This window comes from Panthera uncia, chromosome D4 (genome assembly GCF_023721935.1).
Source record: "Panthera uncia isolate 11264 chromosome D4, Puncia_PCG_1.0, whole genome shotgun sequence".
In the NCBI taxonomy this organism is placed as follows: Eukaryota; Metazoa; Chordata; class Mammalia; order Carnivora; family Felidae; genus Panthera; species Panthera uncia.
The window spans coordinates 83,881,796-84,021,017 of NC_064807.1; the positions used below are offsets into that span (position 1 = coordinate 83,881,796).

General features: G+C 48.8%; 6 protein-coding genes and 1 pseudogene across 14 annotated transcripts in view; 4 read left to right on the top strand and 3 right to left on the bottom strand.

The window, feature by feature from the left end:
- The first annotated feature begins 13,912 nt into the window (after positions 1-13,912).
- LOC125916652 (proteasome activator complex subunit 2-like) lies at positions 13,913-14,732 on the top strand (annotated as a pseudogene).
- An 11,063-nt stretch (positions 14,733-25,795) lies between these two features.
- On the top strand, positions 25,796-100,707 carry STXBP1 (syntaxin binding protein 1). Of its 3 annotated transcripts, none has more exons than XM_049629064.1 (19): positions 25,796-26,061; positions 62,374-62,423; positions 64,039-64,120; positions 68,894-68,970; positions 69,826-69,904; positions 71,088-71,191; positions 73,120-73,268; positions 75,691-75,775; positions 76,561-76,691; positions 77,783-77,890; positions 79,334-79,394; positions 80,752-80,817; positions 81,558-81,638; positions 83,782-83,920; positions 84,602-84,711; positions 85,749-85,850; positions 88,246-88,331; positions 91,137-91,291; positions 92,855-94,352. In XM_049629064.1, the coding sequence occupies exons 1-19, from the start codon at positions 26,025-26,027 to the stop codon at positions 92,962-92,964; spliced, it is 1,812 nt and encodes a 603-aa protein (XP_049485021.1). In that variant the 5' UTR covers positions 25,796-26,024; the 3' UTR covers positions 92,965-94,352. The 3 variants fall into 3 exon arrangements, with proteins under 3 accessions (XP_049485021.1, XP_049485040.1, XP_049485030.1); XM_049629073.1 differs by lacking the exon at positions 92,855-94,352 and adding an exon at positions 98,384-100,707 and having other exon boundaries at positions 25,797-26,061; XM_049629083.1 differs by lacking the exons at positions 91,137-91,291; positions 92,855-94,352 and adding an exon at positions 98,384-100,707.
- A 4,975-nt stretch (positions 100,708-105,682) lies between these two features.
- CFAP157 (cilia and flagella associated protein 157) lies at positions 105,683-112,189 on the top strand. 2 transcript variants are annotated; one of them, XM_049629093.1, is made up of 9 exons: positions 105,683-105,909; positions 108,062-108,333; positions 109,069-109,222; positions 109,643-109,910; positions 110,318-110,448; positions 110,643-110,793; positions 111,172-111,338; positions 111,505-111,691; positions 111,982-112,189. In XM_049629093.1, exons 1-9 carry the CDS (start codon positions 105,737-105,739, stop codon positions 112,051-112,053), a joined length of 1,575 nt encoding a protein of 524 aa, XP_049485050.1. In that variant the 5' UTR covers positions 105,683-105,736; the 3' UTR covers positions 112,054-112,189. The 2 variants fall into 2 exon arrangements, with proteins under 2 accessions (XP_049485050.1, XP_049485060.1); XM_049629103.1 differs by having other exon boundaries at positions 105,704-105,909; positions 111,509-111,691.
- Positions 112,004-114,126, bottom strand: PTRH1 (peptidyl-tRNA hydrolase 1 homolog). The gene is made up of 5 exons (XM_049629133.1): positions 113,706-114,126; positions 113,124-113,343; positions 112,761-112,860; positions 112,535-112,580; positions 112,004-112,431 (listed from the first exon to the last, which is right to left on the bottom strand). Exons 1-5 carry the CDS (start codon positions 113,799-113,801, stop codon positions 112,225-112,227), a joined length of 669 nt encoding a protein of 222 aa, XP_049485090.1. The 5' UTR covers positions 113,802-114,126; the 3' UTR covers positions 112,004-112,224.
- Positions 114,127-115,090: 964 nt separating this feature from the next.
- Positions 115,091-127,015, top strand: TTC16 (tetratricopeptide repeat domain 16). The gene is given in 13 exon segments (XM_049629140.1): positions 115,091-115,496; positions 115,499-115,607; positions 115,762-115,901; positions 116,879-116,979; positions 117,071-117,200; positions 119,319-119,533; positions 120,174-120,418; positions 120,782-120,923; positions 122,998-123,163; positions 123,696-123,842; positions 124,004-124,180; positions 125,610-125,697; positions 126,102-127,015. Coding segments are annotated over 13 exon segments (2,472 nt in total). The 5' UTR covers positions 115,091-115,322; the 3' UTR covers positions 126,740-127,015.
- On the bottom strand, positions 126,953-132,596 carry TOR2A (torsin family 2 member A). Of its 2 annotated transcripts, XM_049629113.1 has the most exons (5): positions 130,509-132,596; positions 129,678-129,943; positions 128,735-128,910; positions 127,908-128,035; positions 126,953-127,733 (listed from the first exon to the last, which is right to left on the bottom strand). In XM_049629113.1, the coding sequence occupies exons 1-5, from the start codon at positions 130,657-130,659 to the stop codon at positions 127,489-127,491; spliced, it is 966 nt and encodes a 321-aa protein (XP_049485070.1). In that variant the 5' UTR covers positions 130,660-132,596; the 3' UTR covers positions 126,953-127,488. The 2 variants fall into 2 exon arrangements, with proteins under 2 accessions (XP_049485070.1, XP_049485077.1); XM_049629120.1 differs by lacking the exon at positions 127,908-128,035 and having other exon boundaries at positions 127,598-127,733.
- A 76-nt stretch (positions 132,597-132,672) lies between these two features.
- The window catches only part of SH2D3C (SH2 domain containing 3C), a 30,461-nt gene continuing 23,911 nt past the window's right edge, over positions 132,673-139,222 (bottom strand). For all 5 annotated transcript variants that reach the window (XM_049629027.1, XM_049629020.1, XM_049629052.1 and 2 more), the window contains 6 exons: positions 137,334-137,869; positions 136,299-136,414; positions 135,573-135,744; positions 134,670-134,781; positions 134,093-134,299; positions 132,673-133,275 (listed from right to left, as the gene is read on the bottom strand). In XM_049629027.1, the coding sequence (XP_049484984.1) occupies positions 133,100-133,275; positions 134,093-134,299; positions 134,670-134,781; positions 135,573-135,744; positions 136,299-136,414; positions 137,334-137,869 (1,319 nt within the window). In that variant the 3' untranslated portion in view covers positions 132,673-133,099. The remainder of the gene's footprint in view (positions 133,276-134,092; positions 134,300-134,669; positions 134,782-135,572; positions 135,745-136,298; positions 136,415-137,333; positions 137,870-139,222) is intronic.

Below are 139,222 nucleotides of genomic sequence, written 5' to 3' on the forward strand. Positions count from 1 at the left end.
TTTATTTTTAAGGGGATGCCTGGGTGGCTCATTCGGTTAAGCGTCTGACTTCGGCTCAGGTGGTGATCTCACGGTTCATGGGTTCGAGCCCACCTTCAGGCTCTGCACTGGCAGTGAGGAACCTGCTTGGGATTCTCACTCTCTCCTCTCTCTTTGCCCCTCCCCTGCTTGCACTTTCTCTCTCTCTCTCTCTCTCAAAATAAATAAAGAAAAACCTAAAAGAAAAAGGTTTTATTTTTAAGGAATCCCTACACCCAGCGTTGGGCTCAAACTTACAACCCCAAGATCAAGAGGCTCATGCTGTACCAACAGAGCCAGCCAGGCGCCCCTTAAAACTCAGTATCATAAGTTTGAGATTCATCCATGGTATTAATATTTATTTATTTTTGAGAGAGAGAGACAGAGTGAGGGTGGGGGAGAGGTAGAGAGAGAGGGAGACACAGACTCTAAAGCGGGCTCCAGGCTCTGAGCCATCAGCACAGAGCCCGATGCGGGGCTTGAACCCACGAGCTGTGAGATCATGACCTGAGCCGAAGTCAGAGGCTTAACCGACTGAGCCACCCAGGCGCCCCCATCCATGGTATTGTATTAGTAATCCATTCCCTATTATTGCCGGATTATATTACACTCTATGGCTGTACCACACGGTCTTCATCCATTTGCCTATTGATGACCATTTGAATTGTTTCCAGTTTTGAGGTATTATAAAATGAAGCTGCTGTGAGGGACACCTGGGTGGCTCAGTTGGTTGAGGGTCTGACTTCAGCTCCCATGATCTCATGGTTCATTAGGTCAAGCCCCACATCAGGCTTTGCGCTGACAGCACTGAGCCTGCTTTGGGTTCTCTGCCTCTCTCTCTCTGGGGAGCCAAGATGGCGGAACAGCATGCAAGTTTTTTTCCATCTTGCGTCCATGAAATACAGCCAGATCAATACTAAACCATCCTGCACACTTAGAAAACTGATCTGAGGATTAATACAACCATCTGCACGACCTGAACCACAGAACTCAGCAGGGGTGCGGTGTGGAGAGGTGAACTGGGGGAGAGGGAGGTCACGGAGGGCAGGGAGCTGTTTTTGCTCTGCCTCTCCCTCTCTCTACCCGTCTCCTGCGTGCTCTCTTTCTTTCTCAAAAGTAAATAAACATTAAAATTTTTTAAAAAGAAGAAAAAGGGGCTCAGTCTGTTGAGCATCAGACTTTGGCTCAGGTCATGATCTCGCGGTTCATGAGTTCGAGCCCCACATCGGGCTCTGTGCTGACAGTTCAGAGCCTGGAGCCTGCTTCAGATTCTGTGTCTCCCTCTCTCTCTCTGCCCCTCCCCTGATCACGCTGTCTCTCAAAAATGAATAAAAACATTAAAAAATTGTTTTTAAATGCTAAACAAAATAAAACATAAAAAATCATAAATAAGTAAATATGCTATGAACATATTTGTACAGTCTTTGCAGACACATATTTTCTTGCTTCCTGGTGCCTGAGTCCTAGTGAGGACTGGAACTCTGGTTCATAGGGGAGATATGCTTATTACTAGAAACTATCAAACATTTTTTCAAAATAGTTGTACCATGTTATGCCCTCACCAACAGTGTACGAGAATTCCAGTCGCCCCGCCTTTTTGCCAACATTTGGCATTGTTAGGCCTTTTGATTTTAGCCTTTCAGATGGTGAGCAGTGATATCTCATAGTGGCTTTGTTTTGCATTTCCCTTAGGATGAATGATGTTGAGCATTTTTCCATGTGATATTGGATTTTATTTTTCACTTATTTATTTTTTAAGTTTATTTATTTATTTTTGAGAGAGAGAGACAGAAAGTACAAGCAGGAGAGGGGCAGAGAGAGGCAGAGAGAATCCCAAGCAGGCTCTGCACTGTCAGCACGGAGCCTGACGTGGGGCTTGAACTCATGAACCGTAATCAGGAGTCAAATGTTCAACCGACTGAGCCTCCCAGGAGTCCCTATTTTTCATTTGAAGGTTGTGTTATTACAGGGTTGATCTTGATCTCAGGGTTGTGAGTTCGAGCCCCACAGTGGGTGTAGAGATTACTTAAAAATAACAGTAAAATCTTTTAAAAAATGAATTAAGGAGCACCTGGCTGGCTCAGTTGGTAGAACAAGTGACTCTTGTTCTCAGGGTCGTGAGTTCAAGCCCCACATTGGGCACGGAGCCTACTTAAAAAATAATAATAATAAATTTTCTTAAAAAGATGTGTTATGGAGAACCTGAGTGGCTCACTGGGTTAAGTGTCTGACTGGCTCAGATCATGACCTTACGGCTTGTGGGTTCCAGCCCCACCTTGGGCTCGGTGCTGACAGCTCAGACCCTGGAGCCTGCTTCAGATTCTGTGTTTCCCTCTTGCTCTCTGCCCCTCCCCCACTCATGTGCATGCGTGCACATGAGCACACTCTCTCTCAAAAATAAATAAACATTAAAAAATTTTTAAAAAGATGTGTTATTATAAACATGCTTAATGTAAGACATTCAACTACAGAAGTATATAAAGTACAAAATGAACATTTTACCTTATTCTCCCAATTTCACTCCTTTTCATTAGCTAACAGTTTATTATATAGCCCACATAAACCAGATATAATTGTACACACACACACACACACACACACACATCCCCATTTTATTCTGCAATATCATGCGTAGATTTTAGGCCAAGGGACTGACATGCCTCCTATCACTGAAACTATAGTAATGTCGATAACTGGGAGAGGAGACTGGGGCCCAGAGGGAGGTTAAGACAGTTGCCAAGGTCACACAGCTCATAGGTGGCATTGCTTAGACTTGAACCCAAGTCTCTTTGGCTTCATAACTGAGATGCAGGAGCGGCTGGGTGGAACAGTTGGTTGAGCATCCAACTTTTTTTTAAAAATAATTTGTTTAATGTTTATTTTTGAGAGAGAGAGAGAGAGAGAGAGGGGGGGGGAGACAGAGCACAAATGGAGGAGGGGCAGAGAGGGAGACACAGAATCTGAAGCAGGCTCCAAGCTCTGAGCTGTCAGCACAGAGCCCGACGCGGGGCTTGAACCTGTGAACCATGATGAGATGGTGACCTGAGCCGAAGTCGGGAACGTCCAACTCTTGATCTTGGTTCGAGGTGTGGTCTCGCAGTTAGTGAGTTGGAGCCCCACATAAGGCTCTGTGTTTTTTGGTTTTTTGTTTTTAATGTTTATTTATTTTTGAGAGAGAGAGAGAGATAGAGCGTGAGCTGCGGAGGGACAGAGAGAGAGGGAGACACGGAATCCCAACCAGGCTCCAGGCTCTGAGCTGTCAGCACAGCATTGGGCTCTATGTTGATGGCACAGAGCCTGCTTGGGATTCTCTCACCTTCTCTCTGCCCCTCCCCCACTTGTTCTCTCTCTCTCTCTCTCTCTCTCTCTCTCTCTCTCACACACACACACACACACAATAAAAAAATAAACTTAAAAAAACCCCTGAGATTCTATCCTCTTACAACCTTAGATTCACTCACTCGTTTATTTGCCCTTTCATTCATTCGACAAGTGCTCTTGGGGCCCAGGCCGGGCACTCCCCTGCCTTTCAGAGCCACAGATGAGCTGAGGAATCAGGTACAGTGACTAATACAATTTAGGGAGAAAGGGGCATGATGGGAGATGTAGAGGGGGCCAGTCCGACCCACTTTTCGGGGTCAAGAAAGGGTCCTAGACTAGGTAACCCTGCAGGGATGTGTGAGGCGCCCACAGGAGAGAGGGTCAGGTTGCAGAAACAGCGCATGTGCGAGAGGGTGCACCCGCAGGGAGCACATCTCTCTCTGGAGGTGGGGTGGGGGTTGAGTGGAGGCAGGTGAGGTGGTGAATGCCAGCCCCAGGCCCTCCCGAGGGAGCCTGGCTCCGTCCCGAGCGTAAAGGGAAACTGGGAAAGGGTTGGAGTCATGATTTTCAGATTCCAGGGCTTTAGATTTTAGTTTCTTTCCGTCCCCATTCTACAAGATTCTTCTGCAAGGAGCACAGTGTCCTGGAGACTTGGAGGCCACCCAGGCACCATGCGCCCCAGCTGTCCCCCCACAGCAGATGCTCCTGCTGCGGGCTGCAGGCTGCCTCCTTGGTCGGGAAGGACCCTATTGCCCCCTGGTGGTGGCTGGGACTCGGCCGTGGAGGGACATTGACTCCCGCAGGGCCTGGACAAAGGGGGACAGGGAGAGGTGGAGGTCCACTGGTCCCACTCCTCCCCTAGACCTCCTGTCTCAGCCAGCAATACCTCCACCCCCCCATGTGTTGTTCACCCGAGTTTCACTCTCGAGCCCCCTTTCTGTCATTTCACTTCCTCTTTGTCCTTCCCACCCCCGGCAGCTCCCCCTTCCTTCTCCTCCCTCCACCTTTGTCACAGCCTCCCAACTGGCTTTTCTCTGCTGTCCACCCACACCACTACTCTAGTCTCTACACAGAAGCCAGAGTGGTATTTTTTAGTTTATTTTTAAATGTTTATTTATTTTGAGAGGGAGAGAGATCAGGAGAGGGGCAGAGAGAGAGAGAATCTCAAGCAGGCTCCATGCTGAGTGCGGAGTCCTGATGCGGGGCTCGATCCCATGACCATGAGATCATGACCTGAGCTGAAATCAAGAGTTGGACGCTTAACTGATTGAGCCACCTGGGCGCCCCTTTATTATTATTCTTGAAGTAAAAGTTATACAGTAAATTGCACAAATTCTAAGTACATAGCTTGATAAATTTTTATGTTTGTAATCATGCATGTAACACCCACCCAGATCAATATAGAACATTTCCGGCCTCCCAAACCCACGTGGTCCCCCTCCTTTCCCCCGCAACAGGTAACCTGCATTCCAATCTCATATCCTTTGGCATGTGTCAAACTGAAAAGAAAAGAAGTCACCATAGAAGTCACACACACTCTTTTGTGTCTCGCTTGTTACAGTCAGTGTTACATTTCTGAGGTTTGACTGTGGTGTTGGGCGTATTTATTCCATCGTGTTACTGAGCTACCGTTCATTTATCCATTTGATCGTTGAGGAGCATTTGGGTTGCTTCCCGTTTGAGGCTAGTAAGAATAAACTGCTATGTACCTTTCGGTACAAGTCTTTGGCGGACGTAAAAACTCGTTTATGTTAGGTACGTGCCCAGATGCAATCCTTCTTCTCTTGGCCGTTCAAATCTCTTGTAACACTTCACTGCATTTTCTGGACGCCTCCTTACTTGATAACTGCCTAAGGACAGAGACTAACACAGCACCTGGCATAGAGAAGCTAGGACAGAAGGAAGGAAGGAAATAAGGAAGGAAGGGAGGAGGAAGAGAGGGAGGAAATAAGGGAGGAAGGAAAGGAAGGAGGGAGGAGAGAGGGTGAGAGGGTTCTTGCCTGCGTTCTTACAAAGAAGGTTAGGTCGTCTGATGAGATGCCAGTGCTGGGTTGGGGGAGAATAAGAGTGAAGATTCTAGGGGCACCTGGGTGGCTCAGTGGTTTAAGCATCTGGACTCTTGACTTTGGCTCAGGTCATGATCTCACGGTTCATGAGTTCTAGCCCCACATCAGGCTCTGCGCTGAGAGTGCGGGGCCTGCTTAGGATTCTCTGTCTCCCCCTCTCTCTCTGCCCCTGCCCCGGTCGCTATCGCTCTCTCAAAAATAAAGAAAGAAACATAAATAAAAAAGAATGAAGATTCGAGGTTTTAGGAATATAAGGTAAAGGGAATGATAAACAAGTAACGTACTAGTCTAGGGTGTAAAATTTAAGGGCAGCAGGCTGGGAAGGGGGTGCCAAAACCTCAGTAATCAAGACAAATAACGGTTTAATGAAGTATTTTTTAAGTTTTTTATTTATTTTGAGAGGGAGAGAGCAAGTGAAGGAGCAGCAGAGAGAGAGAGAGAGGGAGAGAGAGAGAATCCCAGGCAGGCTCCACATGGTCAGTACAGAGCCAGACACAGGGCTCGATTCCACAAACCGTGAGATCATGACCTGAGCAGAAATCAACAGTCAGAGGCTTAACCGACGGAGCCATCCGGGCGCCCCCGAAGTATTCTTAAATAAAAATTAATGCCAAAAACTCCATGATGAATAAAATGTCAAAAATGTAAACAAAACCAGGACCTGAGGCAAGAGGAGAAATACCAGTCCCATCACCCTGGTCCTGACCCTCGGGATCCTGCTGTTCCTCCTGTCCACCTGAAGGTGGTAGGGTCAGCATCCTTTTAGCAAATAGTCTTTGCTTGGCGTGTGCTTTCTGGATCTGCGGAACTGCGTAGTTAAATCCATGCTGACCCGGCTGGATGGGCATTCGGTGAAACTGGGCAAGTCCCTTCCCCTCTCTGGGCCTCGATTTCCTATCTGTAAAGGGCTAGAAACTCAAATCTCATTTCTAGCTCACACTTCTCAGCCCTGAGTTCTCATTCACCCTCACTCTTCCTGCCTTGCCATTGGGAACGTCAATTTTTTTTTTTTTTTAATGTTTATTTACTTTTGAGAAAGAGACAGAGCGCAAGCAGGGGAAGAGCAGAGAGAGAGGGAGACACAGAATTCGAAGCAGACTCCAGGCTCTGAGTTGTCAGCACAGAGTCTGACGCAGGGCTCAAACCCGCGAACTGCGAGATCATGGCCTGAGCTAAAGCAGGAGGCTTAACTGACTGAGCCACCCAGGCGCCCCCGGAATGTCATTGTTTTCAATTTAGAACCGAGTTGTGGTCTCTTTTTTTTATCTTCCTCTGGTTGATTGAATGCTCAGCTACAAGAAACCTGTGATTTTTCTGAAGGGCAGAAGCTCCATTTTCCAAACCGTTACAGCCTTCCTAGTGTGGATAGCATGGTACGGGAGCTCACTCAATGCTTAAATAACATTTACATTTTTTTCTGGTTAGAAAGTTATTCGTATTTTTCCTTCTTTAATCTGTTTATGTGATAAATTAAGCTACGTTCCTAATGACAAAATCTCCTAATCTCAAGGGTGGGAGTAGGGACTCAAAAGTGAAAATGATCTACAGTTTTCTTTTCTTTTTCTTCTTTTTTAATTGTGTTTTACTACTAAGGTAACGTGAGCAAAATGGATTGTGAATTCTATATTTTCCCAATGGTTTAGAATAGTTTAGGGGCACCTGGGTGGCTCAGTCTGACTTCGGCTCAGGTCATGATCTCATGGTTTGTGGTTGTGAGCCCTGCATCGGGCTCTGTGCTGATGGCTCAGAGCCTGGAGCCTGTTTCAGATTCTGTCTCCGTCTCTCTCTCTCTGTCCCTCCCCCTGCTCGCGCTCTGTCTCTGTCTCTTTCAAAACTAAATAAACATTAAAAAAAATTTAGAATATTTTATATAACCTCAGAATAATCTAATCTTTAAAGGCTAGATGGGGGCCCCTGGGTGGCTCAATCAGTTGAGCATCCAACTTCGGCTCAGGCCATGATCACATGAGTGAGTTCAAGCCCCATATTGGATTCTATACTGACAGTGCAGAGCCTGCTTGGGATTCTCCCTCTCCCTCTCTCTTTGCCCCTCTCCCACTCACACACTCTTTCTCCAAATAAATAAATAAACTTAAAAAAAAAAAAAGCTAGGGGCGCCTGGGTGGCTCAGTCAGTTAAGTAACTGACTTGGGCTCAGGTCATGATCTCACAGCTCGTGGGCTCGAGCCCCGCATCAGGCTCTGTGCTGACAGCTCAGAGCCTGGAGCCTGCTTCAGATTCTGTGTCTCTTTCTCTGCCTCTCCCCTGCTTGTGTTCTCTCTCTCTCTTTCTCTTACTGTCTCTCAAAAATAAATAAATATTAAAAAAAATTTTAAAGTATAATTCCTTGGGGTACCTGGGTGGCTCAGTCGGTTAAGTGTCCAACTCTTGATTTTGGCTCAGGTCATGATCTCATGGTTCCTGGGATTGAGCCTTGTGTTGAGGTCTGAGCTGACAGTGCAGAGCCTGCTTGGGATTCTCTCTCTCTGCTCCTTCCCTGCTCGCACTGGCTCGCACTTTCTCTCAAAAATAAATAAATAAACATTAAAAAAATATTTTAGAGAAACAAATTGTATCTCATAAGATTTAAGACATTCTTCTACATAAACAAAATCCCATTATCCCAAAGAAGAAAGTTCTATTATCCATCCAGGAAGAACTGGATGTAATAATATCTAGCACACTGTGTATATTCAGATTTCTCTAACTGTGCCAATAATGTCTTCTTAGCTGTTTTCTTTTTCCCTTTTAACTCCAGAATCTAATCAAGAAGTTTCCAGTGCATTTGGTTGTCACATTTCTTTAATTTTTGAATCTGGAACAGTTATGCCTCCCCCCTCCCCCCTTTCTTAACTTTGATTTTTTTAAAGATTTTATTTAATTTATTTTTTTAAATAGGCTCTCCACATCCAGTATGGAGCCCAATTTGGGGCTTGAACTCCCAACTTTGATATCAAGACCTGAGCTGAGATCAAGAGTCTGACGCTTAACTGGCTGAGCCAGATTTTATTTTTGAAGTTTATTTATTAGGCCAGGCACCCCAGATTTTATTTTTGAAGTTTATTTATTTATTTATTTATTTATTGAGAGAGTGTGTGTGTGCATGCACGCATATGAGTTGGGGAGGGGAAGAGAGAGAGGGAGAGAATCCCAAGCAGGCTTTGGACTCCGTGCTGAGCCTGACTCAGGGCTTGATCTCACAACTGTGAGATGTGAGATCATGACTGACCTGAGCTGAAGTCAAGAGTCAGACGCTAAACCAACTGAGCCACCCAGGCACCCCCTCCCAGAATTTATTTTTAAGTAATTCTTTTTAATGTTTATTTTTGAGAGAGAGAGAGAGAGAGCAGGGAAGGGGCAGAGAGAGGCGGGGGGGGGGGGGGGGAGACACAGAATCTGAAGCAGGCTCCAGGCTCCGAGCTGTCAGCACCAAGCCCAATGCAGGGCTCGAACTCACAAACCGCGAGATCATGACCTGAGCTGAAGTCCGACGCTTAACCGGTGGAGCCACCCAGGCACCTCAAATTTTTTTAAGTAATTTCTACACCCAATGTGGGTCTGGACCTCACAACCTTGAGATGAATAGTCTCATGCTCCAGTGACGGTGCCAGCCAGGTGCCCCATGACTTTCACCTTTTTTTTGAGTCCAGGTCCATTGTCATGTAGGATGTCCTACCATCTTAATTTGTCTGTTTCTTTAGGATTAGATTCAGGTTGAACATTTTGGGCCCCAATACTACGCAGCTGATGTTGAATATTTTCCATCACATCATCTTAGGAGGCATTTATTTTTTTATTGTTTTTTTAAAGTTTGTTCGTTGGGGCACCTGGGTGGCTCAGTCAGTTAAGCGTCCGAATCGGCTCACGTCATGATCTTGCGGTCCCTGAGTTCGAGCCCCACATTGAGCTCTGCGCTGACAGCTCAGAGCCTGGAGCCTGTTTCAGATTCTGTGTCTCCCTCTCTCTCTGATCCTCCCCCACTCATGCTCTGTCTCTCTCTGTCTCAAAAATAAATAAACGTTAAAAAAAAATTTTTTTTAACATTTGTTTATTTATTTATTTAGAGAGAGAGAGAGAATCCCAAGCAGGCTCTGCACTGTCATCAGGGAGCTTGACTTGGGGCTCGAACCCACGAACCGTTAGATCGTGACCTAAGCTGAAACCAAGAGTCAGATACTTAACCAACTGAGCTAGGTGCCCGGGGATGCATTTAATATTAGTTTGTCTTATTATTATTATTATTATTATTATTATTATATATTTTAAAGTTTATTTCTTTTGAGAGAGAGAGAGAGAGCACAGGGCGTGCGCAGAGAGAGCAGAAGAGGGGCAGAGAGAGAGAGAATCCCAAGCAAAGCAGGCTTTGCACTGTCAGTGCAGAGCCCAAACACAGCTCGATCTCACAAACCATGAGATCATGAGCTGAACCGAAACCAAGAGTCAAACCAACTGAGCCACTCAGGCACCCCTATCATTATTATTTTTTTAAGATTTTATTTTTAAGTAATCTCTACACCCAATGTGGGACTCAAACTCACAACCCAGAGATCAACAGTCATACGCTCTACTGACTGAGCCAGACAGAGGCCCCAGTTTGTCTTACCATTGACCCAGAGTGTTTTAGAATGCAATCTCTTTAGTTATCTTTCTAATCTCTTCCATGATTCTTAGTCTGTTAAAATTTTCAACTTCTTAGGTCAATTTTGATAGTTTATATTTTGCAAAAAAAAATCATCTATTTCGTTTTGTTATTCCAGTGTATTACCATATTTAAAAACAATAACATCCACATCTGTGTTTATATTGCCTTCCTCATTCCTAATGTTGTGTATTTTTGCTGTATCTCTTTGCTTTCTTTCTTTGGACTTACCTTTAGTTAAGATTGTTCTCATTTTGGTCCTCCTGGGTAGCTCAGTCAGTTGAGTGTCAGAGTCTCGATTTCGGCTCTGGTCATGCATGATCCTAGGGTTGTGGGATCAAGCCCAGCATTGGGCTCCATGCTGAGTGTGGAGCCTACTTGAGATTTTCTTTATCTCTCTCCCTCTGCCCCTCTCTCAGACTTGTGCACATGCTCTCTCTCTCTCTCTCTCTCTCTCAAAAAAATAATATAGATATATATCATTTTATTTGTCTTTTCAAACCATTTTTTTTCTTTTCAAACAACTTTTATTTATTCTTTTAGTATTCCCCCCACCCCATTTCATTAATGACAGCTTTCGTCTTATTTTTCCCTCTCCTTTTTACTGGTTTTTCTAATTTCTTAGGTTGAATCTTTAATTCGCTGATTTCCAGTGTTTTATAAATAAAAGCATTTAAGACTATTTTTCACCTGAGTACAACCTTAACAGTGTCCCATGGGGTTTTATTTATTTATTTTTTCAATATATGAAATTTATTGTCAAATTGGTTTCCATACAACACCCAGTGCTCATCCCAAAAGGTGCCCTCCTCAATACCCATCACCCACCCTCCCCTCCTTCCCACCCCCCATCAACCCTCAGTTTGTTCTCAGTTTTTAAGAGTCTCTTATGCTTTGGCTCTCTCCCACTCTAACCTCTTTTTTTTTTCCTTCCCCTCCTCCATGGGTTTCTGTTAAGTTTCTCAGGATCCACCTAAGAGTGAAAACATATGGTATCTGTCTTTCTCTGTATGGCTTATTTCACTTAGCATCACACTCTCCAGTTCCATCCACGTTGCTACAAAGGGCCACATTTCGTTCTTTCTCATTGCCCTGTAGTACTCCATTGTGTATATAAACCACAATTTCTTTATCCATTCATCAGTTGATGGACATTTAGGCTCTTTCCCATGGGGTTTTAGTAGGGAGAATTCTTTTCCTTCTTGAGATATTTTAACAACAAAGGTGTGCTGGATTACTTGTGTACTGAAAAATGAAGACAAAAAGACACAAAACCCAACCCCACCATTGTCCAATTATAGCATTGCAGGATTTCTCTGCTGCAGTCGGAGGGTGAGCTGCAGGAATTAGGAACGGTGATGGGCACAGCAGTAGGAGAGGGTTTGGAGACAGGCACTCTCTCAGCATGATGAGGTTCAGAAGTTGGGTCACAGCAATAGCACTACTAGGAATTTAGCCAAGGGATACAGGAGTGCTGATGCACAGGGGCACATGTACCCCAATGCTTATAACAGTGCTTTCAACAACAGGCAAATTATGGAAAGAGCCTCCATGTCCATCAACTGATGAATGGATAAAAAAGATGTGGTTTATATATACAATGGAATACTACGTGGCAATGAGAAAGAATGAAATCATGCCATTTGCAGCAATGTGGAAGGAACTGGAAGGTATTATGTTGAATGAAATAAATTAGTCAGAGAAGGACAGATATCATGTTTTCACTCATATGTGGATCTTGAGAAACTTCACAGAAGACCATGGGGGAGGGGAAGGGGGAAAAATAGTTACAAACAGAGAGGGAGGGAGGCAAACCACAAGAGACCCTTAAATACAGAGAACAAACTGAGGGTGGATGGCCGTGGGGGAGAGGGGAAAATGGGTGATGGGCACTGAGGAGGGCACTTGTTGGGATGAGCACTGGATGTTGTATGTAAGCCAATTTGACAATAAATTACATTAAAAAAAGAAGTTGGGTCAGCAGTAGGAGGGGGGGCAGTGAAATATGGGTCTCATAGAAAAAGTGCAAATGGCAAGAGACTCATCTTCAGAGTAAAAGAGGTTTGTTTGTTTGTTTAAGCAATCAAAGAAAACACCAAGGGGGGAAAAAAAAGAAGCCATAACCCATAATCCAGAAGGCAAAGCTGTCTCCTCCATGAGACGCCATCAGCAGAAAGGTTGGGGGTATGTGGGGCTATTTTTATACTTCCAGTGAATCCTGGCAGAAAACTACTTATAAATATGCTCAAACAGCTCTTGGGTGGTCGTGCTTTTGTCATGGAAGGCGGCAGACATTTTTTGGACCCAGGGTGGGATGTTGGAAACAGATGGCTTTGATTATTGGGAATCCATTCAACAAAATAACTGCTATTTTTATTTTGTATATTAAACATCTGCTCAAACAGCTCCTCTTGGATACAAGGCATGGATGTGATGTGTTTAAGGTCGGCGTGGGGGGGGGGGGTGCGTATCAACAGCTAGGGAAAGGGTCACAGCCTGCAAGGAAGAGAAAGAAGGAGTTGGGGGTCAAGAAGACCCCACACAGGGATGCCCCGAGGGTCTCAGCAATGAGCCCTGAGCTTGTGGACAATCAGACCCAGGAATCAAAGGCTGCCTCCCCTGCTTGCCCAATGACAGGCACCTGAGATACCGCCAGGGTGGGCAGCTGGTGAAGAAGGGAGGCAGCTCCCCAAGAGGGACTCCCTTGTCTACCTGCTTCCTGACTCCGGGGAGAGAGCTGGAGACACCCAGTATGACTCAAGACAAGGAGCCAGGGCCCAGGCTATGCTTAAACGGAAAGTGGGGAAACTGATGTCCAGAGGGAAAAAGTGACTGGCTAGAGTCACCCAACGGGGCAGGACCAGACTGTGAGTGCTGGACTCCTGAGTCCCCCAGAGGTGAGAGTCGCGCTGGGTCTGAACCAGGGTGGGGAGGACTCTGGGTCCTGACTCTCCCTGGAGTAAGGCAGAAGTCGGCTGCTGTCAGGGAGAGGGGTGAGTGGGGGAAAGCGGAGGTGGGAAGACAGCAGACAAAGAGAGGAGGGAGAGGGAGGAGGGGCGTGGAGAGGAGACAGGAAGCTGGAGGGGCCAGAAAGACAGCCTGTGTTTAATCGGGAGTTGGGAGGGGCGGGCAATCCCGCTTTTTTTAGGCTACTGAGAGATTTTCAGGGTCTGCTTGACAGGACACTGGTGAGGGGGGTGGCATGTGATGAGGATCCCAGGGCACCCCGTCATGAGCTGGAGTGGGAGTTAAGGTATTGCTAAATCACACTCTAGATTCTAATGATGGAGCAGCCATCCTCCCAGCCACACTCAGAGCTGGGCAGACCCAAGTTCTGCAGGTAGAACCTTGAGGCTTCGACAAGTATGGGGGGCTCCCTTTAAAAAATAAAACATTTGGGGGGCGCCTGGGTGGCGCAGTCGGTTAAGCGTCCGACTTCAGCCAGGTCACGATCTCGCGGTCCGTGAGTTCGAGCCCCGCGTCAGGCTCTGGGCTGATGGCTCGGAGCCTGGAGCCTGTTTCCGATTCTGTGTCTCCCTCTCTCTCTGCCCCTTCCCCGTTCATGCTCTGTCTCTCTCTGTCCCAAAAATAAATAAAAAACGTTGAAAAAAAAAATTAAAAAAAAAATTAAAAAAAAAATAAAACATTTGGGGTGCCTGGGTGGCTCAGTAGGTTGAGTGGCCAACTTCGGCTCAGGTTATGATCTCACGGTTCATGGGTTCGAGCCCCACGTCGGGCTTTGTGCTGACAGCACGGAGCCTGCTTTGGGTTCTCTGACTCCCTCTCTCTCTCTCCCTCTCTCTCTGCTCCTCCGCTGCTCACATTCTCTCTCTCTCTCAAAAATAAATGAACGTTAAAAAAAAGAAGAAAGGGGGAGACCGGAGATCTTGCAACTGGAGCAGCATGGCCAAGCCTTGTGGGGTGCGCCTGAGCGGGGAAGCCCGCAAACAGGTGGATATCTTCAGGCAAAATCTTTTTCAGGAGGCAGAGGAATTCCTCTACAGATTCTTGCCACAGAAAATCATACACCTGAATCAACTCTCGTAAGAGGACTCCCTCAATGTGGCTGACCTGACCTCTCTCCGGGCCCCACTAGACATCCCCATCCCAGACCCCCCACCCAAGGAGGATGAGATGGAAACAGATAAGCAGGAGAAGAAAGAAGTCCCTAAGTGTGGCTTTCTCCCTGGAAATGAGAAGGTTCTCGCCCTACTTGCCCTGGTTAAGCCAGAAGTGTGGACTCTCCAAGAAAAATGCATTCTGGTGATCACATGGATCCCGCACCTGATCCCCAAGATTGAGAGGATGGAAATGACTTTGGGGTGGCAATCCAGGAGAAGGTGCTGGAGAGGGTGAATGCAGTCAAGACCAAAGCGGAAGCCTTCCAAACAACCATTTCCAAGTACTTCTCAGAACGCAGGGATGCTGTGGCCAAGGCCTCTGAGGAGACTCGTGTAATGGATTACCGGGCCCTGGTACATGAGCGAGATGAGGCAGCCTATGGGGAGCTCAGGGCCATGGTGCTGGACCTGAGGGCCTTCTACGCTGAGCTTTGTCATATCATCTGCAGCAACCTAGAGAAAATTATCAACCCAAAGGGTGAAGAGAAGCCATCTGTGTACTGAGCCCAGGGCCAGAAGAGAAATAAATGATCTATGCTTTGTGTGGGAAAAAAAAAAAAAAAGGAAGAAAGACAAAACATCGGGGCACCTGGATGGCTCAGGTTATGATCTCAAGATTTGTGGGTTCGAGCCCCATGTCAGGCTCCACACTAACAGTGCAGAGCCTGCTTGGGACTCTCTGTGTCCCTCTCTCTCTGTCCCTCCCCTGCTCGCTGTCCTCTCTGTCTCTCTGTCTCTCTCTCTCTCTCTCAAAATAAATAAATAAACTAAAAAAAAAAAAAAAAGGTAAAGAAAACACAATTACAAAAACAAAATCAGGCATGGAGCTTGGGAAGGGGCCTCTACCTCTGCTCAGCGCCTTCTCTGGTTTCTTCTCTCTCATCCTTTGTAAACCAAGGCCCACCACTCCCCGAGGGGGAGGTGGGAGCAGGTGATGTCAAGAGCACGGACTTGGAGGTCAGACAAACCTGGGCCGGAATTCTGGCTAAGCCACTTCCTGCGCGAGCCAGGCAAGTCACTTCATTCTTGAGACCTCAGTTTTCTCATCTGTAAAAGGGGCAGGATAATATTTGCCTCCTCAGAACCACTGTCAAAATAAAATAAAAGAGCAACACGTGGAGCCCTTGGCACAGTGCCTAACACGTCACAAGCACTTAATAAATGCTTGATGCATTTACGCCTGATATGGCGTAAGCATTTGGTTTATGATTATAATAATCACCCAAAATGATTCAGTTTCACTTCAACTGGCACTTCTTCCAGGAAGTCCCTTGTCAAAAATTGAAGTATAGCATACATCCAGCAAGTACATGATTCAGTGTACAGCCTGGTGAACTTTTCCATAAAAATGCACCCAAGTTATCACCACCCAGATCAAGACACAGAGCATTAGGGCACCTGGCTGGCTCAGTCAGGGGAACGTGTGACTCTTGATCTTGGGGTTGTGAGTTCAAGCCGCACATGTGGAACGGAGTTTACTTAAAATTAAAAATTAAAAAAAAGGGGCGCCTGGGTGGTTCAGTTGGTTGGGCATCCGACTTCAGCTCAGGTCATGATCTCACAGTCCGTGAGTTCGAGCCCCGCATCGGGCTCTGCGCCACAGCTCAGAGCCTGATGCCTGCTTCGGATTCTGTGTCTCCCTCTCTCTCTGCCCCTCCCCTGCTCATGCTCTGTCTCTCTCTGTCTGAAAAATAAATAAAAACATTAAAAAAAATTAAAAAAAAAAAAAAAAGACAGAGCCTCCGGAGTCCCCTCATCTCTCTTCCCAGGGAGTATCCTTGCCTTCCATCCCCATGAGAAAGTCATTAACCTGAGCTCTACCATCATAGATTAGACTGTTCTTGAAGCTTTATATGCATGGACTCGTAGTGTATCCTTCTGTGTCTGGCTCAAAGAAGTTCTGAACTATGTGGTTAAGAGTTCAGGCTTCAGGCTCAGTCACGCCTGGTTCAAATCCTGGTTCAGCCAAGCCTTTGCTATGTGCCTCAGGCTGTGCTATGTCTCAGTGTCTGCATCCGTGAAATGCACGTAAATCATCATACCTACCTGATGAATTTTGAGGGAGATTAAATGAGATATTGTGCTTGAAGCATTTGGCAACCAAGGGTGCCCGAGAAGTGGCAGGGGCTGTTTTTATTCATCTCAGTTATGCTCAGCCCCTCCCGTGTCCGTCCCCAGGAGAGTCCCAGAGACTCCATGGCTCTGACCTGAACTATTGCCCTAGTCTCCCTTGGTGCCTTCAACTCCGACCCAGCCTGCTCTCAGCTGCTAAGTGGGCCGGGCCAACACAGCCACAGGTGGGTCACTGGGCGCCCCCACTTTCCCACGTGAACTCCAGCTCAGCCTTGAAGTCTCAACTTTGCCTTTCCCAGGAGTCCTTTCCAAATCCCTGGCTGGACTGGGTGCCCCTCTGCAGGCCTCCCTGGCTCCCCGTTCCTGCCCTGGCAGAGTACTCGGCCTTGCATTTTGTCACCCCGGAGTGCTCAGCGCCTGGCAGAGTGCCCAGCACACCACAGGCACCTGATGCATATTTCTTAAATGTTAAATGGATAAATAAATAAATGTCTCTCCCATATTTGAAAACCTTCCATGGGTCTCGTGGAGAGAGAAATGAAGTCCAAACCACAGAGTACTGTACTCTACGGTCCCTCCTCACCACATGGCATGGTTTGGATCCTTTCTCTTGTTGGCTGTGAGAGCTCAGACGAACGGCTTGGTTTCCTCATCTGTAAAATGGGGATAATAATAGTAAATAACTCACAGGTGACCATTAGCGTTCAATGAATTGATAAATGTGAAGAGCTTGGAATAGTGATTGACCTATAGTATGTCCCACATATGCTAGTTGTTGTCCTCATCCTCTTATTCCCCCTCCTGTTCCCCCTCCTCCCCCTCCTCCCTCCACCCCCCTCGTCAACACTATTCTGCTGGGGGAGGGGTAGCCACCTGGCTATGCAGGGTGAGGGAGGGGACCTGGTGGCAGGACTGCTCCTTTTCTTCACCAGTCCTCATTTTCAGCCCCGTCCCTCACTCCTACCTTTGGAAGGACGTGGTACCAATGAATCCTGAGCCGTTCCAAGGTCCTGTGGTTGAGTCCGCTGGTCTCTTTTTGAAGATTCATGTTTCCACTTCCTCTTTTCTCCGCAGTCATGAATTACGTGCTGTTCGCCTTCCAGACTTTTGTCGCTCATCTCCCATTCCCTCCTTTTTCCGTTCTTTGTGTCCTTGTGGATTTTAACTTCTTATAATTCCCCTGCTATTTCTTTAGCGGGGTTTCAGGAGGAAAAGGATTCCACATTATATAACCGGATTTATTTTTCTAGAAACAAACAAAATTCTGAAACAAAAAATTAACTGTTCTTTATTCTTGGGGAAGGGGCACATGGGAATTTGCTTTATTACTTTTCTGTGTTTTTAAAATGTTTTGTTTAAAAAAAAGAGAGGTTCTGGGCGCCTGGATGGCTTAGCCGGTTAAGCATCCGACGCGATTTCGGCTCAGGTCATGATCTCATGGTTTGTGAGTTTGAGCCCTGAGTCAGGCTGAAGCCTGCTTGGCATTATCTCTCTCCCCTCTCTCTGTCCCTACCCTGCAAGCTCTCTCTATCTCTCAAAATAAATAAATAAACTTAAAAAAAAAATTTTTTTAAAGAGAGGCTCTCCTCTATTCAAAAAAGTGCCTTTGATCCTGATCTGTGGTTCTAGCTGTTCCTTTTTTTTTTTTTTTCATCTTTCTTCCAGAAGAATAAGTCCATACCTTTTTGCAGGCTTGGAATTAGTCCTCACCTTTCTGCACAGTGACAAACATCCCAGGTCACCAGTGAGTTTTCAACTGCCACAACCACTACAGTTTTCCTTTTTCTAATATTATTATTATTATTTTTTATTTTTGAGAGAGAGACAGACAGACAGACAGCACAAGCAGGGGAGAGGCAGAGAGAGGGAGACACAGAATTGGAAGCAGGCTCCAGGCTCTGAGCTGTCAGCGCAGAGCCCAATGCGTGGCTTGAACCCAGGAACTGTGAGATCATGACCTGAGTCCAAGTCGGATACTTAACAGAATGAGCCACCCAGGCACCCTTCCTTTTTTTTTTTTTTTAAGTTTATTTATTTTGAGAGGGTGAGAGACAGAGAGTGAGCACTTGAGTGTATGTGCACATGTGACTGTTCATGAACAGGAGAGAGGCAGAGAGAAAGGGAGAGAGAGAATCTCAAGCAGGCTCTGTGCTGTCATCTCAGAGCCTGACACGGGGCTTGATCCCACGGACCGTGAGATCATAACCTGAACCCAAACCAAGAGTTGTATATTTAACCAATTGAGCCACCCAGGTGCCCTGGAAGTTTTTCATTTTTACTGGAGCTTTGCAGCATGATGTGGTGTTGGGTCTCCTGGCTTTGTGCACTCCTGGCTCACCCATACTTCCCTGGCCTTTTCCCTTCTGCCTCCTTCGGTGTCTGCTCCTTTTTTGCTCAGTCCCTACCCCCCTTTTTTAGAGGCAGGGGAGGTGCAGAAGAGAGGGAGAGAAAGAAAAGATAATCCTTATTTTTTATTATTTTTTAATGTTTATTTATTTTTGAGAGACAGAGCATGAGTGGGGGAGGGCAGAGAGATCGGGAAACAGAATCCGAAGCGGGCTCCAGACTCTGAGCTGTCAGCACAGAGCTGGACGCGGGGCTTGAACTCACAGACGCCGAGATCATGACCTGAGCTGAAGTCGGACGCTTAACCGACTGAGCCACCCAGGCGCCCCTATTTTAAAATAATTCTTAGGTGGCGCCTGGGTAGCTCAGATGGTTAAGGGTCTGATTCCTGATTTCCACTCAGGTTACGATCACACAATTCGTGAGCCCCGTGTGTGGCTCTGCCTCTGCCTGGGATTCTCTCTCTCAAAATAAACAAACGTAAAAAAGTAATAAAAATAAATAATTCTTAAGTAACCACCATTACTCACTAATGGTATCTGTGCATCTTCTCAGACCTTGCAATCACATGGGACATCGGACATCAACTCTCATTTCCTGTTCCACCTTGATTTACAGGAGTTATTTGCTTCTTGTCGCATCAATTGATGAAAACCCACATTTACAAAGATACAATGTCATAGAAAAGAATGTAGTAAAGTTTAATGCTGAAATTGTTAACTATTTCCAGCTACTAGTTTTCACAGTGTCCAACAGATGATATTGTTTCTCTCCAGAATTTAAAATATTTTACTATGCTCCTGTTAATTTACTATGGCACCCCAGGGTGCCTGAGCACACAGTTTGGGAACCATGGGTCTATGCTCTTTTCTTTGATTGGATTCGATCTTTCTCTCCTCAGCTTCTGGACTCAGCTCAAATGCTACTTCTTCCACGAATCTTTCTGGCCAAACTGGCCAGAAGCAAAACACACCTAAACAAAACTATTTCCCCAGTTGGAATGAAAATTCCTTCCCCTGGGATCTTACGACAATTTAACGTAAAGCGTAAAGTGTAGAAGATACAAATTGTTCTCTGATATCCACAATGTAAAAAATGCCACATTTCTTTATTTTTCTAAATCAGAATAAAACCAGCTTTAAGCCCCCACTGGCTGAGGTCACTGGGACTCCTAGTATCTGGCATTTGGGAGTAGCTCTTTCCTTGTTCCTACGGTTTTCACAGTCCAGGCAAGTCTGAACTGCCCCTATCAGCTGTCCATGGAGGCTTCCTCTGAAGGGTTCACCAGTTCATTCAAAAGTGGCTGGCCCTAGGGGCGCCTGGGTGGCTCAGTCGGTTAAGCCGCCGACTTCGGCTCAGGTCGTGATCTCGCGGTCCGTGAGTTCGAGCCCCGCGTCGGGCTCTGTGCTGACAGCTCAGAGCCTGGAGCCTGTTTCAGATTCTGTGTCTCCCTCTCTCTGACCCTCCCCCATTCATGCTCTCTCTCTGTATCAAAAATAAATAAACGTTAAAAAAAAAGTGGCTGGCCCTAATCTCTGCCGCAGAGCCAGGCTGAGCAGAGGGACTCTTTCTTGACCGTCAAGACTGTGTGGGAAAGGTTTTGGTGGTTGATGGCAGGCATTCATACCACCACTGCCCCTGTCCAGAGCCCTGCCCCCAATGGGACTCTATGTGAGCAGGGTAAAATCCAGTGCCTCTCTGGGAACCTGTCGCATGCCAGAATCCAACCTTTCCCCTTTGGGAAGAGGTATTAGTCCCTCAGAGTTTGGATGCAGGTGGCTTGGGGGCCGGATGTGTCCCTCTGATGTTTGGCCAATGTGGTGTTATTTAAAAAATAATCTTTCTTTCTTATTTATTTATTAAAAAATTTTTAATGTTTATTATTTTTGAAAAAGGGCGAGACAGAGGGCAAGCGGGGGAGGAGGGGCAGAGAGAGAGGGAGACACAGAATCGGAAGCAGGGCTCCAAGCTCTGAGCTGTCAGCACAGAGCCCAACGCAGGGCTGGAACTCACAGACCATGAGATCATGACCTGAGCTGAAGTCAGCTGCTTAACCGACTGAGCCACCCAGGTGCCCCTAATCTTTTTTTTTTTTTTTTTTTTTATTCTGAGAGAGAGAGAGAGAGAGAGAGAGAGAGAAAACATGAGCGGGGGGTGGGGAGCAGAGAAAATCCCAAGCAGGCTCCATGCTATCAGCACAGAGCCTGATGTAGGGCTTGAACTCACCAACCATGAGATCGTGACCTGATCCGAAATCAAGAGTTGCATGACCAAACCAACGCGCCCCCTAGGCACCCCTAAAGATTATTTTTTAGTCCACTGTGATACTTAACCATTGGGAGATGTCACAATTCCTACAGTCAAGATTCTAGGTCGCTGCATGGAAACTATTGATTGGAGCTGAGTAAGGACTCCCCTCTGGGCAAGGTATATGGTCTGCAGTTGTCTTATCTGTGGTGTCCTTACCTCTGCATGGCCTCTACAGTCCTTTGAATTTGAGACCCTGGCCTAGACTTTGAAAACAAAGCCCTTTGGGGGCGCCTGGGTGGCTCAGTCGGCTAAGCGGCCGACTTCAGCTCAGGTCACGATCTCGCAGTCCGTGAGTTCGAGCCCCGCGTCGGGCTCTGGGCTGATGGCTCAGAGCCTGGAGCCTGCTTCCGATTCTGTGTCTCCCTCTCTCTCTGCCCCTCCCCCGTTCATGCTCTGTCTCTCTCTGTCTCAAAAATAAATAAAACGTTAAAAAAAAAAAAAGAAAACAAAGCCCTTTTGGTATTATTTTCTGACCTCAAATACAAAAATCTGTTAACTCACTCTTGCAGGGCAAGGATCTACCAAACTCAAGAACTCCAAGCCCAGCAGCTCTTTGTAGGTGCTGGGACGGTGGGTGGCCGCAACGGAGACAATTACTTTTTCATTCTCTGCCAATGACTCTACAGCAGCAAAAGAGGCAAGACACAGCCTCATGTTATGTCACTTTAAAGGATATTAAAAGCTAACATGCACTGGGTCCTGACTAGGTTCCCAGTCCTAGGTAAAAAATCTTGTAAATATTATTTTGTTTAATTCTTTAGAAACTGCTTTTTTTTTTTTTACATTTTTAAAAATGTTTTTATTTATTTTTGAGACAGAGACAGAGCATGAGCAGGGGAGGGGCAGAGAGAGAGGGAGACACAGAATCTGAAACAGGCTCCAGGCTCCGAGCTGTCTGCACAGAGCCCGACGCGGGGCTCGACCGCAGAGTGTGAGATCATGACCTGAGCTGAAGTCGGATGCTTAACTGACTGAGCCACCCAGGTGCCTCTAGAAACTGCTTCTAAAAGAATGTAGCGGAAACCACAGGGTGCCTGGGTGGCTCAATGGGTTAAGCATGGGACTTCAGCTCAGGTCATGATCTCAGAATCCTTGAGTTCGAGCCCCTTGTCAGGCTCTGTGTCAACAGCTCAGAACCTGGAGTCTGCTTCAGATTCTGTTGTCTCCCTCTTTCTCTGCCCCTCCCCTGCTCACACCCTTGTCTCTCTCAAAAACAAAATAAAAACATTAAAAAAAGTTTTTTTAAATAAATAAAAGAATGTAGGGGAATCTAAATGACCAGTGGTCATGAGAACGGGTGGGGGTTAACATGGTAAAATGCAGCTGATGATGCAGCTTAAAAGAAGGGAGGTAGGTGCAAGCTCGGAGACCGTCGGAGAAGAGGCCTGGACCTGGACCCAGGGCTCTCCAACAGGCCCTGGATATGCGGGGGACCCAAGCCACTGGATCCACAGTATAACCAGGTTTCGTGGCAGCAAATGTACCCCATTTCTTCCGTCTCAACTTGGTCTGCCCCATTGCCTATTCTGGCTCGTCTGTCCCTCCCTCCCCTCCTTTGGTCACTCCACGCTGTTCCCCGTCCTTATCCCAAACCTCCAGCGCTCCACTCTGCATCCATCCCCCCACCTGCTTATCTCCTGTTGGTGCAGTGGCCAAGCCACAAACAGGCTCTCTGCCGTCACATGACCCGTGCGTAAATCACAGGACTCTTCCTACCCCCAGTGGCTGGTCCGCACCAGGGCTCTGCAGAGCCTGCAGGCCGCGCATGCGCAGCTGCAATCGCACCTGCCGGGCAGCGGACCATCCCAGCGCTTCCTGCGGCCGCAGCCCCGCCCCGCGCTCAGGCTGGGCTGGCTGCTTACGTATTCCCTAGAGATCCAAGTTGCGTTTGTTGCTACTCTTCCAGCAAACAGTCTACACAGCCAACCCTTCTCCTTAGGTCATGACACTGGGACCGCGACTGGGTGTTGGACGTTCTTCCCTGGGCATCAGGAAGTCAGAGCACGAGTCCCGGGTCTGCGCTTAGAGCCATGCGACCTTGGGCAAGTGACTTGACCTCCCTATGCACGAGGAAAATTAAATAATGAGAACACTGACCTCATGGGGCTATAGTGAAAATTCATGAGAGCCCTTTGCGTGGTGTCTGGGATGTATCAAATGTATATGCAAATAAGGAATACAGAGCAAAGGGGGATTTTACCTTAGCGTGTGGGTCATCTTGCTGGCCTCTCTGAGGCCAAGAAGTTTTCCTGTCTTTGTTTCACAGACTTGGAAAGCAAGGCTCAGAGATGTCAAAGAGGTCTCATGCCAGGTCTTGGATTCCACATCCAGGAAGATTCCAATCTACCACTCCGGGGTTGGGTTCCTGAGTGAGTTCACAGACTGTCACCCCACCTGCTTTTTCAACCATCCTATTTAGAATAACATCCGTTCTGATTTTTGCCATCCCTAGTGAACATCTCAGGTACACATCTACAGGAAAAGATTTCTTTTTTTGTCCTTCCTTCTGCAGAAAATAACAAGCTGCTATATATATATTTTTTTTGCCTGTGACCTCTGAGGAAGTCCCCACACAGATTCCAGGCTACCAAAATGTCCTGGAGCCCTGCAGTGAGGCCTACTCCTGGGGGTTTTCCTCTCTATCCTGCCCCTCAGACTCTCTCCCAGTCACACAGGTCCCCTCTCCGATCCTGGAAAAGCCACACTCTTTTCTGGCACTTGGTTTTTGCATTTTCTGGGACACTTTCCCAGCACACTCTTGCTCCCTGTTACTCATGTAAGGAGGCCTGCCCTGACTGTACCACACCAGGCCCACTGAGTCAGGTGCTCTGTCACTCATTCTCACAGCCCCTGTCCTGCTTCAGCACTTATTAGGACAGTGACTCAATGCTGTGTCTGACTTCTTGATTCCTGTCTTGTTTCCTCAGCTAGAATACTGGCTCCTTGAGGGCAGTCTCTGCTGGCTGAGGGGTGGGGGTGGGGGTGGGGGTGCATGCAGCATTAAAGTGCATCCTAGGCTCCCTCACAGTTACAAATTATCTCCTCCTCTGAATGCACCCTGAGACTATTAATACCTTGGGTAAAAGGCAGAGCCTAGACTGTAAAATGATAGGCATGTGAAAGTTCTGCTAGGGTAGATTGGGGTGGGAATGAGAAGGTGGTCACATCTTCCTAGAAGTGTGGCCTGTTGTCCTGGCTCTGCCATTGTTCATTGTGCGGGACCTCTGGAAAGTCCTCCTTTGGCCTCAGCTTCTTTAGCTGTTGCTCAGTATAAAATAATGATTCAGAATTGAGATTCTGGAGTTGGATCTTTGTCACTTACTAGCAAAGCACTTATCTGAATCTCAATATCTTCATCTGTAAATATTATTACCTTTTTTTTTTAAGTTTATTTATTTTTTTTGGGGGGGGGAGGGGGAGAGAGACAATCTTGAGCAGGCTCCACACTGGCAGCGAGGAGCCGGATGCAGGGCTTGAACTCAACAACTGTGAGATCATGACCTGAGCCGAAATCAAGAGTCAGTCACTTAACCAACTGAGCCCCCCGGGCCCCCTATTTTTAATAATATTAAGAGGACTTAGCTCACAGAGTTGTTCCAAAATTTTAATGAATATTCACTGATTTTATGAACATTAGCTCTTCTGTCCTTTTTGGTTTTTAATTGGCTCAACTCATTTGCTTTTCTTTGAGGTCAGAGGTGAGTCCTGTGCCACATTTGAAAAGTAACCTCCCTCATCAACAAAGAAAGTCCACCAAAAACTGACCTGGGATCACTTTGGTAACATGGACTCCTGTAAGGAGATGCTGAGACCTGAGATGTCCTGCAGCATGTTCCTATCAGATTTGGCACTTAGAAATTTCTAGTCTTTCCAGGGTGCCTGGCTGGCTTAGTCCATAGAGCATGCGACTCTTGATCTCAGGGTTGTGAGTTGGAGCCCCACATTGGGTGTGGACATTACTTAAAAATGAAGTCTTATGGGGCGCCTGGGTGGCTCCGTTGGTTAAGCATCAACTTCGGCTCAGGTCATGATCTCAGGGTCTGTGCCGACAGCTCAGAGCCTGGAGCCTGCTTGGGATTCTGTGTCTCCCTCTCTCTCTGCCCCTCACCCACTCGCTGTCTCTCTCTCTCTCTCTCTCACTCTCACAAAATAAATAAACATTAAAAAGTGAAGTCTTATTAAAAAAAAAAAAAAAAAGAAAGAATTTTCTAGCCTTTGAGTGCCCAGAAACTTGGATAGGTGTTTGTATTGTACATGGCTGCAGCTCCAATGCCCAGAATAGTAGCTTGTATGTAGTAGTGGTGGGAGACCAGTAAATATTTGTCAGTGACTATTACACAGCCTGAGAGCAACTCTCGTGCTCAATTCTCGTAGCCTCAGGTTTTGTTTTTTTTCCATCTGAGAATGGAGATTAAAAACAATGCTTCATTATTGGGGAGTTGATGAGATGATGCAGTCAGACGCTCAGCATGGAGCCTGACACACAAGAGCTCAGTGAATGGTGGCTATGTGGATATAGGTACCGGGAGAAAGATAACGTCGATAAACCTCCAGTTATGTTGTGGTTAGGAGGCTCTGAGTTCCTAATGTGGGCAAGGGGGGAAATGGAGCGTTCCCAGAAAGAGGAAAGACAGGACATAACGCGGTTTCAGGACGACGGAGCTCGTCAGTAGCCCGTGGCCAGGTGCGGAGGCGGCGGCGGAGACTTTAGGACCCTGCGCCCTGGGAGCGCGCGACTGGCCGGGTGCGCGCGGCGCGTGAGGTGAGGGGGAGGGCGCGGCTTTCGCGCCAGCCAGGAACCGCCTCGCGCCCAGCCGCATCTCGGCGGGCGGGGCCGAGCCCCCGGGCCGCAGTGCGATTGGCGGAGGCGCGCGGGTGACGGGGACGGCTGGCACGAGGTCCCGCCCCCGGCCGGCCCCGCCCGCGCGCGCGCGCGCGCGCGCGTGCCGGCAGGTCGGCAGCCTCACTCTGGTTCGCGTCGCGCCTCCGCGCCGAGTCCGCGCTTCAGTCGAGCCCGAGCGAGGCTGCGGAGCGGAGGGCTGCGGCCAGCAGAGCGCGCTGACCTGGGGAGGCGCCGTGTCCGCGGGCGTCGCTTGAGGAGACTCGGTGCCCGAAGAGTCGCGCAGCACGATGGCCCCCATTGGCCTCAAAGCCGTGGTCGGAGAGAGTAAGTGGAGTCGGGGTCCTCCCGCGGGCGAGGGCTGCGGCTGCCCGGCGGGAGCGGGGCGCCGTACCTGCCGCGGCGCCTGGCCTCCACGCCGGCGGCTCGCCCCGCCCGACCGGGGGCTCCGGGCTGGGAGGGTCCCGTTATTTCGGCGCCGCCCTCCTCGCAGGGAAGTCCCTCCTGGCCTCCAGCGGCCCGCGCCCGCTTCCCTGCTTCCCCCGCTCTCCGCTTCCCGCATTCCTCCCCCTGCATCCCACCCCTCCCCTGTTCACCCCGTCCTCTTTCACCCGTCCCTCCTCTTCATCCCCACTCCTCTCTTCCCTCTTTACTCGCATCCCCCTTCACCCCATCGCTCCCTCCTCGCCCCCATTTCTCTTTCACCCCATCCCCCTTCACGCCATTCCTTCTTCCTCCCCCTTCACCCCGAGCACCCCATCCCTCCCCTTCGCCTCGCCTGTATCCCCTGCAGCCCATCACCCTCCCCTTCCTCACCCATCACCCTCCCCTGCACCCCCGTTCTTCACTCCCATCACCTCCCCCCCCTTCCCTTCTCCCCTTCCTTCTTTATTCCCCGAGCTCCCTGATTCCATTCCGTTTTCTGCCTCCAGTCCCTCCCTGTTTCCCACTCTGCTGGGTGAATCGTGACGGGCGAGATCTCGGCCCGCGCCGCCACCCCCACCCCCTCCGGGAGCCCGGGCCGCGGTCCCCGGCTGCGGAGACCCACCTGGGAGCCGCTGGGCGCGCACCGGCTCCGACGCGCCGCTCGCCCAGCCTGGGCCGCCGCTGGCCGCTGGGGAGGAGCTGCCTGTTTTTCCAAAGGCTTGGCTCTGCAGGGCTGAGGCCGCCTCTCTCCTCCTCCCGTTCCGGGGTCGTGGCTGCAAGGGCGGGGTCTTATCTGGGTCCCGAACCCTCTTAAATCACTCGGGAGAGGCGGAAAGCTTTGGCGTGCGGCGGGAGGAGCGGCCCTGCCTTGCCCAGCACCGCAGTCTGCAGTCTCCCTGTTGGCAGGACTCAGCCCTTGCTTGGCTGGACGTTTCGGGCAGTCCAAACCACGGCTGCAGGGAAATGGTTGTTGACGGGTTTGGATGAAAGGCTCAGCGTAAGTGGATTTTTAAAAATGGATGTTGCTGAGTGTCGGCTGCAGCGGAGTGAGGGCTGGTGGTGATAATATTTGGAAACGGCGTCCTCGGCGCTAAGGAAGATTGATGATTGGTGTAGGCAGATAGTGTGCCTCTTCAATATTTTGGCCATGTCTTTAATAAAAAACGTGTAGGGATTTCCGTGACTTTCGGTACCTCTTTCGGATTTAGAAAATTAAAGCTGGACTTTTCTCTGCAGGAGAGGATAAAAAAGGAAATAGAATAAAAGTGGAAATTACAGTTTCCTTTCCAATGATTCCATTATTATAGGGCTCTCCCGTCCAACATTTAAGGCCGTGTAGCGTTCCTTCTGAACATCATAACTGTTTTTCTTCCCCATATTTTCTGTTGGTCTATAGGAAATATTCTCACTTGTTTTACACCCTTACCTCACCTATAGCATCAGAAGAAAATTGTCATAAAAACTGAACCCCAAATGAGCACTTTTTAAAAAGTGCCCACAATAACACCTGCCTTCCTCATGCATAAAGTTTCTGAATCATATACCTTCTATTTCCTTAGGAGAATCAAGGCATTTAGGGCTGGAAGGACCCATGAGGGATCCTCTAATGTCATTTTACCTGTGGGAAAGAAATGGAGGCTCATAGCAGTTAAATGACTTGCCAAAATCAGTGTTAATTAATTTTTTAAAACCTCATGTCCATTTACTTGCAACGTTTGTAAAAAATAACTACCTTTGTTACTCTATACATACAATTTCCTTCCAGAAGCCATTTTAAAGGGTTTTGAAATACAGAATGTTATATTACATGTTACATTCTTTCAAATGTTGGATTTGAATATTGTGCCTTTGAGACAAAAACCCTAAGTGTTATAGAAGCAAGTTTTTGCATCCTTTTGCCAGGACCTTTGTTCATGCAGGTAGCTCCTTAGTAGCCGTTCCCTTTTTTAGAAGCCAGCATAAAGGCTAAAAAAAAAAAAAAAAAAAAAAAAAAAAAAAAAAAAAAAGAAAATCATGAATGCAATATGGCCAAAATTTCTTAAAATTGTTTTTAATGTTTATTAAATTTTGATAGAAAGACAGAGAGCGAGCAGGGGAGGGACAGAGAGAGAGGGAGACACAGAATCAGAAGTAGGCGCCAGGCTCCAAGCTGTCAGCACAGAACCCGACTCGGGGCTCGAACTCAGACCGTGAGATCATGACCTGAGCCAAAGTCAGACGCTCAACCAACTGAGCCACCCAGGCGCCCCAATATGGCCCAAATTTCTTTACTGAAGTAAAGCAAAGCCACTGCTTATGAAAATCAAATCAGTTTTATATAAAATTGGTGAATGTGTGAACAGCATCTGTTCTTTTTCTTTTTTTCTTTTTAAAAAAAATTTTTAAAGTGTTTATTTTTGAGAGAGAGTGTGAACCAGGGAGGGGAAGAGAGAGAGGGAGACACCAAATCTGAAGCAAGCTGTCAGCACAGAGCCTGGTGTGGGGATCAAACCCACGAACTGTGAAATCATGACCTGAGCCGAAGTCGGACACTTCACTGACTGAGTCACCCAGGCGCCCCATCACAATTGAGCTGTGTATAAATTTTGGGAAAAAATATAATTGCAATTCTTTGTAAATGACACAGGTTAATTCTGGCTCCCAATTTTGAATGAGGTTTTTAGTGTTTCTTTCTCTAAAAATAAAATAAAATAAAGATTTTTTTAAACCAACATGTCCCCTACACAGCCTGGTCTTCCCAATTTAAATTAACACCTGATATTGTTGATGATCATATTTCCTCATTTTATTTTCTTGTAGCATTTAAAATGAATTGAAAGATCTTGTTCAGTTTTTTGTTTTGTTTGTGTGGGGGTTTTTGCATTTCTTTGATTGTTTCATCCACTCGAATGTGACTTCCAGGAGAGCAGGGTCTTTATCTTACATGTTCACCACTGTACTCCATGCCAAGAGCAGTGGCTGACTCACAATCAGCCATCAGCAAATGTTTATTAAATGAATGAGTGAATGGGGCGCCTGGGTGGCTCGGTCGGTTGAGTGGCCGACTTCGGCTCAGGTCATGATCTCGTGGTCCGTGAGTTCGAGCCCCCCGTCGGGCTCTGTGCTGACAGCTCAGAGCCTGGAGCCTGTTTCAGATTCTGTGTCTCCCTCTCTCTGTGACCCTCCCCCGTTCATGCTCTGTCTCTCTCTGTCTCAAAAATAAATAAACGTTAAAAAAAAATTTTAAAAATAAATAAATGAATGAGTGAAGGATATACAGTGGACAGCAAGATAAATGTAGTTTTTGGCTTCTTGTCACATTTTTTTTTTAATGTGTATTTTTGAGAGAGAGAGAGAGAGAGAGAGAGACCGAGTGCTAGTGGGGAAGGGGCAGAGAGAGAGGGAAACACAGAATCAGAAGCAGGCTCCAGGCTCCGAGCTGTCAGCACAGAGCCCGACGCGGGGCTCGAACTCAACATCCATGAGATCATGACCTGAGCCGAAGTGGGAAGCTTAACCGACTGAGCCATCCAGGCGACCCATTCTTGTCGCATCTTTTTGAGTTAAGTTTTAGAGCGGCGGTAGGTACAGGCACAACAGAAGTAGAGGAGGTAGGTCAACTTTAAGCTGTTCATTCAGCAGTGTTTGTTCACAGCCTGCTAGAACTATGGGAGACTAAAATATGGGACACTCGTATTGTTGTGATGGACATAGACAATGCTGAGGAGCTTTCTCTGCTAACCCCAAGTTTTCCCTGTCACCCCCCTGTCACTTCCCCCACACAGGATATACTCAGAGTATTATACTTCTTTGTTGTTAGCCTTGCCCAGCTAGACCAGAAGTTCTTGGAGGGTAGAGTAAAACCTGGTCTTACTCTTTTGTTTTTAAGTTTATTTAGTTTGAGTGAGTGTGTGCGTGAGGGGGGGTGGGGAGGGGGCAGAGAGAGGCGGGGAGAGAGAGAAGCCCAAGCAGCCTCGGTGCTACCAGCACAGAGCCCCACGCCTGGGGCTCGATCCCATGAACTGTGAGCTCATGACCTGAGCCTAGATCAAGAGTCTGACACTCAATCAACTGAGCCACCCCAGGCACTCCGAACCCGGTTGTTCTTATGTCTATCCTTAGTGTAGGAATGAATCAGTGCTTGGTACTCAATAGATGTTGAATGAATAACTTAATCTTTATATGTAGCAATTTAGAGACTGGGCTCTTGGAATTAGACTACCTGGGATAAAATTCTGGTTCACCACTTATTAGCCATGTGACTTTGGCAAATAATTGAACCTTTTCGTGCCTCAATTTTTTAAAATATAAAGTGAGTAACAATAGCACTTACCTTTGTGGGGTTCTATGAGTGTTCAATGAACTAGTGCAGGTATAGCACTTAGCACAGTTCTTGGCATCCAGTAACTTCAATAAATATTCTCCTCATGAAAAGATCCACAAAGTGGGTCAGTAAGTATTAGAGGATTATGGGAAAAGATTGACTAGCTCTGTCCTGTGGGGCCACAGTTTTGGGGGAGAAAGCAAAGTCTCAGATAAATTTCTTTTTTTTTTTTTTATGTTTATTTTTGAGAGAGAGCGAGAGAGCGCGCGCGCGCGAATGGGGGAGGGGCAGAGAGAGAGAGAGAGAGGGAGACGCAGAATCCAAAGCAGGCTCCAGGCTCTGAGCTGTCAGCACAGAGCCCCACACGGGGCTCAAACTCACCAACTACGAGATCCTGACCTGAGCTGAAATCAAGAGTCAGATACTTAACTGACTGAGCCACCCAGGCGCCCCTCGGATAAATTTCTTGAGAGGTGCAAATAAACTGGAAAATGGGAGAATCGACCTTAAGAGCCTATGGACAGGTTTGTAATCTGACCCTACTTCTGTTTCCAGTTCTACTCATGTCTTTTTACCCTTTTTTCTTTATTTTCTTTCTATAAAATATACTTGTTTTCTACTCTTTACAAAGAGAATGTAAGAGAAAGGATAATTTTTTGTGTGTGGCATTTTATATCTATTTTATGTTAATAAATAATGTTTCAATCATATAAATCCGAGTTGTAATCCAGGGTTATTTCTGTTCCCTGAAGTTTCATCAGTGTTACAAGGATGTAAGGAGTTCAAAATGTACTATTTGTCTTTCTTGTTGTTTCCTAGCTGTTAGTGATTTCTCCTCATGTTTGTTTATAAGAATCACATTCCTCTGGAGAAGAATGCAGTTTTGATTTGTACATTAAGTACATACGTTTTTCAGATGGGGCCATGATTCATAGGATGTGTCGGAAGTTAAGAGGACGCCTAGAAAGAAGCAGTCTTTGTTCTTACACTTCTCTTTTTTCTGTAGAAACTTTGGTTAGCGTACAAATAACAACTATATTTTGAGATATATTATACATGTATTTTTCCCAGTCTTAAAATCAAGGTATAATTTGCATGCAGTAATATTTACCCTTTTTAGTGAGCAGTTTTTCACATTTCAGCCGTTACCTACGGTCATGTAACCACCGCCAGACCCAGAATACAGAATAGTGTCATTACCCGCTCAAATTCCCTCGTGCTGTCAGCCTCTCCTTCCTTTCTGTCGGCCTCTCCTTCCACACCCAGCCTTGGGCAAACACTGAACTGTTCTCTGTCTCTGCAGTTTTGCCTTTTCCAGAATGGCACTTCAGTGGAATCATACAGTATGGAGCTTTCTGAATATGACCTCTTTAATGTTAGTATATAATGCCTGAGAGTCATCATGTCGCATGTATCTATGGTTTGTCCCTCCTCATTGCTGACTGCTGTTCTTTTGTGCCGATGCACCACTTGGTTTATCCCTTTGCCAGCCGAAGGACGTCTTAGTAATTTGTACTTTGGACAATTGCGAATGCTTCTGTAAACATTCACACACGGGTTTCTATGTGAACAGATCACTTGGATATATAAATCCCCAGGAGTGGAATTAATGGGTCATATGATAGGTGTATGTTAACTTTATAAGAAACTGTCAAATTGTTTTCCAAAGTAGCTATACCATTTTACATTCCTACCAGCATCCTTGTTAGTGCATGGTCTTATAAGTTTGTAAAATGTTAGCCCTTCTGATAGGTATTGGTATCTCATGGCTTTGTTTTAAGTTTATTTTGAGAAGGAAAGAATGCGAGCAGGGGAAGGGAAGAGAGAGAGTGGGAGAGAGAGAATCCCAAGCAGTCTCTGCTCTGTCAGCAGAGAGCCTAGTGCTGAGCTTGATCTCACAAACCATGAGATCATGACCTGAGCCGAGATCAAGAGTTGGATGCTTAACCAATTGAGCCGCCCAGGTGCCCCATGGTATCTCATGATTTTAATTTGCATTTTGCTAATGATTGATGATGGTGAGAGGCATTTTTTCATGCCTTTATTGTCATCTCTATATCTTTGTTGAAATGCTCAAATCTTTTGCATATTTTTTATTGCATTATTTTCTTATGATTGAGTTTTGAGAGGTCTTTATATATTCTGGGTGCAAGTCCTTTATCAATTATATGATTTTCACACAGTTTATGTCTTGTCTTTTCATTTTATGAACAGTAGTTTTCAGAAAAGAAGTTCTAAATTTTGATGAAGTCCATCTTTAATGGATTGTGTTTTCAGTATCCTATTGAGGATATCTTTGCCTACCCCAAGTTCAAAAAGATTTTCTGTGTTTTATATATTTTCTGTGTTTTCTTTTAGAAGTTTTATAGTTTTAGGCATTATATTTAGTCTTTCATCCATTTTGAGTTAATTTTTGTATATCATGTGAGTTAGGTTCGTTTGTGTGTGTGTGTGAGTGTGTGTGTGTGTGTGTGTGTGTGTGTGAATTTTTTTGTATGTAAATGTTCAGTTCTAGCCCCGTTTGTTGAAAAGACTGTTCTTTTTCCCATTTTTTAAAAATCCATTTTTCCATTGAATTGTCTTTGTTCTTTGATGAAAATCAGTTGGCCATACATGGGTGTGTCCATTTCTGGACTTCCTGTTCTGTTTCATTGATCTATATGTATGTTTTCACCAACATCCACTCTGTCTCAATTATTGTAGCTTTAAAGTAAGACTGGAAACCATGTATTGTGAGTTCTCCAACTTTTTTCTTCTTTTTCATAATTGTTTTTGTTCTTTTGGTTCATTTGCTTTTCTATATAAATTATAGAATTAGCTTATCTGTTTCTATTTGAAAAATCTTTCTGGGATTTTCATTGGAATTGTGTTGAATCTATAAATCAGTTTGGGAAGAATTAGCATTTTAACAAATTTACTTTTAAAGTTTTAGTTTCTTAGCTATAGTGCAATGTGAAAATCATAATTCTTAGCTTTACAAATAAGGGAGCAACCCTCTGATGAGAATTACATATAGTTTAGCAGGGTTGCAGAATACAAAGTCAGTTTACAAAAATTTGTATAGAAATTGAAATTTAAAATAGGACCATTTACAGTTGAGTGAAAAAAAAAGACACATGAGAGACTTAGGTATAAATCTAATGGAATATATTTTAGATCTGTATGCTGAAAGCTGTGAAATACTGATGAAAGAAATCGAAAAGTCTTAAATAAATGGAGCAATATACCACATTCATGGAATAGACCAATTTATGTTACATTTATTTTACTCTTTTTATTTTTTTAACATGTCATTTCAATTCTCTTAGGTAGGTACCTAGGTATAGAATTGCTGGGTCATATGGTAACTCTATATTTAACTCTTTGAGCAATTGCCAAACTGTTTAAATTTATTTATTTATTTTGAGAGAGAGAGGGAGCATGCGCGTGTGAGTGAGCGCAAGCAGGGGAGGGGCAGAGAGAGAAAGAGAGAGAATCTCAAACAGGCTCTACACTGCCAGCATGGAGTCCAACCATGAACCCTGAGATCATGACCTGAGCCAAAATCAGGAGTTGGACACTTAACCGACTGAGCCACCCATGTGCCCCTCCATTGTGGTTTTGATTTGCATTTCCATGATGGCTGTTGATAAGCATTTTTTTTTCATGTGCTTATTGGGCCATTTGTACATCTTTGAAAAGATATCTACACAGATCCTTTGTCCATTAAAAAAAATTTTTTTTTTAACGTTCCTTATTTTTGAGACACAGAGAAAGACAGAGCACAAGCAGGGGAGGGGCAGAGAGAGAGGGAGACAGAATCCGAAGCAGGCTCCAGGCTCTGAGCTGTCAGAACCTGCTGCAGGCCTCAAACTCATGGACTGTGAGATCATGACCTGAGCTGAATTTGGACGCTTATCCGACTGAGCCCCCCGGGTGCCCCCTTTGTCCATTTTTAAATTAGATTGTTATGATTACATTTCTAATCTACATATTATTTTCATTTGAAGTTATTAGTTTTACTCTTTTAAATGTGAAAGTGGAAATCTTCAGTAAATGATAAGTATGTACATAAATCTGACCAGTTGATCTATTTCTGTAATCATCTACTTTCTATTTTTCTGTATACTTTTTATTAAAAACTACATTTTTCTTGTGATGGTTGTGATTCTATGTTCTTTTAGACAGTTCATTAAAATTTAAAAGTTATTGGGGCACCTGGGTGGTTCAGTTGGTTAAGCATCTGACTCTTGATCTTGTCTCAGGTCATGATCTCATGGTTTGTTGAGTTTGAGCCCTGCGTCAGGCTCTGTGTTGGCAGCACAGAGCCTGCTTGGGATTCTGTCTCTTCCTCTCTCTGCCTCTCCCCTACTCTGTCTCTGTCTCTCTCTCAAAATAAATAAACTTAAAAAAAAAATGTAAAAGTTCTTGTTGCTGAGTGGTCCCATTAGGTCTTTATTCCCAGTTTATTAATTGAAAGTGTCGCATTTTTAATTTTTAATTTCTTTTAATTTTTAAAATTTATTTTGAGAGAGACAGAGACAGCACAAGAAGGGGAGGGACAGAGAGAGAGGGAGAGAGAGAATTCCAAGCAGGCTCTGCACTGCCAGCGCAGAGCCCAATATGGGGCTTGAACCCACAAGGCTGTGAGATCATGACCTGAGCCGAAACCAAGAGTTGGATGCTTAATTGATTGAGTCACCCAGGTGTCCCTAAAGGTGTCATGTTTTTTAAACTCCTCACTTACTTGGGGCACCTGGGTGGCTCAGTTGGTTAAGTGTCTGACTTCGGCTCAGGTCATGATCTCGTGGTTCGTGAGTTCAAGCCCCACATCGGGCTCTGTGCTGACAGCTCAGAGCCTGGGGCCTGCTTCGGATTCTGTGTCTCCTCCTCTCTCTGCCCCTCCCCTGCTCACACTCTGTTTCTATCTCTCTCAAAAATAAATAAACATTAAAAAAAATTTAAACTCCTCATTTATTTTTTATTAAAAAAATTTTTTTAATGTTTATTTATTATTGAGAGACAGAGAGACACAGAGCATGAGCAGGGGAGGGGCAGAGAGCGGGGGAGACACAGAATCTGAAGCAGGCCCCAGGCTCCGAGCTGTCAGCACAGAGCCCAGTGCGGGGCTCGAAGTCACAAACCACAAGATCATGACCTGAGCCAAAGTCGGACGCTCAACCGACTGAGCCACCCAGGCGCCCCTATTTTTTATTTTTAGTAGGCTTCATGCCCAGTGTGGGGTCAAACTCACTACCCTGAGGCCAAGAGTTGCATGCTCTACCAGTGAGGCAGCCAGGCCCCTCTAAACTCCTCACTTTTTTAAGGATTCTAATGTTGTTGTCTTACACTTAGACCAAAAATTAGTTTAGTTATAGTTATGATTAAAAAAATTACAAAGGAATGGTACAGGACGGTATAAGCAGGGAGGCTTACACTGTAACAGGGAGGCCTGGCATAAACCAGGGGAGGTTAGAGAAAGCTTCCCTCAGGAAGTGATATTTGAACTACTTCCTTTTAGTTCCAGGTTACTAAGAATTTGTTTTTTAAATTAGTATTAACTACTTTTTCAGTTTCTTTTGAGATGATCGTATAGGTGTTCTTATTTAATCTATTAATGTAATCTCATTAATTCTAATATTGGATATCATTGCAATTCTGAAATAAACTTTGTTATTATGTATTATCCTTTTTCTGTATTGTAAAATTCTACTTATTGTTTACGCATCTACATTTATTAATATTGGAGCCTCTGGCTCTTCTTTGAACATTCCATGTATATTCCCATCCCAGGGCTTTGTATTTTTCATTCCCTATGTCTGAAATATGCTTGTTCCCTTAATTACTTTAAGTCTCTAGTCAAATACCACCTTGCCAGTGAGGTCTTCTTTCACAACTTTATATAAAATGGAAACTTTCCTGTTCCCTCCCTTATTATGCTGAACTGTCACTAGCTGACATTTCATACTTACCCGTTTGTTTGTTTATCCTTGCTTCCATTAGCCAAATGTGAGCTCTATGAGAGCATAGACTTTTTGTTCACTGCTATATCCCTAGCACCCAAAACAGTCCTGGTACATAGTAGGCACTCAATACATATTTGGAATGAATAATTGAACACCATATTTTACATATGTGTATGTGAATTTTTCTCTCTTAACTCTTTGTCAGGTTTTCTATATCAGAATTTCTCTTATTTTTTTTTAAAGTTTTTTTTTAACGTTTATTTATTTTTGAGACAGAGAGAGACAGAGCATGAACGGGGGAGGGTCAGAGAGAGGGAGACACAGAATCTGAAACAGGCTCCAGACTCTGAGCTGTCAGCACAGAGCCTGACGTGGGGCTTGAACTCACGGACCGCGAGATCATGACCTGAGCCGAAGTCGGCCGCTTAACCGACTGAGCCACCCAGGCGCCCCTCAGAATTTCTCTTATTAAATGAAATGGGAAGTTTCCATTTTTTTGTATGTTCCCAAATAGATGAAATAACATAGGAATTCCCTTCCTTGAATGTCAGAAGTGATTTACCTATAAAACTTTGAATTTGAGGAGAAAGGATAAATACTTGACAGGCTTTTGCTATGTTTATTCAAGTTGTCTACTTCTTTAGTCAGTTTTGGCAATTTGCATTTCCTTATAAAACAGGCCTTATGGGGCGCCTGGGTGGCTCAGTTGGTTAAGCATCTGACTTTGGCTCAGGTCATGATCTCACTGTTCATGAGTTCAAGCCCTGAGTTGGGCTCTGTGCTGACAGTACAGAGCCTGCTTGGGATACTCTCTCTCTCCCACTCTCTCTGCCCCCTCTCCCCCTCACATTCTCTTTCTCAAAAATTAAAACAAGCCTTTCAACCTACAAGATTTTAATTTATTGACTATAAATTAAATTTGTATAATTTAGAAAATAGCTCCTGCACTTGTAATTATGATTCCCTTTCTCATTTTACCCTGTGTTATTATTTTCATGGAAATACATGCTAGAGACTTGTCTATTTTAATTGTCTGTTTTAAAAAATCATTTTTTTCCTTTGTGTTGTGTACATGTGTGTTCTTATTCTAATTTCTTGAATAAAATGGTTGGTTAATGTTTTTCCTTGTAAAAGTATCGAGGGATATGAATTTTCATCTGAGTACAGCTTTGACTTGCCATTTATTTCTAAATATAATCCTCCTTTGTTTTGAGCTAGATGTCATTCTTATGATGGGGTTATAAGCAGTTTAAATTGGGCCAAAATTTTGGGCCATGTTTTATAAGACATGATTTGGGACTCAGGTAACATCCATGTGTTATCCATTAAACATAAGAGAGCATATATCTGCCACAGGATCCAAAAAGGACTTACTGAATGTGCACTGAAAGATTTTTCCCTCTGGCTTTTTTTTTTTCTTTTTGGCACACAGCATCTCTTAGAAGAAACAGGTGTTTGGCAGCTAATGAAGTATCTTTTATTTAGTGGAGTAGTCAGGCCAAATTTTATAGTTATCATTGGCAACTCAATAGCCATAAAATTTGAACCCTAGTCCCATGGCTTGCCTATATGAGAAGTCTTGGAGAATCCCCAGCTTGATCTTTTTTTTTTTTTTTAATGTTTATTTATGTTGAGAGAGAGAGTGTGTGTAAATGGGAGAGGAGCAGAGAGAGGGAGAATCCCAAGCAGCCTCCACGCTGTCAGTGCAGAGCCCTACAAGGGGCTCCATCTCACAAACCATGAGATCGTGACCTGAGCTAATATCAAGTCAGACACTTAACCGACTGAGCTACCCTGGCGCCCCCTCCCCTCCCAGCTTGATTTTTTTCATTGCTTCAATCAGTTGCTTCTCTGCAGGGCTGTTCCTAGCACTGAAGTTAGGGTGAGGTATCCAAGATTTCATCTGAACTTTAAGAAGTATGAGTTTTACTTACCTTCTTCCCTCCACATGTTTTTTTAAATTAAAACAAAATTTAAAAAAATCAGTGAGAGGCAGTATTGGGCAAGTGGAAGAAGTTCTGGACCAGAAGTCAGAACGTCCAGCTAATAGTCCCAGTTCTCAAGCTTAGCGGCTAGGTGACCTGGACATCATATTAAACTTATTTTTAAATTAGGAATGCTGTTCCCAGCAGCACAGAGTTCTTTCAAGGCTCACATTAAATAATATACAAAAAAATTGCTTGGAAGAATTAAAGAATTACTCTAAGGGGTTATTATTACTTTACAGATAAAACTACAGAGAATAGTTTGCTGTTTAAAGTTAGTGAATAAGTTATTAGGAGAGTCCAGGAAATGAATCACTATGTTTTTGATAGACACAGGATCTAATAGTTACTAGACAACAGCCAGATGTTTGTCCATTCTGATGCCCTTTGGGAGAGTTTGCATTGGTTAAAACAAAGCAATTTGCTTCTGATATACACCGATCTGAGTTTAATCTATGTCTCTGGGGCTCTGAAGCAAGAGTAACTACTGATGGCTCAGATTGTAAGCTTTCCTAGGGCAGATTTCCAGTATTCCTTTTTTTAAATTTTCCTGTTTCTTACATGCCACTGACATTCCACTTTATTTATTTATTTACATATTTATAAGTAAACTTTGTACCCAGTGTGGGGCCCAAACTCATGACTCCAAGATCAAGAATCACATGCTCTACCAACTGAGCCAGCCGGGTGCCCCATGGTATTTCGCTTTAAATGTCTATTAATTATTTGGCCTAAAAGCTGACCTTGTAGGAAGTGAGTGAGATATCATTTATCACATTAGGAAAACCTATTAATTCTTGGGAACAATAACAACAACAAAATTAGAGATAGAGAAAAGTAGAAAAAAACAACAACAAATTTTTAAAAAATTCCTGGAGCCTAGGTGTGAAGATACAGACTTCAATCAGACTTTCCAGCAGTAATTCATTGTTTGGAAGATTTCTGAGATGACCATATATCACGGCTTGTTTCCATGTCAGCATGCCTCAGAGGATTCTAGGACCAAGTGTTTTCACTCATTCAACCAGTGTTTATGTAGTCTCCTACGTGCCAGAGGCTGTGCTAAGGGCAGTGGATACAATGGTGTACAAGTAGATCTGGTCCTAGTGGGATTCGAACAGGCAACGGTAGCACATCAGGATAAGTGCCCTGAGAGAGGCAGTATGGTGTGATGATACTGGAGCACATGGCAGAGCCTCCAACAAGCCCTGGGGAATGAGGGAGGCTGAGGGAGACCTGGAGGAGGAGGAGGAGTTAGCCAGGAGAAGGATGGTGGGGCCTGAGGGAGAGTAAGTCAAGTAGGTGGATGTCTCAGCTTAGCTTCCTCAGCTAGGAACAGTGGAGGTGAGCATGGTTTGCTCTGCCAGGGAAGGAGAAGTAGCAGTGGGTGGAGAGAAGAAAATCACATAAAGAAGTCTGCGGGGGAAGAAGTGTCAGGTCATGGTGATTGCTTGAATGTGCAGGATGAGGAAAAGGAGTTGGGAAAGATTCTGTTTTCTGCCTTGGTCAGCCAGTTGGAAGGTTGTACCATACGAAAGGAGGAAAAACAAGTTTGCTGGGGGACGTATGCTTTTATAGGCATTGCTTTTCAGGTGCCTATGGACTATGTAAGGGAGATGGCCAGTAGGCAGTGGGCAGATGTGCCCAGAAGGTCTGGGCTGGAAATTTGGATTGTGGCGTCATCAGGTGACTGAAGCTGGGGGATCGGGTCAGATCACAGAGGAGAGGGTGTAGGAGAGAAGAGGGCCTGGGGGTCCCCCCAAGGGACGCTGACATTACAAATGGACATAGGAAGAGCAGCCAGCAGGTTTGAGAGTCAGAGATGGGAAGGTGGATCTAGCAGAGCAGTGTCTATGATTTTGTCAGTCACAGGGCCCGTCCTCAAATTGTCTGAAAGCAGGCTTGAGCTGGCAACCAGGAATCTGCATTTAGGAGTGAGTCTTTGCTCTCCAGACTGGGAGGCCTGGAACCTGGATACTTTCCCAAAGTTTTTCTCTCTGTGTCTTAAAGTCACTCTGTGTCTGTATGAACTTTATTGTTCAGGATTGTTTTGAGGAGGAAATAAGGATATGGTTATAGTCAGTCAAAATGCAAAGCTCTGAGGATTTGGGATTTAGGCCATGTCAAGATGGCATCAAAGTGTAGAATCTGGGCTCTGGGAACAATCTTAGAAGCATCATCCAGACTCCCACCCAGAGCAGGAAGTCAGATTATACTAGTTTGTTGGATGAAAGCTGGCGGAATATTTTTTCCCTTCTCTGTGGCTGTTGGGGACAGACGGTATTATTTTCACGTCTGTGCCAGCGTAGATTTTCACAGTGACAGGTATAAGCCAGGAGCAGTGTTACAAAAGTGAGGGAGGGAAGGCCGCTTATACTGTGCTTAGATGTTGCTCAGGACTTTCCAGTACATTCTAATCCAGTCACAGATGATCCTCATGAACTTCCTTTAATGGCAGTAGGAACAAAGCTGCTTCTGTTTGGCAACTGAGGGGGAAAAGGAAGACCTTTTAGGCTTAGATGGTTTTCGGAGTCCCCATCACTGAGAGTGACAGGGCAAAGCAAACCTGGGTGACCCTCTTCTCTCATAGTTCCTTTTCACCCATCTTCTCGAGCACTGATGTAACCAGGAGAGGAAGGAGAGAGGCCTCTTATGGGTCTCCGGACACATCAATATTGTTGGTACTAGTTGCTAGGGATTTGAGAAAATAAAACACTGCAGTTGAGCAAGAGTCTCCCTCTGCTCTATGTTAATTTCACACTCTAGGCTTTCCACAATAGACTCCTGTGAGGCAGACCCCTTAAAAATTACTCAGCCTACAGACCTAATCATGTTTTGGGTAAAAGTGCTTCAGGTTTTTAAGATGAGGCAATCATGTGGCTACTGAAGTTTCCAGTTTGCTTTCCCTCAGATAATCCTAGGGTGAGTTACCTTGAACTTTACTGTTTTGGTTGTGTGCTGGGTGTCTCTCCCTCTGTGTCCCCCCCCCCCCCCATCCCTACTTATCCTTTAAGGAACTTTGAAATTCAAGTTAGAGAAATAACCTTTTCCAGGCTTTAATTGAGACTGAAAGATCTGGTCAGTTTCTCATGGTGGTAATACCCATTCTTTCCCTGCCTCCAATCTCTTATTAAAAATATCCAGCGGGGGTGGGGGGGCGCCTGGGTGGCTCAGTTGGTTAAGCGGCTGACTTCGGCTCAGGTCATGATCTTGCGGTCCGTGGGTTCGGGCCCCGCGTTGGGCTCTGTGCTGACAGCTCAGAGCTTGGAGCCTGTTTCAGATTCTGTGTCTCCCTCTCTCTGACCCTCCCCCATTCATGCTCTGTCTCTCTCTGTCTCAAAAATGAATAAACGTTAAAAAAAAAAATTAAAAAAAAAATATCCAACAGGGGCGCCTGGGTGGCTCAGTTGGTTAAGCGTCCCGACTTTGCAAATTGGGCTCAGGTCATGATCTCATGGTTTGTGAGTTCAAGCTCCCCATCGGGCTCTCTGCTGTCAGCACAGAGCCTGCTTTGGATCCTCAGTCCCCCTCTCTCTCTGCCCCTCCCCTGCTTGTTCTCTCTCTCTAAATAAATAAATAAACTTAAAAATAAAAAGTCCAACATGCTGAAAAGTTGAAAGAATAATATAAATCACCTGCTTAGGTGAAGGGTTAGGGGGTTAGACATTGCAGAAGAGAAAAATAGAGAACTTGGAGACATAGCGGTAGAAACTGTCCAAAGTGAAACAAAAAAGACTGAGGAGAAAAACAGAAAACATCAGTGAGCTGTGGGACAACTTCAAGGAGTGCAATTTATATAATTGAAGTCCCTAAAAGAGAGAAGAATGTGGGGGTGGGGGGTGGGGGAGAAGAACGGGGGGGAGGGTATTTGGAACTATTTCCAAATTTGATGAAAACTATAAACTCTCAGATCCAAGAAGTTCAGTGAACCCCAAGCATAAGCAACATGAGGAACTCGGCACCAAGACACGTTATAACTAAATTGCTTAAAAAAAGTTATAAAAAGAAAAATCTTTTAATGTCTTATTTTTAAGAGAGAGAGTGTGAGCAGGGGAGTGGCAGAGAAGGAGACAGAGGATTGGAAGTAGGCTCTACGCTGACCACAGTGAGCCCCATGTGGGGCTCGAACTCCAGAACTCACGAACGGATGCTCAACCGCCTGAGCCACCCAGGTGCCCCCAAAGTTTTAATTAACCAAAGAGAAAAGACACGCTGTGTACAGAGCAGAGGTAAAGATGGTGCAGATCTCTTGCCAGGAACAATGTGAGCTAAGAGGCAGTCGAGCAGTAACTTTGAAGGACCGAGAGATACAAAGTATTAACCTAGAATGCTATACTCCAGAGGATATGCTGTATCCTTCAGTAACAAGGCAAAATAAACACTTTCAGATGTTAAAAAAAAAAAAAAGTGGAGAGAATTCATCACCGGCACATTTGCCCTACACGAAACAATACCGCAGGGGAACCTGCCTCTCCACGATGGAATGAAGGGCACCAGGCACATGGACTGTGTGAGTGAATATAAACCCACATCATTCTGAGACTGGTTATCTTCCCTCTGGTACACCACTTACCCGGCTTCCTTCTGTTCACCATCCTCCCAGGATTTTTTTTCGCCTCTCTGGTTTTTTTATTATGTATGTATGTAATCTCTGCACCCAGTGTGGGGCTTAAACTCATGACCCCAAGATCCAGAGTTGCATGCTCTACTGACTGAGCCAGCCAGGCACCCCAAATTCATGGTGTCTGGGAGGGATTTTTTTTTTCTTAAGTTTTACTTTTTTTTAAGTAACCTCAACGTGGGGCTTGAACTCACAACCCCAAGATCAAGAGTTGCACACCCCCGTCTACGGAGCCAGCCAGGCCCCCCTCACCTCTCTTGTTTTGAATCATCCTGTCTTCCGTATTTCATATCTTCGTTTCTTGGTTTACTCTCCTGTTTGGGTGGAGCTCACCTCCCAGGAGCTTCTGGAAAAAGGGAGGTGGTTTTTTGGAGGCCTTGCACGTCAGAAAATATCCTTATTTTACTCTCGTACTTAATTGATGGTTTGGAGGAACAGAGAATCTTATATTGGAAATATTCTCCTTCAGAATTTTGAAGACTGCTCCATTGTCCTCTCGTTTCTGGTTTTGCCTTTGATTCCTGATCCTTTAGTGTATGTCTCATATCTTCCCCTCAAAAACTTCCACTCTCTCCTCAGTGCTGTGGACTTCCATAGTGATTTGCCTTGGTATCTGTCTGTCCTTATCCATTGTGCTGGACGAGGGTCAGAAAACTTTCTCTATAAAGGGCCATGTAGTAAATACTTTGTCTTTTGTGGTCCACATATGATCCGCGCCATATCTTCTTTTTTTCCCCACCTCTTTGAAAGTGTAAAAGGCATTCTTAGCTTAGGGTCTACGCGAAAACAGACTGCAGGCTGAATTTGGCCCACAGGCCATAGTTTGGTGATCCCTGTGCTAGACATTCAGTGGACCTTCCGGTCTGGCAACTTACGCCATTTACTACTGGGAACATTTTAAAAATAATTTCACAATGATTCCCTCTCAGTTTTTTCTTTATGGAGTTAATGCTACTTAGATGTTGAACCTCTTGGATTGGTCCTCCAATTTTCTTATCTTTTCAATTATTTATCTCTTTGACTCTTTGCTGTGTGTTCCAGATTGCCTCAACTTTATCTTCTAACCCTTCTATTTACTTTTAAATTTCTGCTGTCATGTTTCTTAAACATTTCTAATACTGTGTTAATTTTTTTTTTTTTTAAATAGCCTGCTATTCTTGTTTCATGGGTGTGGTGTCTCTCTCTTTAAACAAAATAAAAATAAAAAATTCCCTGCATTGTCTGTTTCCTCCAGGTTTTGTTGCTCTGGTCTCTATTTTCCATGTAGGAACTTTCCTTAGATGGGTGGCAGATCCTCTCTGGCTGCTTGTGATGAAGAAGAGAGACTTAAATCCTGGTTGGAACTCTGGCCTTATGGGTGGGGCTGAACTGGGTGGGCTGTTAGGGAATCCCCAATGACAGTGTCTTTAGATTTTTCTTCTTGGGCTTGATTTTCCAGAGAAGTCTCTCCTGCTTGGAGGATGAAGGTCTGGCTGCCAGAATGCTGGCAGATGGGTGGATGGAGAGGGCCAGACGTGTGGAGGGTAGTCTTCAGCAGGCTGCACACATGGTCATTGAGTCCCTGTGTTTTCAGTATTAGACTCACACTCTGAGCTGTGGCTTAGGTCTCCCAGTCCAGGGACCCTGTAGACTCTACACTCTCTGGAGAGGAAACTTTCATTGTTCTGCCATGTTGGGAGAAGGATAATCACCCAGTGATGGGAAGTGGTAGAAGGGATCTAGGGTATAACTGTTTCCCAAGTCCCTTTCTACCAACATGCCTTATACTCGCCCCCACCCACCTTCTTTTAAGTGCTAGAGGTACCTGGTTCTTCCAGTTCCTCAAACCGTTGAGGATTCTATTTTGCACATTTGGTTGGTTTTCAGTATTTCCTACTTCTGGTTTAAGATTCCACTTCAGATGGATTCAGCTTTCCTAGGCCTGCTAAGTCACTTACCCCACGTCTACTGTAGAAAATAAGACTACAGGGGCACCTGGCTGGCTCAGTTGGTGGACCATATGACTCTTGATCTTGAGGTTGTAAGATTGAGCGCTACATTGGGTATGGAGAATACTTAAAAAAAAATAAAATATTTTTATTTTATTTAATTAATTAATTTTAATGTTTATTTTTGAGAGAGAGAGAGAGAGAGAGTATGTGTGTGGAAGCAGGGAGGGGCAGAGAGAGAGGGAGAGACAGAATCTGAAGCAGGCTCCAGGCTCTGAGCTGTCAGTGCAGAGTCCCATGTGGGGCTCAAACCCATGAACTGCGAGATCATGACCTGAGCTGAAGTCGGACACTTAACCGACTGAGCCACCCAGGTGCCCCCCAAAAAGTAAAATCTTAAAAAGAAAGGAAGACCACAGACTCAGAATTTAAAAACAAGACTGTCAGGGGTGCCTGGGTGGCTCAGTTGGTTGAGTATCCAGCTCTTGGTTTTGGTTCAGGTCATGATCTCACAGTTCATGGGTTTGAACCTCATGTCATGTTGGGCTCTGTGCTGGCAGTGCAGGGCCTGCTTGGGATTCTCTCTCCCTCTTTCTCTGCCCCTCACCTGCTTGTGCTCTCTCTCTCTCTCAGTATAAATAAATAAGTGAACTTAAAAAAATAAAAAATTAATAAAAATAAGACTGTATCATCTATAAGAACTGAATTCCAGGAAGGAAGGAGGGGGAGTGGCCAGCAGCCAGAAGCTGGGGACCACCACACCCTAGTTTCTTAACATAGCAAAATGACTGGCTCTTTGGGCCACTTTTTTTTTTCCCCCTTTCCTTTCTTGCTGAGAGAATGGAAACAGTCTTCGAAAGTTCTAGGGCTAACTGGGCAGCAAACAAAAGCCTGACTAAACAAACAGGTGGGGAAAAAAAAACCAACAACATTTGGGACGCCCCAAATCCAAAAAATTTCATTCTGAATGAGCTCATTAGCTCACTCTGAAGCAGGGAATGAAGTTAAACCTAAGATCATTTCTGCTGATACTGGGTATTCCCTCCTGGACCCCAACATACTTCTTCAGTGGAGTGGTCTTTGGCAAGGAGCTACGTTATACAATATGGAGAGACAAATTTCCCCAGTCAGTTCTCCACCACCCACCCTTCCCTAAGTGAAGGCTGGACAAAGACCACTATCCCAATACACAACCAACTGGTGTTCTGAGGGCAGTATTCAGGTAATACCTAGGAACATGGGGAGGGGACAAAGAGAGTACATTTTTATCTAAACAGACCACCAGAGAGAATTGCCCCTGTCTAGGTGATTTAAGCAGAAAAGGGGGAGGAGGGTCGGTAACAACTACATGGGAGAGAAACTTTGATAAGGAAAAAATGATAGAAATATGGCACATAGACTGAGGTAAAGAATTTATTCTGGAAGAAGACTCATACAGAGAAAACAATTCAAATCACTGTCAGACAGGAAATGATGAGCCAAGAGCTCAGATGTAAGGTGCTGTGAAATAACAGAGCAAAGTGGGAAATGGACTGGTCAGGCCGAGGAAATGGAAAACAATAGTAGCACTCCAGAACTAACAAACCAACTCTTAGATGTAAAGCAAGCAGCATCTTTTCTGCAGGCTATGAAAGACTGACTTGAGGAAAACACCCAGTCTGCATATTCAGTGAAAGTTAGTGTAAACTCAGCTGTTTCTTTTGGATTTTCAGTGTTTCTTCTGGGAGCTCCACCTTCTTCCTGTGCCTGATGCTGGGCCCAAACCCCTGGAGGATGTTTTCTTTTCCTGGTATATAATTGTAACCAGTTACATGGATTTGGGAAAAGGAAGCAGCGCTCCTGGAATTAGACCTTTTTATGTGTTGGGGGCTGGGAGTGGTGGTGCAGGGAGGTTTCCTCCTTCTCGAAGCTTCCCTGAGGCTTTTGTCTTACGTCAGTTTGACACCTGGACATTAGCTGTATTGGTGGTTCCGGAAGGGGCTTGAGTTTATGGTCTTGCCATACTTGTGTGAGACTAAACATTTTTTATTTTTATTTTTTATTATTTTTTTAACAAAGCTTTTTTTTTTTTTTAAGTTTATTGTTTTGGGAGAGAGTGAGTGGAGGAGGGGCAGAGAGAGAGAATCCCAAACAAGCTCCGCACTGCCAGCACAGAGCCCAACGCAGGGCTCAATCCCCCGAACCGTGAGATCATGACCCAAGCTGAAACCAAGAGTTGGATGCGCAACTGACTGAGCCACCCAGGTGCCCCGAGACTAAACATATTTTACTATCTCAGACCTGAAGACCCTGAAGCAGGTTAAATCTTAGAACAGAACAGATTGGGCTGGTGAGAGTCTTGGACTTGAAGATAAGGTGATTCCTACCATCACTGTCATAGACAAGTCACTTATCTCTGGTGGGTTCAGTTTCTTTATAAAAATGGACTAGATCAGGGTTTCTCAACCACTTACCACTGGTTTTTGTTGTTGTTGTTTTGTTTTGTTTTGTTTTTTTACTTTAAAAAAAATGTTTATGTTTTGAGAGAGTGAGAACGTGTGCACCACTGCGGGAGGGGCAGAGGGAGACAGGATCAGAAGCAGGCTCTGCACTGTCAGCGTGGAGACCAATGCAGGGCTCAAACTCACACACCATGAGATCATGACCTGAGCCGAAGTTGGACACTTAACCAACTGAGCCACCCAGCTGCCCCCAACCTCAGCACTATTGACGTTTTTGGGCTGGGTGAGCCTGTGTATTGTAGGATGTTTGACAGCATCCCTGGCCTCTCCCTACTGGATACCCATAGCACCCTCCAGTCATGACAGTCAAAAATGTCTCCAGACATTGCTGAATGTCCCCTGGTGACACAATCACTCCCCACTTAGAACCACTAGGCTAGATGATCTTGTGTCTGCTCTGGGTTTCTGGAATTCATTGAAACGTTCTATTCTTTTCCCTTCTTTCCAAAGTATGTTTTCTCCGATCCTTAATCCTTACTGGGAGGGAAACTCCCATTTAAATCGAGAAATGTCATTTGGAGCCATTAAATTCTGCACCTGCAAATTTAAGATACTTGCCCCATCTTGGGTTCCTGCCAAGATCAAGTTAGATACCTGTTCTAGGTCCTTGCAGTTCAAGGAAGAATTACTGCAGACATCATAGTGTGTATTAGGAGGAGGACAGGCTTTTTGCAGAAAAACCAATACAGGCTGGCAGAGTAAATGAGACATTAACAGATGAGATCTGCTGCTGTTCATGATATATATATATATGGGCAGTGTGTTTTCTTTCTTTCTTCCCCTTCTCTCTCTTTCTCTCCTTCCTTCCTTCCTTCTCCTTTAGCAAATATAAAACACTTCCCAAATAACTGCATGATAGTATCACTGTCTTTTTTTTTAAGTTTATTTATTTATTTTGAGAGAGAACCATGAGCAGGAGAGAGTCAGAGAGAAGGAGAGAGAGAGAATTCCAAGCAGGATCTGCACTGTCAGTGTGGAGCCCAATGTGTGGCTCGAGCCCATGAACCATGAGATCATGACCTGAGCCAAAACCAAGAGTCAGAGGCTTAACTGACTGAGCCACTCAGGTGCCCAGATAATATCATTATTTTGTATAAGAATGGCCCTCATTCTTGAGTCCTTTTAAAAATGTCTTATTCAACAATGGTTATGAGGTAATCATAGTGCTCTGTCCTAGAATATTAATTTCCATTTCACCACTTTGTGTCTTTGGTCTTTTTGTTTCAAAACATTAATATAACTGAATAGTATTTACTACCATAAACTATTGATTTTAAGAAGATATAAATTGTTTTGGTTTCCTTTTTTTTTTTTTTTTTTGAGAGAACGAGTGACAGCAAATGTGGGGAGAGGGTAAGGTTGGGGGGGGGATCTTAAGCAGGCTTCATGATCAGCACAGAGCCCAATGTGGGGCTTGATCTCATGACCTTGGGATCATGACCTGAGTCTAAATCAAGAGTCAGATGCTCAACTGACTGAGCACCCAGGCACCCCTTGGTTTCCATTTTTTTTTTTAATGCTTTCATTTATTTTTGAGAGAGCAGGGGAGGGAGAAGCAGAGACAGAGGGAGACACAAGATCTGAAGTGGGCTCTGTGCTGAGAGTGGAGAGCCCCATGTGGGGCTCGAACCCACGAACTGTGAGATCATGACCTAAGCCGAAGTCGGACGCCCAATCGACTGAGCCACCTTTGGTTTCCATTTTTAATTGATTTTTCTATTTGTGTGTCTTTTGTAACCTCACATTTCCTTTAATCCAAGGGATATTGTGTTGAAAGCAGCCTTAGAAAGAAGAAAATAGCTTCTTTGGAGCTGAGGTGAGGTGACAGCATCCAGAGCGGAGCCAGGAACTCCTGTTTCTAACCTTGTTCTGTCCTCCCTTTGAGATTTCCTTTCTGTTAATCAGAATTCCAAGATCTGTGAGGCTTTGCTTTAGAGACTTTCTGGCTCCTTGACCTTTTGACTCTAAACCTTAGGAAGCTGAGTGGGGAAAATAAGATAGAAAATGAGAAACCCCTGTGAAAGAGACAGTGAATAGTCCTTTCTGTAACTCCATCTGGCATCTTCATGTACTGAGGTTAGGATTTGGTTTCTCGGACATCAGGCATTTATTTATCGTCCTGCTTTCCTCTCAGACATTGGCAGAGGCCCAAGTGTTGGATGTCATAACGTTGGACATTTGAGTCTTATGCAATCTGTGGGTGTGCTTATAAGCACAGTGTAGTCAAGTCATTGACTACATTGTTCACCAGTCTCGGAATGTTCTAAAGCTTGTGATGACTCCCAACAATTGGGCCTTCCCTTCCCTCCCACTCCTCACCACCCAAAAAGCAAATCTAAATAGGAACATTCCCAGGGTAAGCAGTTATAATTGAACAGCAGTTACAGGGAGCAGTACCTCATTCTTGCCCAGTGGCTAACAGTCTGTGGTCTCTATTTTGGTCTCTCACTTTCACAAAGTACAATTCATATACAGAATTATAGTAAATTATAATTTTAGGTAACTGATGTTCTATAGGAGTGAGCCAGGTTAGCTGTCTTCAGATGAACAATTCCATATTAAACAAAACAGTGTTTGTTTTTTGAGTTTGAAATTTTCATCTAAAATTTTCTGACTTTTTAAAAAACAGCTTTCTTGAGATATTTTCACACACCATACCATTCATCCACTTAAATTTTTGTTTAATGTTTTTGTTTTATTTATTTATTTATTTATTTATTTGAGAGAGAGAGAGAGAGAGAGAGAGAGAGAGAGAGACAGAGCACGAGCAGGGGAGGAGCAAAGAGAGAGGGAGACACAAAATCTGAAACAGTCTCCACACTCTGAGCTGTCAGCACAGAGCCCGATGCAGGGCTTGAACCTGTGAACCTGGAGATCATGACCTGAGCGGAAGTTGGACATTTAACCAAGTGAGCTACCCAGATGCCCCGCCATTCACCCATTTAAAGTGCATTTCAATGGCTTTTAGTATATTCACAGAATTGTACCTCCGTTATCACAGTCAAATTTAGGACACTTGCATTACCCCCAAAAGAAGCTCCATTGCTCCTTTGACATCACCCCTAGCTCCCCCATCCCCCTGCCCTAGGAGAATATTGATCTACTTTCTATCTCTACCGATTTGCCGATTCTGGACATTTTGTATAAATGGAATTCATACAATTTGTGGTCCTTTGTGACTGGCTTCTTTGGCTTAGTGTGTATTAAAGATTCATCTGTGTTGTAGCATGTATCAGTATTTCATTCCTCTTCATGGCTAAATATTCCATTGTCTGAATATACCACGTTTATTTATCCATTCATTGGGTGGTGGCTGTTTGAGTTGTTTCCACTCGTTTGGCTCTCATAAATAATGCTGCTATGAACATTCATGTGTAAGTTTTTGTGTAGACCTCGGTTTTCATTTATCTTGGGTATATACCTTGGAGTGGAATCCTGGATCATATGGTAATTCTACGTTTAGTGGTTTGAGGAACTACTGTGACTGTGACTACTTGACTGTGAGGTCAAGGATTGATTTATACTTAAAAATATATATGTTCTGAATAGGCTTCCTGTGGTTCTGTGCATTTTGTTGTGCAGGTGCTAGACACTTAACTTCTCTTGGCCTCAGTTTCTTCTTTGTAAAATGGGAGTGATTATAATAGTTAATATCAGAGGGGCAGAGTGAGCTTTAAACGATGCATGTAAAATGTCTAAGACAGTGTATTCCATATAGTAACTCTTAAATAAGTGTTAGATACTACTATTGTGGGCACGTTTTAGAAATTGAGACTGAACTATTGATTGAGCTTTTTCTTTAATATGAGCTTTTAAAAGTATTTTGGCTAGGTTGTGATGTCTCCAACACTGGTTAAAAATTAACTTACAGAGAAATGCTATAGAGAAGAAACTTTGGACTTGAGCTTTTGTATCTATCTATACATCCACATAATACCCACACTCCTTACTGCATTTGAGTGAGGAGAGTTAGGGAAGGACATTTCTAGGTCTTTCTGGCTTGCAAACTTGGGACTAGCCAGAATAGCCATAGTTTACTTGTCATGTTCCTCAAGAATAAAGAGTTCTCTCTCCCTAGCAGTCCTGGTGAAAGAGTCCCTGAGACTGTTTTCATCTGACAGTGCTCTTTGAATTGGGAGTTCTGAATCTTGGGGGATGTCAGGAGAGTGGCGGCCCTGGGAGGGGGTGTGTAGGTGGTTGCAGAGAGCTCCTGGGTAAAATCACCTTACTCAGTCACGAGATGCACTATGAACAGAACCGCTTCTTTCACTCCCAGCAGGCACTGCTCAGTCATGCCACTCGGCGGTTCATTCATTCTATAGGCATTTGCCAGATCGTTATTTTATGCCAGATCCCAGAGACGGGGTGGGAGTTGAGGGTGCAGGGATGGGAGGAAATTGTCATGTTTGAAGGTGAATGAATGAGGCTTAGTGTTCCAGGAGCAGCATACTATGCGTGACTTGTGGAGTCCTTGGTGAGGAGTTACTGCTTTAAAGACCAAGTGAGACTCTGGGGCGACCTCTTCAAGTGCCTCCTGAGCCATTCTGTCCCTCACTGAGCTTGTTGGGTCTCCCCATAATTGCTTTCTCTTTATTCCTGGACTGTCCCACTCTTAATCCTGACTTGAGGATTTTGCGTCTGCTCTTCCTATGCCTGGAAGACTCTTCCCCCCAGAACTTCATAGTGTTGGTCTCCCTGGTCACCTCTTCAGAGGACGTTCTCCCAAATCCCCATCACACTCTTGTTGATTAGCCTTTTTAATTTCCTTTGAGCACATATCACTGTCTGTAATTGTCTTGTTTACTCCTTGTGTCATTGCTCTCTCTGCCCCTACACCTCCAGGTGTAAGCACCTTAAAAGCAGGAATCTTGTTTACTTGTTCACCGTGGTCTTTCCAGCGTCTGGAAAGATGTCTGACTCATAGCAGGTGTTCAGTAAGTCATCACTGTTGAGTGGATGAAAGGATATGTATGCAGGGAAACAAACTGGAAAACAGGAGACATCACAAACCCCGTGGAGGAGCAATAAGAAACCAATAGGAAATAACTGGGTTCTTCCTTCTTAGGAAGGTCAAATACCATCTGAAGTAGATGATGACGGTGATGGTAAAAACCAAAAGTTTTAAGTATTGAACTGAGTGCTTTACACACATCAATTTGTTTAATCCCTGCAATAACTCTCTGGAGCATGTGTGGTCATTCCCATTTTAAAGATGGGGAAACTTGGGACGCCTGGGTGGCTCAGTCGGTTGTCCGACTTCAGCTCAGGTCATGATCTCACAGCTCGTGAGTTTGAGCCCCACGTCGGTCTCTGTGCTGACGGCTCAGAGCCTGAAGCCTGCTTTGGATTCTGTGTCTCCCTCTCTCTCTGCCCCTAACCCACTCACATTCTGTCTCTGTCTCCCTCAAAAATAAAAATAAACATTAAAAAATTTAAAAAAAAAGATGGGGAAGCTGACACAGATTTAATAACTTGCCCAAGGTCCACAGTAAGTAGAGGATCTGGCTCCAAAACCCATCTGAATGATTGCTGTAGTATGTCAAGGTGATCATTGAAATGAAACAGAGAAAAGCACACCTGGCTTCAGTTTCAGAGCCCAGTCCAGGCTAGAGCTCAAGAGACTATATGTGTAGCAGGAAGATCATTTCGTTGGGGTCCGGAGACCCATTTCTGCTCACTCTGGAGTGACCATTTAGTGGCCTTGTCTACTCCAGATGGCTGTGTTTTGCAGGGAGTATCTCGGTCCCAAAAAGAGGGACCTACACCCTGGTCTTAAATGATCTGTAAGGTTCTTTCCAATATATGAGTTCTTAAACCCCAAAGAAGTAGAATCATGGAAAGTTACTCAGGCCTCAGCCGAGGAGGCCATGAATGTATGTGCATACATTCCCATACACACTTGAATGTGCCTAGAAAAAAGGATCTGTGAGGGTGCCTGCTAAACTTGTTAGTGGGTGTCTCCCCTCAAGGGTGGGGGTAAGGAGAAAAATTTCACTTTGTATTTATACTTCTATTTGAAATTTTCAACAAAAATGTGCTACTTCTGTATTATTAAGAACAACACAAAGGCGGGCGTGGCTCAGTCGGTTAAGCGTCTAACTTCAGCTCAGGTCATGATCTCACCATTTGTGAGTTCAAGCCCCACGTTGGGCTCAGTGCTGACAGTTAAGAGCCTGGAGCCTGCTTCAGATTCTGTGTCTCCCTCTCTCTGCCCCTCCCCCACCCACGCTCTGTCTCTGTCGCTGTCTCTCTCTCAAAAGTAAATAATAATAATAAAAAAAGAATAACATAAGGGCAAAAATTTGTAGATACATTGTAATTTGTCGTTAGATTACCAACAGTTTATGTATAAGTGAGTATTTCTAAGGGGAGATTTTGACAGTACTTGGAAGACTTGTTTTCAAGTATTTGAACCATTGTCTTATGTGTCGTTTCACCTTAAACTCATTCCACTCTGGGAGGTGCGGCTGTTTAGCCAGGAGACCCTTAGGCTCAGAGCGAGACAAAGGGAGGTGGTTGCCATCTTCAGGTATCTGAAGTGCTGGCAGCAAAGAGGAATCGACTTGTCGCCTCAGAGCAGAATTGCCAGCGGCACGTGGAATCGGCCCGGGTGGGGTCCCGGCCCAACAGACAGTGGTGAAGGGTGGGGCCGTCTCCCTGGGGTCGGGCTACTGTGCTGCCACGTAAAAGTCCTGTTGGCTCTTAGGTATTTACTTTGTACCTGCCACCCTACTAAACGTTTGACTGTGATTCCCAGGATTGCTGCAGGCAGATATTCTGTGTCCTTCTTACCAATATGATACCTCGTTTTGTTTTCTTGTCTAAATGAATTTGCAGAACAACGTTAAGTAACGGCAATTTAAAAATATAGTTGTGTGTGTCTGCGTTGTGACATTAAATACCTGTGGGGCCCCTACTTGTGTTCTCGGTTTTAATGCCTCTATTTGTAGATACACAGAGGTCTCAGGGCACCTGGGTGGCTCAGTCAGTTATGCTTTTGACTTCAGGTCATGATCTCACGGTTCATGAGTTCAAGCCCCGCGTTGGGCTCTGTGCTGACAGTTCTGAGCCTGGAACCTGCTTTGGATTCTGTGTCTCCCTCTCCCTCTGCCTCTCTCTCTCTCTCAAAAATAAATAAACATTAAAAAAAAAAAAAAGAAAGAAAGAAACCCCCAGAGGACTCTCTGTCTCCTCAGAAGGGGTAGAAGGAGTCTTGTGTTCAATTTTGTATATACATTTAAGATCTATATTGTAGGGGCACCTGGGTGGCTCAGTCAGTTAGGCGTCCGACTTGGGCTCAGGTCATGATCTCACAGTTTGTGAGTTCGAGCCCTGCATCGGGCTCTGTGCTAACAGCTCGAAGCCTGGAGCCTGCTTCAGATCCTGTGTCTCCTTCTCTCTCTGCCCCTCCCCCACTTGTGTCCTGTCTCTCTGTCTCTCAAAAATAAATAAATGTAAAAAAAAAAAAAAAGATTTCTATTGTATACATTGGCATGTTCTTGCCATTATTCTAAAACATATCACATGTTTGTCAGGGGTCAGAGTAGTTGTAAAGTTTTGGGTGAAGTACCTGTAGAGTTTGCTATCTAGTATTTTCGTGATTATTCTAAAACTGTATTTTGAATATGTACTTCTTTTTTTTTTTAATGTTTATTTATTTAATTTGAGAGAGACAGAGGAGAGAGAGAAGAGGCCAGTGGAGGAGGAGCAGAGAGGGAGAGAGAGAATCCCAAGCAGGCTCCACACTGTCCGTGCAGAGCCTGATGTGGGGCTTGATCTCACAAACTGTGAGATCGTGACCTGAGCCAGATGCTTAACTGACTGAGCAACCCAGGCGCCCCCGTACTTCTTCCTAATAGGTTTTTTTTTTTTTTTAATTTTTTTTTTTTTAACGTTTTTTATTTATTTTTGGGACAGAGAGAGACAGAGCATGAACGGGGGAGGGGCAGAGAGAGAGGGAGACACAGAATCGGAAACAGGCTCCAGGCTCCGAGCCATCAGCCCAGAGCCTGACGCGGGGCTCGAACTCACGGACCGCGAGATCGTGACCTGGCTGAAGTTGGACGCTTAACCGACTGCGCCACCCAGGCGCCCCTCTTCCTAATAGGTTTTTACATTATGTTAACGATCTTTATTAGTGGAAGCTACATGTCATAATTTTTATAAGGAAATAATTCCTTGTCTGTATGAACAACATACTTTATAGTGACACCATAATAGGTGCCTTTTATGGAATGCCAGGCACTTACTGACCATTGTATCTCACTGATCTTTATAACGGGTCATTAGAGTATTATACTTCTAATTTTGCGGGTGAGAAAACTGAAGCCTGAAACATGTTAAACTTGCCCAAGTTCACACAGTCAGCAAATGCCTGAACCTGAAGTTTCCCTGCTCTAACTTTAGAACTTCACGTGGCACTTTCTGTTTTTTAATTGTGAGAGGTGGAGGTCACCTTTGCTTGAAGTAACTAACCTCTATATTCAAGAGGGTGTCTTTTAGAAGAATTGCTACTATTCAGCCAGAATGACTCTGGAAGCTCCCTGTACTTTGGGTTGGTAAAGAGGAGGGCAGCTGTGGCCTGAGTTTAGACTCCCTTAAATCTCTCTGTAGAATATGGTGGCACTTCTTCTGATCTGATGGCACGGGACTTACGGTGCACCTGTCCGGGGCAGAGCATTAGAATATTTGAATCCCCCATAGTTTTAAGGTCTTTGGTAATGCTCACATTTCTCCCCCAAACTTCCAGCCCAGCTAATATTAGTCGTGCTGTTTCAGATATTCTGGTGTTCCATGGCCTTAAGTGTCCTGACACATGTCACTGTGAAAGGCAGTAATGGGTGCCAGGGCTATAAGGGCAGGGCTTCACAAGTGGGGAAAGGGCTTGCAGCTATCCCTAGAGCCAGTGCTTTGGAACCAACTCCAGTTGGTATCTTGGGTGCATGTGATGAAGATGTCCCAGATAATCTTAGATACTTGCTATTTTCCTTGAGTTTGGGAGTCATGCAGGATCTAGAGTATGTGGTTGAGAAGGAACCTATTTGCTTAACCCCTTGTCTATGTGGGAAGCAGAGTCCACCAGGGCTGTGGTCTTCACGATTATAGAGAAGTTGAAGCTGCCCTAGTGTCTTCTGTCCCATCTATATAAACTGGGTGGGTGACGGGGTGGACACGTTGGCTGTTGATGCACAGTTTGGTATGTAGAAACAAGACCTGCTGGTTGGACCAGCCTCAGAAGGTTTTGTTGTTTCTTTCCATACAAAGAGAACTTACAAGAGAGATGAAATGTGATTGCCAGGGATTATTTGTGAGGAAGTAGCCCAAGCTACTTGATTCTTAATGCTAAAATGGGCTCTAATCCTTGTTTCCTTTTTGGTATTGGATTAGAAAAATGTAGGGCAGCATTAGAATCGGCCGTTAACAATACCCAGGACAAATATATCTCCTGAGAATTTTGGAACGGCAGTAACCAAGCAAGAAGGATTGAAGTCCAGATTTTTACCTCCAGCTGAAGTCACTCTTCCAAACTCCAGAGCCACCTCCAGCTACCTGCTCATATCAACCTTCAGATATTTCTTAGCCTTCTCAGTCTTTTTTTTTTAAATAACTTTTTTTTAATGTTTATTTAATTTTGAGAGAGCGCAAGCAGGGGAGGGGCTGAGAGAGGGGGCCAGAGGATCCGAAGCAGGTTCTGCACTGACAGCAGTGAGCCCGATATGGGGCTCGAATTCACAAACCAGGAGATCATGACCTGAGCTGAAGTCAGATGCTCAACCGACTGAGCCACCCAGGTGCCCCTCAATCTTTAATCAAAAAAGGACTCTGGGTTCCCCTGGGTGGCTCAGTCGGTTGAGCATCCGACTTCGGCTCGGGTTATGATCTCACCACTTGTGAGTTTGAGCCCCACATTGGGTTCTGTGCTGACAGCTCAGAGCCTGGAGCCTCCTTGGGATTCTGTGTGTGTCTCTCTCTCTGTCCCTTCCTCGCTTGTGCTCCGTCTCTGCCTCTGCCCCTCCCGTGCTCTTGCTCTGTTTGTGTCTCTCTCAAAAATAAACATTAAAAAAAAAAGAGTACTCTCGGTATTCTCCTACAAATCAGTTCTCCCTTTAAATCTTTTCTCTCAATATCTCCAAATGTCTCACATCAGTCTCTTTGCTTGAGCCCAAAACCCAGGAGTTATGTCTCTCTTCCCCTTCCTCACACCCCCCACAACCGATTCAGCAGCTAGCCCTGTTGATTTTACTTCCAAAATATATATCAAATCCATCCGCTTCTTGCTATGACCCCTGCCACCAATCATGGTTAGCTGATTGCAGAGGCCTCCTAGCTCTGCGCCCTGCTTTCATTCTCATCCCTTCCAGTCTCCCCTCTACAGCATTTCAGATCATAGTTCTGCCTTCAGTGGCTTTCCAGTGCGCTTCGGGTAAAATCATATTCCCTGTCAAGGCCCTATGTGATCTGGCCTCCAACCTCAGCTTATACCGTCTCCACTTCCAAGAAGATGCCAAGTTCTTTTTCCTTTTTCCAGCCCAAGCCTTTGTGCCTGCTCCTTCTTCCCAGCTTTTGAATGGCTGGCATCTTCCTTGTGAGGGTCACTTCCTCAGAGAGTCCTTGCCTGGCCCCCTGGTAAAGGTAGCTGTCCACACCTGTTTTTTTCTCTCATAGTCTTTGTTTATTTAACTCAGAGAGAACTTATGAGAAGCTGAGATTGCCCTCTATTCAACGTCTGCTTCCTCCACCAGGGTGTAAGTGCCATGGGAGCTGCACCGTATCTTCTGTGTATCCTTCCTGGTGCCTGGTCCACTGCAGGGCAAACAGTGGTTACTCAGCTAATGTTATCGAATGTAAGACTGGATCAATGAATGGATATGTTACTATATCATTATTTCTAATGAGTACATTGTATTCCATTATATTAACGTAACCTAATTGACTTAACCACTGCCTTATTATTGGATGTATTCGTTACGAATTTTTCACCACACTGAAATATGGGAAATAATCTAAATGGCCATTGGGGAAATTGTTGACTAAACTAGGGACTATTATGCAGGCATTTAAAATCAGGAAACATTTCTATTAGTATGGGGCAATGAGCTTATTCATGAAAAAAGCATAATACAAAATTATACAGCATGATCTTAACTATGTTGAGGTGCATAGAAAAAGCTAGCAGGAAATAAACTAAAATGCTAATTATGTACTTCAAGTTGGCAAGATTACAGGTGATTTTTCTTTTTCTTGTTTTTTTTATGTGCACAAGTAATACATGATATTTTCTTCTTTATACTTTTTTGTGTTTTCCATGCTTACTGCTGTGTGTGGCTTTTTTTTTCTTTTTTAATTTTTCTTTTTTAAATTTATTTTTTAATTTGCATCCAAGTTAGTTAGCATATAGTGCAACAATGATTTCAGGAGTAGATTCCTTAATGCCCCTTCCCCATTTAGCCCATCCCACCTCCCATAACCTCTCCAGCAACCTTCTGTTTGTTCTCTATATTTAAGAGTCTCTTATGTTTTGTCCCCCTCCCTGTTTTTATTTTTTGCTTCCCTTCCCTTATGTTCATCTGTTTTGTCTCTTAAAGTCCTCATATGAGTGAAGTCATAGGATATTTGTCTTTCTCTGACTAATTTCGCTTAGTGTAATACCCTCTAGTTCCATCCGTGTAGTAGTTGCAAATGGCAAGATTTCATTCTTTTTGATTGCTAATAGTCCTTTGAATATATATATGTATGTGTGTATATATATATATATATATATACACACACACCACATATTCTTTTTTTTTTTAATGTTTATTTATTTTTAAAAAAATTTTTTTTTCAACGTTTTTTATTTATTTTTGGGACAGAGAGAGACAGAGCATGAACGGGGGAGGGGCAGAGAGAGAGGGAGACACAGAATCGGAAACAGGCTCCAGGCTCCGAGCCATCAGCCCAGAGCCTGACGCGGGGCTCGAACTCACGGACCGCGAGATCATGACCTGGCTGAAGTCGGACGCCCAACCGACTGCGCCACCCAGGCGCCCCAAATGTTTATTTATTTTTGAGAGAGACAGAGCATGAGCAGAGAAGGGGCAGAGAGAGAAGAAGACACAGAATCCAAAGCAGGCTCCAGGCTCCGAGCTGTCAGCACAGAGCCCGACACAGGGCTCGATCTCGTGAACCACGAGATCATGACCTGAGCCGAAGTCAGATGCTCAACTGACTGAGCCACCCAGGCGCCCCATATACCACATCTTGTTTATCCATTCATCCGTCAGTGGACATTCGGGCTCTTTCCATACTTTGGCTATTGTTGATAGTGCTGCTATAAACATTGGGGTGCATGTGCCCCTTCGAAACAGCATCCCTGTATCCCTTGGATAAATACTTAGTAGTGCAATTGCTAGGTCGTAGGGTAGTTCTATTTTTAATTTTTTGAGGAGCCTCCATACTGTTTTCCAGAGTGGCTGCACCGGTTTGCATTCCCACCAGCAGTGCAGAAGAGATCCTCTTTCTCCACATCCTCACCAACATTGTCGTTGCCTGAGTTGTTAATGTTTGCCATTCTGACAGGTGTCAGGTGGTATCTCATTGTGGTTTTGATTTGTATTTCCCTGATGATGAGTGATGTTGAGTATTTTTTCATGTGTCAGTTGACCACCTGGATGTCTTCTTTGGAGAAGTGTCTGTTCATGTCTTTTGCCCATTTCTTCACTGGGTTATTTGTTTTTTGGGTGTTGAGTTTGATAAGTTCTTTATAGATTTTGGATACTAACCCTTTATCTGGTATGTCGTTTGCAAATGTCTTCTCCCATTCCGTCAGTTGCCTTTTAGTTTTGCTGATTGTTTCTTTTGCTGTGCAGAAGCTTTTTGTTTTAATGAGGTCCCAATAGTTCATTTTTGTGTGTGGCTTTTTATAATCAAGTAAAAAGTTTTTAAAGATTTTAGGAAACTTTTATGATAAATCAGACTATTGAAGATCATAAAAAGCAGAATTCAGAACCATTGTGCTCTAGAGAATGACCTAAATGTTTGAAACATGCTTGTTGGTGACAACTGCTCACCTTTGAGTCCTTCCAGGCCTGTGTATTACCTGGATTTAGGAAGAATGGCGAAAGTCGTATTTGCTGTGAAGACTCCATGGCTGGGTAGACCTGTGTGTGGTGTGGCATTTATAGGAACTGTGGCTTATCAAAATGGTGATTTTGGTTGGGGGCATCCCACGGATGTACTCCGGGTTAGAAAGTCATCACAGCTGCCTTTCACATCTGTTTTTGGAGCTTGAGGGGAGGCCCATATGGCCTGAGGGATTGTCATAGCCTCTTAACTACTTCATTTAAGGCAGTGGTTCTCAAACCTGAGATCCGGTGGGGAGTCCTTGAGCAAAGCTGTCTTCATAATAAGACTAAGATGTTATTTGCCTTCCCTCTTACTCTCTCGCAAGTATACAGTAGTTTTCCATATGCTGTATGCTCCATAACAGATTGCAGAAGCAGGTAGGAGAACCCAGTTGTTTTTTTAGGAAGCCAGACATTAAAGAGAATTGTGAAAATGTAAAAAAAAAAAAACCCAAAAAAACCCCACCAATATTCTCACTAAAAATTGTTTTATTTTAGACGGTCTAGTTACATTTAATTAAAATGCTATCTCCGTTAACATATAATGGTTTTGTTTGTTTGTTTAAAGTAAGCTCTATACCCAACATGGGGCTTGAACTCATGACCTGGAGATCAGGAGTCAGCATGCTCTACTGACTGAGCCAGCCAGGCACCCCTTTTGTTATTTTATTTTATTATTATTATTTTTTTTACATTTATTTATTTTTGAGAGACAGAGACAGAGCACAAGTCGGGGAGGGGCAGAGAGAGAAGGAGACACAGAATCCAAAGCAGGCTCCAGGCTCCAGGCCGTTAGCACAGAGCCCGACGCAGGGCTCAAATTCACAAACTGTGAGATCACAACATGAGCTGAAGTCGGACGCTTAACCAACTGAGCCACCCAGGCGCCCCATATTTTATTTTATTTTATTTTTTAATGTTTATTTACTTTTGAAAGAGAGACAGAGCATGAGCAGGGGAGGGGCAGAGAGAGAGGGAGACACAGAATTCAAAGCAGGCTCCAGGCTCTGAGCTGTCAGCACAGAGTCCAATGCGAGGCTCGAACTCATGAGCCATGAGATCATGACTTGAATCCCCAAGTTGGATGATTACAAGCCACCCAGGCACCCCACCCCTCTTGTTATTTTAAATGAATTAGTGGATACTTAAAAATTTTCTCAGCTTAATTTCTTTTTTTTTTTTTTTAAGTTTATTTCTTAGAGAGTACAAGCGGGAGAGGGGTGGAGAGAGAGAGAATCCCAAGCAGGCTCCGCATTGTCAGCGCAGAGTCCAGTGTCAGGCTTGAACCCATGAAACTCGAGGTCATGACTTGAGCCATAACTAAGAGTCAGATGCTTAACCAACTAAGCCACCCAGGTGCCCCTCAGTTTAATTTCTAATATGGTAAACATCTATTGATATTTACCTAACAAACACTCTTTGGAGTCCTAAATTTTTAAGAGTGTAAAGTCCTGAAACCAAAAAGTTTGAGAACTGCCAAATTAAAGGAACAGGAAGACAGGTGCCTGACTGGCTCAGTCAGTAGAGCATGTGACTCTTGATCTCAGAGTCGTGAATTCCAGCCCCATGTTGGGCCTTGAGCTTACTTAAGAAAAAAAAAAAAAAAATTAAGAATAAAGGAACAGGAACAGTTTGTGGTAATTTGATTATGGCTCAGTAAGCAGATTGGTTGAATTGCATGACAAAGAAAACAAAGCCTGCTGGGGAGAAATGACCTAGTCTAACATAATAGGCAGTTGTTGAAAGTCCTTGACATTACTTTAAGTTTTCCTCCCTCCTTCCCTGCTTCCTTCCTTACTTTGTTTTTTTCCCTCTCTCCTTTTTTAGAGATCATGCATGATGTGATAAAGAAGGTAAAGAAGAAGGGGGAGTGGAAGGTAAGTAGAGGAAGCACAATTAATGGCCTTGACATTCATGTGAAAATAGAAGAATGGTGAAAGTTTAAGAAAGTGGAGTTGGAGGAAAGGTATATAAGTAGGAAATCAAAGACTTTGCTGTGTCCAGAGAGTACAGAAAAAGGTGATCCACTGTGCCTCGTTATTATGTAGTCCTGGTTAAGAAATCTGGCCATAAGCTTCTCTTAAAGATCACCTGGTGAGACACTTACCAGTGGAGCTCTTTTATTCAAACAAAATCTTAACCCAGCACCCCTTCTATAAAGCAGAAGAAGGTGAAATTATTCTACTTGCTATGGGTGAGAAAGAAGGAAGCCCCTCTGGTGGCCCTGAAGCATCTCCATGGAGCCCAGGCAACTGGTCCAACCATTTATCTGTAACTACAGAAGACCAAAAAAGGAAGCTTGTTTATTCATAGAACAGTGAGAGAAACGCTGGAGGCAAATGCTTAAGCCAGTCAGATTGATTACATCCTCAGTTACCGGAGTGGGTGATTCAAGTGGGGAAGTGTGCTGTGCTCCGTTCTGAAAGTCCCTTGGTTGTCTGAGATTGGGCATTATACTGGCCAGGGGAACATGCAGTTTTACTTGAATTTCCCTGTGTGTCTTTGGAGGATTTATGCCAATCATTCTTGCCCCTAAGTTGTCCCACAGTCAGGAGCCCACACATTTTCAAGTTCACTTGGTCCAGGAATGACAGCGCTGCTTGGTACAGAAGGATTTTGGTCTCCTCTTCAGCCCTGTGAGATTCTGTTTTAGCCAGCACATCTCATCCTTATCACCCAGGGTGGAGGCCATCTGGCAGGAACTCTTTATACATGTCCTCTTTCTCTCTTACCCTTCCCATCAGGAATAGATTTAGGGACTGGTGAACTTTGATCTTGAGAAAGTTGACTCATAAAGTGAAAACTAATTGGTTCTTAGAGCTTTCCGCTCCACATTGTGTCTGGCTCCTGTTACCTCAGTTTGTATCATTAAAGAGGAAGAGAAGTAGCCTTATTTTAGATCCCAGCTTCTTCTTTCAACTGTGGGCTGAATGGAGATGGGAAGTTAGCTGACGAATTGCAGGGATGAAGCTTTTAGACCAAGCCTGGTATGTTCTCGTTCTCCCAGTGTGGACTGAGGTAGAGTATGCTCCCAGACAGCACCCCTGCCAGTACATCCTAATGATGTTGACGACAAAGGCCTCACCTTCCATGCCATTTATGTAGCATGGGTGTTCCTTCTCCTTGTAAAAAAAATAATCTCCAATACAGGTTTCTCTGAGTGTGGGTGCTGTAGATGAGTCAGTCTTTCTTGCTTGCTTTCTTGCTTTTCTATGAGTAGTCATTTTCTTTATCATGGAAAAACCTTAATTTTTTTAAGTTGATACAATTAAGTCAAGTTACCGAGAACAAACTCTAACTCCTAGGTTAGGTCTCGGTGTGGTGTGGGAGATAAAAGCTAGCATGTATCTCAGCAAACTTCTGGCCCATCAGAAATATTTATAACTTAATATTCTGTATTTCTGGGGCGCTTTTTGAAGTCTGACTTCGTAAGCTTATGAGAGAATCGTAGCAGGTCCCATGTAGGCTGTAAGCTGTTCTTTCTGCTTCCAGGTGCTGGTGGTCGATCAGCTGAGCATGAGGATGTTGTCCTCCTGCTGTAAGATGACAGACATCATGACCGAGGGGATAACAAGTGAGTGCAGCTCTCTCTGTCCTTGAGTGACGGTCAGGCCTTCTCCTTGTGGCAAGCTTTCCTCCTCCCCGTTTGTTGTTATCTCACTTGACTTCAGATTCTTCCAATAACATGCGTAGTAAGACTGCAAATTCTTGAGAGAGACCCAAGGCTTTCTTGTTCATCACTAAATTCCCAGCAGCAGATGCAGTACTAGATGATCATTAAATATCCGGTAAAGGATGCCGAAAGGAAGGTTAAATCAAGGGGGAAAAAGGCAGGCCACCAATGGAAACAACGCACAAAAGACCCAAACAGGCACCTAACAGAAGAAATCCAAATGGCCAATAAATACATGAGAAATTGCCCGCCCACATTAGTTGGTTAAAACCAGAATGAGATCTTGCTATGCACTCATCAGATTGGAATATTAAAATTCTGATAATGCCAAGTGACAGATAAGATGTAGAAAAATAGGAACTCCTATATGACGGGGTGTCCACTGATGCAGTTACTTTGAAAAACACAGACAGTGTCTAGTAGAATTGAAGTGTATGTGCTCTGCAAGCCAGATGGTTAGACGTGTGTCCTCGACAACCTCAGGCTTGTGTGCCCAGAATGCACATGCACAGATGTTCACAGAGCATTGTTTTGTTTTTTTTTTTTAATTTTTTTTAACGTTTTTATTATTTTTGAGACAGAGAGAGACAGAGCATGAACGGGGGAGGGTCACAGAGAGAGGGAGACACAGAATCTGAAACAGGCTCCAGGCTCTGAGCTGTCAGCACAGAGCCCGATGCGGGGCTCGAACCCACGGACCATGAGATCATGACCTGAGCCGAAGTCGGACGCTCAACCGACTGAGCCACCCAGGCGCCCCTCACAGAGCATTGTTAACATAGCCCCAGATTGGAAACAACTAAAACACCCGTGAAGAGTAGGATGGTTAAATAAGTTATGGTATAGTCGCATAGCAGAATACTGTATAGCAACGAGAATGAATGAACTCTGACTACTCACAAGCACATGCATAGATCTAGTAAGTAATGTTGAGCGAAAGAAACAATATTTACAGTGTGCTTCAATTTATATAAAGTTCAAAACTAGGCAGAACTAAGCTATGCTGTTTTGAAATGCAGTGTACGTGGTAAAACCATGAAGAGACATGGTCACATCCAAGTCAGGATGGTGCTTCCCTTTGGAAGGAGGGGAGTGAGCACGTAGCAAGTGCATTTCTGTGAGTGCCGGCCAGTTCTGTTTCCTAACTGAGGTGACGCTTATGCAGGCGTTTACTTTTTTTTGTTTTAAGTTGGCTTATTTATGTTGAGAGAGGGAGACAGAGTGCACGGGAGGGGCAGAGAGAGAGGGAGAAAGAGAATTCCAAACAGTTTCAGCACTGTCAGCATGGAGCCCGATTCGGGGCTCGAAGCCACTAACCACGAGATCATGACCTTAGCCGAAATCAAGAGTCCGTTACTTAACCCACGGAGGCACCCAGGTACCTCACCCACAGAGTGGGTTACTTAACCCACGGAGGTGCCTGTAATTATTTGTATGTTTATGTTTTATTCACTCTTTGGAGTGTGTGTTACAGTTTCACAACAAATAGGCTTTAAAAAAATTTTTTTTAATATTTATTTATTTATTTATTTATTTAATGTTTATTTTTGAGACAGAGAAAAGAGTGGGGGAGGGGCAGAGAGAGGGAGACACAGAATCTGAAGCAGGCTCCAGGCTCCGAGCTGTCAGCACAGAGCCCAACGTGGGGCTCAAACTCATGAGCTGCGAGATCATGACCTGAGCGGAAGTCGGACGCCCAACCGACTGAGCCACCCGGGCGCCCCTAATGTTTACTTAGTTTTGAAGGAGAGAGAGAAAGAGACAGAGCGTAAGCAGGGCAGGGGCAGAGAGAGAGGGAGACACAGAATCTGAAGCAGGCTCCAGGCTCTGAGCTGGACAGAGCCCGATGCAGGGCTCGAACCCACGAACTGCGAGATCATGACCTGAGCTAGAGTCGGCGCTTAACTGACTGAGCCACCGAGGCACCCCAAGAGGGATCATGGTTTTAATCTTTGAAACAGCATTGATTGAAAAGCATTCTCTTCCGAGCTATTGTTTCAAACAAGGAAGTTAACTTGTTTTTCCTGTAAAAAAAAAAAAAGTGTTGGATGGAACACACCTGTTTTAATAATACATCTGTTTCAATGCATTTCCTAGTTTTTTTCCTAGGAAAAAAACACAGACTGTTGCTGGTCTTTGTCAAAATTATTACCAAATCACAATTACGGGAGGAAAAACTAAAAGGGTTGAGATTTCGTTAAGCTAAATGAATTTCATTCAAAGGTTTGTCCTTTATTCTAAGATTGTGTTGTTCCTATTGTTTGGTGTTAAAATATTTTCAAATTGTGAAATTATGGTAATAATATATTGTGGACTTTCTTATTGATTAAATGTAAGTGAAATATATACATATGCATACATAATGTAATAATTTGGGGAGGTATAATCACACCTTGTGAGTCCTTCATTTTTAAAACCTTTTTCCAAATCCAGGTAATCTGTCATCAGAAACATAGTCCTATAAATGAGAATACATAGCTTTTAATGTGACTTTTTGTCATTCAGTGATCTAAGACCAGGCATTGCCCCTGTTTTGAGCTTGCAAAGCTATTTTTAAAAAAAAATTTTTAATGTTTATTTATTTTTGAGAGACAGAGACATAGCACAAGAGAGGGAGGGGCAGAGGGAGAGGGAGGCAGAATCCGAAGCAGGCTCTAGGCTCTGAGCTGTCAGCACAGAGCCCGATGCAGGGCTTGAACTCACACAAGATCATGACCTGAGCCAAAGTGAGATGCTTAACTAATTGAGCCACCGAGGCACCCCAAAGTTATTTTCTTCATTGAATTTTTAAAGCTATTTTTTTCTCTACCGAAGCAAAAGTTAAGGGGAGAAAGAGCCAAATGGAGCTAAGGAGCTTCTGATGAACAAGCAGCAGCACCCTGCCCCACTCTCTTCTCCCTCAGGGTCTACTCTTTCTTCTGGTTATTCTTTTGATATTTCTAGACAGAAACCTACACTGTTATCTTCGGATTCATCGATGGTGGATGTTATCTGTTGGCTTCCTGTGGTAGATGAGGGTTCAGCTCTCTCCCTACTGCACACAGACTTTTCCCTACCCTCAAACGTGGGTTCTAAAAAAGGTCCTTACTTGGCAGAATTGAAAAGTTAGCAATCCTACACTGAACCCCCAAAAGGTCTGGGGGTGAAGTATTATGGGCCTATGAAATTCAGAAGTCTACAGCCACTGGTAAAGTCGATGCTTGAAGGATTTTGGTATTTGGACATTATTTGGATGTTCAAATATCTTTGGATGATCACAATATTTGAAAAGTCTTTATAAATGTTACAAGGTATCATCCTACAGTGATGCTTTTATTTGCTTAAACCATCTGCATGGGAAGATAGCACCAAGTGATTGTGCTGTTCTCTCTTCGCTGGAAGACAGTACAGTGAGGTGGCACGTCTTAAGCTTTATCAGGTGGCTGGTAAGATGAGGATTATCCCAGAAGCCCTTCTTTCCAGGTGAAGTAGCTGACATAAATAAAAGAAACAAACCAAATGCCCATGGTTTAACAAAATATAATATTTAACCTTTGAGAAGCACAGTAGTATGTAGACAGCATGTTTAGAATATCTTCATGCGATATACAAAAGAAAATGATGGAAGCTACCCAATTGTTGATAAACTCAACCTGGAAATTCTAAAGGAATTGGGATTATTTAGGACAGATGAGAAAAAAAAAAATGAAGAGGCAGAATGAGGTAGGATTTTCCATTAAAAATTAAAAAAAATTTTTTTTAATGTTTATTTATTTCTGAGAGAGAGCACAAGTCAGGGAAGGGCAGAGAGAGAGGGAGACACAGAATCCAAAGCAGGCTCCAGGTTCTGAGCTACCAGCACAGAGCCTGAAGCAGGGCTTGAACCCACAAACTGTGAGATCATGGCCTGAGCTGAAGTCAGAGGCTTAACCAACTGAACCACCCAGGCACCCCCTAAAAAAATTTTTTAATAAAAAAAAAAATTTAACATTTATTCATTTTTTTAATGAATTTTTTTATGTTTATTTGAGAGAGAGGGAGAGAGAGAATGAGCGGGGGAGGGGCAGAGAGAGAGGGAGACATAGAATCAAGGTGGGCTCCAGGCTCTGAGCTGTTGGCCCAGATCCTGATGCAGGGCTCAAACTCACAAGCAGTGAGATCATGACCTGAACTGAAGTCAGGTCACTTAACCGACTAAGCCATCCAGGCACCCCAAACATTTATTCATTTTTGAGAGACAGAAAGAGACACAGCACGAGCAGGGGAGGGACAGAGAGGGAAGGAGACACAGACTCTGGAGCAGGCTCCAGGCCCTGAGCTGTCAGCACAGAGCCTAATGCAGTGCTCAAACTCACAGATCACGAGATCATGACCTGAGCTGAAGTTGGACGCTTAACCGACTACTGAGCCACCCAGGCGCCCCAAGGATTTTCCATTTTTAATCAAGAGATCAAAGACGTTACTTAAACTGAAATGGGAGATACTTAGTGTGATAAAATTCCAGGTTTTCTAACATCTCGAGCCTTGTGAGACCGTGGAATGTGGTCCCTGCAGGAAAGGGGCAAATGATTCCCACCCCACACCCCATAGCTTTTTACCTGCAGCAGTCTGAAGGTGGCTTGTCTAGACTGTTTCTAGTTTTATGGTCACCACTTATGTTTTCTTACTGACTGTGGGCTGCTGTTTGTTGTCTAGTTGTGGAAGACATCAACAAGCGCAGAGAGCCGCTGCCCAGCCTGGAGGCTGTGTATCTCATCACTCCGTCTGAGAAGGTAAGTCCTGCCCCCAGGAGAGCTTTGGCTAAGGTTGCACGTGCTGGCTTGGTGCAGAGCATCTGACATTTCTAGGTTAAGCGCGCATTTAACACACTGCTCTGATTAAGCGTGCAGTCCACAGACACGGAAGGAGGGGTACAGTGTGCAGTCGGGGTGCATTAAGCTCTCTCAAACACAGCTGCTGTCCAGAAGGCTGGGTCCGGGTCTCTCCAGTTTCCCCCTCACGCACTCCCTCTCCGGGGAGGAGACCCTCTGTGTCTGAGTAGTGACTCACCTCCGCAACTCTGGCATTCTATGATTTTGGGTCTGTTTTGTCAGTATCCAGGTTATGGCAAAATTGACCTGTCTTGTCATTTTAGGGGGGATTGGTTCAAACCGGTGTCCAGACAAGATTCACCTCCTTGCTTTTGTTTGATAGTTGCCTTAGGTCTCTTAATCTGTATAAATTCCTGCCAGTTTTCCATTCCTTTCTTTTCACTTTTGAAAACTGGCTTACAGCTGAGTTTTTGCAGATGCAACTAAATTGCCAGCACTTCATCAATGTGAGTTTCCTGGAAGGTTTTTGACCACTTTCCTCTTTTGTGAATATCTTCTCAGGAACCCAAGTTATAGTGGCTCCAAAGAACTGATGCGGTCTTCTGGAATGAGCTAAGGAGGATTTTGTTCATCTAAACTCTGAAACAGTCCTACTTTTAAGGCTTCAGAATTCTGTTATGGCCAAACATGAATTCTACATTAAAAAAATCCCCTGCTGTTTTGTCCAGGCAGCTTGGATTTAGCCCAGTTCAGATATAGGTCCACATTTGCTGGCAGAATTGGATTCAGTTCCTTCCTTTTCTCCCCCCTCTACAGTCTGTCCACTCTCTCATCAGTGACTTTAAGGACCCACCGACCGCTAAGTACCGGGCTGCTCACGTCTTCTTCACTGACTGTAAGTAGGGCTGGCAGTTCCCACCCCTGTCCTTCCTGGTTAGCGTCTCTGCACAGCAAGGCTGGTCAATAGGGAAGAGATGGTTCTTGCCACGTTTCTCCTGATCTTTTATTTTCTCTTCAGAAGATAAATTGCCTAAGAGATAAAAATAAACACACGCAAATACAAACCTACTCAGTCATGCCGTCCTTCCTGATGAAAAATAGCACCTCTTCTAAGGACTAGAGGGCTGAGTGCTGAGAAGAAATGTCCAATGCTAGCTTTGATGTTTCACTGTATAGACTTCCAGATACCACCGTAAACTGTAGTGTATTTCCATCAGGTTTTCAGCTACAAAGATAGTCCAATCCAGTGGTGATCGTAGCAGACAGAACCTGCGTCATCATCCTGGGGTTCATTTTCTTACTTTGTGGAGGTTTTTTGCACAGGGAGCCTCATGCAGAAGCGTCTTGGTCACTCTTTGTTAATAGCAAAGAGGGGTGGCCGAGCTGGCTAGCTCATGAGTTCAGCAACAACAGTGCGCCCTCCGTTCCTCTCTTTAGGGAAAGTCCCACAGAACTCGCCACTGAGAAAAGGAGGAAGGGTTCTTACGAAGAATAATTGTTTACTATCTGAATTCGGGTGAAAAACAGAGCAGGAACGTGACATTAGTAATAATAAACCAAAAAAGCATTTCTGGGAATCCGAAGCCATATGTTTGGCTCGGAAGAGCCCTTGGCAGTCCTGGTTTCCCCACAGGTGGGTCTCGTGTGCGGCTGAGTTCCTTCAAGGGTCCAGGAGAACTGCCTGTACTGCCTTTCCCGCCGGTTTCAATTTTCTTCCTTGTATTTTTCATTAACATGTCAGATGTGTGGTGTTTGTTCGTATCATAGGCCCTTTTCTTATCCCCTTCTTAATCTCTTATGGGGTTTTTTTTCCTTTCCCTGATATCAGAAAGTAGTTTATTAGCTCTCAAATCTCAATCTTATTGCCATTTGTTTCTCTGTTATATGTGGAGGGCCTTTTAGGTGGCTTTACGTTCCCTTTATACCTTATAGTTAGTGGATATCTTAGGATGGGACGAACGTTCCAGTTGCCTTCTTGAAATCCTAATAAAATAAAAACCCCACCAGACGTGTGCAACTGCTGAAATGAAGCAGCAAGCGGACAGGAAAGCCTGCTGTCTTTTGTCATATTCTTGCAGCTTGTCCAGATGCCCTGTTTAATGAGCTGGTGAAATCACGAGCAGCCAAAGTCATCAAGACTCTGACGGAAATCAACATTGCATTTCTCCCCTATGAGTCCCAGGTGAGGCTGAGTGGGGTGTGCATGGAAAATCTGGATCCTCGCTGCTCAATCAGGAACCCTGGCAAATCCTCAGAGGGGTGTGTGTAGTGAGGAGAGGTGGGGAGGAAGATTGTGTATTCAGAATTGCCGAATGACGTGCATAAGTGGATGCTGATGGAATGGAAGCAGAGTTCCTCAGGGGTCTGCCCGATGCCCTCATCTTACTCTCCGGTTATTTCTGACTTTTTTTTTTTCAGCCCTCACACCTTTCTTTGTATGCATTTCATCCTTGCTCGCAGCGTTCACTCCTGCTGGCTGACTCCTTGAATAAGCAAAAGGTAGCCAGTCCAAAATGAGCAGGGAAGGAGAGCAGGGGAAGGGATCAGACAACACCCATCTGCTGCACAGGAGACTGGTTTTTGCAGAGATAACCTCCGCTCACACTCTGCTGGAGTAGCAGATGGTAGCCTTCGTCATTGGCTGTTAACACTTCAGATGCCAGAGCGCCGCCACAAACCTCTCCCCTTGAGAAGATTGTTAAGCTAGAAAAGGTGAAGCTGATTGTGAGAGAGTATACAGAATTTTTATGTTAGTTTTGCAAGATTGGTCAACGTGTCTTCTCCTGGCAAACAAGAAGCAAAAATGACAGGACTCCTAGGCGTTTTGCAAACGGTGAAAGATGACTGGCGTATTGCGTCTTTATAGATCAGCTTCTAGACACCGGAGAGGGACCTACTCTTAAGTAAGGAGGGATGGAAAACATTCAGTGTGAACTTTTTTTTTTTTTAAGTTTATTTATTTTGATGGGCGGCGGGGACTGGGTCAGAGAGAGGAAGAGGGAATCCCACGCAGGCTCTGTGCTGTCAGTGCAGAGCCGGACACGGGGACTCAGACTCACCAGCTGTGAGAGCCGAGATCAAGAATTGGTCTCTGAACCGACTGAGCCACCCAGGCGCCCCAGTATAGCATGAACGTTTAAAGACAGTGTCTTTCCCTTAGCGCTTGACATAAAGCCTGTTCCTAGCTTGAAGGCAGGAATTTTTTTTCTCTGTGTGAGCCCACCTGGATTGGGCTCACACAGAGAGTGTATTCAACCAATATTACATTTCATGTATTTTTAAAAAGTGATAAATTTGTTTTTAACCTCAGGTTTTGTAGAAGATCAGGGTAGTTTATATAAGTGAGACTTTGAGAAAACACTGATAGCTGATGAGCTAGGTAATTTAAGAGGAGATGTTAAACTTCTAGAATAAGAAGAAAAATACAACATATTTATTATAAGGATAGGAAATTATTAAATCCATAAAAATCTTTATTTGCCCACAGTCACAGATAATTTCCAGCTTGTCCCTTACTTTATAAAAACTTACAATGGCCTATGAGGGCTTACACTACCCTCCTCTCCTGTTCTTCTGGCCTCATGGTTCATCAGACAGTCTGGGGACATGCCTGCCGCAGAGCCTTGGCATTAGCCGTTCCTTCCATGTGAAAGCCCCCTACTGGTCCTCACCTCCTTTAAGCCCTTGCTCCTACCTCACCTTTTCAAGGAGGCCTGGTGTCCTCCCTGTCCAGTCCCCCAGGACTTCTTCCCCTGCTGAGTTGTGTTCTCACACACTTACCAGTTTCTCACATATCATGTAATTTACTTGTCATTATGTTTATTGTTTATTGTGTGCTTTCTCCTGTAAGATTGCAAACTCCTCGAGGACAGTCATGTTTTGGTCACCGATAGTTCCCAAGTGTTTAGCACAGTGCCTGGTCTGCAGCAGACACCCAGCACATATTTGTAGAATAAATGAAAACATGTTCTACAGACTCACTACCACAGTTGGAGAAAACTCCCGAGAGCTCACCATTTTGCATGCTAACATGATATATATATATATGTGTGTGTGTATATATATATATATATATTTTTTTTTTTTTCCCTTATTTCTTTTCCTTTTCAGGTGTATTCCTTGGACTCTGCTGACTCTTTCCAGAGCTTCTATAGTCCCCACAAGGCTCAGATGAAGAACCCAATACTGGAGCGCCTGGCAGAGCAGATTGCGACACTGTGTGCCACCCTGAAGGAGTACCCGGCTGTGCGGTATCGGGGGTAAGGCAGCGGGCCAGTCTGCCTTCAGTGGCCTCTCGTGTGTCCACTGGGCGAGGAGCTTCCTTTTGCCTTGAGATTCCTCTGGCAGTTGTCCTAAGAGGGTTAAGATTTGAGTGTTCTTGCATTTATAATTCTTCCAACGTTTTTGATATTCTCTAAATTTTATTGTGAAATATAGTGCATACAGAAAAGGTCATGAAATATATGTATTCAGTTACTTAATAGCTAAATTTGAACCCCTGTGTAACCACAACCCAGGTTTTCTGTGGGGTTTTTTTTGTTTTTGTTTTTTTTTAGCTCTTTCCAACCTTTAAAAACAAACACTATCTTTGCAGAAGGTGTCCCAGAGTAAGATAAAATACAAGGACAGTTCTCCAAAGGACATATTCCCCAGATTCTATAAAGTCATTCACGTATCACTTACCTGCTGTGTACTTATCCTGAAGACACAGTCCCTGTCCTTAGGAGCCCTGATCTGGAAGGGTAGGTAGCATGCTTACCAACACGTGTGTGTGTAAGCTGTGCACACCCAAACTGCGGCCCTGCAAGACCAGTGCTTGAGGGCAGTATAAGCTGAGGGCTAGGGCATCCCAAGTGGGGAAAGCCCTTCGAGCTGAGAGACCAGAGGTGACATTTAGGCTAGATCTTGAAGGGCAGGTTCAGATTCCAATAGACCAATGAGGAGTACAGGGCATTTTGTGTAGACAGTTGGCTCTTGCCATTGGGATACGCAAATGTTTGTGGAGTTGGGAAAACAAAGGATGAGTTTGAGGAGGGTTGGCAGTCTGGCACAGTGTCTGTGTAGGGCAGTGGGGCAAGATGAAGCCGCTCCTAGAGGCCCCGGATGCCACGTTTGGGATTGTGTCGGTCAATGGTTCTCCCTGGGAACCTTTGGGGGATTTGCACAGGGGAGCGAGTACAGTGCTGTGGGAGTGAGAGCAGCAGTCAGGCAAGGAGACCCAGAAGGGGTGGCCACTGTAGGAGGAGCGGGGGGCCTGAACAGGCAGTGCTGAGGATCAGCATGGCCCCCTGTCCTGCCTGCCTCCTTGTCTGCTGGAATGTGCAGCCATGGAAGAAGAATACCTCCCTCTATTCTTGATGTTTCCTGACAAAAGCCTGTGGAAGTTCAGAAATGGGGGGCTAGGCCATAGCTTCTGACAGGGTAAGGGGAGCTTGGAGTTCATTTGGGAGGAATGGGGCGGGGAACAGAGCTGCTTTAGCGCTGCGCCTGGCCAGGTGGCAGCAGCCACACTCTGTACAATCGGGAGGGGCCCCAGGAAGTGCTGTCAGGCCTGGCCAAGGGGAAAGGCCCACAGGGTCTCACTTGTACCTTTCTGGCTTCGCCAGCAGAGGCGCCTGGTGGCTCTGTCAGTTAAGCACCAGACTCTTGATTTCAGCTTAGGTCATGATCTCACAGTTCGTGAGTTCGACCCCCCTTGTCGGGCTCTGTGCTGACAGTGCAGAGCCTGCTTGGGATTCTCTCTCTCCCTCTCTCTCTGCCCCTCCCTTGCTGTGTTCTCTCTCTCTTAAAATAAATAAACTTAAAAAAATATGTATCCCCTGCAACAAAACAAAACAAGATCAAAGGAAATTTGAATTGTGGGAAGTGAGAGAATCAGGTGGGTCAGGCTCGGACAGGCTGATCACGGGAAAATGGTGGATGGCCGGTACCCTCTGTTGAAAGGTGGTCATTTTTCTGAAGCCAGTTGGAAAGATTACTTCTGTTTTCATCTAGATAGTTGTTGTGTTTTTTTTAGGTTTATTTATTTTGAGAGTGAGCAAGTGAGTAGGGAAGGAGCAGAGAGAGAGGGAGAGAGAATTCCAAGGAGGCTCCACTCTGTCAGCACGAAGCCCAGCGTGAGCTGAAATCAAGAGTCTGACGCTTAGGGGTGCCTGGGTGGCTCAGTTGGTTAAGCGGTGGACTTCAGCTCAGGTCATGATCTCATGGTTTGTGAGTTCGACCCCGCATCAGGTTCTGTGCTGACAGATCAGAGATTGGAGCCTGCTTCAGATTCTGTGTCTCCCTCTCTCTCTCTGTCCCTTCCCTGCTCTCACTCTGTCTCTCTCTGTCTCAAAAATAAATAAAGATAAAAAAAAAAAAGAGTCTGACTCTTAACCAACTGAGCCACCTGGACACCCCTAGTTGTTGTTGTTGTTGTTGTTGTTGTTGTTGTTGTTGTTGTTGTTTTTAAGGAATTAGAAAATCATTTGTGTTCCAGGCACTGAGCAAATCTTTTTATTTTATTTGTCATTTGAAATTATATACGTAATACGTGACTATATTCTCAGTGTAGAAGAACAATTCAGGTGAAGCTCGTCTCCCTTGACCCTCCTTGCACTGTTTGGCCTTCCTCCCTGAGGCAGTCAGTGCCAGCAGTTGGGTGCACGGGCAGTTCACCCTATGTCACTCCTCCTTTGTCAGGGAATACAAGGACAATGCTTTGCTGGCTCAGCTAATCCAGGACAAGCTCGACGCCTACAAAGCTGATGACCCAACAATGGGCGAGGTAAGTCTGGACTTGGTCCACGTGGTTCTCTCGCCGATTGACCATAGTGTTTGTATGGCATTCCTGGGGACAGCTTGGTTCTGTTGCTCACAGAAAGTGCCTGGTGCCACTGTTCCTGCACATTGGCCTCCAGGGAGATGCTCAGGCCCTTGGGCAGGATGATAGAGATTTTGCTCAGCGTAGCCGCGGTGACCAACCTTTCTGTTTGCTGGGACTTTCCAGTGTTAGCACTGAAGGTCCTGTGTCCTGGGAACCCCTCAGTAGTACAGCACCCAAACCGGAAAATCAACACCGGTACCATCTCCAGCCCTTAATCCCACTTCACTAGTTTGTACATGTGCTCGCACGTGTGTTCAGTTCTGTGCAATTATATCACGTGTGTAGATTCATAGAACCACCACAGCAATCCAGACAGAGCTGTTCCATCGCTGCAAATCCCAGGTCCTGGGAACCCCCTTGGTCCCAGGCCGACCGGATGGTGGGTCACCCTATTTGTAGCCGAACCCAGATGGTAGTCTCTTTCATAAGCTCACCTTGGAGCCCAGCCACAGTTTTGGACCTGCTTGAAAGGATGCTCGTTATGAGATAGACACATTGGATTTTTGCATGGTGGGACTGGTGTTCTCGTCAAGCAGCAAATGGACTAGTCAGTGCTATTTTAGTAGGTTTTATCTCAGAGTTCACTTCCTGGGGCTGCTTTTACAGGGGGGACAGCCACGCCAGCGGGAGAGGCTGGAGTTGTATGGGTGGCTTGTGAAAGTCTTCCCCTGTGTCCGTCCTTCCAGGGCCCAGACAAGGCGCGCTCCCAGCTCCTGATCCTGGACCGCGGCTTTGACCCCAGCTCCCCCGTGCTTCACGAATTGACCTTTCAGGCTATGAGTTACGACCTGCTGCCCATTGAAAATGACGTATACAAGTAAGTGTACACACCCATTGTGGCTTTGCAGACAAACCAAACACACCTCTTTCATCCTAGGGAATGCGGGTATGTTGATCCAGTCTTGCTAATAAGCCTGCAAGCTTTTCTGTGGGTTCCCCAAGTCCACTTGGCATTAGCAGCCAGGAACTGGTGCCCCTTGTGGGGGAACAAGAGCTTTAGAACTTTAGTTCACGGCTCACATCACCTCAGCTCAGAGCCTGCTTGGAGGTGTTCATATGTTGGTGTGCGCGTGTGTGTGTGCGTGCGCGTGTGTGTCTATGTCTGTGCATGCAAACGGATGCACATCTTGTTCAGGGTTCAGACTTCTTAATTATAGATCGTGAAATATGATGATGATAAAATATGTCACCAGAAGTTTCTTACTGACCTTTATTTGTAGAAGAGCTGTTTTCTTCATTATAATAAACATTTTTCTTGGTAATAGTCATCCGAAACTTAATTTCTAAAAACGAGTATTTGTTTTTTTGGAAACAGACTGTATTATTTTCATGTCTTTTATTTTATCCTTTATTTTATAACATATTTTAATCATAAAGGTAGTGGTTTCAAAATGAAGGTTCTAAAAATATGACTGATTCTCAGTTTTCTTCCCCGTTGGTGCCTGTAATTCTTGCTTTCCTTTAGAGGTTCGTGATTTCACACGTAAAAATAGGCTGAGGACCTGTTGCAGGCAGCTGATTTTAAAACTGAAAATTTAAGTACCGCACATTTGCGGATGGTATCCCAGTCCTTCCCAGGGAGGAGTAAACGTGATCTTTGCTTTTCCCTTACGAGTCGTTCTGAACCCACCTTTAACCTGACTTGAGCACGTACTAGCTAACCCTGAAGATTTTAAAACAGCTTCAAGTCCATTGCCTTTGATTAGAACTCTCGGTCTCTGCCTTCCCGAGAGACTGCACCGTGTCAGTGCTGATGCAGCAGACCTGATACGGACCGTGCCCCATCGGATGGTCGGGGGCCTGTGGTAAAATCCTCCGTGCGACATCTGTCTGCTGAGGACTATAAGCTCTTATCTGTTACAAATCAGAGGGAATTGGATACATTTTGGGGGGACATATCCTCTCTAGGTACGAGACTAGCGGCATTGGAGAGGCCCGGGTGAAGGAAGTGCTCCTGGACGAGGATGATGACCTCTGGATAGCGCTGCGCCACAAGCACATCGCGGAGGTGTCCCAGTAAGATCCCTTTGCTCCATCCCTCCCCAGGGACCTCAGCCAGACCTCAGCCACCCCTGCCGCCCCAGCTCCAGGGCTCACTCCGTAGTACAGGGTGAAACCTTTCCCCAGATGGCAGTTGCTGATGTGCACGTTCTGGGCACTTGCACAGAGCTGGTCAGTGGATGAATTTGCCAACATGCTAACCAGTGATGATGACTCCCTTCTGATCTCAGCTCGAGTGACGCCAACTTCACTGAGTGAGAAAATCCATTCTGTGTTCAGGTTGCTCTTAGGATTTTTAGAAAACATCTGTAGCTCTCAGGAAATGCTGTATCAACACTGAACATTTAAAGCCGATTCCTTCCATTGAAACGCCCAGATTCTACTACATCAATTTGATTTTCTTTTATATAGCCAGCGTGTAATCTTCTTCCCCTTTTGTCTTATGTAAAATTTCTAAGCAAGAGCTGGTGTGCACATATTGAATCTGTACCTTGCTCTCAAAATGTTTGTAACACCTGAATGTTGTTGTTGTTGTTGTTGTTAATGAGAGAGAGAGAGAAAGAGAGAGAGAGACTATCTCAAGCAGAGTCCACGCTCAGCTCAGAGCCGGACACAATCCCACAACCCTGGGATCGTGACCTGAGCCAAAATCAAGAGTTAGTTGTTCAACCTACTGAGCTACCCAGGCGCCCCATAACAACAGACTATTTTATAAGACCTTTATGCTATCGAGAACAATTCTACTTTTGCAAAAAGATATTTTCTGGCTGTTACATTGAGTTGGTGATAGTCTTAGGAAATTCACAAGGAAGCAAGAAAATAAGACAGCCTTGGATAGTTCAGTTCAGAAAAGTAGTCCCCAAACTTTTTGGATCACTCAACCTTAGGAAAATGTTGATTCACATTTCCAATATGTGAGTTTATTTATGAATTTACTAGTTTATTCTAATATATATATATTTTACAGTATATACAAAAACACAAATTTGAAAAGGATGGAGTAAAATAAACATAAATAGAAGTACTAATAATTCCTTCTCTTGAATCATCCTGTACACCTCCTCTGGAGACCCTGGTTGAGAATATTGGTTAGGAGGGGCACCTGGGTTGCTCAGTGGCCTAAGCATCCGACTCTTGCTTTTGGCTCAGGTCATCATCTTATGTTCATGATATTGAGCCCTGCATCAGGTTCCGTGCTCACAGCATGGAGCCTGCTTGGGAGTCTCTGTCTCCCTCTCTCTCTGCCTCTTGCTCTTTCTCTCTCTCTCTCAAATAAACATTAAAAAAATAGAATATTAGGAAAACAATGTATCCCTCTCTCTCCTCTTCAAAAATCACTGTAAGTACATACCTTAGTGGCAGGAAAAGTCACCATGTATTCCTAAAGGAAGAATCTTGCACCACTAGTATAGGACTTGGTGTTGCTGTGAAACTTAGTTGCCTCCTTCTGTCTTCCAGGGAAGTCACTCGTTCTCTGAAAGACTTTTCTTCCAGCAAGAGAATGAATACCGGAGAGAAGGTAAATGCATCCTAGAGCTCCAGTGCCCTTTAGGCTAATCCCGGTCTTCCCTCTGGGAGCCGGCAGTCAGGGCGCTTCCTTGGCACAAGATTAGTGAGCCAGGGGGTCATTGTCCCTGCTTCATCTAATACTGTTTTGTCTTGTTTTTGTATTCAGGATTGACATCAGGTGCCCCTGTCTTTTGATGTTTATAGAGCTCTTCATTTTGTTACTCTGAGGATTGATATTTATGGTTTTAGAGCATGCATCAGCTTAAGCCAGAAGAACCATGAAACCTTTTTTAGCTTGTGGTGGAATTAGAACTCAACTTGCCTGGTCCTTTCCTTATCCTGACTGTTCATCGGAGGTAGCTTAGCCATCTTAGTCAAGGGAAATGCACCTCTGATTGTGTCACTCCCTTGCTTAAAACCATCTGGTGACTTTCTGTTCCCAGCAAAATCCAGCCCCACCCGTAGACACACCTTATAGCATTGGGCTGTCAGGCCCCCTAGACTCTCAGGTCTGCCCCCCACTCCCTGGCACCCACGGCCTTGCTCCATCAATGCCTGAGTTCCTTGCCTGGGGCTTGCCTCGTCAAGTCCTGGTACTTTGGCTCAGGCATCGTTTTCTCAGGGAAATCCTCCCTGCTCCTCCCTGGACTAATGAGGTACCCCTCCACTGTGCACCCACACTCCTGATTCCCTCGAAGAACACTAATCCTCTCAGTCGGAATGACTCCTCTGCTAGATGGTAGCTCCACAAAGACAAGAATTTCTTGTTTGTTTGTTTTTGTTTTTTGTCCTTATATCTCCAGCACCTAACCTGGCATGTAGTAGTAATTCAACAAATTTTTGTTGGATAGAGAGAGATTAGGTGAGTCACATGGTTACCAAGTAAACAGACCCCTGTGACCTGTCAGGATGCACATCCCGGCCCTTTCCCACCTTGTTCCTTCTTTCTACCTGTCTACACAACTGCAACCCTTCTGCTGGGATGAAATGTGAACTCAGTTTCAAGACTGCTTGAGCTGAGTATGCAGAAGAACAGTGTGGAGAAGAAAAATTGCTCTTTCCTGGCAAGAATTATGCTCTCAGTAACTTTCTAGTCCAATAAATAAAACATAATTGCTACACCTCGGAGTTCAGTTCCCTACCTAGAAGGTAGTCATGGTATTTGAATCAATAATTTTTTGAGCCAGAGGCCTGGAAGTCTAAACCCACAGTGATCTCAGGTTTAACAGATTGATTTTGAGAGTTTCCGAGCGTGCACTTGGGAAGTCTGGTGCTGGCTGCTGTCCTGCCCTGGACCTGCCACCCTTGCACAGCCTCTTAGGTCAGGGCCATTAGAGTGAGACCATATGTTTTCCTTTCCCTTGTAGACCACCATGCGGGACCTGTCCCAGATGCTAAAGAAAATGCCCCAGTACCAGAAAGAGCTCAGCAAGGTATGACAATCCCAAATGACTGATTTGAATCTTGACTATAATCAACTTCAGTAAGACCTCTCAGAGCCCCACTGCACTGACTGATCCACTGAAATCACAGGTTTTTAATCAACTTCTGGTTTTATTAGGAAAAGCTGAAAGACTGGACCGACAACTTATTTCCTATGACTTTCTTTTCTCCTCTTCATCTGTTTTCTCTCTTTATCCTTCAATTCCTCACCTCATGGGCCTCTCCCCTGGGCTGCTTAAGTATTCTTACGGCATGGCAGCTGGACTCCACGAGTGTGAGTGACCGAGGGAGAGAGCCAGGAGGAAGTCACTGTGCCTTTTCTGTCCTGACCTGGGGTGTCCTACATCATGTCCTCCATACTCTCCTTTAGAAGCGAGTCACTGAATCCAGCCCACGCTCAAGGAGAGGGGAATGAAGCTCCACCTCCTAGAAGGAGGGGTAACAAAGGATCTGTGGACACATTGTGGAACCATTATGCCACCCTACCCCCATATAGGATTCCTTCATCTGCTTGACTCCTTTGGAATGCGGTTTGCCCCTACCTCTCCTGACACAGAACTTTCTGGCGTGTTCTGCCATGTTTGTGTTCTGCTTCAGTGCGTGTTTTACCTCCTTTACGAGGCTGGAGACTCCCTGGTGCATTGCACAGTGTTTATACCTAGTAGGTGCTCAGTTTATGCTTCATGCATCCGTGAGTGATTTCTGGATCATAAACTCTGCTTTTTCCTAGTATTCAACCCACCTGCACCTGGCCGAGGACTGCATGAAGCATTACCAAGGCACCGTGGATAAACTCTGCCGAGTGGAGCAGGTGGGACCTTTTCCTTCTCTTTCTGCCATCCCCGTTGACCCAGCTGAATTTTAACATGTGACTTTGAACATCCTGCAGAATCATAGGATAGAGAGATGGGGAAGTCTACTAGATCATGTTGTCTCAACTCTGGAGCCAATGCACTTCCGCTCTCAATGGTAGGGATTAGACTGGTCTGGAATGCTGTGCTGTTTGGATTTTGCATGTCTGACTCTCCACAGGCTCCCTGGAGTGTCTGAAGAGAGATGTCTGGAACTCTGAGCCCTACACTGACAGGGCTGGCTGAGGTTTATATTCCGAGTGTATTTTCCTCCTGTGGTGGCCACACCGGTTTTGGAAACCTAGATGAGAGAAACTAGGGTAGTAGCATGTCAGAAACTCACCACAGCCTCCCTGATCATAAGTAGGACTGAAAGTCAGCAGTTTGCGGTTTGAGCTCTGTCTCTGTCACTGGTTTGTTTGATGTGCCTGTTTCTGCTTTGCTTTCCTCATCTGCAAAGGGAAATAACAATGCTGCCATAGTTTCCAGGAGTGTTTTGTGGAGTCACTAATCCTGGCCCTCCGTTCTCCAAGCGAGAACTTCACTCAGCTAGGGTCTGCTTCCATGGGAAGGCAGGGCATTCGAATGTGAGGCCTCAGCGGGAACGAACAACTCAAGTCCTTGGTGTGAAGCTAAGATCTACACCGTCCGGTGTGATGTGACGAGCCAGCTTAGGTTTGTCAGACCTGTCCTGATTTCTTGGCTCTCTTCTAAGGGGCAGTGGCCCCCTAAAAACCCATCAGTCTCACAGCTGATCTTGGCAGGTGCAAGGTCCTCTCCAAAAGAACTTGACTGTCCAGAAAACAGGTTATCCCTACATCAGTAAAAGTGAAGTTGGGATGAATCCTTGGAAGTGTACATTTTTTTCAGAATTGCTCCGTGGTATTTGTTGAACCGGTTATGTTTAATTTGACCTTTAGAGAGTATTAGATTTGGGTCCGGCTAAACAAACGGCTGTTGAGGCTGGCAGTGGCTCTGAGAGGTAAGAAGGCCTGGGGGCACCCACCTTCCTTGACCCAGACAGACCTGGGTAACCTCAAGGTCCTGATGGTTATGGACTCGTGGGATCTTAGAGAAAAAGGGAACCTTCAGGTGAGCCCTGTGTGGGTTCCCAAGGGAGTTGCAGCCTCTGGTCTCTGAGAACAGAGTAGAATGGTTGTTGATTTGCCGAGGCTGATGATGTGCCTTCTCCAGCCTGTCGACAGCCGATCTGACTCTTGCCTGAGTTGGGAAGCGGGGCTGTCATTGTGCTCTCTCTCCTCTTCCTTCTTTGGCCAGCCCTTCTCTCCTCCTTCATCTGCCTGGGTTGGGTTTGCAGGTTCTAGAGCCCTTTTTTTCCTACTCATCTTAAAAGTGGTTGGAGGGGCGCTTGGGTGGCTCAGTTGGTTGGGTATCGACTTCAGCTCAGGTCATGATCTTACGGCTCGTGCGTTTGAGCCCTGCATTGATCTCTGCTGACAGCTCAGAGCCTGGAGCCTGCTTTGGATTCTGTGGCTCCCTCTCTCTCTGCCCGTCTCTCTCTGAGCCATTCACCCTCTGTCTCTCCTTGAAAAATAAACATTAAAAAAAAAAAAAGTGGGTTGGAAAATTAAAAACAGGTTAAAAAATGCAGAGTAGTTAAAACTCAAAAGGCACGTCCTTCAGAGCCAAGGGGAAGCACAATGGGGAGAGTCTAGCTAGGCAGGCGCCCCTTAAGATGCGAAAGCTCTTCATGTGCGGGACGTGCAACTGACTCGGCCCCGATCCCTCAGCAGAGCTCTGTACCTCTAGAGGCCCCACCGGAACGGAGGCTTGACCTGAGGACGTGGCCCAGGTGCACGGACACTCACCCGAAGGGAGCAGCCTACTTTCAGACAAGATGGCAAAAAAATCAACGATGGTTTCTGTTTTTTGCAAATTGAACCCCGGGGCTGTCATCAGTTCTCACTGGCGCCACGGAACGTAGTGCTAGTGACGCCAGTGCAGATTATGGTGCATTGTGGGAGCAGAAAGGACGTTCCCCAGTGAAGCGACCGATCCTATTTATGGTCTACAATCGTCTAATTGTTACCATCCGTCCAGACTGTCACCGGGAGTGGGGCCAATATGGTGTGTTTTCTGCAGGACCTGGCCATGGGCACGGATGCCGAAGGGGAGAAGATCAAGGACCCTATGAGAGCCATCGTCCCCATTCTGCTGGATGCAAATGTCAGCACTTATGACAAAATCCGCATCATCCTTCTCTACATCTTTTTGAAGAACGGTAGGAACGGCGGGCTGGAGAAGAAGGGATAGGTGCTCTCTTGGGCAAGTGAAGTGAGGGAGAGAGAGAGGACAAAGTAGGAAAGTTTAGGAGACACGGAAAGGGGTATTATTTAGTAAGGAGTTCCCAGGGGCTCTTGACATTTGGGGAGATGAAGGTAAATCAGTCGGAACTAGAATTGAATTCAAGAGTTAAGAAAGGTGAGGCGTCTATGGAAGAGGACGGGTGGGGGCAGGGAGAGCCCACTGACAGCAAAGCCAGTTTGTGAGGGCTCGTCTGCCAGGTGCTTTAACTTGCATCACGTTAGTACTCTCCACCTTTAAATAACTGATTTTTACCCACATCACAGTTGGGTTACCGTCCACTGTGCAGATGGACACGGAGACTCTTGACTTTGATGTGGGCAGGGGTGGGCAGAAATGGCTGGGAAGCAGAAGACGGATGGAAATATAGACCATGATGGGGCAGTTGCTGAAGGTCACAGCCTGGGGCAGAGTGGCTTGGGTGGAATGGAAATCCTGATTTTGTCTTCATCTTCCAGTAAAGTTGATGCGGTGAAGACTCATTTCTACTAATCCTGAGGAGGAGAAGGGGCACCATCCCCCCTCAAGCGATTGGCTCTGCTTCTGAGTGTGTGATGTGCAGTGGCTGGGTGTGGTGACAGGGGTTTTGTTCTCTTAGGCATCACTGAGGAGAACCTGAATAAACTGATCCAGCATGCCCAGATCCCCCCAGAGGACAGCGAGATCATCACCAACATGGCACACCTGGGGGTGCCCATCGTCACTGATGTAAGGGGCCAGTCTTGCATGTGGGGAGGGAGAGGCAGAAGGGAAGCTGGCATGTCTTATCTGTTCTCCCCTGAATTACTTAAGGTGGCTTAAGATACATACACTAAACATTGAGGAAGAGAAAACATAAAATCAGAGGAATAAAGGTATAGATGTAGTAAAATAGAAGTGAAACTCCCAGAACCAAGACGTGCACATCCAGGAGTTGCACAGAGTCATTAAATCTGTGTCTGAGCCAGCCCCAGCCCACGCCAGCTTCACCCCCCATGTCTTGAGGTCAGTCTGGCCGTGTCTTTGCATACCTGGGTCCAGCATCTTCTGTGAGAGCGGGAGCACAGTGCTTAGCATCAGGCGGGTTTGCCACTTGGTTTGTCACTGAGCCAGGCCAGAGCAGGGAAGCCTGACCATACAGGCACTCCAGAAGAGGCTGGGGGCCAGAGGACTCCAGAACTTGAGGAAGAGGCCCGAGCACTCTTTGGAGCTCTCTGCTAGGAACCTTCCCGTGCACCTGCTTCCTGTGAGGAGTCTCTCACTCAGCAGTGCTGTTAAGCTAGAGTTGCAAATGCGCTTCTTTTGGAATCTTAAAGTCAGAAACTTTGTCCCAGAGCCCAGACCTGAGACCTGTAACGGGTGGTTTGGTGTTTTTTGACCCTTGTTCAAGAGGGACCCAAATGGGAATGGAGATGGCTTACCGATGCACCCCAGACTGTTGAAGCAGAAGCAAAGACCAAGTCCTACACAAAGCTGCCTTTTCTCCTATAATCGAAAACAAAAAAATTTTTTTAACTACCAGGATTTTTTTTTTTTAATGGAGCTTCTGTGTTTGACCTGCATTTGCCATTTTCCGTGGCTTTAAAGAACCAAGTTTGCTCCACGGGGCACATGCTGGACTTTTCCAGGAAAACCTCTCCCACTTAGCCTCTGCTAGTGCTGACTCTCTGAAGGGAGTGCTCTGGAGCAATTTCCCGAGGCCAGCAAGGTCGCCGGGGCCCAGGTGACCCGTGACTCTGTCTAATTTCGCGTGTGTTTGTATTCAGTCCACCCTGCGCCGCAGGAGCAAGCCAGAGCGGAAGGAGCGCATCAGTGAGCAGACCTACCAGCTCTCACGGTGGACTCCGATCATTAAAGACATCATGGAGGTCAGCGAGGGAGGGGTGTGAGGATGTGTGTGGGACAGCCCAGGCCCAGAGCTCTTCACTTACAGGCCCAGAGGCCTCCAGCTTCACCTGATGTGGGGTGATGGTGACAGCCTGGGGTTGTCTGTCCCTGAGGATCTGTACCCAGTCTCGGGGCTCATTTAGGCCCCATAGCCTTGTCCTGAGGGTTTAGGAAGAACAGCCCCCAGAGGCCGCTAGATGCAGATTCCCATGATCCGTATGACTTAGCCCCATAGGGTTGGTGCCGTATCCAAAGAACCAAACACATCCCAGCATCTGCAGGTCACATGAGTCACAAACACCACACTAAGGGTGCGGGTATGGAGGGGCTTTCAGCATTCACCTGAGCCAGCCCCTCCCTAAGCCTCCCTGTCAGTCAGGGACCCCGCCCTGCCAGGCATGTTTCTGCCTCTGCTCTTCTGTTCACATCCATCCCTTGCCTGCAGTGCTGTCCCCTTCCACTTCTGAGCCCTGCCTTCCCTCAAAGTCCCTGTCAGGTCTCACCGTTCGCATACACCGCCCCCGTCTGACCGCCCAGCACCACGGAGCCGCCCTGGACTCCTGTAGCATGTATCGGAGATGCGCTTTACGTATATGTATCCGCTCAGTGTTTGGAGTCAGCTCTTTATACCTTGGCCTGTGCCCTCAGCTGATGTGTCCTCTGGGCATGGCAGGTGTCTTGTATTTGTGAATGTGAGGTGTCCCTCTGCTCCTCGCCTATAGCATGAAGAAACCCTGCTTAGAATCCTGCCCCACTGGATCTCCAGGGTGGGTCTTAGAGGCACCCTGTCCAGCTCCTGCTGTCCACAGGCGGACAAGACTGGGGTCCGGACAACGAAGGGGCTTTCCCAGAATTCCTTTGTCAATCCACGCAGTCCAGGTGTTCTGCTGAATTATGAGTTAAAATAAGTATATTTTAAATATATATAGTGAGTCAGCTTCCTATTTTTAAAACCCACAAACCAAAGGATGGGTGAACATGAGACATCTAGAAACCAATTGGATTTCTTTGTAATGTAATTAAAGCCCACCCCTCTGTCTCATTCGCTCCTTTGTTCTCTGCTCCCTTTTCCTACCCCGCTCCGCAGTCCCCTGGAGAGACATGTGCGTAGGCTTCACATGGTAGCTGCTAAGAGGAGTGGAGATTTCTAGGCAGCGGGAGGTGCCTAGCTGGCATCCACCCACTAGATGATTAGACCCTTGGAAAACTGAGGATATAAAGTCTTGTCTTGCATGAGAGACAATGCCTGTGCCGAGTTTCTACAAAACTGGTGGCAAGTGCCAGGAATTTATTAGAATGCAACATTTATAACCTCACATAGACGTAAAAGAAGAAGAAAAAAATTGGAAGGGAAGCAAGAAAAATTAATGCACTTTTTTGGTCTTATTTGTTTATTTTGAGAGAAAGAGTGAGCGCTCGCAGGGAAGAGAGAGAGCAGGAATCCTAAGCAGGCTCCACACTCAGCACAGAGCCCGACGTGGGGCTTGAGCTCACGGCCATGAGATCATGACCTGAGCCGAAATCAAGAGTCGGACACTTAACCGACTGAGCCACCCAGGCGCCTCGTGTTTTGTTATTTATTTTTTATTTGGGGGAGAGCACAGGTGGGCTAGGGGCAGAGAGAAGGGGACAGAAGATCTGAAGCAGGCTCTGCGCTGACAGGCTGACAGCAGTAAGCCTGATGTGGGGCTGGAATTCATGAACTACAAGATCATGACCTGAGCTGAAGTTGGTCGTCAACCACCCACCCAGGTGCCCCTTGTTATTTTTAAGATTTATTTACTGGCGCTGCTGGTGTCTCAGTCAGTTAAGCACCCAACTCTTGGTTTCAGCTCAGGTCATGATCTCACTGTTTGTGAGCTTGAGCCCCGTGTCAGGCTCCGTGCTGGCAGTGCGGAGCCTCCTTAGGATTCTCTTTCTCCCTCTCTCTGCCCCTCCCCTGCTCATGCGTGCTCTCTCTCTCTCTCTCTCTCTCTCTCTCAAATTAAGATTAAAAAAAATTTTTTTAATAGAGTTTATTTAGTAATTTCTATACCCAACATGTGACTCGAACTCACAACCCTAAAATTAAAAGTCACATGCTCTTCGGATTGAGCCAGCCAGGCGCCCCATTGCAGTTTTTGTTTGTTTGTTTGTTTTTGAACTGCAAGGTCGTTAAGGTCTTCTTCATGAGCAGACCTACGGACTTTTCTCCACGTCCATGCTGAGCGCCGTGCTAGGCACCTGCAGCAGGCAGCAGGGCAAAGGAGCTCTGGTTGTTGCAGATTTGGCCATGTCGCTTTGCCAAGTGACTTGTTCCTTGAGTCATCTTGCCTTGGTTCTGTCAGCCCTTCCCAAACAAAAGGCAAGCCTAGTATCTGTCTCTTTTCTTTCCAGGACACTATTGAAGACAAACTCGATACCAAGCACTACCCGTATATCTCCACCCGCTCCTCTGCCTCCTTTAGCACCACCGCGGTCAGGTGAGTGGGAGTCCAGAGCAAGCAGGTGGGAGAAGGGGGACCGTCGCTGGGTGGTTGTCGGCCGCACGGTGGTCCTGGTATGACACAGCATCCACAAGAACCCTCCCCCGGCTTCTCGCCACAGCCAGAGTGCAGGCCTGGTGCTTGGAGCAGCCCGTGAGGCCCTCCACTCTCCGGCTTCCCACTCCTCTCTGACGCATCCCTTACTCCTCCCGTTTTTCTCTCCACTTCTGCCACGCTGGCCGCCTCCTCTGCCCGTGTCAGGCACACTTCTGCCTCAGGACCTTTGCACTTGGCTTTACCCTCTGCCTCAAACGATCTGTCCCCGTACGTTTTCAGGACTTGCCTCTCATCTCCTTCAGGCCTTTAAAATCAACTGTTACTTTGCCCCGTCTTCTCTAACTATCCTGTTTTAACATCGCACTACACCAGTGTTCCTAGCAGCATTATTCATAATAGCTCAAAAGTGGAAACAACCTAAATGTCCATCAGCTGATGAATGGACAAACAGAACATGGCATACTCATACAGTGGAATATTATCCAACCAAAGGAATGAAATACTGACACGTGTTCCATGGCCGAAGCTTGGAAACGTTGCACTAAGTGCAAGAGGCCAGTCACAAAAGTCCACATGTTGTGTGATTTCATTTGTTTGAAATGTCCAGAATGGGCAAATCTGTAGAGATGGGAAGTAGATTAGTGGTTTCCAGGGACTGGGGATGGGGGTGGGGTGGGGGAATGGGAAGGGACTGCTAACGGGTATAGGGTTTCTTTTTGGGTTCTTTTTGATGAAATAGTCTAAAATTGATTGTGGTGATGGTTTGCAATTCTGCAACTATACTAATAAGCATTGAATTGTATGCCTTTTTTTCTTTTTTTAAGTTTATTTATTTGGGGCACCTGGGTGGCTCAGTCGGTTGAGTGTCCGACTTTGGCTCGGGTCATGATCTTACGATTCGTGAGTTCAAGCCCCCCACATCAGGCTCACTGCTGTCAGTGCAGAGCCAACTTCGGATCCTCTGTTCCCCTCTCTCTCTGTCCCTCCCCCACTTGCGCCCTTTCAAAAATAAATAAATATTTTTTTTAAGTTTATTTAATTATTTTGAAAGAGAGAGAGAGAGAGAGAGAGAGAGGGAATCCCAAGCAGGCTCACGTACCTGGGACACTCAGACATTTCTCAGCTTTGAGATGCGAGTAGACAGCAATCCATACTTCTGTCCCTGGTTCTCCAACACTGTGGGTTTTCTTAGTTGCCTGTGGTGCCTTCCAGGGTCTGTTTTCAAAAGCTTTTCCTCTTGTTCCCCTCTTTGCCACGCATCTGGAAACCTTCCTGCTGTGCCCTGAGATGGCATCGGAAGGCATTTTGCCCCTGGACTCTCGTTGGCCTCCCTCATCGGTGTGGTCCAGGCTGTTCCCTGGCCCACGGTGGCATCAGAGCCGGGTGCTACTCGGTTTTTGTCAGCAAGAGCTTGATGTGGCTCCTGAGAACATTTCAAGGCTGAATGAACATTTGAGCTTGGAACAGGAGCGCCACTAGCTCCAAAGAGGGCATCCCGGAGCACCGGAGTAGCTGGCAGTTCCCAGGACGAACCCTCCACATGTACCTCTCTATCCCCTGCTCCTGCTGTGCCCACCCATCTTTGTCCCCCACGCCCGGCCTGCTGGCCTCACTTTTAGACCTTCCCTTGGGCCCAGGCCGGAGGTCTGTGGCACCTGTGGCGTTATGCATCCCCTCTGATGCCAGTAGAGGCCAAATGTTTATTGCCAACATTGGAGCAAAATACGAAATCCCCAGTGTTGCCCTGGCCAGGCCGGTGACGATGGCACGCTGTCAGATGATTCTCTCTGTGTTGGCCCACGTGCGCCCCTGGCACCTTCAGGATTTTGGAAAGTGACTTTAATGCTGTCGTAGTCAGGGAGAAGGGCAGAGATTTTGCTAGAGACTTGGCCTCCTTGTTTTGCTTTGATTTTTGTTTTCTTTTCCCCATTTTCTTAACCTGGAAGCAACCCATTTCTCATTGTTCCTGAGGACAAGGTGAAGACCTACTAACAGAAGCCCAGGGGCAGAGGAGACACCTTTGGGAACTGTCCCACCACCGAAATGCCTGTCTTTCAGGGGGCAGCTCAGTGTCACGTCTTCTGGGAAGACTTTTCCAATGATGCCCAGATGACGCTAGAAGGCGTGCATGTCCCTGTGGCACCGAGCCCCTCCATCGCAGCACGATCCTGACCTTCCTTCTCCCCGCCCACCCCAGTTAAACCACGAGCTCTCGGTGGGCATGGCTGAATCTCGCCGCGGGTTGGCACCTTGGTGCTGGGGGAGGCCCTGGTCAGGTGAGGTGCTCGCTGTGTGAATCAGGGTGTACCAGCCTGAAGACAGGCCTTGACTCCATCGTCACCGCTCACTGCCAGCAGAGTGTCCCAGACAAGCCTAGAAACCTGTACGCTGGAGGGCGGAAGCTGACGACCATCACGAGGGGCAAAGCTGTGGAAGGTGACACGTCACGCTTGAAAGCTGACTTGAGCCTGCCTGTCACCTACATGCTTCCAAGAGAGTGACAAGGTCACAGCATGGGTAGCCCAAGCACTTGATAATTTGCACAGCAGTTCAGTTCAACCAACACTTACTACTACTCTGTTTTGGTCACTGGTGTACAGAGCGAATGTGTAAACAAGTCATTGAGGTATGAAGTGATAAGTCCTCTGAGTACAGATAAACATAATTAATCTCTCTCTCTCTCTCTCTCTCTCTCTCTCTCTCTCTCTCTCTCCCCCCCTCCCCGCCCCCTCACCCCCCCCCCAGCGCCCGCTATGGGCACTGGCATAAGAATAAGGCCCCAGGGGAGTACCGCAGTGGTCCCCGCCTCATTATTTTCATCCTTGGGGGCGTGAGCCTGAACGAGATGCGTTGTGCTTATGAGGTGACCCAAGCCAATGGAAAGTGGGAAGTGCTAATAGGTGAGTGGGGGCATGTGTTCTAGAGGGAAGGGGCTGCTTCATCGCACTTCGATCCATTCCATGCTTTGGTGTTTCATTCTGTCTTCACTTCTCCATTGCCCCTGCAAAACATAGTCTCTAGACACGTTCGGGGACGGCAGCAAAGGGGCGAAGGGTTCTTTCCTCGTGTCTGCACTGTGTCTCATGGTGAGAGGCAGCTGCAAGCGGTGGGAAGTGCCTGATCACAGACACCGACAGACCCAGGCTCCCATTCTTGCTCGGCCACTGCCGAGTGGGTTACCTTGAGCAAGCACCCCACCTCTCCATGCTGTGATTTCCTTACCCAGCCAAATGGGGTTGTGAATACCCGCTTACAGCTTTGTACTAGGCCCGAGGTGGGACTTGTCTCTTTGCTGGCATTGGGCCTCCTGTTCAGAAGACGCTCAGTGAATGGAAGGTAAATTATCGCCCCCTCCTTTACCTGTCAGTTGCAGATAGACACAGTGTGTGGGCAGATACTGCCCGAAACACACGGGCCTGACTCCTGGACTCTGCTGAGGGTTCCCCATCAATTCCGGTTCCTACGACTCCTAGGTCTGCCATGTACCCTTTCTGGTATTTCCTGCTGGTTTTCCAGAAGAAAGGAAGCAACTCGTTAGACCTGACTTAATGCAGCGGAAGATTTTATACCTTTTACCTGCCTGTAGGAGCTTCCAGTTTCTAGGGCTGGAAGGGGAAGAGTGAGCTGAGGAGAATCACGCTTTCTCCAGACGCCTTCCTTTTGCCCCGTCTTGCCCTTAACAAAATGGATTTGCACCTGCCTGGGGCTGCCTCTTGACATTGACTGACCCAAGGTTATGAGCACGTACTGCCCTGGCCTTTCCCCTGATCTCTAGAAGATGTGTCAGTTTTATACCCCTACTTCGGGGTGACCAAATTCCAGTGTGCCCGGCGCTCTCAGAGTGAGCAGGTCCTGCAGACCAGTCCACGTGGCCATTCCCGGTTGTGTCAAGATGGACCTGTTACTGTCAACCCCCTTTCTAGATACCACACCATTCAGTGGAGAGATTGGATATCCTCTCCCTCCCCTCCCCACTCCCTGGAGCTTCCCCGGCGGGTCACCCTTTCTCCCCGTATCGTTTTTTCCTTTTTGTTACATAGACGCCGGGATAAAGCTCTCTCTGTCCCCTGCTCGTGTGTACGTTGCATGCACGTGTCGGAGAACTCTCAGCTCAAACACAGCTTTGCGGGGCCGAAGCTGTCACAGCCAGGCTCTGGTGTAAATTTCCCTCTTCAGCTTTGGTCCTGACTTGCAGTTCCCTGTTGGGGGGTGGAACCCTGGGGCGATAACGGTGCCCGTGCAGATCCACGGAGGGGCCTTGCGCAGACAGCTGACGTCCGCAGTGTGGCCTCGCCTGCTTGGTGCATGCCGGCTGTCCTTGCGGCCTGTGTGCGTGTGCACGTGCGCGTGCTCGCGTCTTGCTTTCTCATACCTCATTGGCTGCATAAAACGTAGGCCTAACTTGGCATGTTCCTGTAACGTACCTTTGTTCAAGCAGTCAGCTGGCCTCTGTTCTCCCGCAGGTTCTACTCACATTCTTACTCCCACCAAATTTCTCATGGACCTGAGACACCCCGACTTCAGGGAGGCCTCTAGGGTATCTTTTGAGGATCAGGCTCCAACAATGGAGTGAGAGCCAAAGAAACAAAGTAAAAGCAGCTTATTACAGAAAAGAAACTCTTCCACTCTGAAGGGTTTTCTTTGATTATTCCGTCACTCTTTTTCTTTATTTTTCCCTTTTCAGTTTATTTATTTGATTTCTTTTCAACAAGAAAATGCTTGCAGTTCTTAACACCGATTGAAAATGTGTCCGATGCTGCCTTCACAGACCCTGCCGCGAGAGCCTCTGGGCCCCGGCCTGCCAGCTCACTCGTGCCCTGGGTCACCTGCTGTTCAGTCAGGCAGTGCAGCCCCCTGGGTTGTAAACCAAAAATGATCATGACTGCTATGACCAGTCCTTCGGAGGGACTGGAAGCCGAGGGATACCGGAGGCACGGCACGCAGGCCTACCGGCCCGGGGTGTATCTGTGGGCACCAGGCAGGGAATGCGTAGCGTCCCGCTTGTGACATGGTGTGGGAAGTTGTGAGTGAGGCCAGTAGGCGTTCAAGGGACTGTCCTGTCCAAGAAGGCAGAACTCCAGTGGAGAGATCCATGGGCACCTGATCGTGGGGAAGGCTCATCGGAGTGCGTCAGGATAGACTCCGTGTCAGTGGTAGTTAGACGCGTAAATTCCTTTTTTCCGGGGCAGGCACTCGTCCCAGGGAACTGTTGCTAAGGGGTGACAGGGTCACGAGCCACCACGTACTTGATGAACTCCAGCCACCAGTGGAAATCTCGTGTCTCGTGTTCATCTGGGGAAGATGGCCCTTCGTAGTCATTTACTCTCTCAGTAGTTGCTTTTATTTTCATTCTCCTGTGGGTATTTTTCCAGGGTGGAGTTATCACACCCCTCTCTCTCACTGAAGTCTGTTAGTGAGATCTGAGAACCTTTGGGTAAAAATCTGTTCTTACCACGGTGTGCTGTTCGAAAGAGCGTCTTCTCTCTCCCACCACGCTTGTGCCTTTACCTGTTACCCAGGAACCGGCATCTGTCTGGTGGACTATCCAGACTTTCTTCTCATCCTCATCCCTTCCCCTCTCTTGCCGTCCCTCGTATGTCCCGGGAACCTCCTGTGAAGTGTTAAGCGGCAGACGCATACTGAAGAAGTCCATTGTAGCATTAGTTATTCTGTAGTTTCCTCACACAGCCTGTGAGGAGGCCACAGTCTGCGCACCTGCCCTCATGTACTTCACCGACGACGTCCCTGCCCCTCTCCCGCCCAGACTGACATGTGGCCTGGTGAGTCAGAGAGCATGAGTCACCTGGAGCAGTCGGGAGGCCTAGACTCTTGCCCCGGTCCTGCCAGGAGCACGCGTGGGACTGCAGGAGGTCCTGCCCCCGCCCCCCAACCAGGGCACAGAACGCAGAATGCGGGGAGGCTGGGTCCTGGATCGCAGGGCCCCAGGTCCTGAGCTCTGACCATCTAATTCAGCAACTCGGATCGGGTGCCTCAGCGCTTGCGGTCCTGCCCTCGTGCACCCGTGCTCTCTGGTACACCTCAGGGGACTGGGCTGTCAGAGCCATGACCGGGGCGGGGCGGGGGGAGGGGCACTGGAAGCGTGCTTGTTTGTATAAAGAGAACGTGCTCCATCCAAAACGGGACTCGCTCTAAAGGTCGGGACAGGCAACTGTGCGCTTTGTCTCCTCTCCTTCCTGTGGCCGAGAGACGGCTCCCCCGGGGCACTGGTGAGGGGAGAAGCAGCACGTGGGTCACCTGCACGGTGCGGGGCGGGCTGGCCGTGGCCCTGCGCTGCCTCCCTCTAGACAGTGCCGCCAGTGGGCGGTGGATAAAAGCAATTGTGAAGAACACAGCCATCGTTTAGAAGCACCTTGGTTGCTTGGCAATCAGACATCTGGTTCTGTGTGCAGATGGCAGGGAGGTGATCGGTATTTGCTGCAGGATGTATTTTCAGACTTACGGAAGGAAAGATGTTCAGTCCAGGCTTTGGTGGTGGCAGACCACTTGCAGGGTCTGAAAGACCTGCAAACCCAGAGCCCGGGGGCTCCAGCTAGGATTCACTCTGCGATCCCCTGCCTCAGAAGCAGCCTGTCCTTTGTAGGCTGGTGTTCTTTGTTTTGTGCTCAGTCAGCATAGGTTCTCGGCTGCCATCTGAGCAAAGAACACAAATACTCGAGTTGTGTACTCGTGGCTTCTGAAATGCTTTTTGGGGCAGTGTCGTGTTTTAGAGAGTTCCTTTAGGAAAAAGCAAGGCACGGAGCCCTAATCCCAGGGAGGTCAGAAGACAGATGAAAATCTGACTTGCCTCCTTCTGTTGTGATTGTCCGGTGACCAGAGACTAGGACAGTGCGGGCCGGGAGCAGGACGGGTTGTCTCCGGCCAGAGTCGATGTCTGCAGTTGTCTGCAGCAACTTAGCTTCTAGGAGATGAGTTTTCCTGCTCGGCAGTGAACGAGAGCATCCCTTGCCGGCTCCCCGCGTGGGTGCCAGTGCCCACTGATCCTCCGGCCCCTCTCTCCCCCAGGTGCCGGGTGAAGGGGGCCGGCTGGGCAGCCGGAGTGCACAGGTGTCCCCAAGCCTCACTTCCATTGCATTAATCAGTCGCCTCCATGTTGTCCAGAAGTGAAGTCTTTGCTTTAGGTTCTCACCCCAAGCTCTGGGGGAGGGTTGTATTAAAAGTACCAGCCTTGAGGGAATGTCCAAGAGGCTATTGGGAGCCGGTGGAAGAGCCATACACAGCACTTGCACTTCAGAAAAAGGGTTTGTTTTTTTTATATTAAATATTTCACTTTATTCCCAATTGGAGTCAGACAAGTCTCATGTTTCAGTGGGACTCAGATTTGAATCTGTACCCAGAACCAACCCATTGCCCAGCTGCTATTTGAGCACTCACTTGCATGTCCCCTCCTGGGGCCGGGTGCCCAGAAGCGAGACCGACGGCATGACGTCTGGGCCCGGCCGTGCCACCAAAGGGCTGCGAACGTGCCCCCTGCCGCTCTGGGCTTCATTCTCCCACCTTCAGGACGTGGGCTGGCCAGGAGCGTGTTTCCAAAACCTGGCAGATCAGCAGACTCTCCTGGGTTGCTCTTGAATGTACTCCCTCCCTGGTGGCCCCCCCCCCCCCCCCCCCCCCCCCGGGTCTTCGGAGTCCGTAGGTCTGTGTTGGCCAAACCCAGGGATGCCTAGACCAGCTGACCTGATTTTCAGATTCTGTCAGAGAGGAAGGATTTTGTCCAGGCAGAGCTCTGGCCCACAGCTTTGACAGCCCTTTGGGTGACTTTGTTTTTGGAGACACCCACTCACATTTCTCAGTCTTGCAATCATGTAGCATAAGAGGGATGGACCCTCCGTTGCGGTTCTGGAGGACCGACGTGGGCCGCCCCCTGTGGGTTCTAAATGTGGGTTTGCGATATGTGTATCCCAAACGCGCCCAGCTCCGTTCGCGGTATTTGTGGTGGTGAAAACCTTGACGAGGACATTAAAACAGTACAGATGACTCAGTGGCAAGAATTGGCTCTCAGGGGATTCGGATCAACAACAGCTGGTCTGAATCCTTTAAAGACACCCAGTGAGTTAGGGTCCAGGAGTTCCTGAGCCTGTTGCAAAGATACTTGGCCCTGGAAGTTTTCTTCTTTCAGTCAGACTGGGACCACCAGATGGTCAGCCGTCAGGTGATAGATATTCTAGAGCATGGATTCCTTGATCTCTTTTTGGCCTCCCTCAGACCGTGGATTCGCCTGCAAGCAGGGGTCAGGAGCAGCTTGGGGTGGGTATCTGCTCAGAGGCTCCCTTTTGATTTTTCCTCTCAGTCGAGTCTACTGTCTCATTTCCTGGAACTCAGCTGGATGGCTGCGGGAGGGCATTAGGGACGGTTTCTCCGGCATGTTGCCTTTACCTGGAAAGCCCCCAAATTGATTCTGCACAGAGTACCCAGCTGTCTTCCCGGGTGTAGATGCGCAGGCTGCATGGAATTGAGGTTGGGAAGGCCCTCATTCTGGCAGTGGTTCACTGTTCAGAATTTGGCAACTGTTTTCTCATTTGGGGAGTAGTCTTTGACCTTATTTTAGGACCAGTAGGAAGATCAGTGAGGTCAGAGAAATGAGTACCTCGGGGGAAGGTGGTCCTGTAAAAATGCCCAGGGACATACTGCTGAAGGCCGCGTGGCCTTTGCTGAAGGAGCCTCGGGTCTGCAGAGCAATGGGTTGGCTTTAGAGCGCAGGGGCTGGTGGAGGCTATAAGCTCAGCACCTCTGGGAAGTAGCCGCGGACTGGTTCCCCAGGACAGTGACAGGGTGACTAGAGCTTGAACGCTGGAGGCCAGGAGGTTGGAAGAAGCGAAGCCTCTCATGCTAGAGAGGGCTTCACAAGCTTTCTGCCGGTCCAGACTTGACCAGGAAGGTTCAAGGCCTGCAGTCCCAGCAGTCACGCGTTAGCTGAGCACACAGTGGTCAAAGGCATAGGGACCCTGGTATTCGGAATCACCCCCGACAAGCCAGCCAAAGCCTTCTTTTGCCTACCGTCAGGGTGGCAGTCTGGCACCCTGGTGGTTTCTGTCCCCATTCCCTCGCCTGCACCTCCAGGGAGGCACATTTTCAAGTACGGATCTCTTTTGTTCAGTTCTTCTCTCCCACCGGGACCTCTTTCTTTGAAGCCCACTGCTGCATGTGTACAGGCCTCATGTTCACGCACCAGTCACTTCTGTTCTGTTTGAGTAAAGTCCATGTCCAAACCACACGGTCCATGCATCTTTTTTTACTGCACTTATTAGATTCTCTCTCTCTCTCTCTCTGTCTCCCTCCTTATGAAAAAGGACTTCATTTATTTTTTAATTTTTTTTTTTTAATTTTTGCAGTAGAAGTATATCTAATTCCATTAGCTTAAATTTTTTGCAAGCATTTCTAATCTCTTACAATGTGCGGTCTCTGCAAGGTAAGGCCTCAGGTACCCTGGCCCTTTCCCTTTCACACCTGAGGTCCCGCCCATCAGGGCAGCACCAGCCGGCTGGCTCCCAGAGGTCAGTGGCTTCCCCAGGGTGCCCTGCCCATCACTTCCTCCCTAGCAGGCGCCATCCTTTCCATACACAGCCCCCTACCGACCCCACCCCCTCCCCAGCCTTCCCCTGCCATATGGTTTGGAATTTCTCTCCCCGGCTGGCTTCGCCTCGAGTGCAAGAGAGAATCAGAAACGCAGCTGCCCCGTCCCCTGGCAGATGGCACTGAGCCCAGATGGAGAGGCGGGCGGGCTCCTTCCTTGGTACAGCCTGGGACCATGCCTAAGTCAGAGGATGTGTTTTGTTTATCCACGGTCCCCAGGTGCCTCCCAGGCCTATTGTGATGTGGACCCAGCTCCCGATCCCCACCCCCCTCCCTGCTTCCACTAGACCCAGACCAGGGTGGGGGCGGGGGAACAGATGCAGATCTGGGAACCGAAGGGCAGGAAAGGAAATGCGGTAGAGCCTGGAGCCAGCAAGCTCACTGTCTTTTCTGCCCCCCAGGATCCACGCACATTCTCACCCCACAGAAACTGCTGGACACGCTGAAGAAACTGAATAAAACAGATGAAGAAATAAGCAGTTAAACAAATAAGCCACCCCTCCAAAAAACGAACCCTATTCCCACAGTGCTCCGCAGCCCCTGCTGCTGCCCGCCTCGGTTACTTTGCTGACCCTGTCCCTCCACTGCCTCCCCCAGCTCTGCACGCCCTGGACGGCACTGTCGCCGCTGCGTTCTCGTGTTTAACGATGCCCTCTTCCTGTGTGAAACAAAAGAAAATAATGCATTGTGTTTTTTAAAAAGAGTATCCTCTATATGTGTCCTAAGGGGAGAAGTTCCTGTGTAAGGGACATACTGCTGGAGAAGTTGTGGAACTGTCTAGAATGAGTGGACACCTTCTCCCCATTACTATGATCCCCTGACCTTGTACATAGCCCAGTGTGACATGCGCAGATTGCTTGAGTATGGGAAGGTAGACGTTTGGGTGTTTTACAAAATCTCTTTTGGGTTGTTCCTGTTCTTTTCGGGAATCCCAGAGATGTCTGTTCCTGGAGTATTTCAAACTGAGGATTAATCTGTGGTCTCCACGCCAGTCCTTATCTACCCCTCAGCCTGCTCTCGTCCAGATACGCTTGGCGGTGAATATCAGGTGACATCGTGTGAGGTCCGAGCTGGAAGTGACTGACCTCTTTGGCTTCCCCGGTGGCTCGTCCTCCTCAGGGGCTGTGGGAGGGGCTGGAGGTCCGTGAAGTCAGGCTGGGTGCTGGCTGGCGTGCGGCCTGTCACCGCTCCTTCCCTGGCCCGCGTCCACAGCGCTGTGATCCCAAGGGAAGTAGTCTTGGGGCCTGAGTCACAGGGCCCCAGCAATCGAGGAGCAAGCTCCCGCCAGGACCTTTGTCTCTTGGAGAAGCAGTTAGGCTGGGGTTTTTGGCCAGACCTTTCCTTTCCCGGGCACCACCACCCCTACCGAACCTCTGTTTCTCAGTGGGGTCAGCATGGATGGTGCTCAAGGGCCAGGAACGGACGAGGATGGGATGGGTACTGCAGGCTCCTGGGCAGAGGGCCCTTTCTTGCAGAGAAGGGTCTGCGCACCTAAGACTTCAAACCGCCAGGAGAACAGCCTGTTGAATTTATGCAGACTCTGTTCAGATTATCCTCAGTTTAAGATACTTCATGATACTTTATTTTGTGTAGCGTGGGGTCATTTGTCGTCGTGGTTGTAAGAGAAAATGATCATTTTATTCTCTGTATAACACTTAGCTCTAGAGCAAAAATGAAAGAAGCAAATGCAGAAAGGGTGTCTCGTCATCCTCTAGACTCAGCAGCAACTCCGTTCTCCGATGGTGAGCGCACCACGTGTGCTGCTGCTGTGGTCATGAAATACAATGACAGTGGAAGTCACAAAAATGTCCTCTGCCCAGCCCCCCCGCTGCCCTTTAACCCCTGCCAACCGTGTGCATATTACTGTCTCGTGATGTCCTTGCAGACGTGGTGAGTGCTAGTTCCACGCGGCCGCCCGCTTTCCTTTCAGAGCGCGCTCCTCGCCCTCCCCGTTGGATGCTTTGTGGTGTTTTCTCAAGGCTTTGAAATCTCCCCTGCTCACTCGCATTAGTTTTCAGGCCTCTTCTGTCTCCCTTCTCCCCCTTAAGATACCTTGTTTCCTTAGGACAGAACTGTAGGTGCTCGCACTGGTTCGTCTCCTGCTGTCCCTGCTTGTTCTGTCCCCTCCCCTTGACCAGACAGGGCCCACAGTTCGGGGCCTTGTTTGTCAAACATGTTGGGTTCCTTTCTCTGTTATTTATATAAAAATAATTTATCAAAAGAATATTTTAAAAAAGCTAGTCTGTCTTGAAACTTGTTTACCTTGAAATTATCAGAATCTCAGTGTTGGAAAGTATTGAAGCACAAACATGTATCATCTCTGTACCGTTCTGTACTAAAGCACTCGAGTCTAATAAATAAATCGATCCGCACCCATTCACGGTGTCCGGGGTGTCTCCTGGCTTGGTTTCACTTTGGGGAGTCGAAGGAGAAAGGCTTCTGCCGTGGTCCGTTGCAGATGAGACCGCCACCCCGGCTGTGGCCCGAAGTCTTCTGGATCCCCGGTCAGCATCACTCGTAGTAAGATCTGTAACAGCTGGGGCGCCTGGTGGCTCAGTCGGTTAAGCATCTGACCTCAGCTCAGGTCAGGATCTTACAGTTCACGAATTTGAGGCCCGCGTCGAGTTCTCTGCTGTCAGCACAGAGCCCACTTTGGATCCTCTGTCCCCCTCTCTGCCCCTCTCCCACTTGTGCTGGCTCTCTCAAAAATAAACATTTAAAAAAAAGAAGATCTGTAACTGTCTCACATTTTAGGACAGTCCACGAAGCTTGTCTTGGGCCCCGGGCAGCAACAGGACTCAGCTTGTGGCCAAGGGAGCTCTTCCTTGTCTTCTCTCTCCTTACCTGGAGTGTCTCTCTAGCTCAGAGACTGTAGCTCCGAGACTGCAGGCCTCCATCTTGCAGATGCTGCCTGCTCACCGGCAGTGTATTTAGGGCGTGCGAGGAGGTCAATTTATCAACCTTCCCCTTCTCCTCTCTTCCTGCTGCCACACCCCCTGGCCTCATGAGCTCTCCCAATCGGATGGGGGTGTGTGTCCTGCTGCTCTGGAAGCCGGTTCAGAACCCCGGGCAGACGGAGATGGGTTTGGCCCAGCGTGGGGAGTAGACCCTTGAGTTAGGGTTGGGGTCACACCAGAAACTTGCTGGCATAGGAAGCACAGGGGAGTGGGATTCTTTAGGAACTTCTGATTCGAGTCTTTGGTCCCCAGTGACCGCCTCATTCAAATCCTGATCTTCAAGGCATGAAGACTCCTAACAACTGGAGGCCAGTTGGTGGAAGTTCTACCTCCTCGACCCAGCTGGGTGCTGGTGAGACTTGCCTGATAGGTAATGATGCCAGTGACCATTTACTGAGTTCCTGCTCCGCGCCAGACCCCTCACGTACTGTGTCTCTTGGGTGAGCCCCCTCCCAGTTTTACAGGCGAGGAAGCCGTGGCCAAGAGCGATGCAGTTAACCCACAAAGCCCACTCCAGCTGGGGGCATCAGACACTCACCGTCTTAGGGCGGCAGTTGCTGCCCCAGTAACCAAACCCTGGAATGAGATCCAAGATCAGAATGTTTAAATTCTAAATTGTTCTGGGGGCACCTGGGTGGCTTAGTCGCTTGTGTGTCCGACTGTGGCTCGGGTCATGATCTCATGGTTTGTTGAGTTGGAGCCCCACATCAGGCTCTGTGCTGACAGTGCAGAGCCTGCCTGAGATATTCTCTCTCTCTCTCTCTCTCTCTCTCCTCTCTCTCTTAAAACAATAAACTCAAATAAATAATTCTAAATTGTTCTAAACTGAGTTTACGTTAAAACAAAGTGAATGCTGTTGGCTCCTTCCTTCCAGGGCTACACATACCCTCCAGGCCACACATACCCTCCAGGCCCATAGTAGTGGCTTGTTAGTCTCTTCCTGATTGTTTCTGACCTGCTCTGACCCAGGGTTTCTGCCACCTGTCTCCATTCCACCGCCCCCCCCCCTCCCCCGCACCGAGGCAGAGACCTGGCCCATTTTATGCTCCTGGCAAGAGTCCTGGTTCTTTTGTGTTTACACAGCACAGATGGAGCCTGTGGGCCGCTCCTCCAAAAAGTCTCCAGTGGTGTTAAATATTCTTGGAGGGACGGGAGGTTCTGAAACCAAAGCAGACGATGCTGAACCAGTAACTGAGCAATCCTAAACCAAGACAGGTCAAGCGCTGTAGCCGGTCACTCTGCCTTTCCAGGGGGCCAGGTCTAGGCTGGGTGGGGGTGGGAGGGGGGGTCTCAACCAGGCCCTGTCAAGGGGCCTGTACACCCATCTCAGTGTGATACCAGGCGTTCGCTCCTAAGAGACAGAGTGGCAGAGGGACTAGGAGCACAGACCTCGGCCTCGGGCAGGCCTGGGTGGAATCCACTGTCAGTCTTGTCCTACGGGACCCTGATGAGGGACTTTGCCCCTCCTGCGAGGGACGCCTGTGGACGGGTGATGCTGGGCTGGCCCATGGTAAGTACAAGCAGCACTCGATCGGTGCTGATGGTGCTGCTGCTGATCCCCAGCCACGTCTGCGGGGAGAAGAATAAACATGCCCATGCACTAGCGGGGGAAGCATAGGTCCGTCAGCTAGAGAAGGGGTAAACTGCGGCTACTCTGGCAGTTACAGATGGGTGCCCTACACCTGTCCACATGAATAAATCTCCAGAACGGTGTCGAGTGAAAAGATGAAGTTCCAGAAGGACACATACGAATGATGCATCTATGTAAGGTTTTAAAACTGCATAGAGAGCTACATAATGCTATGGATACGTATGTTGTCAATGTGCAAATGCTTGCACGAGAATGATAAATCAACCAAAATTAGGGGGTCTCCTGGGTGGCTCAGTTGGTTAAGCGTCCGACTCTTGATTTCTGCTCAGATCACGATCTCCCGGTTCTCTGAGTTCAAGCCCCGTGTCAGGCTCTGCGCTGATGGTGTGGAGCATGCTTGGGATTCTCCGTGTCCATCTCTCTGCCCCTCTTACCCCTCAATCCCGCTTGAGCTCTCTCTGTGTCTCTCAAAAAATAAATAGGGGCACCTGGGTGGCTCAGTCGGTTGAGCGTCCAACTTCGGCTCAGGTCATGATCTCGCGGTTTGTGGGTTTGACCCCCGCGTCGGGCTCTGTGCTGACAGCTCGGAGCCTGGACCCTGCTTCGGATTCTGTGTCTCCTCTCTCTGTCCCTCCCCCCGCCTTGTGCTCTCTATCAAAAATAAAATGTAAAATAAATAGTTTTTAAAAATTAGGATGGTGGCTACCCATGAGGCAGAGGATGGTTACTGTGGTGTTAACCTTATATCCACAATCACAAAAGGAATCAGTGGTTTAAACTAGTGCTTTACTGAATCAAAAAATATATAGGTAATGATTCTAACTGTAGCTAATAAGTATTGAGCAATTATTATGGCAGGCATGAGTGTTTTCTATTTTGCTCAATCTTCTCAATTCTAGGAGCTAGATGTCATTATTAACCCCACTGACAGATGGGGAAGCAAACCTTGAGCAAACCTCAAGATCATGACCTGAGCCAAAGTCAGATGCTTTGCCGACTGAGCCACCCAGGCGCCCCCAAATGGTTGTTTTCTGAAGCCACTCCTCTTAATTGCTCTCTACCGAGATCTCCATTGGTTTGGACGACGCCCTTACACACGGGAGTTTTTGAAGTTCTGATACAAATAAAGTCAGCTCCCCGGGGCAGAACCGTGGAGCTCCTTGTCCTTCCCTGCCCGTTTTTCCCCAGAGCAGGACCCATGAACCACTGCACCCAAGCTGGGAGCCAGACCTACTTTTCCTGGAGTGACCGTGCTCTACAAGTGAGAACTAGGAGGTGGCAGCCCCTGATCTTCTCAGCTTGCTCCCGGGGGTGGAGAACCCCCACCCTATGGGCCAACCGCGGTGGGGGCCATCAAGGTCCAAGTATTCCCAGCTTGCCACCGCCTGGACTAAGCTTCCACCTTGCAAGTGGGCCCGTGTGGGAAGTCTTGTCTGCTGCACCTGCTTGAAACGAGATTTTGCCACATAGGACCGGAGAGGAGGATGAGAAAGGCCAGCAGCCTGCCCTTCCCAGGATGAAGCTGTGGCCCCAGACTAGGAGCTGGAGGGTAAGGATGCCCCCACTTGCTCAGAACGGTGCACCCCAGCTTAAACATCTATAACACAGAACCGAGGATGGGGAGTGGATGCGTTTTTTTGTTTTGGGGTTTTTTTTTTTGACACCAAATACATGTCACTTTTCTACACCATTTCTCCAAATCTCCAACACCAACTGGGGTGTCCAATGGCTCAAGTCATTTCTGACACCAACTACTCAGTGCAGACCCCATAGGTCAAGGGCTCAATCCCATGAAACTGTGCCCCTTCAGATGCCAGCCACCAATGGGGTACCTCGCCTACCCATACTTCTGCCCAACTGACTACAAATTCTGGAGTTCCCAAGACCCCTGTCCTCAGGTTTGATAATTCATAGAACAACTTACAGAACTCAGAAAAGCACTTTACTTACTGTTTTATTATCAAGGATACAACTCGGGTACAACCAAATGGGAGATGCATGGGGCAGGGGGTGGCCCAGAACTTCCCTGCCTCCTCCAGGCATACCACCTGATTGGTTAAATCCTTGGCCCCTGGTGATCTCAATATCCACCCCCTCTCTCCTTCCCAGAGGTTTGGGGCAGGAGTGGGTTCTGTGGAAAGTTCCAACCCTCTAATTATGTGCTTGGTCTTTCTGGTGACTAGCCCCCCATCCTGAGGCTGTCCCCCACCCACAGCCCCTTCATTAGCATAAACTCAGGCACAGCAAGAGGTTTGTTATGAATAACAAAAGATACTGTCTCATTTAGGAAATCTGGAGGGTTTTAGGTCCTCTGCCAGAAACCAGGGGCAAAGAACAAATACATATTTTTTCTTAAACCTCAGCAGTGGGGCGTCAGGGTGACTGTTGGTTGAGCATCGACTCTTGATTTCGGCTCAGGTGGTGATTTCACAGTGGGATTCAAGCCCCACGTCGGACTCTGCACTGTGCGGAGCCTGCTTGGGATTTTCTCTCCCACTCTCTGCCCCTCCCCCACCCACATGCTCTGTCTCTCTCTCTCTCTCTCTCTCTGTCTCAAAGTAACACAACTCCAGCAGATAAGGGGGTGGGTCACTGCTCAAATACCACCCTCATTCTTGCAGGGATTTAGATTTTCCTGAATGTTTCTCTATTCACTGTATGCCTCTGGAACAATTAACAGACACTTTGGGGCAGATGGAGCATTTCCACTGAGCCCTGTGGAACACGGAGCCAGTCTCTGAACAGGGTCATCCTGAGATCCCAGCGTGGTCTCAGAGGCCTCAGGAGAGAGGTTCCTTGGCCTGGGAGCCGGGTGACTGTCTTCTTCTCGTTCTGGCGGGACTCTGGGGAAGTCCCCCTCTCTGATTGGCACAGTGAGGCAAGGCAGTGGTTTCTAGGGCTCACCCACTGTAACATTTCCACCCGGAGGAAGGAGAGGTCTCCCCAGAGTCCAAAAAAGTGCCCCAAGAGCCTGGCATCCTGATTTTTGAGATGCCATGATCTGGGACAACCCAGCCTACAGCCTCTGTCGGTGCTTGGCCTCGGAGGGGGAGGCTGGTTGGCTAGTGCCCAACCTTGCCAGGAAGAGGACAGGGTCCCTTTAAGATCTGCCTCACTCCCTGAGTTTGTTGCTATGTATGGGACCAACTTCCTTAGCAACCACCTGGCTTCTTAAAGGGGCCCTGGGGCAGTGGTTGCCACCAGCCATGGCTTCCAAAAAGAAGGCAACTAAGGGGACCAAGGAGCCCGAGGTCAAGAAGAAGAAAGGTGGCAAGAAGGATGCCAGCATGGCCAGCAAGACTGCGGAAACGCCTTTAGGCGAGGAGATGCGAGAATTCTACCACATCCAGATCCGAGACCTGGAGGACAGGCTGGCCCGGTGGGTAGGCAGTCAGGGTGGTCCTGTTGGGTCAGAAGCCCTGCTCAGAGCTGACCGCTGTGCAGGCTCGCTCCGGGGGTCCGAGGCCTGTGTTCTGGCCTCTAGACTCCAGCCTCACTTTCCTCCTAAGTAACACTGAGAGGCTTCACAATTTGACCTCACCCATCTCAGCTCCGAGTCCTGGGGTCCTAATGCTAAACTGGCAACCCTGCCCCAGGCAAGCACCGCTCGTGCCTGCCTCACTCCTGCACCATGGGATCACGTGCTTTATAAGAGGACAGACTTCAATCGGTGGGATGAATTGAAAATGGCAGCCCCCTGGCAGGTGGGCAGAATACACGTCCTTCCTCCCGCCACCTCTCCCACTCCCATGACGCCTGCGCTACCATTCCCTGCACTGTGTACACCACTGACATACCCACCTGCTGAGCCCAGGTGTTTTTTCACGCTGGGCCTCAGTTTCCCCAAATGTAAAGGAGGGTTGTCTCCCCAGGGCTGCATGACATAGATGGAACTGTGTGTGGGAAGGGTCTGTACCTCTTCTGAGACATGCTCACTTGCTTATTTTTCTTATTTTGAAACTACTTTCTTCCTAGTTACGATGCGCTAGCCCAGTCTCAGGGTGACCCTTAAAAGACAAACCCCTTTCTAATAAATAAATAAATAAATAAATAACCCCTTTCGTGACCGTCAGGCAGTTCTTCCCCAGATGACGTTGCAGATACTCACGGCCAACGTTGAGTCCTTCATGTGTCCTTCAACGTTGAGTCCCACAGGTGGGTCCTGTGCTGGCGCTTCACTGTGTCCTTGAAACAGTCCCAGGAGAGAGGTCCTGACCATCCCCATTGTACAGGCGGAGGGGCTGAGGCTCAGAGAGGGAAGTCACTCCCAGGAAGAGGAGGTGCCAGGATGGGAGCCCTGGCCCTCCTGACCTCCCTGTGCCAAACTGCTCCCTCCTCCACAAAGCAAGTCATTCGGCTCTGCACCCCCCAAGGCCCTGTAAGCAGCAGCCCTTCAGAAGATGTTGGTTGAACAGGGGCACCTGGGTGGCTATCAGTTGAGCGTCCGACTTCAGCTCAGGTCACGATCCCACAGTTCGTGACTTTGAACCCCAATCCGGCTTGCTGCTGGCAGCCCGTCAGTGCAGAGCCCACTTCAGATCCTCTGTCCCCCTCTCTCTGCCCCTCCCCCACTTGCGCTCTCCCAAAAATAAATATTAAAACAAAGATGTTGAATAAATAATGAAGTAAAGCAGCTTTCCAAACAACTTCTACAAATTATTCCACTGGAAACCAGTAAATCATTTATATAATACTCTCTAAAAATTCACGTTCCCCTCAAGCTGAGAAACCAGATGGAATGTATTTGGGAAAAATGCATTTGGAAGACAGTTGTCAAGTGCTTACTGTTTGCCGAGCCCCTTTGTCAGACCCCAAGAATACAGAAGTCCGAGGTCTGCCAAGTGGATAAGACACATATGACCTCAGGTCTTGACTAAACAAAGGCCCACTTAACAGGAGGGCACCAAAAAGAGGGTCACAAATGGGGCTTAGGTTCAAGAAGGCTCCACTGAGGAGGCCCACCAGGGTTCACCGGGCAGACGAGGGTAAGGAAGACAGCAGGTGCAAAGGTTTCGGGTCGCAAAGCATGGACGCGTTAGGGAGGGTGCAGAGCTGGCAGACTGCAACAGTAAACATTGTGGTTAAGAACCCTGACTTTGGGATCAGACTGATTTGGGTTCAAATTCCGATTTCACCACTTACTGACTAGGAGTTTCTTCAACCCTCTGAGCCTACATTTCCTCATCTGCAAAATGGGCATAATTATCATAGTACCCACTTCCTCACAGATTCAATGAATACACACCAGGTACCTACTACGTAGCATGCACTGTCCTAGGTGTTGGGGACACAGCTGTGAGTGTAACAAAGGCTCTGGCCTGGTGCTTCCATTCTGGTGATGTAATGGATGTAGAGCATTGAGCACAGGCATTGGCTACGGTGCAGATCAGGGGGCACGGTGGGAGATGAGGCTGGATTCCCACGTGAGGAACCTCGAATGCCCCCCTATGGGAAGACCCAGGGGAGCAGGCCCAGCTGCGCGGAGGCCTGGCTTGCTCACTCTCTAGACCTCTGCCCTGCACCCCCCTCAGGTACCAGCGGAAGTGGGATGAACAAGCCGTGCAGGAGAAGCTGTTCCGCCAGGAGTTTGAGCAGCTGGCCAACAACAAGAAGGAGATCGTGGCCTTCCTCAAGCGCACACTCAACCAGAAGGTGGATGAGATCACTGAACTCAACGAGCAGCTGCAAAGCCTGCAGCTGGCCAAGGAGGTAGAAAAGGACGCCTTTGAGGCACAGCTAGCCCAGGTGCGCCATGAGTTCCAGGAGACCAAGGACCAGCTCACCACGGAGAACATCATCCTTGGTGAGGAGGGGACTGGCAGGCGAGTCTGGGGCACACACCACGGGGGCAGGGAACCCAACGCTCTTGCTCTTCGGGCTCTAATCCCAGCTCTACCATTAACTCTGTGGCCTTAGGCAAGCACTTCTCCTAGACCTTCAGGTTTCTCAGCTGGGAAATGGGGATAATACGTCTACCTTGAGTAACAGCAGCTATGTGCTGCTTCCCACACATTACCTTCCGTAATTGTCCCAGCCATCGTCCGAGGCAGGAAATACTATCAACCCCCCCCCCCCCCCCCCCCCATCTGTAGGTGAGGAAGCACTTCAAGGAGTTGAAGTGTCTTGCCCAAGGTCACCCAGCTGGCGTATTTTTTTTTGGTTTTTGGCTTTTGGGTTTTTTTGAGGCTTAAGGACAGCAGTAGTGCCTGGCCCAGAGAAGTTGTTCAAGTTCAATGGCTGTTGTCACTGTCACTTTCCAGAAAATAGAGGTCAAGGGAGGCGTTTCCAAAGAGGCGAAACGTGAATGAGGCTTCATAAGATTAGTGGTGGGGAAGAGGCGGCGTTTCAGATGAAGACAATGAATAAGGGCAGGACAGAGCATAGAATCTCGTAGGGACAGGGGTCTGGCCTTACTGGATTGAGAAGCACAGGGAGGGCAGGAGGACTTGGAGGAAGTGGGGAGGGAGGGGCATCGCCCAAGGCCATCGCTGCCCTCCCAAGGCGGCCCCTCACCGGGCCGTGCCCTGCGGTGGGGCAGGGGGGAAGCTGGCGGCTTTGGAAGAGTTCCGGCTGCAGAAAGAGGAGCTCACAGAGAAGTTCACGACACTGGAAGACCAGCTACGGAAGCAGGAGAGTGACTACAAGGACTACGTGTACAACCTCGAGAAGAAGTCTGTGCTGGACAAGGACAGGTGGGCAGGTTGGGCGCTGAGGCCACGCCAAGCTCAGGCCTCTGAGCCTCAGCTTCGAACTGGGGGGACTGCACTAGCTCAGGGACTCCCCATCCTACTGCTCCTCAGAATCCTGGCTGGTGATGTTAGGAGGGGTGGAAAAAATAGATAAGCTCCCAGCTCTAGCCCTCACATGGGACTGGAGAATCCTCGGACTTCCTCTTGCCACTTTTCATGACTTAAGTTACATTTGTTTAATAGGTAATAATACATTGATATGGATCAAAATGCCAAAGGGTCTACAGGGGCTCTACCTGGAGCCCTGCCCCTTTTGGGAGATAGAGCATAGAGGCGGCCCTAAGCGCTCTGGGGAACCCCACACGGGAGGGCAATGCCTGTGCCCACTCCGCCTGATACCCCCTCGTTCCCACCCATGACTAGACTGAGGAAGGAGATCATCCAGCGCGTGAACCTGGTGGCCACTGAGTACCGAAAGGTGGCCACTAACCAGATGTGGGACACAACAAAGCGGGCCATCGTGGAGAACAACACGGTCACCCTGCAGCTGTCCAAGATATCCCGGCAAGGCGCACAGCTGCTACAGGAGAACGAACAGCTAAAGGGCACCCAAGAAGAGCTGTGCAAACAGCTGGATCTATTGGAGAACGCCCAGAAGGTCATGGCCAGGCATAGCAGAGGCCACCGTAAGGTGTGCCTGCCAGGACTTTGTCACAGGGCATTTGGTGCATAAAGCAGGCGGGAACCCCAGGGGTGCTGCTTCAGGGCAAACACAGCCTGGCAGGGTTGGGTCCCGGGCTGGAGCCAACTCATGAGGGAGGCAGCAGCAACGGGACAGGGTCCTTTGTGGGGGGTCCTGGGTGCTGGGCGCACCTCTGGTTTTTATTTATTTGGTCGAAAGCCCCCATAACTTGTTGAAGCGGGACCTGCCCCGGGCCACTGGGGGCTCTGCCCAGAGATGGTGCTGGGCCCCCAGTGCCTTGGCTGGCCTCTCTGTACAAGGGGGTGAGCTCTGGGGGAGTCTGGAGCTGGGGGAGGGGGGCAGGCTGAGGGCCCACAGAGGGGCCAGGGTATGGCCACCTGCCCCCGCACCCGCAGATCATCCTCATGCTGACCGAGAAGTGCCGCGAGCAGCAGCGGGGCACAGTGGAGGCCGAGCAGCTGCGCCTCCAGCTGAGCCAACTGGAGCAGGGCCTCGGGCAGCTGCAGCAGGACACACAGACGCTGAGGTGCGCTGCGGAGCGAGGGGGGCGGAGCTTGAGGCCATCCCCTTTGGGCCACCTGACTGGGCCGGCCGGTGACTTCCCCTTTCCCAAGGGGCATGGAGGCCTGGGGTTGGATGAGGGCTCCTGGGGGCTAGAGAGAAACCGCCGAGTGCAGGGAGTGCAGGGAGGGGGCTGACTCGTCCTGGTCCTGGGCCCAGGAGTCAGAGAGACCAGCTGAACCTGCAGCTGGAGAGGCAGCAGGCTGAGGCACAACAGCTACAGCGGGAGCTGACTGAAGAGCAGAAGGTTCGGGCAAATCTGGAGACAGCCCTGGCCCAGGCCACCTTCATCCTACAGGACGTTCTACAGGTGACAGAAAGTGGGTGAAAGGGGCGGGGGGAGTGAGCCAACGTCAGACACGCGATAACCAGGACACCCGGAGAAGGCTGGGCCAGGGCCAGAGCCCCCCCAACACCCACCCCGCTGCCTTTCCCCCCGAGAGACTCCTGGCAAGTCCTTTCCTGATTTCTGTACTTCAGAGATCCCTTGAAGGTCTCCAAGTTGCTGGAGTCCCTCTCTGAGGCCCTGGAAGGCCTTGTGCCTCAGGCTTCTCATTTGGAGAATGGGTATCCCACCACAGCCAGGGTAAACTTGGAGAAAAGGGGCTCTGGGGTGTTTCCCAGAGGTGGGTGTCGGGGTCACCATGAGCCTGATCTCCGCGGGCCCATCCCCACCCTCGACCGGCAGATGCAACCTGATGAGGAGGACAGCGACTCTGATGTCGTGTTCCAGCTGCAGCTCAAGGAGATGCTGCACCAAGTGCTGGCCGTGCTCAGCTCAGCCGTGGTCCTCAGCCCCCGGCTGGCTGTGCATCTCAATCAGGAGAGCCAGGCCCACAGCCCACCCAAGGGCCGGTGAGTGAGTGACCCTGTATGCCCTCAGAAGCAGCTGTGGCATTTGTTTGTCCAAGGGCTGTTCTCAGCTGACCCTGGGCCAGAACCCTGGCTTCCCAAAGCCTCTCTGAACCTCAGCGTCCTCAACTAGGAAACGCAGGTGGTGATGCCAGTCCTCTCTCCACAGCCAGCCTGGCACCCAGCCACCCAAGATGGGGTCTCTGCGTCAGCCGCCATCCAGCATCACACCCTACCAGCCAGGGGACCTGGGCCTGGTGCCTCGACGGGCCCACATCCCACCTAACCCCGAGGACCTCAGGCTGCTCTCGCACACCACCCGTGTGGGAACCTTCCGGGTACACAGCAGCCCTGAGGTAAGCGTGCCAGGGCCCCAGGCACGGCAAGATGGCGGCCAGCCCTGGGTACAGATCATACAGCTCTGCCACACTGCAGCCGCATGCAGCCCTCTAAGCCTCCATCTCCCCATCTGTAAAATGGGCCAAAGAAAAGGGTGGCAAGGCCTCACCGTGGGCTAAGGCACGCCCACGCATCACCTGGGAAGGGGGGCTTGCTAGACCCTGTCGGCCCCTCCTCCGCTGGCAGGGGAAGCGTGGGAATCCCCTGAGGAGGCCTCGGCTTCCACGCCGCATCTTTAATTTTACAGATTCACACCTCTGGTTCTCCGAAAAGGTTCAAAAAGTTTAGTCTTCCTGAAGTTTCTCTACTTTCCAAGTAAAACACAGAGAGAAGACCAGTCCCCATCCCAGAAGTGGACCATTGTGGCCATAGTCCCCTCTCTTTAATCTATAGGTGGCCTGGGGCAGCCCAGAGAAGAGGTCTATAAAAAGTGGATACCACAGGTTGGCACGGCACCTCTGTGAACCTGGCTGATGTGTGGGCGTGGTGGTTAGGGAGGCAGGAATTCACTGAGGTCAGGGCCTAACGAGGGCCGCTGGCTTCGTTCCCGGATGTGGTCCAGGAGCATGTCGGTGGCTCGCTCCAGCAACAGAGGCAGCAGTTCCTGCTCAGCGGCGGAGAAAGAGCCCAGCACATGGGCCTGCACTGTATCAGGGTGGGCGGGGCGCCCGATGCCTATCCGCAGCCTGGGCATTGCCTGTGGGGGAGCCAGAGGGGGACCCAGGGAGTTTTGATGCCCGGTGCGGGAGGCCCCCATGTTGGCCCACCAGACCCAGGGCAGGGCAAAGGGGCAGACTCACATGGGAGTTGAGACAGCTAATGCAGGAACGGACTCCGTTGTGGCCCCTTCAAGGGATACGGGAGGGACAATTAGTGCTTCCCTGGGTCAGCACCCTTCACCCCTCCCAGCCCAGGCTGGGGTCAGAGCACCCCTCTTCCCTGCCGAGACTGGGATCGGCACTCCTACCCCCACTCCAACTGGGAGGCTGTCCTCCCTAGCCCACCTTGACCTGCTCAGGGCCTCACCTGGCGCTTCCCCCCAGCTTCAGAGCCACTTTCCCCAGGGGCTTGTCCAGCTCATCATGCACCAGGTAGACCTCCTCAGCAGTCAGCCCAAACAGCTCCGCTTGGCACAGGGAAATGGTGGCCCTGGTTACTGCCCATCTGCCCAGAGGGCGTTGTCCCGACTCACGGCTCTCGTGAGGAGGGGCCGCAATTGACCCCATTTCACATATAAAGAAACTGAGATTCCCTTAAGTACCCGAGGCCAGAGGCAGCAATTGCAGCTCAACAGGCACCTGGAGGTGAAGAGATCTACCGCCGCCCCAGAACCCCTTCTCTGGCCCCTACGCCCTCCCGGCCGGCCCATCTCTGGTGCCCTTGACTCACCGGCCCGGGCCACGCTGCGCCCGCTGGCGTTCATGAGCCGCCGGGGCCGAAGCAGGACCAGCTGGGCATCCTCGAGCGAGGCCACGGCGAGGTCGGCCGCGCAGCGCCGGTCGCGCGCCCAGGTGTCCGCCACACCCAGACGCCGCGCCAGGTGCCCCAGCACCGCCAAGCCCACGCTGTGCCGCGTGCCGGGCAGTCCAGGGTTCCCGAGACCGGCCACCTGCGGGCGGCACCGGGGAAACTGAGGTGCGACATCTCTCGCCGCCCTCTGGCTTACAGCGCCCCCTGGGACCCAAACCGGAGAAAGGGAAACGGAAGGCAGGGTAGAGTGAGGAAGGGGGGCCAGAAACCCCGGAGACGCCAGAAGGCTGAGTGCCCCGGGAGCTGAGTGGGCAGAGCGCCTGGAGCAGGAGCAGAGTTCCTGGAAGCTTACAGCCCGTCAGAATACTGGCCCCATTTTCTAGATTAGATAACCGAGACAAGGAATTTGGGGGATGGTGTCTGGAGACAATGGCAGAACAGGAGCTAGCTAGGGCCCAGGAGCCCCTACGCCGCCGCGCCCCCGCCCCCGACGCCACTCACCAGCCACCGCTTCCCCGCGGGCCGGGGTTCCAAAGTGAGCACGCTCATGGCGCGACTCAACCACAGAGTAGCTCGCCGGCAGCCGTCTGGCCGCATGTAGCCCCCTTTCACGGTATAGGCCCCGCGCCCTGACGTCAGTCAGGCCTCGACCAATCGCAGTGGCCATCCGTCCCCAGCGTCCAATCCCCGGGCGGGCCACGGGCCGCCATGCTCCTAGGGAGCGGAAGTAGCGGGGCGACGGCTGAGCCCGAACCTCCACTCCTTCCGCGGCGCCGCGTCACAGTGTTCCTGTGGGTTTCTTGTGGACTTGCGAAACCCTTGCATGACCTCCGGATTGGGAGGAGGGAGGCTTGCTCTGGCCCCTGCTGTGGCCCTGCCTGGCTGCGGAAACCTGACAAGTCCTCTCCCTGACGTACCTCGGCCTCCCCCGCCCATAAGTTTGCTAACCTCTTCCTGGCTCTAACAACCCAGGGGCCCCGGAGGCGTGGCCAGAGGGGCGGAGCCTGTGGGCGTCCTGGAGATGGTGCCTAGCAACGTCAGGGGTGGGCCTCGGGAGGTCCTCCCGGAAGGGAATTCAAAACAAACCCCAGAGAGGTGCGTGAGAGGGTCGGGAGGGAAGAGACCAAGGCTGAGTTCTCAGGAAGGGTTTTAAGCACAGGAGAGGAGAGGCAGGATCAGTTGTGCAAGCCGCTGCATAGAGAACTGAGGGCTTGGGACCTGTGTCCGGTGGGGAGTTCGGAGAGGCGGTCGGAGCTGGTGACCGGACAGAGATGGCATCGACCCAGACGAGAGGATGAGAGAAGAGAAGGGATCTAAGAGATCTGAAGGAAGTGAGGCAGACAGGACCGGAGGTGGACTCCCCGAGGTGGGAAAGCCTGGGGCAGGAAGTGCTCAATTTGGCCTGCTGGGCATGAGCGTCCCACAGGATAACCAGAGGGGCTGCAGGACCTCCTGGGCCTGCAGCTTGGGGCGGGGCCTCTGCTGGACACATTAGGGTGTTGGGTGTCAGGAGATGGATCTGGAACTGAGGGGAACCAGGAGGAGAGCAGAGGGCAGTGTGTGTACGAGAACGCTGGCCCTTGACTTTGACCATAGGAGAGGGAGAGAAGCAGGACTGGAGAGAAAGTGGAACATCCCTAAGGGGAAGGGGGCTAGGAGCACCACCAGGACCCAAATTGTTCTGGAGGCCTCCTACCAGCTTCATTTCCAGCCCTCGTCCATCCTGTAAAACACCTGAGGAGAGTGTGTCAGTGGAGCAGAGGTCATCTCTGAGGCCTCCCACAACTTGCTGTCCCTTGGTTCTAGGATGCTCTGGAACTTGACCCGGCTCCCTCACAGCACATCTCAAAGCCATGGGTGAATCCAGTCCCAAAGGGACCCTACAGCGCATCTTTGGGACCAGCCAGGTGTTCCAGAACATCGATGATGTAAAGCCAAAGGCCACGGGATTAACAGTGCCCCTCAAAGTCAGGGAGTAGTGAGTGACTATCTTGTCCCAGGGTCCCAGGTTCCTACTCTGCACAGCCAGTGACATGCCCTACAGCTTTGGGTTGGTTACTCTCCCTCTCTGGGCTTCAGTGAACTCAACTGTGTAACAGGGCTCTCCCACACCAGCAGATGAAGATGGTGGCCTGGATGAGCTCCAGGAATGCCAGCCTCCTCTCCCTGGGTGTCTGTCTACCTGCCCAACCCTGTCTCTCCACCCAAGCCTCCCTCCTCCCAACCCACCTGCAGCTGCAGCTGTATGCCCTGGGCTGGCCAAAGTCAGGGCCAGCCCCTCTGCTTCCTGCCCCCCCCCCCCCCCCCCACAGCTATCACCAAGGCCAGCAGTGCTTGGAGAGAGAGGACTGGGAGATGGCCGTGCTGTACTTTTCCCGCGCCCTCCACCTGAACTCCCAGCTGGTGAGCGGTGGGCACGGGCAGTTGCTGACACGCACTTTGCCCTCACCGTTGAACCTGCCAGGCCCCTTCTCTCGGTCCCTTCTGGTAACTGAGCATCAGGCCTCAGCGGCCGGTGGGGAGGGGACACAGCCTGGGTCCTCTCTCCCTCAGGTAGACTTCTATGCTTTACGCGCCGAGGCCTACATCCAGCTCTGTGACTTCTCCTCGGCCGCCCTGAACCTGCGAAGGGCCTACTCCTTCCAGCCAGAAAACGCCAAATACCTGGAGCGGCTTACCTTCGTCCTTTACCTGCAGGTGCCTGGGGCTGCCGCAGGCCCACCCAGGGCGCCCGCCTCACACCCAAGCCTGTTGGCTCTCCCTTCGGCTGTGGGGGTTTTCGTTGCTCCAGGAACCAGCTCCGCCTCTCTAGGGACCTTCTTGTCCCATCTGTACCTGCTGCCCCTCTCATGGCCTCTCCCACCTCCAGAGCTGGGTAAAGTGTTTCGCAACATCGCCCAATGAGAGCTTTCTGCGACGATTACAGTGGTCTGATTACAATGATGACGTGGGACTGATGAGCCTTTGAGATACAGTGTGACAGGGGAACTAATTTTTTGGTTTTACTTAATTCATTAATTTAAATTTGTACAGCCACACGAGCTGGTGGCTACTGTACTGGGCCACATAAACCTAGCGTCTAGAGAGGCTCAGGCACTAAAAAGGTAAGAGCATTCCCCATTCACAGTTCAAGACAAAAGTATTAAGTCACAAAATACCAACAAAGTCCAAGACTTGCTGTTTCTCTCTGTTCCTGTTTCTGTATTGCTGTCCCTCTCTTTTGTAATGTTTATTTATTTTTGAGAGAGAGAGAGAGAGAGAGAGAGAGCATGAACAAGGAAGGGGCAGAGAGGGCGGGGGAGACAGAGAATCCCAAGCAGGCTCTGCATGGTCAGGGCAGAGCCTGATGCAGGCCTTGAACTCACACACCATGAGATCATGACCAGAGCCAAAGTCGGACCCTTAACCAACTGACGCTGAGCCACCCAGGTGCCCCTGTATTGTGTTTTTGTCAACTGTATAATTCTCTTGCTGTGTCTCCCTAGCTCTGTATCTCTTTCCATCTCTGTCACTGTCTCTCCATCTCTGTGTCTCTGTCCCCTGAATTTTCTCCTAGATCTGAAGGGCCGTGTCCCTGTCTCTTGTCTCTCTTCCCTCCTGCCCCAGTGGTGCCCCCTGCAACTGATAGGTACTGCTGGGTTTCAAGCAGGAGTGACTCCCCTCTGTGTCCCCAGGGCCAGTGCCTGCTCGAACAGCGTGCCTTCCTGGATGCCCTGAAAATCTTCTCACAAGCCTCTGCACTCCAGCCCGAGAAAGCCAGCTTCCGTTACCGATGGTGAGTGCCCGGCATGTGTCCTTGTTCCCCTGGCAGCCCCTTCCTGCCCCTCTCGCCCGGCGGACAGAGTGCCTCTGCCCCCTACCCTCAGCATGGCCTGTCTCCTGGCCCTCAAACGGCACCAGGACTGCCTCTTGCTCGTCACCAAGGAGGTGCAGCTTGGCACGACCAATGCCGACATCTACATCCTCCGGGCCAGGCTCTACAACTTCTTCCAGAAGGTAGAGCAGGGAGGGCAGGGCGAGGGTGGCCCTCCCCCTGCCTGGGTGCCCCCAGCATACCCTGCGATTACAGGAGGCCGCTAAGCTGTCCATGTGGTGGCGACACTGTCCTCTCCGGGCAGAGTCCCCAGCCGTCACTGACCACTCAGCATAGTTGTCCTGTTGTCACTCAGCTCTGGCTCTGTGCCAGGCCTGTGTCGGCCCTCAGAAACCCCAGGGTGAGAAACCTATGCCATCCCTGCCCTTATGGAACTCACAGCCCAGGGGAGACGTCCTTAAGCAGATAATTACACAAAGAATGATTTCATGAGTGTGGGGGCACCCAAGGATCCATTAGATAAGGCAGCCCTTCCTCCTCCCTTCCTTTGTCTCCTTATTTTTTTTTTTAAATGCTTATTTATTTTGAGAGGGAGAGAGAGCATGAGCAGGGGAAGGGCAGAATCCCAAGCAGGCTCCGCATAGGTGCAGAGCCTGACGTAGGGCTCGAACTCACATAATGTGAGATCGTGACCTGAGCTAAAACCAAGAGTCGGATGCTTAACCAACTGAGCCACCCAGGCACCCCCTTTCTCTCCTTATTTGCCTCAGTGAACATTTTAGGAGCCCTGCACTGGGCATGGGGCCAGACAGTATAGGGAACAGCTTGGGGGCAAGGGAGACTTGGGGTCACAAGAGAGGAGGGGACTGCAGGTATGAGAGGGCATCAGGCAGGGTCTTGTGAACTGAAGAGGACCCTGACTTTTTCCTGGAGAAGCAGGAGCCTCGAAGGGGAGCTCCCTGGGGCAGTGGGCTTTCAAAAGATCCTTTTGGCTGCCAGGTGGAGTTTGGGCTGGAGGGGCAGGTCGGGAGGCCGGGAGCCTGGGTGCCGTCCAGCTGGAGAGGAAGGTAGAAGGGAGGGTGGCCATGGGGGTGGCAGGAAAGGGGCAAGTCCCACAGTCCTTTGGAAGTCAGGAACAGAGACGGACGTGAGAGGGCTTGAGGGAAAGGGAAGGATCCAGAACAATGCCTGGTGTTCCTGCTTGGCCTGGTGCGTGGGAGTGAGAGAACTCGGGGGGATGAAGGAAGGGCTGGGTGGGTTCACCTCAGTCACCAGGTGGTGCATCCTGGGGGTAGCCGGAAACCTGAGCCTCTCCATGCTGGGGTCTGGGCTTCTGGGCCCCACAGTGACTCAGTGAGAGAGTCTCCTCCTGAGGCAGGAGACTCATAATTATTGTAATTATCAGTAATTGCCGACTGTGGGAGTTCAGCCCCTCCTGCCACCTCCACCTCTGTCATATGTACACACCTTCAAAGCACTTGACCCATATTTGTCTTTAAGACTCGAGGTAACCCCCTTTAGATACAACCCATTGTCCTCTTTTCACAGATGAGGAGCTGGGTCCAGAGGGCCTGTCCAAGGTCACACAGCCAGCTCTCATTGGTGCTGCCTTTGAACCCAAGCCCACCTGCTCCAAAGCCCTGTCCCTTGCCTCTGCCATCTTCCTCCTCCTGACTTCCACTCGCACCTGGTGTCCACACTGTTTGCTGTGCTCACCCTCCAACCAATTACCCTACAGGCCACATAATGCTTGCTAAAACTGTTTGTTGACTCACTGACAGATTTGCTTACCCAGTGGAAGGTATTTGCCTGGGGATGTTTTCTGTTTGTGCCCAGGTCTGTATCTGTTCCTTGCCAGAGCGGTCTTGGGCTTAAAGGTCAGGGGAGTTGGGGAAGGCATGTGCGTGGGAGGATAGGGAGGAAATGACAGTCACGGTCAGGAGGACACACCCTCCACCCACCTCGAGTGAGCTTTGAAGAAGTTCTCCAAGGAGGAGGCATCTGCAGCCCCATTCTACAGCAGAAACCACTCAGGCTGACCTGGCTCACCTGAGGTCACATCTGGAGAGGGACCAGCAGGGATGGGGCCTGGGATGGGATTTTCCCATAATGCTCCCTGCTTCCATCATGAGGCCAAAAACAAAAGGCGGAATAGCAATGCGGGGGCACTGAGGATGGGGGACACGGTGCCTTCCTGCCCAGAGAAAGGCCCCTATAGGCCTGAAGGTGTGCTTTCACCACGGGACGGGTCGGAGCTCGGCTGAGCCTGCGGCCCTGATGCCATCGTTGGCCCCCTGCAGCCCAGCCTCTGCTATCGAGACCTGCACAGAGCCTTGCTGTTGGACCCCAAGCACCCACAGGCCAAGGTGCTGCTCAAGATGATGGTGGACCAAGCCCAGCAGGCTCGCCAAGATGCCGGGATCCTAGCCGTGCAGGGCAAGCTTCATTACGCTCTGCAGCGCATCAACTGTGCCATCGAGAACAACCCTCTGGATCCAGGCCTCTTTCTTTTCCGGTACTGTGTGGGGAGGTGCCCATCTTGGATCGTGCTGTGTGGACTCAGGAGAGGCCTTGATCCTCCCCAGGCCTCAGTTTCCCCATGTAGCCTCTAATAATCTTTCCCTACAACCCATTAGGGTCAAAGCTGGGGAGAAGGTTGTAGCTGCTCTCGCCCTTAGAGGAGGGGCAGGCAGCCGCCTCAGTTAACCTGGGAATTCTGGCCCCCCAGGCCTGCTGAGCATCCATGCTGGCAGGCTCAGCCCAGCTCAGTGGACAGGCTTGGGTTTGAATCTTCCCCCCGCCCAGGACTCAGTACACGATTTGGGGCCGTTTAAGTTCCTTGAACCTAGGTTTGTGCATATAAACAGTGGGGTAAAACATCCACCCCACGTACAAAAAGGCCTTTTGCATAGAGGTTGGCGTGCACCTGCTTCCCAAAAATAAAGGTGGAAGCTATTTTTGAGTAAAACGAAACTACCAGTGACCAGCAGGTTATCCAAGTGGTAACCCAGAGCCCGCCCCACATCTAAGCTAGTGGCCGAGGACGGGGGCCCTCACGCCACCTCCCCCCGTCAAGATGGTCCAGAGTGGCCAACAGTCTGGCTGGCTACCCCGGTTGGTGGGGGTGCCTTGGCCCTCATGCCCCTCCCCCACAGGGGCATCATGTACCGCCGCCTCTGGGAGTTTGACGCGGCTGTGGAGGACATCCTGAAGGCGCTGGACATGATGAGCGAGCGCCAGGAGGACATCGCGCAGCAGGCGCAGCGGCAGCTGCTGCTGGCCTACAACGACTTCGCGGTGCACTGCTACATGCAGGGTGCCTACCAGGAGGGGGTGCTGCTGCTCAACAAAGCCCTCAGGGACGAGCAGCAGGAGAAAGGCCTGTACATCAACCGCGGGGGTGAGCGCGGGCTGCCCCTGCCCCTCGAAGTCCGGGCTGGGCACTTGAGGCCCCCGAAGGAGGGAGGACGGGAGGACGGAGAGAGCCTCAGTGCCCTGGGGACACACTTTGGGAAGTGCTGCCTTAGACAAGGGCTACAGTCTATTCATACTGCTGAGAATCAGGCTACTGGTAAAAGGTGCCCCGAGGCAAGGCAAACCACGGCAGGCACCCTCCACCACCGGCAGGTGCCCTCCGCCGCCCACGGGAGTTCGTAGCCACCAGTCTCAGGATCCCCTGGGGGTGGGGAAGCGGGGCTGGGGCTCCTGGGCACTGGGCTTGAGGACCCACTCAGCCCCCTGTCCCCGGGTCCCTGGGCCCCAGATTGTTTCTTTCAGCTGGGCAACCTGACCTTTGCGGAGGCGGACTACCAGCAGGCGCTGGCACTGAGCCCACAGGACGAGGGTGCCAACATCCGCATGGGCCTGCTGCAGGAGAAGATGGGCTTCTGCGAGCATAGGAGCAGGTGCGTGACTTGTGGGCGGGGCCCCGTGGCGCTGGGGGGCGGGGCATGGCTCGAGGCCGCCTGCTGGGACCCTGGGTCGAGATCCTCTGCTCTCCCAGGCAAGTTTTTGTGAAAAATTAGTCACTTTTTTCAGAATATTGTTACGGTAATTGCACTTTTTATAAAATATCTCCAGTGTTCCGTGTGGGGCTTAAACTCAGGAACTGTGAGATCACCATCTGATCACCATCAGAGCCCTAACGGACTGAGCCACCCAGGCGCCCCTCCTATGTATATATTAACAATTAGTACCATTTTACAAAATGAAATAATGTTAAACTGTGTTTTGACTTCCGATCTTATTATATATGCGACTATATCATTCTTCTTTATTATTTGCATGGTATTCCATTCTATGGAAGTACCACAATTCATTTCTTTAGACACCTTTCTACTGATGAATATTTGGGCTGTTTTCTGGGATTTTTTTGTTTGTTTGTTTTTGTTTTTGTTTTTTTTATACATAACGTAATGAGCACCCAAGATATACATTTTCATGCATTATACTAGGAATGCCACAGTTAGATTGCTGGAAGCCAAATTGTTGTGTTAAAGGGTGTGAACATTTAACATTTTAAAACAGTATCTTGGGACACCTGGGTGGGTCAAGTCAGTTGAGTGTCCAACTCTTGATTTCAGCTCAGGTCTTGATCTCAACGGTTTGTGAGATTGAGCCCCACCTCCTTGGCTCCATGCTGATAGTGCAGAGGCTACTTGGGATTCTCTCTCTCTCCCTCTCTGTGCCCCTCCCCACTAGCGCTGCCTCTCCCTTTCAAAAGAAATAAACTTAAAAAAAAACAAAGAAAACCATAATATCCAGTTGTTCTCCACAAATAGTAAGCCGCTGTAAACTTCCCCCAGGAAAGGAGTCTTCGTTTTCCCAAATCTCCTTAGTGCCAGGTGTTAAGACTCTTTTCTTTTCTTTTCTTTTTTTTTTTAAGACTATTTTCAACTCTGCTAATGCAGTAGGCAAAGAAACACTCTCGAGTTCATTTATGTTGCAAGTTTAAATGGCTAGTGCACTGCTTCACCTTTTGTGCGTGTTCATCATTATGGCTGGTCCCAACCAGATTTTTTTTTTTAATGATAAATTGCTCTTTAAAACTTTTTGTTGTTGTTACAGAGTTCTTTGTAGGCTGGGAAAATTATCGTCTGCCTCTGTGGGAAAATATATTTCTCCTATTTATTAGCGTTCCTTTGTGGTGGTTTTGCTACTCGGTAACTTGGGATTAAATCGTAGTCAAATTAATTTTCTCCTTTTTAGCTCTTGGGTTTGTGACATTCTCAGAAAGGTCTTCCTTACTCATAGATATTAAAAACATTCACTTAGAGGGGTGCCAGGGTGGCTCAGTCAGTTAAGTGTCTGATTTGATTTTGGCTCAGGTCTTTTTTTTTTTTTTAATGTTATTTATCTTTGAGTGAGAGAGAGAGACAGAGAGAGACAGAGAGAGACAGAGACGGAGCATGAGCAGGGGAGGGGCAAAGAGAGAGGGAGACACAGAATCTGAAGCAGGCTCCAGGCTCTGAGCTGTCAGCACAGAACCCAACGTGGGGCTTGAACTCGTGACCCGCGAGATCATGACCTGAGCTGAAGTCGGATGCCCAACCAGCTGAGCCACCCAGGCACCCCTGGCCTCAGATCTTGATCTTACGGTTCTCGAGATGGAGCCCCACGTTGGGATCTGTGCTGACAGGCTGATAGCAAGGAGTCTGCTTGGGATTCTCTCTCTCTCTCTCTCTCTCTCTCTCTCTCTCTGCCCCTCCCCTCCCCCCCACTTTCTCCCCCTCCCTCTCTCTCAAAATAAATAAGCTTTATTTAAAAAAAAAAACATTCACTTACATTGGGGTCTTATACCAGCATTTAAGTGTTGGGGCCATTAAGAGTGTTAGTGTTAGAAGAGCAGAGGAGCATGGTGGAGTTGGGGGAGCAGAGACCAGCCTGATTTTCCCCAGACTCCCCAATGGGGCCCAGCAATTGCTATTTCCCTCCAGAGGGCCCAGCTCACAGCAGCCTGTGACCCCCTGTGTCCTGCAGGCAGTTCCATAAGGCAGAGAGCCACTTCTCAGTGGCCATCCAGCACAACCCCCGGAAGGCCCAGTACTACCTGCACCGTGCCAGGAGCCGGCAGCTCCTGCAGAACATTCTGGGGGCCCGCCTGGATGTTGCCACCGTCCTGCTCCTCAACCCCAAACAACCTAAGGTGGGTTCCTGCTGGGCCAGGAGGGCGGGCTCCAGAATCAATACCCACTGTTGCTTAAAGATACCCCCTGTTCCCAGCAGTCTGGTTTCCTAGAAAATCTAACAGTGGCCAATGCCAAGCACTTACAGTGTGCCAGGTCCTGTTCTAGCCACTTCAACTCGCATTGCCGTTTCCCCTCTTCAGTACCCCATGAGACAGGTAACATTATTATCACCCCCAATTTGCAGGTGAAGAGGGTAGGGTTGGTTCAGAGAGGTCAGTTCCCTTGCCCCAGGGCACACACTTAGAGGCCAACCCCCCACAGGCTGGCTCCAGCACCTGCAGTTGGCTGGCCAGGTCGGGGTCAATGTGCTCTCTTCCAGTAGGCCTCCTCACAGGCTCCTCCCAGTTCTGGAGCAAGAAGGTCTGGCCCTCTAAAAACCGCAATTTGTAAACGCTTCCCACGTCAGCTCTGAGAAGGGCTCTGCAAGGGCAGGGCAGCGCCACACCCTTCGCCCCCTGCCCTGGCCCACACCCGGCTCTTTCCTGGCAGCTGCTCCCACTGATGACCAATCTCTTCCCGGGCATGTCGGTGGAGGAGGTGCTCGGCAGCCAGGCGGCCCACCTGGCCAGGTTGCAGCTGGATCGGGTGTCAGAGAGCAGCCCGCAGGCTGGCATCCCTCAAGGCATCGTGGGGCAAGTTCCTCAAGTGGGGACCTAGGGCCAGGAGCGGGAAATGGCCGGGGGTCAAGACTCCTCCTACCCCACTGCCTCCTCAGGCCATTCTCCAGCCCCCGGGGCTGGTGGGCTGAGTCTGGCGGGGGCTTACCCAGGGCTCTGGGGCCATGGCTTGGCAGGCAGCTCAGGGAGCGGGAGCGAGAGCGCCACAAGGCACGGGCCCTGCAGCTCAGGTGGAAGCAGGAACAGCCTTCGGCCGAGACCTCTGAAGAGCTCAAGGCCACCACCCCCCAGACCCTGGAGGAAAAGCCAGAAGGTCCAAAGGAAGAAGCTGAGGCCCCCAAGAAGGAGGAAAAACAGGTGAGTGTGCCACATGCCGGGGCCTAGGGCCCTGGAGGTCTGGGGGAGCGTACCCCAAGCCAGGGCTGAGGGATGCAGATTGGCTGGAGGCTGGCATCCGGGTCTGGCTCTGCCGCCACTCAGCTGTGTGACTCGGGCTGGGGACATTCTGCTCTGAGACGGGGATGGTACCAGTAAGGGGTACACCCCTGAGGAAGGGCACACGAGGATGTGGGCCCCTCACAAGGAGGCCTTGCCACACTTGGCCACACTCACCTTCATAACTTCTGTGTGTGCTGGCTGTGCCAGGATTTTCTTAATTCTGCAATCCAGTTCAAAAAACTTTTTTATTGAATGTAATGTAAATAGAGAAAAGTACACAAATCCTAAGGGAGCGAGCTGATGAATTTTCACAAACTGAATACACCCACGACACCATTATCTTTTGAAAGACCACATTCCCAGGCCCCCTGCCAGGTCCCTCCCCTAGCCCAGTGTACCCCCAAGGCTGTCCTGACTGCTGACATCACAAATGAACGTGTCTGTTCACGCCCGTGGACAGATACAGTGTGCCCGCTTGTCTGACTCCTTTCACTAAGCTTGTTGGTGAGATGCATCTAAGCTGACCGCTCATTCTCATCGCTGTAGAGAATTCCATCCTGTGGAAGCCCCACGATTTGTCCGCTCCACTGCTGATGCGAGTACACTTGTGTTCAGAGGAAACGTTACGAATGAGTAAACGGACCACGAGCATCCCTTTGCCATAAACGGCAACAGCCAGCGCTAGTTTTTTAGCTCACGCTGCAACACACAAATGCAGAACTTTGATTTGTGTGCCCTCCGAAGTCATCGTGAGCTCCCTCCCTCGGGGCGAGGTAGAGCTAGCGCCTGCCCGTCCTCACTTCCATTCCCCTCAGCCTGCAGGCGTGAGTGGGTCGGAGGGGTCCAGCAGCCACACGCCTGGCTGTGGCGTCCTGCAGGCCCGGATTCAAGCCCCGCCTCTCTGCTTTCTTAGCTGCGTGTCCCGGGCAGGCTGCTGCGGCACCCGTAGCCTGGGTTTCTGGGCCATGAGAGGGTAGTTCCCTCCCAGATATGTGGGAGGATGAAATGGGAGAGGCATGTAAAGTGTAAAAACATTCCTCCATTCTTCACTAGCTGTTCCCCAGGGCACAGCACTTCACCGTTTACAGAAGCCTGTCCCACACTTGAACTCATTTGCCTTTTGAAACTGAGGCCCAAGCAGCTGCCCAAACACTCCCTTTCTCAGAGTGCCATGCCAGTCTGGTCTGCCCACTCCCCTTCCTGGCCAGTCTTAGCCTGTCCGTGTCCCCCACCCAGCCCCAACTGGGGACCCTTGAGGAGCTCTAAGCTGCTGGTCTTCCTTCCAGAGCTGTGCCACTGGCCCACGGCCTCCCACAGCCGGTGACTGCCTTGCCTGTCTCTGCCCTAGGAGGAGAAGCCGAAGGCCGCAGCCAGCAAGGTGAGGTCCCTGTCCAACAGCTACCTCAGCCAGACCTCTTCAGGCTGCATCTTCGGCTGTAAGTCCCCAGCGCTCCTGCCAGCCCTGAATATACCAAAGCGGCAGAGTGGGCCAAGGTCAGGGGTCGGAGACTCTCTGGCCCGTAGATGCTTCTGGGCTCTGCTTCTTACAGCTGTGTGACTCTAAAGCAGGAGTAAGGATCCTCGCTTTGCAAGGGGTGTGGTGAACCCTCAGTGAGGGCTGCACGAGGGGGGTCCTCACCGTCTCCCGCTTATCCTACAGCCCTGGCCCGCCTGCAGGGCTTGGGTTGCCGAGGAGGGCTGGGCTGGTGTCGTCTGGCAGACCTTCCCCTTGGCCACGCAAGGCCTGTGGGGCATAGGCAAGGGTGAGACGGACACCTCCTTTTCCTGGAGCTGTCTGCGAAGGGCAGCCTGACAGGTACCCTTGGCACATCCTTCCCAGTCAGGACCCTGTCCACCTCAGAGACAGAGATGTCCACTACCTGCCAGGAATACAAGAGCACCTCGGGCACTGCTGTGACATCCTCAATCTCCTCACTGCTGAAGACTCAATCCTCAGACCTGTTGGAGAACGGGGAAGACCTAAAATTGAGCCACAGCCCCAGAGAAAACGAGGCCGCCCGGGGCCAGAGCCGGAGGCCCAGCCAGACCGCGGCCGCCCAAGGCCAGAGCCGGAGGCCCAGCAAGATGAAGGCCGCCCAGGGCCAGGGCCAGAGGCCCAGCAAGACGGAGGCTGCCCAGGGCCAGAGCTGTAGTTCCAGCGAGACAGAGGCCACACGATGCGCACAACGAAAGCCTAACAAAACCAAGGCCGCTAGGGGCCCGAGGCAGAGGTTCAGAAAGACCAAGGTTGCCCATGGCCATAGCTGGGGACCCAGTAAGGCTGCCACCCAGGGCCAGTGCTGGGGACTGATCCGAAGTCCCAGCAAGACCAAGGATTTCTATGATCCAAGTTGGAGCCCCAGCAGCACCGAGGCCACTCAGGGCCAATGCCAGAAGCCCAGCAAGACTGATGCTGCCCAGAGTTCGAGCCAGAGCACGAGCCCAGGTTCCAGCAAGACTGAAGTAACCAGGGCCTGAGCCTAAGTCTCAGAAAACCCCAGCCAGAAAAATCAAGGCTGGCCAGGACTCCAGCCCTAGCAGTTACATTGTTCTCTGAAGGGACCATTCAGCCCCTCACTTCTTGCTGGGTATGGAAGAGATTCTAACCCCCTCCCGCCATACACACACGCTCACCGGCACTCAGCAAAATAGCCTCCTTCCAGAGCAATTAGATACCTCAGCCAACATTCCTCTGGTCCCATGGCTAAGTTTATTGTATTTGTTCTCTTATAAAATTAAAAACTTTAAAAACTAGGCCCAAGTGGCAGCTTGTGTCCATCTGTTCATGGAGACTGAGAAGTCTCAGCTTGGCTTTACGATACTGGGACATAGGGTATGGAATGGAGGATTGAGAATATGGTGCCAGACCAAGGGGCCAAGAGTAAGACTGAAGAGGGAGGGAGCAGCCATGAGCCACAGTCCCTGAGTTACAATTCACATTTTAAGAAGGCTCAAGCTGGAGGGCAAGGTCAAGGCTCACTGAAGTTCTGGGGTCACCAGTGGTTTCCCTAGGGAAGGAAGCAAAGGCCAAGATGCCCTGAGAGCAGTTAAGAGGCCAGGGCCTGCCCTGGCCCCCTGGCCCATGGCCTGGCCAACATGCCTCCTCATCTTCACTTTGGACTCTGGGTCTCACTCTCCAGGAGGCTCAGGAAAAGAGTCCCTACTGAAGAGGCCCCAGGGCTCTCCTGCACAGCCTGGCCAGGAGGGCAAGGGTGCCATCTAGAGAGTCAGAGGAAGAAGGCAATCCTGGAAGCCACAGTTTTGCAGCCATTGGAGGAAAAGAGCTGCTCGTCCTCAGGGAAGAAGGTGGTGCTGTCCAGCACAGCCTGGACGACCTCATCCCTTGGCTCCAGGCCCAGCTGGGCCAGCTCGTTGAGCACGCAGTGCCGCACATGGTGCCGCTGCAGTGGGAGGAAAGGCACCAGGACGTCTAGGAGATGCTCTTCCATGATGCCTGAGCGCCAGAAGCCATCTGCAGGAAGGGACAATGGGGGAAGGGTCTACGTTGGGCTCAGGGACAGCCCCGGAGCGCCAAAGTGTGGGCTGAGAAGTACCAGGTCGGTGGGCAAAGCATCAGACCCAGCCCTGGGTGAAGCCCCAACCTGCTGAAGTTACCCCAGGGGGGGGCGTCCTGAGCTGAACTCACGGTGCGGGTTGTCCAGCACAGCCTGGGAGATGACCAGTTCCAGTTCCTGTAGGCGGATCTCCTCACGGTCCCGGCGGCCGCGCCACGCCTCCAGTGCCACCTGGTTGATCTGCTCACCACCAGTGTTGCTGAAACCATGGGGGACGCAGGCCACGGCTCAGGAGGGGCAGGATGGCCCCTGCTTCCCACGTGCCACCTAACACAACCTGAGCCTGGGGACCCAGCTCAGTACCAGCAGGAGCCAAAAAACACACTGAAAACACAGCACAGGCACCACTTCCCCTCTCCGGCGCCTGTGTCTACAACCGTGACCCCTGGAAATTCACCTATATGTGCCACGCACTTTAGAGTTTACAAAACACTTTTGGGTCCCTTAACTGACTTTCCCTCCCCCCGGCCTCTAGGAGGACAGTGAGGCATTGATATTGGCCCTGCTGTGCAGAAAAGGAGATGGGAGTTCAGAGAGGTGAAGTGATTTGCCCAAGGAAACATAGCTAGGACTCTTAGAGGTGGGACTAGAATTCCAGTCCTGTTTTTCCCAGGTCTGTGTCCTCCTGGCCACAAAAGAGGGAAGCCCCTTAACCTAGCAGGCTTCCACAAACAAACAGTGAAGATCCCAAAGACTGAGCCTGGAATGGGCTTTGAAAATGTCAAAATGTGAATAACAGTGTCACAGTGAGAGTGTAAGGGGCTTTGGAAAAGTCCAACTGGGCCTGGGGGTGGGAGGAGGAAAGGTATTCTGCTATGGGACCGCAGGCCAAGACTGGATAGCTGAGACCTTGGACAGGTGTCCCCGTCCAAGGGTCCTGCTGCAGAGCTGGACCCACCTGATGAAGATGAAGATGGCTTTTCGATAGTTGGTCCCGAACACAACCCAGGAGGAGCCCAGGAAAGGTCGCAGGACCTCCATCAGGCCTGGGGCCAGCTTGTCCATCTCGTCAAAGAGGAAGAGGGAGCGGCTGCAGGCAGTGAGGTTCCCCTGGACCCAGCTCTTAAGATCCTTCTGCAGGGGAGAGGCAGGAATCTGAGGGAGATGCTCCTCTAACCCCAGACTTCTTCCCAAGGCCAAAACTAATCCTCTTCCCAGGAGGGTATGGTCTCCCAGAAAAAACTAATCCTTTCATGGGGCTGCGGGCAAAACTGTGGCCCTGAGAAGCGAGAGACTTATTCAAGCTCACAGAGCAAGTCAGCAGGCTCACAGAGACTCAAACCCAGGCCTTACGTCAGCCTGATCAGGCCTCATTCTCCGATACTTCCTACTTTCCATAAAAGGGGAAGGTTCCTTTATGCCCCCTGAACCTGCCCAGTAATATTGACAGCTGAAACAGATCAGCCTGCAAAGTACCTTGCAATCAACAACAATAATAGTAGTAAGAGCGACTATTTACTGAATGCTTCCTCTGAGCCTCAAATTGGGACTATGCTTTGCAGAATGAAGATAACGCAGGCTGTCTGGCAAAGGTAAGTGCTCAATAAATAATACCTGCAACTATATGATCCCGTGTCCCTGGCAACAACTTTGGCAGGAAGGTACCATTACTGCCCCTCCCCCCCCCCTCCCCTGCCAGGATTTAAAGCAAGAACTCCCTGCCAGGTAGAATGGCACCATCTCAAGCTCTGGTCATGATGGGTCCTGAGGGCTGGGGCTCCAACTGGCTGTGTGGCTTGGAGCAAGTGACTCTCCCTCTCTGGACTGAGGATTCATTCACTCCCTAGGGTCTGGCACCCCAACATGCAGGTGAATGGTGGCCCAGGATGCCACCAGCCTACCTTGTAGCGCTCCACGTGGCCGGGGTGGGGGAAGTGGATGACGGGGGAAAAGTGGTGTACATGAGGGCTGCGGAGACCACCCCGGAAAAGGTAGCGCGCCAGCAGGGAGCTGACATAGGACTTGCCAGTGCCTGTCCAGCCATGCAGGGAGAGGACCAGTGGCTTGGTGGGAGCTGGGTCCTGCACGAAGGCCTTCAGTGCCTTCACCACCAGCGCCTTGGCCAAGTGCTGGCCGGCAAGGTGCTGGGCCAGGTCACACTCCAGACCTAGGGCCACAAGAAGAGCAGAATCAGAGCTGAGGACACACACAAGCTTGTCACGGAAGGGGGTGGGGAGGAGTCCTATCTGGAAACCCGGTCGAGGGTTCCCTGCGTTCCGGGACATTTTTACGTTCCCTTTCTGTAGAAAGGGAGTGGGGCCCTTGGGGTCTCCGGCTACAGCAGCCACCCTGAGACCCGACTCAGCTCAGCTCCAAGTGGGTGTGAGCTGTCAGCAGGGTTGGCCCAAGGCTCCTGACCACGCCCGAGGCAGGCTTCTCCCCTGTGGAAGCCCAATCTTCCCCCCCAAGGCCCTGCTGTCAAATGCCTCTCTCCATCCTGGCAGGGCTCTCCCTGGACCCCAAAAAGGCTTCCTCAAACCTACGCCCCAAGTCCGGAGCTCCAGGCTCTCAGTCCCGCAACGCCGGGCCCACTTCCGGCCCCAGCCATCCGGAAGTCCGAGTGTCCCGGCCCTCGGTTCTACCCTCCAGGTCTGGCCCTGGCGCAACCCTTGGGTGCAAAGGCTCCCCGGTCCGCCGGCCCCCCCCCCCCCCCCGCTCCTGCGGCTCCTCACCTTGGAAGTCAGGCTGGAAGTCACATTCGCAGAAGGTGCCGAAGTGGCAATGCAGCGAAGTCAGGTCCCAGGCGGCGGCCGCGGCCGAGACCAACCCCAGCAACCCGAGGAGCGAGCCCCAGGGCCGGCAGCCGCGTGTCGCAGCCGCCATACGGGTGAGGCCGGAGCCGGGTCTGGGCCAACCGCCCCTCCCTAGAACCACAATTCCCGGCGTGCATCATTCCGTGGCAGCCACTGTCCGTAGACTACAACTCCCGGCTCCCCTCTGAAAGGCCCGCGCCGCCGTCCGGCAGCAGAACCGCAAGGTAGCCTCTAGGGGGAGCCCGCGAACCGTCCAATCCAGGACGGCGGGCCACGTTTCCATGGCCACGGTAACTAGGAGACCATAATCGTGCCCGAAAGAATAATAAAGGTTTATGCCACAAAGGGTGACGTAACAATTGTAGCAAAAACTTGTGCGGCACCTTAAAACTTGCAAAGAGCCCTTTCCGTGCTCTTTTTTTCTTTTACACGATAAAAGAGCGCTCAGTAATATAGCTTTTGGTGAGCACCTACTACGTGCCATTAGTGTTAGGTGCCTTATAGATCATAACAGTGCCTGTCAGGAAGAGAAATAGTGATATTTGGGGGCGCCTGGGTGGCTCAGTGGGTTAAGCGTCGGAATCTTGATTTTGGCTCAGGTCATGATCTCACAGTGCGGACCCTACTTAGGATTCTCCTCTCTCTGTCCCTCCACCTCTCTCTCTCTCTCTCTCTTTCTCTCTCACTCTATTTCTCTCTCTCTCTTTCTCTCTCAAAATAAATAAACTTAAAATAAGAGATGGTGATATTTCAATGAGATACAGGCAAAGTGTTTTGCCTCAGTAATCGATAAATGATTATTGACAATCTATTATGTATGAAACATGGCAATCCCCTACCTAGCAGCTACTGTGCCCTAAGTGCTTGAACATCAATCCTGAGGAACTGATCTTGTTATTGTCCGCATTTCATTGAGGAGGAAATTGGGATCCAAGGGATTAAGCCTCTTGTCCAAGGCCACCCAAGTCAAGCTGCTGCCAAAGATCTAATGCACTATGTTAGCCAGCCTCTCTTGTTCAAAGGATTTAGAAGGCAAAGGACCTCAGAAGTTTTGTATTCAGTGAACAGGCTCCACAGGTGTCCAGCCTGGCCAGGAATCGTTTTGATCCATATTGCCTACCTCCCCTATCCATGGAATCAAAACAACTGCTTTTAGGGCCCTTCTTAGAGATTCCCTCCCCAGCTACCCTACTCGTGTGCACATGCACACACACACACACACACACACACATGTACACACACACACACACACACACACACACATGTACACACACAAAGCCTTCTGGGGCCACTTCAAAGAAGTCCAGGTCAGGACACCCAGGTTCCAGCCTTCCTCATTCTGCTGCAGTGACCCAGGGGGAGTACCTTCTATCTCCAGTTCTCAATTTTCCAGAGGGAATTGGAATCCGAAATTTCAAAAAGCCCGGGTGCCTAGGTGGCTCGGTCATTGAGCATCTGACTTCAGCTCCGGCTAAGGGCATGATCTCAGAGTTTCTGAGTTCGAGTACCATATCAGGCAAGCACGAGCGGGTGAGCCCCGCCTCTCTCTCTCTCTCTCTCTCTCTCTCTCTCTTTCTGTCTCTCTCCCTCTCCCTCTCTCTCGGTCCGTTGTGGGATTCTCTCTCTCTGATCCTTGCTCACTTGCACTTTCTCTCTAAAAAAGAAAAAAAAGCACCCTTCCACCCCAAACATCTGAAACGCTTGGTAGTGCTTTTGTGGGAAACTTAGCTGGGCTTCCCCTTAGTAGGGGCTGCCCAGGATTTCTCCCACTGGTTGGAATTAGCCATGTATCTCCACCACTGGTCTGTGAGCTCCTCCAGGACTGGGACTGGGTTTTATTTATATTTGGGGCTCGAACCCACGAACCACGAGATCATGACCTGAGGTGAAATCAAGAGTCTGACACTCAACCAAATGAGCCACCCAGGCGCCCCTGGGACTGGATTTTAGTATTGGCTGTAACTCTGGCTCCTGGTAGAATCTGAAATGTCCAAGGGGCTATTTACCGTTGAATCACTTTTTCCCCTTTTCATCTGAGAAAAGATGCTTCCTTCCACCCCAGGGCCCCCTAAGAGACAGAAGAAAGAGTCATAAAAGTTTATTATATGAAAGAACGAACATGGCTTCTGTACATCTATTTACAGAACAGACAGACATATTTACAACCAGGTGGAGGCCTTGGTGTCCGGCAGGTGCCCCGAGAAGAGTGAGGAGGTGTGAAGGCTCTCTCCTGGCTCCAGCACAGGGCACCTCAGCAGAAAGGGGAGAAGCAGAAGCTGGAGGGAGGGAGAGGGTTCCGGTTCTTCCTGAAGGGAGACTTGGCGGGCATGTAGCAGGTGGGACGGAGCCCAGGGTCCATGCAGGACCCTGGAAGTGCAACGGAGATCCTGGTTTGGGCCCAGAACATTCTTGGGCTGATCACAGTGTCTCTGGGGTGCTCTGGGGAAAGGTCTGTGCCCCCTCTGGTCCTGTTGCTGCCCGCAGCTGCAGAGGGGAGGGGTCCGTGGGGGTCACAGCTCGCTGGAGCGGACAGCAGGCTCCAGTTTGTGGGACAGGGCAGTGAGGACCTTGTCGAACTTCTCATAGCGCCGGGCCTGGTTGCTGCTGGCGCCCTGGCTGCCCCAGAGGAGGCGCATCTGGAACTCAGTGCTGAACACCTCCAGGAGCTCTGGCCGGGCCTGGAACCCTGCAAGGCAGGGCACAGAGGTCAGGGGACTACCATCCAGCTGGGGAAGGCCTGGGGCTCCAGGGCCTTGTTCCTAAGGCACCTCCCCCAGCTCCACCAGGAATCGAGCAACGTTTACTGATGAACATGAGCACGTGTGCCATGTATAATTTTTAAATCACTAGAATATAAAAATATTAATGTTAATTTGGGGGCATTTTTCTTTTCGTATTTTTCTGTAAGCTCCAAAGTTCTTTCTAAGAAATGAATACATTTTGCGAGTAAGTTTTTGCTAAGTAAAAAAAAAAAAAAAAAAATTTGTTCTCTCTGAAAAAGAAAAAGGCAAGAAAAACAAACACCAAAATATTCTCCCCACTTGCCTCTGGATAACTGTGGGTGATTTGTATTCTTATTTCCTTTTTGCTCAGCTGTAATTTCCAGTTTATCTACAGTGAAGTTTCATGACTTAAATCATGCCTGGGGCAGTAAAAGATTGCTTTGCAAACAACCTTGTAAAGCAGCCCTGTGAGGACGTCTACTTCACAGATGGGAAGACTGAGGCTCAGAGAAAGATACACAGTTTTGGTGCTCTTTGAATCATCTCTATCCCTCCACCCACACCGGATGCCTTCTGCTAACAGTTGAACTGATAAGTGAGTGAAAAACGGGTAAGAAAAAAAAAAAAAAAAAAAGAGGGAATGGAGCAGGCAAGAGGGATGGGGAAACGCAAGTGGACGTTTGGAGGAAAGGGGAGAGCAAGTCCGGTGGAGGGAGGCCCGGCTGGCAGGACCAGTGACTTTCTCGCCACCCCACCCCCGCCATTCGATCGGTGACTCACCTTGCAGCTTGACCTCAGCGTTGGTGTGATACAGGCCTCCATGGTGGGCCACTGTTCGGGCAGCCTCCAGGTGGGCCAGGATCACCTCCACACCGTGCTCTGTGCTGCCCCAGGGCTCAGGGCCCTCAGCGGGGGCCGAGTCACATTCCAGCAGAGTGATGAGCGGCAGCACATGGGGAAACGTGGTGTTGCTCAGCGGCGGGCCTTCTGCAGGGAGGCAGGCAGGTGCTTAGAGACCTCGGAGGCCCCACCATCCGCTCTGGTCCCAGGTAACAGGTGCGGCAGGGGGAGGGTCTTCCTGGGGTCCCTGACTGAGCCCCCAAGGCTCCCGACTCCCGAGGCAAGCCCCTCCTTGTGGATTCCTCCAGCTGAACCCACTGCAGCCTCGGCACAGCCCAGAGGGCCGAGCCTGGCCCTGGCTGCGGCACACACAGTCGCCAGGTGCAGAAAGTGAGCACAGGGAGAAGAGCCCACACTGAGCTCAGTCAAGCTCTCATCATCCACATTGCGAGGGTCTTTGCCGGCCCAGAGAGGGCTAGAGCCTGTCCAAGGTTACACAGCAAGGCGGGGGAAGTACCTTTGCCCTCGTTGAGGCTCTTGAGAAATGGCTTGAGCTTCTTCTCGTAGAGGATGGCACCCTCTGTGTGTCGCTGCCGAAGGGTCACCCATGTCTGCTCCAGCCGGGCAATCTGGGGAGATCAGACTGTGAGCGACCAGCCAGGAAAGGGGCCTGCACGGGCCACAGGCCACCCTGCTGAGTGGACACCCAGATATGGGATAATAATTATTATCACGGTCACCATTCACATATCAGGGACAGTGCTGACTGCGTTTCACAGTCTCTCTTGAAGCCCTTGCAACAACTCATTTTACGGATGAGGGAACTAAGGCTCAGATAGGGAAATGACTTGCCCAAGGTCATTCCAAAATTAAGTGGCAGAGCTGGGAATTGAACCACGGCCTCTACGACCCTGTTGTTCCTACTGACTCGGCACAGGAGAGCAAGTGTAGAGTGTGGATGAGGTTTGGGCTCTGAAATTAAACAGATCTGCTTCAAATCCCAACTTTTTCAGTCTCTGACTGTGTGACCTCAGGCAAGTACTGCTGTGCCTCCGTTTCTCCAGAAGTAAAATGGGACAATAGAGGCACTTACTTCACAAGATTGTTTTGAGGAATCAGTGCTTGTAAAGTACTCAGTGTAGCACCTAGCATATATTAAGTGCTTGCTAAATGATAGCCATTTTATATTTATTCTTGAAATTCATTTAATATTTGTCACTCATTTTACAGGTGGGTAAACTGAAGCCCCAAAAAGGGGAAAGACTCGGACTCAGTTCTCACAGTTACCTTTGCACAATTGCTGCCTAAAAGTCACAAAGTTCTTCCTGATTCAATGTACAGTCATCGCAAAGGATCGTATCCCAGGGCTCCTCCAAACAGCGACTACCTGAAGCCCAGCTTGAGATGCACCCCTCTGTACCTGAGCCATATCTAGGGCGCCCATGACCGCAGCGAAGCTGAACATGTTGCCCATGGTCCCCCGAAGTTCCGCCGCCAGCTGGATGGTCTTGTGCAGAAGCGCTGCCCGCTCCTCGGCGGAGCCCGTGCAGCCCAGGATGTCCACGGCCAGCATGATGGACATGGTGTGGAACCTGTCAGAGCCGCCAGGTCAGAGGGGAGGGGTCCTGTCACTGCTTGTGGTTGGGCGCCGAGGAGCGGAGGGGGCCGAGCCCAAAGTGACAGGTTGGAAAGGGTCAATGAGATTGGGAGGCGTGGCCAGAGCGAGGGAAAGCAAGCCCAAGGGCTTCTGATTGGTCAGTATAAGTCGGGGGAGGGGCCAGAGGCTTTTGAGCGCCAGGCTGAGGGGCTTGTGATCGATCAGCGGAATTCACCCGGCTGAACAGATTTAGGAAAGAAGAGTAGCTGGAGCTGATGGGCGGGGCCAAGGCTCGTGGAGTGTGATTGGTCAAGAGGGTGCAAAAGATGAAGCCCGAGATAAGAGGACTCCGTCTTTTGGGAAACTAGAATTGCTTGGAGATGCACCCCGGGAAGTAGCGATTCGTCGATGGATAGAGGGCGTAGCCAGAATCCATGGGAGCAGGGCTGAGAGACTCTGATTGGCTAACCAGCCAAGCAAAAGGGCCGCGAGGTAGCCCGGGGATCCCCCCACCCTCCTCGAGTCCTCGGGCGCCGGTGCTTGCCTTACCTTTCCAGCAGGTCTAGTCGTAGCTGCCGGCCATGGGGGAGGGTGAGCAGCTCCATGCCCCAGCGGACTCCCATTAGGGTCTGCATCTCCTTGGTAACGCCCAGTATCCTAGCAACCTGAAAGGACGCCCAGAGGGCTGATTAATTTCCTGTCGCGGCTGGCCCAAGCCATCTGGGAGTCAGAGAGCTTTATCTAGGAGGGCAGCGTGGCTGGGAGGCCGGGTTTGAATTCCAGCTCTAACCCTCTGCCACGGAGCAAATGAACCTCATTTTCACGGAAATGAGGGACAAACGGGAAAATACCCAGAGGTGTTTGATCTGTGCTAGAGGTGACCAGGATGCTCTTATTCCAGAAGGCAAATCTCAGACCCAGGGAGGGAAAGTGCTTGTCCAAGGTCACACACTGGGCCGAGAACCCAGAGATGCTCCCTTCACGCCTAGCCCTCCCCACAGGGCAATATCTCTACCCTCCTTTTCTTGCTTCCTGAGCTCAGAGACCAATGTGGCCTCCAAATGAAGTAATCAGTGCCCCCCCCCAAACTTCAGAGGGAGAAACTGAGGTGCAGAGTCTGGGTCCTTAGATGGTCAAGATTCATTCAAGCAAAGGCCCAGGCATTGACAATTTAAGAGTCTAGGTTATGAGTTTTGCTTATTTTGTCCACTAGGGGGCATGGGGGCTGGTAGTCTTGGCTTCTACGTTTTACATTCCGGGGAACAGCCAGGCTGAATCTTAGCAAGCTGAAAAAGTGCCCCAGGGAGCCATACACCGTGAACTTTCCCCACTGCCCAGTTCTAGTGCCAAACTGGAGGAAGCAAGACTATCTTGTTTTTTGTTTAAAAGGAGAAAATGAAGGCGCAGAGAGGTAAAGTGATCAGCCCAGAGTCACACAGCAAGTAAAGGACAACTGTGAAGCCAGAATCCAGGCCCACTAGCTATACTTGGGGAATTTAGGGGCTAGCTCCTCACCACCCCGACCTCTGTCCCAAAGCCAGAGGACAGAGGTGTTCTCTGCCCTGGTGCTCACCCAGCACCTACCAGGCAGTCAACTTTGGTGACGTGCCGGGCCAGCGTCCGGGCATCCACCTCTGCTAGCAGCTCCTTGACCTTGCGCAGGAGGCCCACCTCCAGTGGCCGGTTATCCTTGGGGATCAGTAGGGACTGGAAGGTGGCTGGGTTGAAGGAAGAGGTGGCTTCCACAATGGGGACCGTGAAGGCCCTGCCCCAGTCCCCCTCAGGGGCCCCATTTTCTGACAGTTCCTTTAGCCTCTCCCCGTAGCTCCTGGCCTGCCGGCTGGAGGCCTCAGCCGCTGCCCACTCTCGGCTGCCACGGACAGGAGGCTGGAGCTGGCAGTAATGGCCAGAGTCCGGGTCACTGTAGCTGCTAAGCGACGGTGATGGGGAGGCCTTGCAGAGCGTGTGGGAGGGACTGGCATAAGGGCCCTTGTCCGATTCCCCAGGGGGCTTTGGGGCACTTCCAGGACACAGCTGGGGTTCACTGGAGCGGCGGGTGACAGGGGAGGCAGGCAGCGCTGTGGCAGAGGGAGCTGCAGGGGCGGCGTGGACACGGGTCACTGCGGGGAGATAAAGGGAGAGAACTAGTTACCAGGGCTCCCCATCCAGTGAGGTTCTACCCTCTTCCCAAAGGACAGGCTCCATCCACCCTACAGGGGTGATGCCCCCACCTCCCTGCACCCAGGCCAGGCCCAACAGGCTCTGGCCAACTGACCGGGCCTCTATGATGCTCTTAAGTCATCTGGACCCCAGGAATTCACACGCTCCTACCCTAAGGCTGCTGCAGCCTTGGGGAACCACTGAACTGCTTGGAGATTTCCATGACTCAGGGATGCTAATAAGCCCTTGCTGGGAGTTCACTGTGTGGAATTATTTCTCAGGGAATTAGCACTAATGATTCATTGAGGACACATGTGCCAGGAGCTGGTGCCACGCTGGCAATAACCTGGTCAGCCACAGCAAAACCACTGTCCAAATTTAGAGGTGATGTATATTGAGCTCTTACTCCCTGCAAGATCCTTCTTTGCACATCAGTCCACTTAACCCTAACATCCTGGGAAGCAAGTATTTTCATGAGCCTCATTCTACCACGAAAACACTGAGGCTCAGGGAGGTGAATTGATCTGCCTGAGCTCTCCTACCCAGCAAGGGATACGGCTGGGGTTTAAATCCTCAACCCTGGATGCTTTACACTGCCATGTTGCTTAGAAAATGCCCAATAAATAATCTGTGGCAAGGAATTTCAACTTTTGCCCTCAGGGGAGTTGTTTTGCAGGGAAGTTTGTAGTGATGACAAGTCCGCGGGCCTGTGCTTAGGGAGGGATTTGTGACACCCTGTGTAGACCACACTGCACCAGAGCCCCTGCAGGCAAAGGTTCCTTCCAGAACACCAGCCTCCCTGCACACTTTGCCTGCCACGTGGACAATATGCACTATGGCCCATGGAAAACACTCGTTTTTTTACTTTCAGAAACGAAGTAGTGGCATGTGTCTGCAACAGGAATTTTCTTTGTATCAAAAAAAAAAAAAGGCACAGTGCTCTGTACTTGCCGCTCAATCTTGCTATGACCCTGAAACTGCTCTAAAAAAAAATTCAAGGCTATTTAAAAGGAAAAAAGAAAAAGAAAGAAAGAAAGAAAGAAAGAGAAAAGCACAACAAGACTAGCCTGTCTGAGCCAGCCATTTGGAAACAAGGATGCGTTAGGTCCCAGCCAACGCAGGGCCCAGTAGGACACCCTACATGTGAAAGGCACTTGACCCGTGGGGGCTGAGTATTGCTGTATAAGCCCCCTTCCCAGCATTTGAGGCCAGGTTCAGTAACACAGCGAGCCTTTAACAGGCTTCACTGCACTCTGGAGAATGCACTGGAAACCTCTTCATGCACAGTGCCTAGTGCCCAGTAAGGGCTCAAC

Coding starts and splice junctions, on each gene's coding strand:
- STXBP1 (XM_049629064.1), top strand. CDS start 26,025: ATGGCCCCCATTGGCCTCAAAGCCGTGGTCGGAGAGA. Junction 26,062..62,373: donor CAAAGCCGTGGTCGGAGAGA/GTAAGTGGAGTC, acceptor CTCCTTTTTTAG/AGATCATGCATGATGTGATA. Junction 62,424..64,038: donor AGAAGAAGGGGGAGTGGAAG/GTAAGTAGAGGA, acceptor TTCTGCTTCCAG/GTGCTGGTGGTCGATCAGCT.
- CFAP157 (XM_049629103.1), top strand. CDS start 105,737: ATGGCTTCCAAAAAGAAGGCAACTAAGGGGACCAAGGAGCCCGAGGTC. Junction 108,334..109,068: donor CACGGAGAACATCATCCTTG/GTGAGGAGGGGA, acceptor GCGGTGGGGCAG/GGGGGAAGCTGGCGGCTTTG. Junction 111,692..111,981: donor GGGTACACAGCAGCCCTGAG/GTAAGCGTGCCA, acceptor TTAATTTTACAG/ATTCACACCTCTGGTTCTCC.
- PTRH1 (XM_049629133.1), bottom strand. CDS start 113,801: ATGCGGCCAGACGGCTGCCGGCGAGCTACTCTGTGGTTGAGTCGCGCC. Junction 112,581..112,760: donor AAGCTGGGGGGAAGCGCCAG/GTGAGGCCCTGA, acceptor TATCCCTTGAAG/GGGCCACAACGGAGTCCGTT. Junction 112,432..112,534: donor TTAGCTGTCTCAACTCCCAT/GTGAGTCTGCCC, acceptor GCTCCCCCACAG/GCAATGCCCAGGCTGCGGAT.
- TOR2A (XM_049629113.1), bottom strand. CDS start 130,659: ATGGCGGCTGCGACACGCGGCTGCCGGCCCTGGGGCTCGCTCCTCGGG. Junction 129,944..130,508: donor CTTCCAGCCTGACTTCCAAG/GTGAGGAGCCGC, acceptor TTGTGGCCCTAG/GTCTGGAGTGTGACCTGGCC. Junction 127,734..127,907: donor TGTGCTGGACAACCCGCACC/GTGAGTTCAGCT, acceptor CCCTTCCTGCAG/ATGGCTTCTGGCGCTCAGGC.